This window comes from Ricinus communis, chromosome 7, assembly GCF_019578655.1.
Source record: "Ricinus communis isolate WT05 ecotype wild-type chromosome 7, ASM1957865v1, whole genome shotgun sequence".
NCBI lineage: Eukaryota > Viridiplantae > Streptophyta > Magnoliopsida > Malpighiales > Euphorbiaceae > Ricinus > Ricinus communis.
Window position 1 is genome coordinate 24231941 of NC_063262.1, and position 142415 is coordinate 24374355.

The 142415-nt window shown below is 31.6% G+C and overlaps 13 protein-coding genes, 1 long non-coding RNA gene and 1 other non-coding gene across 23 annotated transcripts; 10 read left to right on the top strand and 5 right to left on the bottom strand.

The window, feature by feature from the left end:
• Positions 1 to 1066: 1066 nt before the first annotated feature.
• Positions 1067 to 15727, top strand: LOC8262792 (myosin-6). Its single transcript, XM_048376585.1, has 39 exons — positions 1067 to 1538; positions 4031 to 4159; positions 4410 to 4553; positions 4776 to 4921; positions 5014 to 5170; positions 5291 to 5349; positions 5445 to 5604; positions 5925 to 6074; positions 6165 to 6301; positions 6424 to 6570; positions 6682 to 6783; positions 7350 to 7407; positions 7500 to 7601; positions 8009 to 8046; positions 8192 to 8318; positions 8427 to 8597; positions 8681 to 8812; positions 8918 to 9027; positions 9110 to 9170; positions 9490 to 9667; positions 9753 to 9958; positions 10093 to 10212; positions 10780 to 10878; positions 11402 to 11614; positions 11742 to 11881; positions 12024 to 12138; positions 12234 to 12278; positions 12384 to 12461; positions 12564 to 12734; positions 12845 to 13000; positions 13100 to 13285; positions 13410 to 13538; positions 13613 to 13683; positions 13763 to 13862; positions 14020 to 14076; positions 14176 to 14232; positions 14474 to 14554; positions 14654 to 14736; positions 15145 to 15727. Exons 1-39 carry the CDS (start codon positions 1536 to 1538, stop codon positions 15257 to 15259), a joined length of 4533 nt encoding a protein of 1510 aa, XP_048232542.1. The 5' UTR covers positions 1067 to 1535; the 3' UTR covers positions 15260 to 15727.
• Positions 15728 to 31328: 15601 nt separating this feature from the next.
• On the top strand, positions 31329 to 33471 carry LOC8262795 (probable indole-3-pyruvate monooxygenase YUCCA5). The gene is made up of 3 exons (XM_002521118.4): positions 31329 to 32152; positions 32264 to 32635; positions 32897 to 33471. The coding sequence occupies exons 1-3, from the start codon at positions 31481 to 31483 to the stop codon at positions 33122 to 33124; spliced, it is 1272 nt and encodes a 423-aa protein (XP_002521164.1). The 5' UTR covers positions 31329 to 31480; the 3' UTR covers positions 33125 to 33471.
• A 1008-nt stretch (positions 33472 to 34479) lies between these two features.
• On the bottom strand, positions 34480 to 34553 carry TRNAV-AAC. Its single transcript has one exon. It is a non-coding gene; the product is annotated as a tRNA-Val (tRNA).
• A 14886-nt stretch (positions 34554 to 49439) lies between these two features.
• LOC8262790 (monothiol glutaredoxin-S10) lies at positions 49440 to 52784 on the bottom strand. 2 transcript variants are annotated; one of them, XM_048377476.1, is made up of 6 exons: positions 52401 to 52784; positions 52217 to 52290; positions 51434 to 51508; positions 50139 to 50165; positions 49980 to 50048; positions 49576 to 49716 (listed from the first exon to the last, which is right to left on the bottom strand). In XM_048377476.1, the coding sequence occupies exons 1-5, from the start codon at positions 52700 to 52702 to the stop codon at positions 50029 to 50031; spliced, it is 498 nt and encodes a 165-aa protein (XP_048233433.1). In that variant the 5' UTR covers positions 52703 to 52784; the 3' UTR covers positions 49576 to 49716; positions 49980 to 50028. The 2 variants fall into 2 exon arrangements, with proteins under 2 accessions (XP_015575925.2, XP_048233433.1); XM_015720439.3 differs by lacking the exon at positions 49980 to 50048 and having other exon boundaries at positions 49440 to 49716; positions 52401 to 52779.
• Positions 52785 to 54954: 2170 nt separating this feature from the next.
• LOC8262789 (protein LOW PSII ACCUMULATION 1, chloroplastic) lies at positions 54955 to 57744 on the top strand. Its single transcript, XM_002521116.4, has 4 exons — positions 54955 to 55371; positions 56288 to 56860; positions 57115 to 57165; positions 57342 to 57744. The coding sequence occupies exons 1-4, from the start codon at positions 55142 to 55144 to the stop codon at positions 57481 to 57483; spliced, it is 996 nt and encodes a 331-aa protein (XP_002521162.1). The 5' UTR covers positions 54955 to 55141; the 3' UTR covers positions 57484 to 57744.
• Positions 57745 to 61479: 3735 nt separating this feature from the next.
• Positions 61480 to 62637, bottom strand: LOC8262788 (photosystem I reaction center subunit IV A, chloroplastic). The gene is made up of 3 exons (XM_002521115.3): positions 62280 to 62637; positions 61820 to 61885; positions 61480 to 61730 (listed from the first exon to the last, which is right to left on the bottom strand). Exons 1-3 carry the CDS (start codon positions 62532 to 62534, stop codon positions 61626 to 61628), a joined length of 426 nt encoding a protein of 141 aa, XP_002521161.1. The 5' UTR covers positions 62535 to 62637; the 3' UTR covers positions 61480 to 61625.
• A 3519-nt stretch (positions 62638 to 66156) lies between these two features.
• LOC8262787 lies at positions 66157 to 69987 on the top strand. Of its 2 annotated transcripts, none has more exons than XM_048377175.1 (7): positions 66157 to 66584; positions 66798 to 66935; positions 67020 to 67145; positions 67671 to 67742; positions 68145 to 68250; positions 68328 to 68385; positions 68435 to 69987. In XM_048377175.1, the coding sequence occupies exons 1-7, from the start codon at positions 66452 to 66454 to the stop codon at positions 69644 to 69646; spliced, it is 1845 nt and encodes a 614-aa protein (XP_048233132.1). In that variant the 5' UTR covers positions 66157 to 66451; the 3' UTR covers positions 69647 to 69987. The 2 variants fall into 2 exon arrangements, with proteins under 2 accessions (XP_048233132.1, XP_048233133.1); XM_048377176.1 differs by having other exon boundaries at positions 66158 to 66584; positions 68453 to 69987.
• Positions 69988 to 80738: 10751 nt separating this feature from the next.
• LOC8262785 lies at positions 80739 to 87215 on the top strand. Of its 2 annotated transcripts, none has more exons than XM_015720480.3 (6): positions 80739 to 80972; positions 82102 to 82248; positions 82785 to 82864; positions 83010 to 84893; positions 86041 to 86191; positions 86298 to 87215. In XM_015720480.3, the coding sequence occupies exons 2-6, from the start codon at positions 82110 to 82112 to the stop codon at positions 87014 to 87016; spliced, it is 2973 nt and encodes a 990-aa protein (XP_015575966.2). In that variant the 5' UTR covers positions 80739 to 80972; positions 82102 to 82109; the 3' UTR covers positions 87017 to 87215. The 2 variants fall into 2 exon arrangements, with proteins under 2 accessions (XP_015575966.2, XP_015575967.2); XM_015720481.3 differs by lacking the exon at positions 80739 to 80972 and adding an exon at positions 81307 to 81844.
• Positions 87216 to 90238: 3023 nt separating this feature from the next.
• Positions 90239 to 96094, bottom strand: LOC8262784 (tetraspanin-20). The gene is made up of 6 exons (XM_015720517.3): positions 95707 to 96094; positions 95082 to 95181; positions 94476 to 94556; positions 94290 to 94394; positions 92655 to 92840; positions 90239 to 90818 (listed from the first exon to the last, which is right to left on the bottom strand). The coding sequence occupies exons 1-6, from the start codon at positions 95985 to 95987 to the stop codon at positions 90759 to 90761; spliced, it is 813 nt and encodes a 270-aa protein (XP_015576003.1). The 5' UTR covers positions 95988 to 96094; the 3' UTR covers positions 90239 to 90758.
• Positions 96095 to 101577: 5483 nt separating this feature from the next.
• On the top strand, positions 101578 to 103494 carry LOC8262783 (GDSL esterase/lipase At4g28780). Its single transcript, XM_002521110.3, has 5 exons — positions 101578 to 101914; positions 102021 to 102148; positions 102218 to 102460; positions 102641 to 102896; positions 103125 to 103494. The coding sequence occupies exons 1-5, from the start codon at positions 101638 to 101640 to the stop codon at positions 103355 to 103357; spliced, it is 1137 nt and encodes a 378-aa protein (XP_002521156.3). The 5' UTR covers positions 101578 to 101637; the 3' UTR covers positions 103358 to 103494.
• A 1369-nt stretch (positions 103495 to 104863) lies between these two features.
• On the top strand, positions 104864 to 111932 carry LOC8262782 (NACHT, LRR and PYD domains-containing protein 14). Of its 2 annotated transcripts, none has more exons than XM_015720485.3 (17): positions 104864 to 105182; positions 105300 to 105408; positions 105508 to 105588; positions 105709 to 105831; positions 105933 to 106003; positions 106203 to 106299; positions 107248 to 107290; positions 107849 to 107911; positions 108030 to 108259; positions 108854 to 108974; positions 109071 to 109174; positions 109387 to 109500; positions 109580 to 109750; positions 109840 to 109983; positions 110065 to 110210; positions 110488 to 110915; positions 111044 to 111932. In XM_015720485.3, exons 1-16 carry the CDS (start codon positions 105119 to 105121, stop codon positions 110637 to 110639), a joined length of 1833 nt encoding a protein of 610 aa, XP_015575971.1. In that variant the 5' UTR covers positions 104864 to 105118; the 3' UTR covers positions 110640 to 110915; positions 111044 to 111932. The 2 variants fall into 2 exon arrangements, with proteins under 2 accessions (XP_015575971.1, XP_002521155.2); XM_002521109.4 differs by having other exon boundaries at positions 104866 to 105182; positions 105511 to 105588.
• Positions 111933 to 114491: 2559 nt separating this feature from the next.
• On the bottom strand, positions 114492 to 115334 carry LOC125370737. The gene is made up of 2 exons (XR_007216834.1): positions 114787 to 115334; positions 114492 to 114622 (listed from the first exon to the last, which is right to left on the bottom strand). It is a non-coding gene; the product is annotated as an uncharacterized LOC125370737 (long non-coding RNA).
• An 809-nt stretch (positions 115335 to 116143) lies between these two features.
• LOC8262781 (CLIP-associated protein) lies at positions 116144 to 131061 on the top strand. 3 transcript variants are annotated; one of them, XM_048376323.1, is made up of 24 exons: positions 116144 to 116840; positions 117811 to 117966; positions 118081 to 118143; positions 118266 to 118334; positions 118559 to 118724; positions 119058 to 119219; positions 119553 to 119650; positions 120537 to 120611; positions 120718 to 120786; positions 120869 to 120954; positions 121052 to 121169; positions 123107 to 123205; positions 123306 to 123660; positions 123826 to 125633; positions 125786 to 125887; positions 126696 to 126800; positions 126901 to 126975; positions 127065 to 127133; positions 127293 to 127361; positions 127528 to 127629; positions 127890 to 128022; positions 129671 to 129841; positions 130276 to 130611; positions 130726 to 131061. In XM_048376323.1, exons 1-22 carry the CDS (start codon positions 116508 to 116510, stop codon positions 129703 to 129705), a joined length of 4347 nt encoding a protein of 1448 aa, XP_048232280.1. In that variant the 5' UTR covers positions 116144 to 116507; the 3' UTR covers positions 129706 to 129841; positions 130276 to 130611; positions 130726 to 131061. The 3 variants fall into 3 exon arrangements, with proteins under 3 accessions (XP_048232280.1, XP_015575957.2, XP_048232281.1); XM_048376324.1 differs by lacking the exons at positions 116144 to 116840; positions 117811 to 117966 and having other exon boundaries at positions 118542 to 118724; XM_015720471.3 differs by lacking the exons at positions 129671 to 129841; positions 130276 to 130611; positions 130726 to 131061 and having other exon boundaries at positions 116145 to 116840; positions 127890 to 128394.
• LOC8262780 (two-component response regulator 24) lies at positions 130288 to 130902 on the top strand. Its single transcript, XM_048376943.1, has 2 exons — positions 130288 to 130611; positions 130726 to 130902. The coding sequence occupies exons 1-2, from the start codon at positions 130288 to 130290 to the stop codon at positions 130900 to 130902; spliced, it is 501 nt and encodes a 166-aa protein (XP_048232900.1).
• Positions 131062 to 134257: 3196 nt separating the features above from the next.
• On the top strand, positions 134258 to 135765 carry LOC8262779 (two-component response regulator 24). Of its 3 annotated transcripts, none has more exons than XM_048376451.1 (3): positions 134258 to 134678; positions 134990 to 135279; positions 135437 to 135765. In XM_048376451.1, the coding sequence occupies exons 2-3, from the start codon at positions 135019 to 135021 to the stop codon at positions 135620 to 135622; spliced, it is 447 nt and encodes a 148-aa protein (XP_048232408.1). In that variant the 5' UTR covers positions 134258 to 134678; positions 134990 to 135018; the 3' UTR covers positions 135623 to 135765. The 3 variants fall into 3 exon arrangements, with proteins under 3 accessions (XP_048232408.1, XP_048232409.1, XP_002521152.1); XM_048376452.1 differs by lacking the exon at positions 134258 to 134678 and adding an exon at positions 134693 to 134879; XM_002521106.3 differs by lacking the exon at positions 134258 to 134678 and having other exon boundaries at positions 134887 to 135279.
• Positions 135766 to 142415: the final 6650 nt, after the last annotated feature.

Genomic DNA, 142415 nt, shown 5'->3' on the forward strand with positions numbered 1-142415 from the left:
TCAAATATCTTATATCTATCATTCAGAGTACGAAAAAAATTAAAAACATATCACAGCTATAAAGTTTTGGCAAACATATCATAGTTTGCCATTCTTGTTATTATTAGATCCAAATATTACAATAGAATTAGCGTAAACTAAATATAACATAGTTGAATGTTTTCAAAGAAGTGTTATCAACTTATTATAATACCTTTTTCTTCATCAAATCACTCTTTAAAATTTATAAAATAAACATTGAAATATATAAAAAGTGAGAAAGTAACAGTGCTAGCTTTCCCTTTAATTATTATTTTTTGACATTTTACTACAAAATTATTTCTTCAAAGATATATTTTAAAAATAATAACCGATTGAACAAAGCGTTTTGAATATTTAATTTTGGTTAGATTAATTTTAAAAATTATTTTAATTAAAAAAGATTTTGTTCAAAATATATGATTTTTCGATTAAGCTCGAAACAAGAAAAATAGAACAAGAATTCTAAAAAGAGCGAAAATTGACCGCATCAAATTTGTCATATAAAAATAATTAAAAGAGCCATTGCTTGCATAAGAGTGGACATTATCTTGTATACCATATTGCCATGCTTAAATCATGTTCTTATTATACATTCACATTAACTTGTTCAAATTTGTGTGTATTTTTTATATGGTCTATAAAGGCAGGTTTTAATGTTTCGAAAGATCAAAGAAAAAGTTTTGAGGGCTGCAAGTGGGAGAAAGGCAAAAATATTAGGGGCTGTGAAATAGTAATTATTGTAAAACAGGAACCTAAATCAACCGCCAAAGGGAATTTGATTTGGTAGCATTTGCATGCAAGATTCGGACAAAAGCCCCGAGTGGACTCAACATCTGACCCATGTTTATAGCTGTCACTGCAAAGGGTTCGTAATTTTAGCCTATAAACAAGGGCATCCCCGTAATTAAAATTCTAACTCAAATTAAACGCTTTGCTCTTTCCTTAATTTATCAATCAATTACAGTAAATTAATAATAACAACAACAAGAAGCAAATTAATAATAACAACAACAAGAAGCAAATTAAAAATACTTTGTTAATAATCTTGACCCAAGAAAAAGAAAAAAAAACCCAAAATCAAAAGAAAAGAACATACACGTTAAGCAAACAATTCAAGAAAACAAAAACAAAAACAAAAACAAAAGGTTTTGCTTTAACAGCAAAGAGGTCCACAAATACAAAAATAGAAATAAAGAGAAGAAAAAAAAAAAAAAGAGAGAGAGGCTTATTCTCTTCTTCAATAAAAGTTTTGCATTTTGTTGAAGGGTTTAAGCTTCTCAATTTCTTATTTGTTTATTTTTTCTTCATAAGTTAGATTTGTTTCCATTTCTTCAAAGATTCTTTTGTATTCTTGTTGATTTATTAGTGTAAGTCGATTCTAAGTTGTACCCACGAAGGAAAAGACAATTTTTTTTTTTGGGTTCTTGAATTTGAATGGTTTTTGATAGTGAAGGTTGTAGAAGTAGATCCAAGAGCAAAAACCCAAGTTTCTGATCTGGTCAAACTTTGATAAAATGGTATGTTTTTATTTAAAGTTTTTAGCTTTTATCTCTATTTAATTTGATTTTCTGGTTTTTATTTTTGAAGTTCTTTCTTATGGAAATCATGTTGAATTTTTACTTGTACATTGACACTTTGATGGGTGGTTGTAGTTTTACTTTATTTGTTGACTGATCTGTGCTCGACTTGGAACGAAAGTGGATAGTTTATGCTATATGCTAATTTCACATTGCCAGTTTTTCTTTTTATTGTGCTTTGACGGTTTGATCTCCATTGGCATATGTATATTTTTGGGGTATGCTCATCTTAGTTTTAGAAGTAGAGCTACAACCATTAACTTCTATGTTTACTATGTTGAGCATAATTAGTTACTAGTAGAGCAATGTAGTTGAATTTAGCCCTAAGGTTTTGGTCCAGCCAGATTAGCATTTCTAGATGTGCAATTTGAAGGTTGGCGGTGAGTGTCTTTAGTCTCTAGCCATAGTTTTTGCTTTCATTTACTATTAGTTAGCTATTCATGATTTTAGCTTCACCCAACATCATATTTAGTTCTTCACTGCATGGTAAAAGAGTCTTGCATTGGAATTGGAGGAATTCTATCTTTATAATTTGGACTACTGACTAGAAAAATACAAAGTTTTGTTGAAATTATTAGGTCAATCTCTTATTTGTGTTAATTATATAACCTACATTGGTGTCAATTGCAGTCAGATTTAAGAGGGCTTGTGCTAAGGCATATATTTTGTTAACAAGTAAGCATCTGCATAAAATTTTAGTGATGTTTCAAAATTTAATCATCACTAAATATTTAGAGGTCAAATTTAGATGTTTTCATTAAGCCTTAGTCGCTTCTATCTCCCACCTATAAGACATACCTTGTGCTAATGTGAATTTCTTTTTATTAAAAAATGTGCAACAACAGAATTTGAGAGTCTTGCTCATGTGTGCCAGAGCTTGACCATAATGGACTTCAACATAAAAGGTTATGGTTTAATTTACTAACTAAAGCATTGCTATTATTAGACAATGGATTGTTGTTTAGGATTTTCTAGTCATTAGCTGTTACAGTTTCATATGTTCCATTTGTGGTAACTTATGTCAACTCAATTCGACTGAAGGCAATTTAAGTAAAGGTTTAATTCTGATGAAATCTGTTAAGTGACATGAATGTAATCATGTTCAGTGCTTTCAAGTTTGCAATTATTTCTGTCTTCCAGTTTCGATACCATAATTAAGAAAACTTAAGAACTGTAGCAACCCATCAGTAATAAACTAATTTAATAATTTCAGAAATATTCAATAATTAAGGCATGTAGCATTTTATCACGAATCATTAGTTTGTTGCTTCTGTCATACTTGTATTACTCTTAAAAAATCCCTGCTAATCTCAGCATCTCCTTCCACTAAGCATATTGTGGTTTAGGTATTTGAGACTCATTATAAGTTAACCTTGTAACTTAATCTGAACTAAATCTTAGAGTTGTTTGCCGAACCAAAGCATTATCTACATTAGACAACTATTACTGTAGGACATGCCACTGACTGGTATAAGCATGCTTATCATGTTATATGCCCTCTATAAATATGCACAATCCTGACGTCCATTCTTTTTGGAAAAGCTTCTTAATAGACCTCATTAAAGCTAATTTATCAGCTACTACCATGGCATTTTCCAGAGATAGGACAGAGCATTGAACTCTTTGTTTCTAGAATCACTTCCCTGAAGCCTCTGTCCCCTGCATACTGTCGTTCAACTCTCGTTATTGAACAGGAGCTAATATAGTGGCAAAGCCCATCTTACGAGCTCCAATAAAGCCTTGCATCAAGCCATATGCAGTTGCTAGGCCTGACATTGCCTTAAAAAGTTGCTTTTGAATTAACTGCCCCCATCCTTCTCTAAGTGCATCCTGCTCAACAGATTTGATCTTTTGATGACATGGGGCTTGGGACTGGATTTCATGGCCTGGATTTCATGATGAAACAAGTATAATATGATAAACTTTATCAGCTTGTCTGGCCAATGCATGCCCCTAGTGGGCATGGTTACGTGGTACCCTCTATCATTTGCTTTATCTTGCCATTAGCCTTCTTTATCCACTGGGGGATGCATGCTGGAGTATCAAGTATGAAGAATAAGTTTATAAATTGATCCATAGAACAACTTCAATAAATTAAATATTGGATATAACTAACAATGTAAGTTGGTACCTGGCTGTTTACAGGGAATGGTAATACCAGAAATATTATCTTATTCAGCATCCATTTGTTTGGTTTACTTGGCATACTTATAGATTTAGTTTGACAATCTTTTCCTTTCGATATCTCTGTATGTTCATTGACATTGAAAAGACAAACAAACCTCTTTCTTGCCATTTTAATTATTTATATAGATAATTGGAAGGGTTTGTTTGCAGCACAAATGCAATATATGAATTTTGAATCTTATGCATAGCAAACAAATGATACAATTAATTGATGAAGTAAACCCTCAACACTCTTGGCTTTGCAGGCTGCTGCTGTCACTCTGGTTGTTGGATCTCTTGTTTGGTTGGAAGATCCCGATGTAGCTTGGATCGATGGTGAAGTTGTGGAGATGAAGGGTGATAACATTAAGGTCCTCTGCACATCAGGAAAGACGGTGGGTGATATTGTTGACGTTTCTTAATATCTGTAAATGTTTCAATCACCTTGGTTTTAACTATCAGCTACTAAAGTTATAAGGTGGAGTGCTTCACTACTTCATCTTGTTGTCTTGTCCAGCTGCTTTGTTTCATGCATGTTTTGATCTGGACTAATGTTGTTTCCTGTTCTGAAGATTTATAACAGAAAGAAAGAGAGGTGCTGACTCTGTGTCCTTTTCTTTTCTACATAATTTTTGAAAACCACAGGTGGTTGTTAAAGCTTCCAATATATATCCTAAAGATGCTGAAGCTCCACCTTGCGGAGTTGATGACATGACAAAGCTGGCTTATTTGCATGAACCTGGAGTCTTGCAGAATTTAAGATCAAGATATGATATGAATGAAATTTATGTGAGTATTTGCGAGTAATAGATGAATTTTATACCTTATGGTTTTTGCTTGGAGGATGGATGTGGTGTGATTAAATTTATCAGGATGTACGTTTTTATGCTTTCTATACGATTGCCTTATGTTTAGACAAATACTGGGATATTTTTCTTGTTTTGCCTTCAATTTCACACACTTTATTATCAATAAAGGTTCAGTGGCTGATAGACTAAATTTTGTCTCCAGACTTACACAGGAAATATATTAATTGCTGTAAATCCGTTCAGAAAGTTGCCGCATCTCTATGATAGTCATATGATGGCACAATATAAAGGAGCGGCCTTTGGTGAGCTGAGTCCACATCCCTTTGCTGTTGCAGATGCTGCATACAGGTACGTCATTCAAGTGTATTTTAGCTGTTCAATTGTTTTTTTGTTCTCATTACTCTTCTGATAACTGAAAATGCCATTGTCTATGGATGCAGGTTAATGATCAATGAGGGAATAAGTCAATCAATTTTAGTTAGCGGTGAGAGTGGAGCTGGTAAAACGGAAAGCACAAAATTGCTTATGCGTTATCTTGCATACATGGGAGGGAGAGCTGTTGCCGAGGGGAGAACTGTTGAACAGCAAGTCCTGGAGGTAATAGAGTCTCGTGATTTTCATCTGTGACTAGCAGATAAAAGAAAATATTAATAAATATGATGTCTTTAGATGATTGATGCCACACTTGCATTTCTATTTTTTTCAATCATTTTGCAGTCCAATCCTGTTTTAGAAGCATTTGGAAATGCCAAGACTGTTAGAAACAATAACTCGAGGTGGGAAGATCTATGATAAATTGGTATAGGTTATGGATGTTCTTAAATGCATGTGATTTGGTTGTGTTCTTATATAAATCCCTTGAATGCTGCAGTCGTTTTGGTAAGTTCGTGGAGATTCAGTTTGATCAGATGGGAAGGATTTCAGGAGCTGCTATCAGAACTTATTTGCTAGAAAGATCACGTGTTTGTCAGGTTTCTGATCCTGAGAGAAATTATCACTGCTTCTACATGCTTTGTGCTGCACCGCAAGAGGTAATGGGTAGTGTTACGAATTGTTGGTTCACGGAAAAGGATTTTTTTCTTTTCACTTTTATAAGCTCAATATTTATTGGTTTTTTTTAACTAAATTACAACACATGTAATAGTTCTTCCTCTCCCCTTGCCCATGTGAAACGCAATATCCTTAAACCTTGGCTGGTGTTCCCTAGTACTAGTAACATGAGCAGGTGATGTTGGCAATGGAAATGGCACACTGCATTGCAGCATCATTCTGAAGATTAAAAAGAGTTTCAATTGCTAATTTTCCAACTCCTAGACATGTCTCATTATTTCTTTTCTTAATCATTCACCAGGATGTTCAAAGGTACAAATTGGGAAACCCAAGGACATTTCATTATCTAAATCAATCCAATTGCTATGAATTGGATGGTATTGATGATTCTAAGGAATATATTGCAACAAGGAGGGCAATGGATATTGTTGGAATAAGTTCTGATGAGCAGGTATTTTATAAGGAGATATCTGAAGCAAAAAAAATTGCACTCATTCAAGTGCAAAAGTCTCATAATTCAGTTTCTCTGTTACCTTCTCAGGATGCCATATTTCGAGTTGTGGCTGCAGTCCTCCATCTTGGGAATATTGAATTTGCAAAAGGAAAGGAGACAGACTCATCTATGCCTAAAGATGAAAAATCTCGGTTTCATCTAAGAACTGCTGCTGAGCTTTTAATGTAAATGAGCTGTTTGATTTGCACATCCATACCCTAGTAGACAGGCTATTGTCAAAAACATGTGCACCCCATGTGCTTTCATAACTACAGGAATTGCACTTTGAAATTTGAATTTTGTTCAGGTGTGATGTGAAGGCGTTAGAAGACTCTCTCTGCAAACGTGTGATTGTAACTCGTGACGAAACCATTACAAAGTGGCTGGATCCAGAATCTGCTGTTCTTAGTAGAGATGCATTGGCTAAAATTGTATACTCGAGGTTGTTTGATTGGTAAGCTCACTCTTGCTTACACATTAATTTGACATTGTTCAGTCATGAATCTTTTGATCAGAGCATACACTCGGTTAGCATTGCTCATATTTCCTCTCTTCTTTCCTCCAGGATTGTGGATAAGATTAATAATTCAATTGGTCAAGACCCTGATTCAAAGTCCTTAATTGGCGTGCTGGATATTTATGGATTTGAGAGTTTCAAAACAAACAGGTGCATAACTGGTATGCCTTTTGTTTTCATTATTGAGAGGGACTGGTTCTTCAAGAGAACTAATCATTCGATTTAAGTGTCTCACGCCTGACATCATGTCTTAAGGCAATGTAAGTTCTATTTATGTGTGGTTTGATGCTTAGGAACAAGGGAGAGGTATTTGACATTAATTATGGCAAGTCTATATTCATTGAGTTAGATATTAGATTTATGGTAGTTGAACATACTTACCTTAGAGCTTTAGTGTTCCTGCTCTCATGATCACGAAACTCCAGTGGGCATGTGAGGTTCCCTGATGCATCATTAGCGGAGCGGTCAATTTTCTTGGTCATCCAATGTTGATTTTCCTTACCACTTTGAGGGTGTCCTACAACATAACTAACTACCAATCATTTTGAGGATTTTGTGGTGTATACAGCAGGCATTAGTTTTTTTTTTTTTTTTTTTTTAATTTTCTCTATGCACAACGGAGGGTTCATATCCATCGGATCAGTCAGGGTGAGATGAACTTCGGGTTGCTTGTCTGATTCTTTTATCTGATTGCTTGTCTTATATTATTCTTGCAGTTTTGAGCAATTTTGCATCAACTTGACCAATGAAAAACTTCAGCAACATTTCAATCAGGTACATTCGGAAAGTCATTGCTACTTGCTTTAGATGTCATTGCACTTCTTCATCCTATTTCATGTTTTAAAATGAATAAATATCTTGGGCAGCATGTATTCAAAATGGAGCAAGAAGAATATACAAAAGAAGAGATTGATTGGAGCTACATTGATTTTGTTGATAATCAAGATGTTCTGGATCTCATTGAAAAGGTTTTTCTTTCTCCAACTTCTGTCTCAAGTATGACTGGTTATGTGCTATGATCTAGTGCTAAATGCCAAGTTAAATCCTTGACATCATGTTATTGATGTTTTATATGAACAAGTTTACTGCAAATAACATAACGCTTGTGTCATAAATAAACATGTAGCTTGACTTTCTGCATTCATGTCATTGTACTGATGATACTGTTGTTTTTTGAGGTTTGTTTTAAACTGTTTATTCATCTTATTATTGGCTACTAAAATTGCATGCTTGCTGTTGTTATGGGTTCCTTTGGAACCAAACGGACATATTTATGAGGTTATGGCATTCCCCTTTTCCCCTTACCACTGAATTCATTCATTCACAATTCATGTTTGACTTACTTTTAGATTTACTTTTTCCTGGTTATTTTCAGAAACCTGGTGGCATAATTGCTCTACTGGATGAAGCTTGGTAAGCATAATTGGCAACCATATTAATTTTTCTTCTATTTCACATTGGTATCAACAAGTTGAAGTTCTTCAAGTTAATACAACTGCCTTATCAATTCTTCTTGATCATTCTGCATGATAACATAGCTGTGATCTTTTTCTTGTAGTATGTTTCCAAGATCAACACATGAAACTTTTGCACAAAAGTTGTACCAGACATTTAAAAATCATAAACGGTTCAGCAAGCCAAAATTAGCTAGAAGTGACTTCACAATTTGCCATTATGCTGGTGATGTAAGTGCATTTTCTTTACATGTCCTGATTCAGTTATTTCTGTACTTCTGTCAAAATTATAATTTTTGGTTTTGGAGTTTATTGACAAAGCTTTGATATATTAACCAGGTCACTTATCAAACTGAACTGTTTCTGGACAAGAACAAGGACTATGTTGTTGCTGAACATCAGGCACTCTTAAGTGCTTCTACATGTTCCTTTGTTTCAGGATTGTTTCCGCTTTCAGCTGAAGAATCCTCCAAACAGTCAAAGTTCTCTTCAATAGGTTCTCGGTTTAAGGTGTCATATATTCTCTCTCCAATTTTGTGCAGTTATGTGCTTTGATCCTGTGGTTTTGAACGGTTGTTTTCTACTTCTTGCAGCAACAACTGCAATCATTGCTTGAAACTCTCAGTGCAACTGAGCCACATTACATTCGCTGTGTAAAGCCTAACAATCTTCTTAAGCCAGCCATCTTTGAGAATAAAAACATTCTTCAACAACTACGATGTGGGGTGAGATTTCAAATGTGCATTATTTTTGGTCCTTTACTATGTTAAAGTTGTAATTAGGACTGCCTCAGTATGTTATCTCCAAATCAATTGCATGTCTCATTTCAGGGAGTCATGGAAGCAATTAGGATTAGTTGTGCTGGATACCCTACTCGAAAACCTTTTGATGAATTTGTTGACCGATTTAGTATCCTTGCCCCAGAAGTATTGGATGGCAGGTATTCTATTTTAGCTCAGTAGTAAGATTTTCTGCTGCAGCATTGAAGGTTCTGACTGTATTCTGTTATAATTTTTTGTTAGTTCTGATGAAATTACTGCTTGCAAGAGGCTCCTGGAGAAAGTGGGACTTGAAGGCTATCAGGTAATTTTCTGAGAAGTGAATGAATTTTCTTCTAAAATGCATACTTCTCAATTGTATAATTTTGAAGATTCACGTGTCCTATTATTGTCTAGTATATATCTTTATATACTTTGTGCTAATGTCGTGTTTGTGTAACAATTTCGTTGTGGAAGTTTATATTATTGCTTGTCATTGTGAATCTGATAATAAGAGCTTGCTTGATGAGCAGCTACAACATATTTCTTATAACTCTGCCCTTGGTTGGAACTGCATCCACATTGTAGATGGAGTAATCTTTGAGGACGGTTCTGTGCACTAATATGAGGATTCGATCTTGCAGATTGGTAAAACAAAGGTATTCCTTAGGGCTGGTCAAATGGCAGACTTGGATACTCGTAGAAGTGAGGTGTTGGGGAGATCAGCAAGCATTATTCAAAGGAAAGTGCGATCTTACTTGTCTCGTAGAAGTTTCATCATGCTCCGTCGGGCTGCAATACATATTCAAGCATCGTGCAGAGGTGCTTTTTCCATTCTTGGTTCTTCTAAGTTAGCTGGTAATGCTACTTGTATTGAGAAACATCGATTTGTCTATGCTCAATACAGGACAACTTGCTCGTCAAGTTTACGAGAACATGCTTAGGGAGGCTGCTTCTCTAAGGATCCAGACGTATTTGAGGATGTATGTTGCTAGGAAAGCTTATATAGAATTGTATTGCTCTGCTATTTCTATTCAAACGTGTATGCGTGGGATGGCTGCTCGGGATGAGTTACGCTTCAGGAGGCGGACTAGAGCAGCAATTGTAATTCAGGTAAGATTATTCCTTATGAATTCACCATTAATATGTTGTTATTGATTTCTGTACATGTGAAGGATTTGTTTGACTACTTTTCTTGCCCTTTTGAGTTGGCCATCATGACTTGACATTTTTCTCCTGTACCCCAGAGCCATTGTCGCAAATACTTGGCCCGGTTGCATTTTATGGAGCTAAAGAAAGCAACAATTACAGCACAATGTGCGTGGAGAGGAAGAGTTGCTCGTAAAGAACTACGGACACTTAAGATGGTTAGTTTCTTTCTCTTCTTTCATTTCTCATTGGTCTTGTAAAATTGTTTGTGGAATGTTCGGGATGGAACCCTTGTCTTCTTTGCATGGTTTTTTCTTTTATTATGTTTGATTTTCTGCCATGTGCTAAGAGGCCTTGCTCAAGTGCAATGGTTTTTCAAGAGCAGGGTCCTTGAAAAGTCTTGTTCTGCTTATGTTGGGAATATCCCTTGTCAATTTGTTTTCTGAAATTGTAATGGTCCATTTTCCGAACTGATGGTGCAACAGAAAGATGTTTGCTATACTTGTTTGGGCTGCAACTCCAAGCACAATCAAGTGCATGTGACATTGCAAACATCGTTTTAGGCAAAACTTGTTTGGAATGAAAATTTTCTTTGGAAAAACTTGTTGCTTGGATGTGGTTCCTCTAATCAGCATTTTGCTTGCTACTAATTCCATGTCATTTTTAATCGTTGCCAATTTGTTTTGTTGACATTATGTAGACCTTTTGGAACAGGTGAACTTACTCCTTTTGTTGTTTCAACATTTGAAATTTGAGATTCTTTGCCTTGTTCTTTGTATTAATAGGCTGCAAGGGAAACTGGTGCTCTTCAAGCTGCTAAAAACAAATTGGAAAAGCAAGTTGAAGAATTGACATGGAGACTTCAGCTGGAGAAACGCATGAGGGTAATATATATTAGTTTATGATTAGCAGTTGTGTAATGTTTTTCTCATCCAACTCATTAATTTTCTGCGTACACCAGCTTTGGGGTTTTAATTTTTTTCAAAGCAGTTATTTTGTCTTTTCGTTGTTGACATATATTCCAAATCTGTTTGTTCGATCATACTTCAGTTTTGATAAAGTATGAACAATGATCATTAAGATTGATAGAGGTGTAATGTTTCTTATACAAGCTTCTGGTCTGTCCTCTACTTATATTGGGCATATAGAGGAACAAATCATATTATTCATTTTATCCTTCTTCTGTAAAAGAGATGGCATTTAGAAACAAACACAGGGGATGTTAATTGTTGAGCATATAGCTTTGAAAAACATAAATCTATAAGAAGCTGTAAGAAAAGACTAGCATAGTCAATCACTCTTGACACTGAATCCATCCATATTACTTTTCCTCTTATGATGATTCATCATCAATTTTTTGGGTTTCTTGATTTATTTTCTCAAGTTCTAATTATGTTCTATGTATAGGCTGATTTGGAAGAAGCTAAAACACAAGAAAATTCTAAACTGCAATCTGCTTTACAAGAAATGCAACTTCAGTTCAAAGAAACTAAAGAAATGCTAGTAAAGGAACGGGAGGCTGCCAAAACGGCTAAAGAGATTATCCCTGTTATACAGGAGGTTCCTGTAGTTGACAATGCAATGCTAGAGAAGCTTACCACAGAAAATGAGAAACTAAAGGTAGGAGGCTGATTGTTAGGGGTCTTTATATTATATATTGGCAGTAAGCAGTGTTCTCCAAGCTTTTAAGATCATGCATCTGAGTTTCATTTTTTCTTCACAGTTGCATTTTTGTGATAAATTTCAGGCCATGGTTAGTTCGCTGGAAAAGAAAATTGATGAAACAGAGAAGAAGTTTGAAGAGACGAGCAAAATAAGTGAAGAAAGATTGAAGCAAGCTTTGGAGGCAGAATCAAAAATAGTTGAACTGAAGACTGCTATGCATAGGTTGTTATCATGTTTAATTTTCATTATTGATAGGGGCAACGGTCTTATTATTTAACTGTATGCAATATGGGAAATTGATGGTTCTGCATACCAGCTAATACCCCATGCTTCTCTCATTGTTTCCCAACTCTTACTTATTCAGGCTTGAAGAAAAATTTACTGATATGGAAACTGAGAACCAAATTCTCCGGCAGCAATCTTTGCTCCAGACACCTGTTAAGAAGACATCAGATCGTCCTCCTATTCCAGCAGTGCCGGTATGCATATTTTGCAAAACTGTGTTGAGCCTCCATTTCCCCCTTCTTCCCCAACCTCTCTCTTTCTCTCATGTTAAGATTCCTTTTAATGGCAGAACTTGGAAAATGGTCACCATGTGAATGAGGAGCACAGAGCCAGTGTAAGCTATTCCACTGATCATCTATGTTAATGTTTTTTTTTTTTTTTTTTGTGTATTCATAGTTTACTTTTCTCTTAATGACTGTTGATGGGTTTCCTTTTGCAGGAACCACAGACACCTGTAAAAGTGTTTGGCACAGAGTCAGATAGCAAGTTCAGGAGATCCCATATTGAACGTCAACATGTATGTCCTTATGTATTGGCATTTGCTTCGTATATTAAGTTTCCCGTTTTTATGAAAAAGGTGGTCCGAAGTCCCAACATTTAATTCTTATTCTTGCAACAGGAGAACATTGATGCTCTCATCAATTGTGTAATGCACAACATCGGGTTTAGTCATGGGAAGCCTGTTGCAGCATTTACCATATACAAATGTCTTCTCCACTGGAAGTCCTTTGAAGCTGAAAAGACTAGTGTTTTTGATCGTCTCATTCAAATGATTGGTTCTGCAATCGAGGTAACTGGTTATATTATTTCGTGGCTGGGTGTTCCTAGAAAGAGCGCTAATCAGATGGAGTGTTTCCACTGAAAAATAAATGTCAACAATAAGCCTACTTTTTATTGCAGAATGAAGATAACAATGATCATATGGCTTACTGGTTGTCAAATACATCTACTTTGTTGTTTTTGCTGCAAAAAAGTCTAAAGGCAGCTGGTGCTGGTGGAGCAACACCAAATAAGAAGCCATCATCTGCAGCATCCTTGTTTGGGAGGATGGCCATGGTATATAATGGTTTCTTGATTCGTTATCTAGTGATATTTAAAGCTTTTCCTCCAAGGTTTTGAATTGTTTCTCTAATTTGCATTCTTGGTGAATTCTAGGGTTTTCGCTCTTCACCCTCCTCTTCCAACCTTGCTGCTGCACTAGCAGTAGTGCGCCAAGTAGAAGCCAAGTACCCAGCCTTGCTTTTCAAGCAGCAGCTTGCGGCATATGTTGAGAAAATTTATGGAATCATTAGAGATAACTTGAAGAAGGAATTGTCTTCTTTGCTTTCATTATGCATCCAGGTATATCGCACTCCTATATTGTTCATCTCTTTATTCCCAACTATATCATGCCATTTTCAGCAAGATTGATCTTTTACATCTCAGTACTGTAACTTAACATTTTGTTTAATTATGCTGATTTTAGGCGCCCAGGACATCTAAAGGAAGTGCACTAAGATCTGGGAGGTCCTTTGGTAAAGATTCTCCTTCTAGTCATTGGCAGAGCATAATTGATAGTCTCAACATTCTCCTGAGCACCTTGAAACAAAACTTTGTACGACCTCTTACTGTCTTTTCTTTTAGTTGTGTTTAAATGCGCAAATATTCTCATCATTATTGGTATTTCAGGTGCCTCCCGTTCTTATCCAGAAGATCTATACTCAAACTTTCTCATACATCAATGTACAATTATTCAATAGGTAGTTAGTCATCTTACTAATGCGATAGATTCATGTTTTACCAACAAATTTCCTTATATGGAGATTCTGTAATGTGCAGTCTTCTTTTGCGTCGTGAGTGTTGTACATTTAGCAATGGTGAATATGTGAAAGCCGGATTAGCTGAATTAGAGCTATGGTGCTGCCAAGCAAAAGAAGAGGTAGTTATGTTTACATTAACTTGTCTGGTTCATCTTGGCTCATTTCTTGGTTATTCTGCATAATGTGTCTTGAACATGTGATCGCACTTATCCTTGGTTGATTTCTCTTGTGCATAACTTTCCTTGATTCTCATGCATTCAATTCCTCTGATTGCAGTATGCAGGCGCATCTTGGGATGAACTAAAGCACATTAGACAGGCTGTTGGGTTTTTGGTATGGCAGTGATGTGTTTGTTATTCTTTTTTAAAAATATTCATATAATGGTAATCTTGTTCTTTATTGTTTACCTTATTTTCTTATCTTGGTCCTCAGGTTATACATCAGAAATATAGAATATCCTATGATGAAATCACCAATGATCTGTGCCCTGTAAGTCTCTCTCTTTCTCTCTCTCGACACACCACCCCCAACCCCAAACTTTATTTGTTAAATAAGGTTATTCTGCACCAGCAATTAAAATAGTTGAAAAATGTGGTAACCGCCCTTTTCTTCCAAATGTAGCTATTCGTGGGGGTTTGCCCAATGTTTTCCCGTCAATGTACTGAAAAGATGGGTTTTGTTAGTTTTGGTTTGGCTCTCTTTTCCTTACTAGAATGCTTTATTTGTTCAGATCCTGAGCGTGCAGCAGCTCTACAGAATTTGTACACTGTATTGGGATGACAACTATAATACTCGAAGTGTTTCTCCTAGTGTAAGTTTGTGAAGTATTTTCTTCATTGGTGATTTTGATATTTGTTTTCCTATCATTGATCTTGAATGCATCTTACTTTCAACTTTATTCTCTCTTCAGGTCATTTCTAGCATGAGGATACTTATGACAGAAGACTCCAGTGATGCTGTGAGCAGTTCCTTTTTGTTAGATGACAATTCTGGGTGAGAGTTTCTTCATATATTTATATGCTTGATTTGGTATTCTGGAAGCTTTCCTACTTGAGTTTTTGATGCGCGTAAAAATGAAATAAAGCTAACTGATCTGTCAATTTATTAAAACTTTAAGGTAACTAATCTTTCTTCCATCATGATCCATATCAGTAACCATATTAGATCACTATGATTCAATCCCTATCAGATCCATTATTCTTTTTTTACTCGTCTAATATCAAACATCGCATTCGTCACACTGCACATAAGTTCATATCTAAATGGAAATGGCATGTATCGATTCAATAAGACCTTCAACAGAAATAATAGTACTGCCATGCGTTTTTCTCTATGAAAAGAAATGTTGCCTTTTGAAATATACTCCTATTAATAATATCTAATGCATGATTCCTTATACAGCATCCCGTTCTCTGTTGAGGACCTTTCTAATTCATTGCAAGAGAGAGATTTCGTGGATGTTCAACCAGCAGAAGAACTTCTTGGGAACCCAGCCTTCGAATTTTTGCACGAGTGAGGCTAAGGAAGCCCAAGCTTCTCATCCTTTTTGTTTGAAGTAGGCATCTATCAGTCTGGTTAGTGATATGGTGGTTGTAAAGTTCTTTCTTTCTTTTTTTTTTTTTTTTCCCTCTTTACATATTCTTTTTCTTCATGTAAAATCTTTTATTAATTTATTAATTTTTTCTTTTTCTTGAGATTCAAATTTGTAAAATCCATCCTTGCGAGGCGCAAGGAGGTTTCTTGCTGTCGGGTTCAGTTGAGTGCATTCTTTAGTGAAATCTATATTTGGTAGTTGCTGTGGTTTTTGTTTGCCATAATTGGGCAGCAAATGTTATAGGGGAGTTTAGAAAAAGACTCTGCATAGCTTCATTGTTATATCTGTGGTTGAGGCATTGCTCTCTCCACCCAATTTTCATTGTATAAAGAAACAAATCATGAAACATTATTATTACAAATATATATGGGAATTCTTACTTTGTTTTTATATGCCCTTTTTCTTTTTCATTTTCCTTTCTTCATTGTAAAGAAGTTCTACTCAATCTTATATGCCTCTTTTCTTGGATGGATGACCAAGTGTGGTTGACGGCTAGAAAGAAACTTTTCTATGGACTCAATTTGCTAGTAGAATATGAGCAATCTAATTATACTTGGACATGATATTATTTAAGATTCTTATTGCATTTTCCTGGATACCTTGTGCAGTATTAATTAGTGTCGTGAGTTTATTTAAGAATTTCTTTATATTAGTGTAATGTTATCATTGTCTTAGGCGTAATTTTTATAATGGCAGAGCTGAGTTTATTTAAGAATCTTTTACTACGTCTAGAATAATGATAAGTCATTTCATAGTTTGATCCTAAGATTGAAGCAAATTGGGCCCTTACACACAATACTAACTGGTTGCTTGTTCAGAACCTGAAATCTTCACATCTATTGGACCCAAAAGATGGGAGATTTTTCTTTATTGAGGGTGATGTTATTGTCTTTTCATTTTATTTATGATTAGGAATTGCTTTTTTAACCATTTCTTTTCAATTCACAAGTTGAAAGTTTTATATTGTCTAGGCTGTTGCTTCCTCAGTTGATGAAATAAAATCAATAAATATCGGAAGGTTCAGTCATAAAAAAATTGACTCATAATAAATATTTAATAAATGAACAGTGACAAGTATCTGAAAAGAAAAAAGAGAATTCAAATAAATAAATATATATATATATTCTTTTGGTAGCCTAGGCCATGAGGAAATCACATGGATGGATGCCTGGGTCAAATATGAAAAAAAACCCTTCTCACCCACACACCATTTCTCTACCACATAACAGAGACAGCCTTCACTTGTAAATTAGGGACCATTAATTCATTATCAGAAGGACCCCTACTGGACCATTTCTATTCTAAACTTTTCTTCATTATAATCTCCATAGCTATACAACTGTAATTGGATATTTCCCTTTTCTTTTTTAGCAGTCGGCAAGCAAATTATTATTATTATTCATGGCGGGTTGGGTCGTGTTTGGATTAGCCTTAAGCGAAATTTAGTTAATTCATATATATGTTTATGGGTCTAAGAAGATATTTTATTTTAAAATATTTTTAAATAAGTACGCGCATTCGGAAATTAGTTTTTAATTTTTTTTTAAAAAATATTGGCTAAAAGAATTACACCTGAGTGGATTTCATTGGTCCATAGTCTTTTTGCTCCTTAGGTCCCCTATCTAGACCTAATATTTGATTCTCTATACAATAGGCTATATGTATATATTGGGTTACCACTGGGAGATTAGAGAAGAAAACTTGACCTGCCCACATGAACTTTCACACCTAAAATTGTTGGGTCCATTTTCTTTCAGGATTCCAACAAGTCGGCCCTTGACCTTAGCCTCCTCAGCCCGATGCCTTTGTCAATGTGGTCATTGTCATCATTGTCATTATTCTCATTTATTTATCAGTTATCTTATTCCAATTACCATCAACATTTGTTGTTTATCAATTACGTATCAAATTTTGTTCAAAATATTAAAAACTCACACCCTTTCACATTCTCAAATTAGTAATCTAGTTTGAAATGTCGACCTACCAAATCTCTATTAAATGAGACATCTATGTGTTGTATTTGCTCAACTCAAAAATATGGTGAAAAAAACAACAAGAGAAGGAAAGAACCTAGAGTTGCAAGTTTTGTATTTATCTTGCTTCTTGGATTGGAATTGGATACAACTCATATCCAATCATCAATCTTCCAATTCAATTTTAATTGTATTGGCCTTTCCCCTTCATATACTTTTATTTTGTTATTTAAATCTTCAATACTCTCTATATGTGACATGTACACAAATTTCATTTATAGTATTCAGCATGTGATGTTTTCTTGAAATCTTATTATCCTTGAAGAATAATGGGAGTACTTGGGGTATAATGTTTTTGACAGGAATATTATAAATTATGATTAAAATTTAGAAATAAGATTTAGCAACATTGACTATATTCATAACTATTTTGTTATATGCACATAAAAATTATTATATATGTCAAGTTTATGAAACACCAACCATTCAGTTTTCTTTCTCCATTATAAACAAGAGATAAAAATTTGCTGTTTAATTTGTTTTCCAAATGGGTACTTCAGCAATAAGGGTGTTTCATGCTAAGGAAAGTGACCCAGCAAAAATAACAATAATAATCTATTATTTATATGTTGCATAATGATAATATTAACAAGAAAATAACTAGCCGACGATTGTACGTAGGTTAAAAATCATAATCAAAATCAATTTTTGTTTTTTAAATTTTATCATGGTATTAAATACATTTTGAAGTTGGGTTTTATGGTGGCGAAGATAGAGGGGGGAGAGGACCAATTGAAGAAACCCTAGTTAGTCATTATCATACCCACATGACTTGCCACATTGAAATTGCACCCAAATTTATTTTCCCCATTCTCGATTCTGAATTGATATATGTCTTATCTTATTCGAGACCAAAATTTGTGGTGATGATTCAATGTGTACGTTTCTTAAATGAGTCTTGTGGAAGGGGAGTAGCTACCACCTCCTGTGGGTCTTCCATAAAATTAATACTATTATCATTATCACCATTCATTACCCTAATTCTTTTTTTTTTATATAAACAATTTCATGTTATCATCATAAAATTTTCATGTTTTTGGTCATGAATTCTTTTTATTCTGTTATGTTTGAAATGATTTCTGATTTTTTTAGCATGCATGTATCTTTGTTAAAAGTAATAGTTACTGACAACTAAATTGTTGAATTTATTTATGTTGAATTTCGATCCTATGACTTAAGATGATATAAGATTTTAATATTTAAATTTATTTATATCTAAGAATTTATTATATTAAATTAAATTGCTAATAATTGATAACAAAGTATTTGAACAATTATAAATAATGCAATTAAGAATTTTACCAAAGAGTTCGATTCAGATTCAAGATAAAGGCTATCGGCATTATGCTTTTAACACATACAAATCGGATAAGAAGTAGTGTTTTTCAGTGACGGACGCGTGAGTAACGTATAAGAACCTGCTTTTAGAAGAGGAACAATAACTTGAAAAGGGCTGCTAATATAATTATGATATAAAATAATATAAAAAATAAAATATTTACTGGCTAGTTTAATAGTGTTACAGTAGATACATATCTCAGGTGTAGCCGTGGTCTAAGTAATTAAAAGATTCGTTGAAAATGAAATGTGAATGTACTTTTGTGGTGGGTTAGAGAACATTTATAAGTGGGCCAAATGATATAAAGAGTGAATAGAAAACAAAGGCCCATGGAAAAGTGTAGCTATTGGTTCTAGTTTTAGTTTCAAAGAGCGCACCACTCTTTAACACAGACAATTTGATCAAAGTCCCATCAAAGTCAATTTTGCAAAAGCTCCACATGTACTTGCACAATTGGCAAATTTTGCATAGTCAAGTTTTTATTTTATTTTATTTGGTTAGCCAAACTGTCACTCTCTTCACTTGAATGAGAAATCATGCCCTTTTCCTAGCCATTCAGATTTTGACAACTGTCTTTCAAATGTCTGTCTACCATTTTGATCACCTTGTGATTTATATCTTTGGTCTATGCTAAAAGTGCTGATGAGTTGTTTCTTTCAATCTGATTTAGGCTGTTGACCTATACTTAATAGTGATGGCACACACCACATGTCTTGGATTAGGGTTTCTACAATTATGGAAATGCTGTTTATGATCTTTTAAAATCGAATAATAGTAAATATTTGTCAGTCTCGTATTATATTAAATGAAATGAAATTATATTTTTATTATAAACAATGGTCATATTCAGTATATTCTAAATTACTCTGAATTAAAAAAAATTATATATAAACAAGAAATTAGAAAAAGAAAGATATATACATTGTATTATATTATATTATATAATTGTATGAAACAACTACCCAATAGCACAAAGCTTCTACTGGGAAAAGCTTCATCATTTCAATTACATAAATGCCTTTTAAAGTAGATTAGTGATAGCTTAATTAAAATTATATAAAGTTGGTGATGGTCAAAATGGATCAAGTATATGTAGTCAATGAGAGAGATGGGTCCAAAACCAACAGAGCACCATAAAGAAAGAGATGTGAAACAGGTGAAATCATTTGAGGAGAAACCAGTTGCATGCAGCTGGTCTTCTAGCTAGTTGGTGAAGAAGAGAGAATATTGAGAGATGATATATAGGTATGAAAAATAGAATAGTTGCACATGTTAGTTTGCTAATATATATGCATCAAGAATCAATTAAATTATTTTCTTTCTTTTTTCTAAAATAAATCAAAATTTGAAACTACATATCCCCCAATTTGACTAATTTTTCATCAAAAGTCTAATTTATAAATCTAAGTTTATTAAAATTCCAAAAATCCTCACTTAAAACGGATGTTCCATGTGGTCTCATGTGTTTTCACATATTCTTCTCTTCCACAATAAAACTTTGTAAATTAAAATCAAAACCCATTAATTATTTAATGACGTGAAGTAAGCATATGTAATCTTGAGTCATGTTCTTGTTTCTTTTTGGTAAACCTTGAAGATCTTGATTCCTTCTTTTTATTATTATTATATATTTATTATGTTTCATTCAGTTATTATAGTTAGCGAGTTAGTTGGAAACGGATTATATTTCTTGTTTTAGAAGAATTTATTAACTACAAAGGAAGAAACCCTCGAAGAGCATAAATTAACATGATCACCATGCATGTGTAAATCAAGATGCCTATTTTTCAACTTTGACCATTTTATTCTCTTACTTTCTTTTGACTGTTTGTGAATTTAATGTTAGTTAGCATTCCTCAAAGGTTAGTCTAATTAATATATTGAAAACCTAAATTCACAACAAAAGAAAATAATGGGGGATTTTTTAAATGAAAAATAAGATGTTAGGGTTTGAAATTGAATATTTAAATTTATATGATGATGAATCAGGTAGTGTGAATGAAATTTGAAGTACATAAAATAAGATAAATTAAGGGAATTTAGTAGGCCTAGAAAACAAGTATTCACTTCAAATCTCACCAAACAGTTTAAAATATACTTGTATAATTCATATGAAAATAATACAATTTATATAAAAAAGTGTTTATGTGACCCAATTATAGAAATTTTAAACCCATTTTGATAAGAATAAATCCATTTTAATTGAGGTCAGAGATAATGGAATCTTGTAAAGCAAAATGGAAGAGAGTGGAGAAATAGTTTGTATATTACACATAAGCAACGTTGTTGACTTTACATTGTCAACAAAACATGGCACAGTTTGAGCTTCTAATAGGGGCAAAATGCCAACATTAAGTAACTTAGCTTCCCAATTTCGAAGAGAATGTAAAATGGGTTTAATTAAGCTCTCCTCACTTCACTACCCATTTAATTAAGATGGGTCATCACATGGTTTCACGACTCCAAAAAAAAAAAAAATACAAAATTTTTCAATTATAATATGGACGGTTATTAAGATAATTTTTAGCAATTAAAATTAACCCTCTTCAATTCTCAATTTAATGCCTTAATTAATTGAGATAATGCATGCCCAGTAATGTAGTAATAGAATGAGGCATGTGCATCAATAACATATATCTAAACGCGGTTCTTAAGTTTATTCATTGGAGACATTAATTTAATTTGGAAGTCTCCAAACATTTTCTTCTTGTATTTCTCTTGGCTACTTTTTCAAGGAAAATTTTGGGAAGTCCCCATTTTTTTTCTAAGTGCCTTTACCAGTTTTGAAGGGATCAAAACCATGAAAAATGCAGCTACTGATGGGTGTGGAGTGTGCAATGAATCCTCTTGTACCCAAAAAACGAAACCCACATTTTTGAATTTTCATCTTCTTGGCATTTCACAATCACCTTGAGATTCTGCATAGGATAATTAGCACAAATTCTCATTTTGTTAGATCAACATGTGTAACTCTATTCAATAGCTAAGAATTAATGTGTAATATATACATTGAAACGTCTCTATAGTCATACATTTTAGACTAAATAAAATTTATGACTATAAAGAGGTTATAACTTAATGGAGATTTGAATATTAAATATTTTTTTAAAAACTTAATACTTAATCTTATAGATGAAATGATATAAATCAGAAATACGATACATTAATATCTTATCATATTATATAAATAAAGTTAATAAGATAAAATAATACTACAGTAAGACAAAATATAGTATAATATATCTCTTAAAATTATACATACAAATATTACTATACAAAGAAATATTTTCTTAAGACAAGATTTAAAAAATTAATAATTTATTATAATAAAAAATTTATTTATATTTATAACTAGTCTAAATTATGAGCGTAATTTTTTTTATCACTATATAAATATTATTTCTATATAAAAATATCGTTTAAATATCAATTTTGTTGGATTTCTATATACCTAATAGCTCAGAAGTTTGTATCACTTTTCCTTATCAGATTCTATATGTTCTCTTTTATTTACTAAACTATCTGTTTTTTAAAAAGTTTATTTAACTGATTGAACTCAATTTTATCACATAAATTATAAGTTATTTAATTATATAATACGCATAATTATTTGTTAAGTAATATAATAATACTGGTCGTTATATAACTACTATATCCACCAACTTTATGATTGAAAACTACCAAATATAAATCCAACACATTATAAAAAATGTCATACAGTAGAATTAATTAACCATTTATAGTCTTACTAGTGTATTGATTTTTATTCATTTTCTATTTATTGAAGGTGGAAAACTAATCAAACAATGACCTAATAATACCCAGTGGCAAAGCCAGATTCATAATTATAGGGAGGAAGACAACTGTTATTTTGTAAAGAAGTATTTTTGAAAGCTTACAAAATAATTAGAGTTAAAATGATTTTTTTTTTTCTAAAACATAAGAGGGCAATTGCTCGCTCTCTATAAACTATCTTTACTATGGTGTATATAATTTTCTCGGAGTAATCACTATGTATTTCCTATTAGAAATTAATAAAAATAAATTTGAAAGATCTTTTATTTTTAATAGGAATTAATTTTGTGGCGTTATGGCATTATTTTCCAAATATAATTTATAATCTCAATCAAATACTAATGATATGTATAATATGTAAAATAAGAGAAATTCTTTCCCAGTGCGTCGCTAAAATCTGTATGTCTGTCACCTTTCTTCAAAGAGTCGCGCCGTTAATTAACGACAGATGACTGTCGTTGAGGCCATTGTTGGGATTGAAAAAGTCAATCGGCAATGGATTAGTGAGCAACATTGCACCAGCACAGTGTCCATCGCGGTTCGGTCATTAGTTAGCATTAGCGACAAATGTATCTCAATTAACGACTTTATGCGTTGCTGGATTATAGTGGTCATTTATAAACAAAATAATTATACTGGCTACAATGTTTATACTAGCTGAATTATCTATTAATATTTGCTTTCTCTATATTAAAAATCAACTTATATTTAATAAAAAACATTACATATTAATTTACAATTAATTTTGTCTATTGATAATATTGTAAATTAAATCTAAAATTTATTATAAAACTAAAAATGAATAGTTCACTAAATAAAAAGAAGAAGAAAAAAGAAAAGAACATCTAGAAAGCTGTAACCATAGGGAAACATTGTGTTGATGGCCTACTATCTACCAAGTGCACATGGTAGGCATAATTCAAAAGACTATGGAAATATATATATATATATATATACATAATTAAATTGCATTTTTAGCTTTCCATAAATCATACACTGTAATTGGTGGAGTCAAACAAGCTATGATCATATTATTGCACTTCCCTCTTAATTAAATTAATGTTTTTCCAATGGGGTTGATAAACTGACAAGTCAAATCATATTAATTAGGAAAAACTAATCACAATTAAACTAAGCTTACCAGAATGTGGGAGAGGAATTAGCATTAATCTTTTTGACATAATTGTGATTAACTATGAATAAAATTAAATTCATGTGACATGTCTATATGACTAGATATAAATATTGCAGATTTAGATTTAGATAAACAAGGAATTAAGAATTAATTTAATTAACCACATATATCTAATTTACAAGAGCCACATGTTCATCCCCTAATTCCATTTGTATAATCAAAACCCATCTCTCCTCTCTTTCTACTTGGAAGACTAAATCTATATGTGGAATGTGCAGAGCCATAACAATAGAAGGGGGCGGCACCTAGGGTTTAGGAGAAGGGAATTACTTGAAATTGGAAATCTTTAAAATTTAATAATTTGCACTTCTCTTTAGGCTTTATATAATTAAATTAAAACTAAACTAATTGCCACATGCAAGGCTTAGGTTTTGCCAGGTGCAATGATCCTAGCAAGGTATCTTGATGACTAGTTGTAATTAATTAACTAATTAATTAATTACACAATAATCAAGAGGGTTGTGTGTGTTTATGTGTGTGTGTGAGAGAGATGACTTGCAACTAAATCAAATCAAACCGTTTTACCGACCTCATCAACCGAATATAGCCGTTGGGAAATGTTCCTCTAATATTTTTTTTTCAAAAATTTATTGAGAAAGAAACGTTTCTCTAATTGAAGGAATGAAATCAAATTACAAGAGAATGAGGTCACCCACATTCTTAATACCTCAATAATTTACATCATAAAGTTTCAACCCTTGATCATTAACGCACTTCTATTATTGTCACTCTCTTGAATTTGCTCAAGCCTTTTTTTAATTTTTTTTTTAAATATAATCCATGTTCTATACCATGTGATCTATGATATAAATATTGTTTTTGGATGCTTAATATAAACTATTTTAGTTCAATTTAATATTATATATAAATTATCATTTCTCAATTAAATATGTGGCGTGCATGCAAAAATGGTGAAATTAATATCTAGTTCTTGCAAGTCTTAATGTGTGAAAGTAGGTGGTTGAGAGAAAAGGAATTGGAAAGATGTTATATATGTTAAAGAGTAATAATTAATGATTTTCATATTTAAAGGTCTAATTGGCAAGTATTCAATGTCCTCCACTTTGTTGAATATTAATTAAGATTTTCCTTATTCCTAACAATGATAAGTTAGTTCATATTTTCATTACAGATTTTTATTATTTCTACGTGAATGGTTTATTTTTAGAAAGACTCTTGTATTATGTGTGAAAGATGAAATTTTAAATATGATATAAGAAGATAAAATAATAATATATAAATTTTTAATTTGAAAAATAAATAAAAAGTAAATTTTATTGCATAATACAATAGTTGCTCTATCTTTCCAATATAATAGTAGAAGAAAATAGCTTCTATTTTGTTACGACTTTAATTTTTCTTATTAGTTTATAATTATTATTATATTTTTATTTATTAATCAATATTATACATATGTATCATAAGATAGTTAATAAATTATAATGAGTCAGATGCGAAACATATCTATAAAAGATTTGTGGTATATATATTTTATAAAATTTAAGTTGTTAATGATATTACTGATTTTCAAATTCAGAATAAAAAAAGGGTTTGTAAAAGTTCAATTAATAGAGAAAGAAAATTGACAGTTAATAAATTTTATTTGATTTCAAATATACGATGTAGAGAAATTTTACTATATATATATATATATAAATTTTAATTTATTGAGCCTTTTGATATATTCAAATAGAACGCCCCAAGAGTGTCATATTTTTGGAGCCCAAACTATGTGATTGAATAAATCCTCCTCTATCCGTTGCGGATAGAATGGAAATTGAGATTTCAGCATAAACATATTATATATAGTGAAATAATACTCCAAATAAAAATAACAGAATATATTATATAATTTGTCAGTATTTAAAATATATATATATATATATATATATATATATATATATAGTAGGCTACAATCTTTTAACATATATTTGCTTCTTTCTCATAAAAGTAAAAAACAAGCAATGTTGACTACTAATATGGAGAACATATCTTTATCAGAATTATATGGCTTTTCTTTATTTATAAAGATTAGCTTAGGACATTTCAGTTAATTCAATAAAAACATATTAAGTTAGTTATATATGCCCTAAAAGAATAGGTCAATTAAATCAATCTCAATTGAATCTTTTAAGATATATTTTCTGTTGCAGTTAAAATCGAATACAGATTTGGTGTTGTCTGAAGTTGTGCTGATGCAACCTGGATTTTTGAACTGTTCACTAAAGACGTCCAAGAGACACCAAATTGATGGCATAACTAAAAACCACAAGTTCCTTCACACACAAAATGGTATAGAAACATCCCAGCCTATATATATATATATATATATATATATATCACTATGAGATTTGGGGTCTGATGTGTGATCCAATTTGAGTTCATAATTCTTGGAAAAGAAAAACGTTTCTATAATGATTTTTCCAAGAAATAACATGTTGGAATATATATATACATATATAAATTATACCAATGTCATTATAAATCTTGGCTATATCTTATGTTCTATTATGCATACATATTATATATAAGAAAGTAAGTATTAAATTTGGTCCCAATCATATTGACTAAGATTTTGTGGTCTCAAATCAGAACAAAAATCCAAAAACACATGGCAAAGATATATTCCAACCATGATTTAATTACTATGTTTTGTTGATTTGCATTTAAATGAGACATTTAGTAGTGAGTCACATGAGATAACAAGAAGAAGTTTAATTTGTTTTTTTTTCTTTTCTTCTTTTTCTCCTTAATATATATACAAAGATATACTAAATCTTTCTAAGCTTCTAATGTGCCTCTTATTCCATCAAGAACCAAAAAATTAATGTTTCTCTAGTTGCATTTAGATTTGCCAAGATTTCCAATCCCCCTTTTCTTTTATTTTGTTTCTAAAAGATGTTTTATCTATTATTCCTCAAAAGTTCTCTTGCTGCCATGTGACCCCTTATTTTTACCTTAGAAAATAAGAAAGACAAAGTTCTGAGTCTCTGGCATTGACTATTACTAGGATAAGATCAAAACTTATCATGTAATTGCAATCCATAACTCAGTGACATTATTCCTTTTCTTATTATTATTTCTTTTCACTTCCATGAGCTTTTTCAGGTTATGCTCTTTATTTGATTTTATGATATCAGAATTTCTTCCATAAAATATCTACAACTTGAATTTCATGGGTTTTGAAAAATAATGTTAAAAACATTAATTAACTAATTTTATCTCTCATATACAATTATAAGCTCCTATTTAGTTTTATATATCTTGAACTGGATTACATTTTTTTTACAACTGTAGATAGGAATAAGGGCATTTTAGCTTATATATATATATGTTGGTTTAATGATTGGGTGGCTAGTCAGTGCATTATTTTATAGCTAGACAATAATGAGGGTATTAAATATGTAGTGTTGTGGCTGCAATGAGAGTAGGTATATATTATATATATATATATATGAATTGAGAGAGAGAGAGAGAGAGAGAGAGAGAGAGAGAGAGAGAGAGAAGGACTAAAAGGTTAATCAAGACTATATATAGAACCCTCTCTGCAATCTTATGGGGGCCCTTAATTAATCATCAAATGAACCTAACCCCCCCTCAATTTTTAATATACATTTCTCACCTAATTAAGGATGTACATTCCTATATACTACTTCTAATTGGTTGACCTCATAAGGATATGGTAATGGACAGGAAGAAACGAGGGACTACCAACTTTCTTAAGATCGGAAGATCCTAAGTGTATAGATTTAGAGACAGCAACATTTTATCTGACTATTGTCTTTTTCCTCATACCAAAATAATAATAATAATAATAATAAACAAACAAACAATTTATTGAACATCTCCTAATTTCCTCATGTTATATAAATTAGTTGTGCATGATATTCCATACAAAACATGATATATAGTAAAAGCATTTACAGCAATTTTGGAAAAAGAAAGAAAGAAAGAAAGAAAACACTTTCCTTTAATTAGCATCATGCACCCTAAAAAACCAGTTCATTTAATCATCACATTATAGAGGGTTAAATATAAAACACATACATAAATATATATTAGCAATGCCAAAAAGAAGACTGTATGTTAACGTATAATGCAGGAAATCTCTTGTTTAGTCTGGCCATGCATATTCTTACCTATACATTAAATTAATGAATAATATACATGTATTTATTAATTTTAAATAACTGAATATATATCAAATATATCATAGATATTAAAACATTTATACATACGTGATCACTTACATATTCTTTATCGTCCCGTATAAATGTAAAGCCGCACCCTAATTTGTATATTCCGATAAGAACCTCAATCTATATGATATATGATGTGTATATATGAGTTTTTATTAATTTTGTATGTGACTAAACACTCACTCTTATGAGACAGGCACTGATATGCTAATCATTTCGCCTTTCCTCAAGTAGACACTTTTTTTCTTTTACGCGTGACATAACATAACTCATTATTCAATCTTCTATGGAACTTTTGCATATTCCTTTATGCACATTTGTAAAGATATTATTTGTGCCATAATAATAACACACGCACACATGCCTCTTTCTTCCTAGCAAGTACCGCCGCCGACTATATATTGCACACAGAAAGCAATATAAAAGAAAGCTAAGTAATGGAGATTTTAAAGAAAGAAAAGGAAAGCCCTAGGATCTTACCACGGAAGAAGATAAATCATTTATATAAAAAAGAGCTCACTATAATATATAATACACAAAATTATTATTCCTTCTATCATCTCATCCTAAAAGTAGAAAACTTTGAAGCTGGATGTGGAGCATTGCAAGGCTGGTGGTGGAGTCTGAGTTTTATATATATATATACATCAATCTCTCTATCATATCATATCGATTGGGTATGACTATGTTATACATACTATATATATATATATATATATCTTTCTTTTGTTATTGTCTATTTGGAGGCTTTCTTTTAGTTCTTTTTCTTAACAAAAAGAAAAATATTTGGGGTAGGATGGGACGTGAACAAAAGTAGAAGAATGATATGATAAATATACTCATTTCCAAAGCAAAGTTTAATAATGTAAATGTAATTGAAGCAAGAACCTTAGAAACGCCAAACTCATACCTCTAAAATCTTTTCATGAAAAGGAGAGAATTCTTATGGGATTCAAGGTTTCATGCACATGCTTCCCTCTATCTTTCTCTCTTTCCTACTATTTTTTCTTTTCCTTTTTTACTTAATCTGAAGCAAGTGGGCTGGTGGGGTACTCATCATGGCCTGAAAATTTTTTCCAACTCAAAAACTATCATGCACTCAAAATATAAATGTTTTGTACTTGATGATGACTAACCCTAACCCACAAAAGTACGAACTCTAACCCTAACCCTAGCCCTAACTATGAATTGTACTTAATCAATATATAATTAATCAAGTTAATGAAAGCTTAAGACCCACTTATTACGTGGTAATCAAGAGGACGCGTGTCAAAAAGGGGATAAATAACACTCTTCTATATATATATATATAATATATATAATATGGGTTACCGAAAGCAACATTCTTTAGCCGTCCACGATATATATATAGCAAGAACGAAAACCAAGGTCTTTGTGAATTCCATTAAATGGCTCTAAAGCTAGCCAGATAGTTTCATGACTAATTTATTTACAGTACAAAATCTTCAGGTAGGATACTCTTGCACTCTCACACTTAACACTAGACAATAATAATAATAAAAAGAACAGTAAATTAGCCTGTTTGTCGAATTACCTGAGCTTTTATCATCAGATATTGATCTGGAATTTAAAAATGCTTTATCAGTTGTAGAGTTTGTGGACAAAATGGTGACTCATTTTACATATCTGTCTTCTTGAAGAGTTGCAATGCCCCATCACAAGAACACACGCAACTTCAGATATATTATTACGATTAAAACTATTTTTTGATTTCAAATTAGATTTTTCTTTTTCTTTTTCAAGAAAAAGAGATATAAGGAATGCCGAGAATGATACGGTTGATTTTTCACCGGTGAAATTTGAAAAGATTTCAAATTCAGGTGTTAATGCCACTGTCTACTAATATTATTAAGAGTTTATTATATTTTATAAATGATAATATATTCAAGGAATTATCCTGCCACGTACAACCAGAAACCCTAGACTCAATTCCTTTGTGGTTTAATTTCAGCCAAATTGATAAGCCCTAGTCATAATTATGCTGGCAAGTGAAAGATTTTGGGGATTTAGAGGGCAGTAGTTTGGAATTTAGATAGCAAAGTGGAACAGATATTTTCCTTTTTTGTTTGGTTGGAAGGTAGAAAGCAGTGTATGGAAGTTAGTAAATAAATTAATATATTTGTATATTTAAATAAATAGAATGAAGTGTAAAACTAAAAATATATAATATAATAATATATTATAGATTTTGACAAGTGTGTGGGGTAGACAGATGGCGCTAGTGTAGTGTGAAGGACTAGTTGGCAGAATGGGCTTTGTGGGCCGAAACAGCCTTTCAAGTCGCAATCCCAATGCTTGGAGGCATCTGCGGGCCCAGGATGTGGACATGACGCTCCAATTTTCATCAATTAGGCTGATCTCCTCCACGTGGGCGTATCATGCATATCCTAGTCAGCATTTCTTCATCTGCCATGTGGATTCCTATTTCCATAGATTTTTTTTTTATTTTCTGTGTTTTTTCGAAAAATATAGTAATAATTTATAAATAAAAGAAAAATCATTTCCAGTAGGCTTTTGATAAACTGTGGGGCCAATAGAATCGTCGGAAGATGAGATGAGAAATGAGGGTCACTTTCATTGTTCCCTAATTCTCCTTCTAATTCTATGCTTGACATTGTTTAGTTAAGCTTACTGATCTATCTATTATCTAAAACTATTGATGCCGGATACTTTACTTAGTTGTGGAATTTTCACACATATAATATAATATATTACATAAAATACTTTATATTATAGATTTTATAAAATTAAATTCACATGCAATACAAATGTCCAATTGAAAACAAATAAACAGGAACATCCTCCTTTATGCCTATGATTTTTTAAAGCATTTAAGCTCTAAATTACATTAAGGGTTTATTTTAATTATACAACTGTGATAATCTTTCTTTTAAGAGAATAACTATGACGAGTTACATTAGTGCTAATTATAGAATCTAAGTATAATTAACGTAGGGATAATTTGGAATCTTGAGCTTGCATATAAATCATTCAGCACATGTTAATTTTCTTGACCTCAAACATCATCAGAATTCTATGCCTTGGTCGGTAATGGTAGAGTGATCCTAACATTACTTATTCTACAAACAAAGAAGAAGAGAGAAACCATTAAAAGCCCTCTACATCTTCTGATAGTGAAAACTTACTCCAAGATAAGAATAAAATAATTGTATCAAAAGATGCTAATCCTTGTACATTGATTAAGGGAGTATAAATACACTAGCGATCCAATAATAAAATGGTCCCTTGTTTTTAATTTTGCAAATAATAATAAAAAAAGGGAACTATAGCCCTTATGATTTGAGAAGGACCCTCCTTTCAACTTCTATCACATGCATCATTCTCAGCCAACTCTCCTATTTAAGGACCCCTCCACCCCCTCCTTCCCTCTCATTCCATACCAAAGCTTAATTCACAACAACAACTACTACTGCTGCAACAACATCAAAACCTACTTATATTTCTATCTTCAACTCTCTTTTCATCCTCACCAAAAGAATCTGCTGTTTTATCTAAAATCTTTGTGAGAAGACACTTTCTTGAAACCAGAATCTTTGCACCATGGAGAACTTATTTCGCTTAGCTGACCACGAAGATTTCTTCTCTCGTCGTTGCATTTGGGTTAATGGTCCAGTGATCGTCGGTGCTGGGCCTTCAGGGCTAGCTACAGCAGCTTGCCTCAGAGAACAGGGAGTACCCTTTGTTGTCCTCGAAAGGGAAGAATGTATAGCTTCTTTATGGCAGAAACGTACCTATGACAGGCTGAAACTTCACCTTCCTAAACAATTCTGTCAGCTCCCAAAACTCCCATTTCCTGAAGATTTCCCCGAGTATCCTACAAAGAAACAGTTCATTGAATACTTGGAATCATATGCTAAGACCTTTGAGATCAACCCAAAATTCAATGAGTGTGTACAATCAGCTAGGTACGATGAGACTAGTGGCTTGTGGAGGGTCAAGACTGTTTCCACAAGTGGCACTGCTCGTACTGAGGTTGAGTACATTTGCAGGTGGCTAGTAGTGGCTACCGGTGAGAATGCAGAGTGCGTAATGCCTGAAATTGAAGGATTGAATGAGTTTGGCGGTGATGTTACTCATGCTTGTTCATATAAATCTGGTGAGAAATTCCATGGCAAGAAAGTGCTAGTCGTAGGCTGTGGCAATTCTGGCATGGAAGTTTCTCTTGATCTCTGCAACCACAATGCCTCTCCGTCAATGGTTGTCAGAAGCACAGTAAGTCATCGAATTGGTGCCTTTTCCTTTTCTGGTCCCAATACATTTTTTTTAGCAAATGGATTATATCTCAAAGATTCTAAAAGGATTTGTTCCATGTTTGGTTTTCAGGTACATGTACTGCCTAGAGAAATATTTGGCAAATCAACATTCGAATTGGCTGTCCTGTTGATGAGTTGGCTGCCTCTTTGGCTAGTTGATAAGCTCATGTTGTTTTTCGCATGGATAGTGCTAGGAAATGTTGAAAAATATGGCCTGAAAAGGCCATCCATGGGTCCTTTGGCACTTAAGAACTCCCAGGGAAAGACCCCTGTATTGGACATTGGTGCATTGGAGAAGATCAGATCTGGAGACATTAATGTTGTTCCTGGAATCAAGAGGTTTTCACGTGGACAAGTTGAGCTTGTTAATGGTGAAATTCTTGATATTGACTCAGTTATTTTGGCAACTGGATACCGCAGCAATGTCCCTTCTTGGCTTCAGGTGAGAATATGTTCTAATTCCTCTGTTCAGCAATTATTTCAAAATATTTTCTCCTTTAGAAATTTTGGATACCCATTATCAGAAAAATGTCAGACAGATGGATTTTGTCCTATTTCCTTGGCATTTTTTTAAGGAGGAAGAAAAGAAAAAAGAAAAAAAAAAAAAACTGTTTTAGAAGCTTCTAGTCTATGAATGTAATATTTTCTTTATTTAGTACTGGACAAAATGAGCTAATCTTGGTTTGGTTATATGATGTTACAGGAAGGTGAATTCTTCTCCAAGAATGGCTTCCCAAAAGCACCATTCCCAAATGGCTGGAAAGGAAATTCTGGGCTCTATGCAGTTGGGTTCACAAGGAGAGGGCTATCTGGTGCATCTTCAGATGCCATGAGAATAGCACAAGATATTGGCAATGTCTGGAAACAAGAAACTAAGCAACAAAAGAAGAGAACAACAGCTTGCCATAGACGTTGCATTTCACAGTTCTAAATGGTCATCATCCAAAAATATAAAGCACAAACAAAACAAAACCATAAAAAGAACCAAGTTTCTAACCAGACAGAACTTTTACTTAGTTGTAAAGAGAAAATAAAGAACACAAAAATATTTTACTTGTATGATACACAAGAAAAGGAAAAAAGAAAACAGATAGCATACAGACAGAGCCCTCTCCGAAGGCCCAAAGTTTTGACATATTTGGGCATTTTGTAAACTGAGGATGACGAGGCTTATGGCTTCTAAATTCTTTTTATTATTTTTTCTCTCAGTTTCATACACTTTCTGTATTATAGTTTAATGATCAATTGAAATGACAGCTTCTTTTGTTCTCTTTTAAACCATTTGCATTCCCTTTTCCATCAAGTCTAAGTTATAACACAGTTTTTCTACAAGTGGAAATAATAATCACTACTAAAGGCATAAAACCCTGCTGCAATTTGCCAACTATACTACAAAAGGCCAAGAGGGCTCCTTTTGTATTAATTTATTCTTTTTTGTTTTCACCTTAATTCCTGAGGAATATCAAATGAAGTCCTTGTACCAAGACATGAAGAGGAAAATGGGAACTCTCTTATTCTCCTAGTTGTCATTAAGTTTCATACATTGAACATTAATAATTCAAGAATCAAATCCCCCCCTGCTTATTTTGCCAACTTGGGAACTGGTAATATAAGCAAGAATATTCTCATTTCTCTCTCTAATTACAGGAAACTTACTTGATAACTGGTCAACGAATGAATTACTGCCTAAAGTATAACCTTTGGAAAGGTATATCACATTAATTACCTATTCTTCCAAATACCCATCACTGTTTTTCCAAGAAAAGGATCAGTAGTTCAGTTGTTCAAATTAGCAACTTGCCCATAAACATCCATCATCAGATGGGTAGGGTCCATGAAGGGCGATGAAACCTAGCTCCACCACACCCACCACCTTGTTTTTATCCCTTTTGATGATATTGAAAGCCAGTTCCAAGATGGGATACACATCACTATTCCCTTTAATATTATTATCTTCTTTTTTTTTTTTTTTATATATAGTTTGACCAAACTTAGTGAATAATAATATAGGTTTAGTTTATAAGGCTCTGATACCTTGCACATGGATATTGCCACAAAGCTCTCCGAGAAACAAAAAAATTACAGTTAAGGTCTTTCTGTAAAGCATAATACTGGAGCTAGAATACAGTTCAAAAGAGCTGAAGCACTAAAGGCCTTGTCATGCGCTAATCAGCTGTTTAAATGTGTTTCACTATGTGCAATGTCAATGCAAAAACTTGCAAAAAAAAAAAAACAAGAAAAGAAAACAGGAAACTTTTGCAATGTGTGTGAAAATGTCAAAAACAATGGCGTCGCCCGGACTCGAACCGGAGACCTTCAGTGTGTTAGACTGACGTGATAACCAACTACACCACGACACCTTCGTTGCATGTGTTCCTATCACAAACATGAACTATTAATGTCGTAATGTATAAGAACACAGAACGTCATTTGAGCAGCCAAAGCTAGCTTATAGTGGTCCCTCAAACACAAGTCAGAAGAAAAGGAAAGATCTCCATACCGCAGCAGCCTAAAAGGGAGAATAAAAAAGACATGGTGAATGGACATTTCAACATCCACATTTTTCGGCGAGCATATACCTGTCATAAGAGAAATCCTCTCATACGACAGTGGATACTTTAACTCGAGTGAGTCGCTCCTTGGGCTATAAAGAATAATATATAGTACATGAGAGGTCTCGCCATTAGGGGCCAAATAACTAGTGGTTCATCTGCATGTTATGTTGTGACAAACGGTTTGGGAACTTTAATGTCCTAAAATTTTTTGGCCATATGCCCTTGACAGAGGGTTTAGATTGTTCCTAGTAGTACCATCTGCAAGTAATAGATATGTACAGAGGAGCCAGTCATTCTCCATAGGTTTATGACAGAGCTTTGACACTCATAAATAGAATATTGGATATAGAAATCATGTTCTATTTCTAGGATATTACCAACGTATCCAATTCCTAAATTATATGTTTCATTCAAAGAGAAGTCCTCCACCTTTTCTTCCACCATTATCTAGCAAGTTGAAAATTCTATCACATCAGACTTAAAAAGACAATCATCATTTTTTAGACATGTCCACTCCCGTCGTATCATATCATATATCTAGTAAAATTGTATCACCCGCAATAAGAGAAGGAAACCTTAGGTTTCACTAGCAAATTTCACTTTGGAACACAAGGCATACAAATCCAAAATGACATGTCTTGCATGGGCGATGACTCTTTTTTGTGATCGAAGAGCTAGAAAGTTCAACCATCAAGTCCCACATAAACATGGCCTTAAAGCCTTTACGGGAACAAGGAATGAATCAGAAGATAGAGATCGTATTGAGATAGGGGGTGTATTATTGATGGGTGTTTCTGAACCGAAACTCAAGATTCAAGCAAATAGGGGGTAGGTCCTCATTTTAATGAGAAGCTAGCCTCCTTACCAAATTTCAGTGAATAAACTTAGCTAGTTTCCAGGTCTTATTTAGATTACAGTGCATATTATTTATGACAAGATATGATCAAGGATGTGATAAAATGTAGCAGAGCCTCCAAGAAACTCTGACTGGTCACCCACCAAGAAGTTCACCAATCATTATGGTGATAGTAGAAAAACAGGTCTAGGAAAGAAAGCCCACAAACTCCACTGAGAGTTCGAACTTGTCAGAGCCTAAAAACAGCGCACATGAGCCCCATACCAATGATTCAGAAATTACAAAAAGGTTTCTCCAACTCAATGGCCCATCTATCCTTTTCCATCACCACCACCACTTCAAAGTAGCAACTCAGTTTTTTCCAAAACCTGACCGCCTCCTACAGCTCCAGTTTTGTGTCCATTTCTCTTTGGTATCATGTGCATCATTTCAACTGCTTCATATTCGGACATCACTGGTATAAAGAGTAAATGTAACACATGGGATGGTCACCATTCTCCGTTACCACAATGTTATCACTAGGGACCCATCTAATTCAGCTCGTATTCTGATTTTACTTATCCTGGTGATAGTTCCTCCAGGTCCACTTGCCCAAGTCCTTAGTAGACACAAACATGTGATGAAACGGTCTCTCATTTCTGGACTTTTGTGAGTTGATCAACTTCTTAATAGTTTGAACATATTAAACGCTCAAGATAACACTAACAGGGAATCATATTTGACTTATCCCTATCTGAGCTACAACTTAAAACCAAAGTTCTACAATTTTCTATTACAAAAGTATTGTGCTTCCTGAAGTTCCATTGTACTCTTTCAGTACTTTTAAGTTTATTTGGAGAGTCTAGTTTAATAGTTTTGCCATTTAGACCCATTTCCATTTGAGTACATACAAACCCCATTTATACATATGTACTACTTGAAGTTCTGTTCTTGTCTGTTTTCTCACCACTAATTATTTATTTAGATTTTCATATTTTATTATGACATAATCCTTTCAATCATGTAATATGCAAGAGATGAAGATTGGTTGCTTATATGTGTCTTCTTGTTAACCAAATCTTTTAAGGATAACACGAAAGTAACTGATCTACATTCTTTAAATTCTCAAATCTTTACTCGCCCCTTTTCACTCGAGGAAAAGAAAACCTCAATCATCTTGTTTATAATACATTTTCTCTCTTATCATTCATAAATAATTGATTTCCCAAAATCTGACAGCTAAATCTAAACTTATTGTCGAACCATTCTCTATGGTTCTAGTGTCCAATCTTCTTTATATCTTTCTTCATGTGCGTTTAGTTCAAGCCTTGCTTGAACGTCTGTATCTGTTAAAAAACATTTCAGATGATGTTCTTTGTGACTTGTAACTTTGATGACAAATAATTCTATAACCTTCATCTTGTCACCAAGATCCTAGATATGATGCCCGGTCTACTGTACCTGAGATGTCAAAATCTAATATTCTAACATACTAAAGAATGGGATACAAAGAACAAGAAGTAGGCAGATCGACACACTTGAACCCCTTCAAGCCAGGCCGCCATAGCCTCGTGACAAAACCAAGTTGTCAAAGGCCACCTCTTGTACAGGTAGGACAAAGACTGGCATATTAAAGTTGAATCAATAGTTGTGATCAGGTGGACAATATATGTAATTGAAGCATGAGGCTGCATGCTAAACCCAAAACAAGCCAGCTATATCCAAGCAACAAGCCTGGCCTCGCAGATTTCTTGTCTTGCCAAATGGGCACATAAGTGCATCATTTCAGGTATCAAGTACCAGTTATTAGCAGGAGAAATTGTTGAACCATTCACACATGTCTCTCATAATAATACTAACTTCAGTGCGATAGAGAAGTGAAGTGCCCAAGTACAGTAAATCTCATACGTCCAATTCCCGGAGTAGGAATTAGAGTAAACAGTGTCGCATAGCAAAGGCGGATCAGGAACGTATAATACAAGATGAGATGTTAGCAATAAATCTAAGAGGGAAATTTGGGAATGTTACAAAATCCAAAATGACAAGAGCATGACACCATTGATGAGAAAAATAGAATTTCAAGAACAAAACTCAGCATGATTATTAACCCATATAAAAAACAATGATAGTGATATAGATGTTGGAGGCTTGGAGCATGAACTTAGTACTGATCCTGGAGTTTAGAGGAGGTGAACACAGTTCAAAGGTTCAAACCCCTACCTTCTACCCCATCGGATCAACTATCCAATTTTTTTGGAGTTCCACTTTCTGGGTAGCCCTATTGACATATTTTACAACCTTAACCATTCAATTCAATAAATAACTTGAGAAGTCAAAATTAACTTTAATTAAGTCATGGTTAATTTTGAATTAAACAATTAACATCACTACCAAAGTACCCATAATATTAAGCTAATCATATTTTATTATCGTAAACTGAGTCATGGTATTATCTTATAATCCAATCAGAACTGGGGATAGTGAGTAAAAAGGAATCCCATTTATTGATTCATTGCTTCCCATTACTCGATCACCATTATTTCAACTTCAATTCTCATACGAATTTGAAATCCAAATGAGAATGTAATGAAACTCTGTGACATGTCATGAACTATCTCATACCCTAGAGATTGAAATGTATGGAGTTAAAAGCGGAACTTAATAATCAATCAAAACAGAACTTGAAGCTAAATAATGAGGGAGAAGTAGATGGGTGGAGGTCGTGTGCGTCTGCAATTGATGGCGCCAAGAGCAAAACGACAACGTTTCGGGAGTTCTCGCGGGTAAATAGTGCTAGAGAAGAAGCTGGGCCGACTCCATACTTTACCTCTTTCTCTTTAAGCCCAAAAAAGATTTTAGGCCTGGAATTTCGGGTCTTTATATAAACGTTTCTAATAATGTAATCCATACGTAATGTGGACGGGCCATAAACAAATTTTGGTTCAATATGTTTTTAAGAATATTTACAGAAATGCCTAAATATAAGAATTATCTAACTTTTATACCTTCATTTCCAAAATTTTACAAAAATATGCTTCAAAGCCAACAAAATTATTTCTATATAATCCATGTAAAGCACGGGTGTTTTACTAAAAATCAACAGATCCAAAAGCAAAAAAATCTCAGCAATTAATTCAAATAAAATCGCCACACCAAAATCTCAAGAAATCTGTAGCAATCTATAATAAACAATTTGTAAATAGAGAGAAATAGCATTGAAGAGAAGACAAATAGTTATGTCAACAGAAGAAGAGAGTTTACAAAGCACTATCGCTATTGTCATTTCTTATTGTTTGCCTTTCTAAGTTTTTCTTTTGTTTGTTGTATTGTTTTGTTGTATTTGAATATTTGATTTTGATTTATGGTGATGGATGATGGATCTTGATGGCCAAAGAATTTTCTTTTAGAGAAAAGAAAAATAAAAAAAGAGGAGTAAAATAGCTAAAGTAACTTGAGTTTGGATTGATTTGAAAGAATCTAAATCAGAGTATTAATTTTATTATTGCTGAGGCATTAATATAGATTTTCTTGTAAACAATGAAACATTATTTATATATTCTTTTCTATTATTCTTCAGCTTTAGTTATTTTATTTTGGTTTCTTTTTTTAGATGAAAAATCATATTGAAATGCAATTAGTTTTTTTTAATCAGATATTGCAGTTTAAATGTTTGACAAAATGTCTGTATGAAATAGTTTTGTTATTATTGACCCAAATGAATACAGTAAATAATATATATTGAGTATATAATGAGTTTATTTCAAGTATATAATACTCTGATTCTTACTGAAGCTTCTTCATTCAAATTGTAAAATCATATTTTATATTCTTTTATTTAAACATAGACACAATACATATCTTTTTTCACCATAATGGATACTGAGAGAAAAAAATAAGATATGTAAACATTGATACAACATACATTCTCATATTGAAAGATAACAACTTTCAAAATCTCATGGTTAATAGTAGATAGTATACTCTAAATTTATTATGAGTATATATTTTATACTAATATTATTTCAAGTATATAAAGAAAACAATACAATCACAAGCCTCTACTGATGTTCATCAGCTTGTTTAAAAATCATAATTACACATGATTTTTCTCCATAAAAAAACTATACATTTATTAAACTAGTAAAATTGAAAAAGAATTAAGAAAATTTACAAGTTTCATTTTTGAAGATCTGAATAAAAGAAATCTAACAGGTTTTGCATTTTGCTTCTTTAAAATCTAAGGTTGTAGTTATCTTATGCATGAATTAACATGATCTAACAAAATCATTTCACATAAATAGAAAAACTAGACTTTTTGCCTAAATTTCCAATTAATAATTAGAATTGACTAAGTAATGTTTTTCAAGCAAACACAAAAATAAGATCAAAAACCACAAAAAATGTAATTAACAACATATAGTATACTCCGAGTATATTATGAGTATATAATGCGTATATACTACTATTAATAGTTATAATAACTAAAATCAAAATAACAACAATAAAGTAAAAGAAAAATATAGAGAGCATGACATGAAGTTCAGGTCTTAGTGCCTATAAGTAACAACCAAAATTCTCTCTAAACCTCTAATTTAGTTCCAACTAAAATACAAATTAAAAGCATAAAATGATATTAAAAATTAAATTAAAATAAAAAAGCTATAACTATTCCTTAAATATAATAAAGCGTAAATAAAAATTGCTTAAATAATAAAAAAATTAATTATTATAAGAATATGATTCATGCACAATTTAAAAACTATAAAAAAAGAACACACTAAAATATGTAAAAAAAGAAGATAAAGAAAATGTAACAGTATATAGTATATTCTGAGTCTAATATGAGTATATAACGAGTATCTATACTAATTTTATAATTAATTAAAATTTATAAAATTATTACATCAATGTTATCAGATTATAGTGAATGAATTTAAATCTTTGAAAAGTATTTTAAATTAATTTTAATAATAAAGTTCAAAATATTAAGAAAATGGATAAATATATTATAATTGTATAAAGTATATCATGAATATATTACATGTATATAATAAATATATATAGGTATTTATAAGTATATATTTTAAATTTAGTAAATTTATGTTTATGTTGTGTGTATTTGATATATATTTTGTAACTTTTTTGTATATTGACTATTATATGATATAGATATATAAAAGAAATACATTAATTATACATTATATAGAAAAATTATCTTCTAAAATATATAAAATAATTTTTAAGAGATATAGTGAAAAGTATATACTAAGTATATAAAAAGTTTATTTTAAATATATGATACTATGATTCTAATTGAGTTTTCTCCTTTCAAATTTTAAAATCATCTTTTATATTTTCTGATTTATGAATATGGTCAAATTATCTATTTGTCTTCACTCTAATAAATACAATGACAAAAAATTGAGTTAAAATTGTTTATAACAAATTCAAACAAATAAAATAATTAAACCTTAAAATATATCTAAGAGAAATGATATCTACTTAGTATTAAAGTTAACAATCCTATTATGATACCTATTAATATTATCATAAAACTATTCGTCCATCATATATAATACATTGATAGAAAAATATTATGACAATTAGATTAAGTTTTTTTTTTTCAAATTTTCTTTGGCTTATCGAGCTCCTTAACTTTCCCACATGATTTACACACTATCAAAATCTTCATCTTTCCTGAACTTTACATAAGAAAACAACATGATCGCAAACCTCTTCTGATATTTATAAATTTATTATTTAGAAACCATAAATACATTAAGTCTTTCCTCATAAAAGGATCATACATTTGCAAAATTAGTAAAATGGAGAAAAAACTTAAAAAAGCTACAATGTCACGACCCCACCCGTGGGCCCGTGACCGGCACTAGGGAATGGGTAGGCTTAAAGCCACCGAAACCCGTAGTAAGCCTGACACTCACTGATTTAAACAAATCTCATCTCAAATTAATATTATTAAAGCCACAAATTATCTTAAATGCTACATTTTACATAATTACTTCGGTCTGCCAGAAAAACTAGGCGAGACCTGAAACTCAGAAAATTTACAACTGATACATCTACTATTACTACTGCGGAGAATCTAAGATTTACCAATTTACATACCAAATCAAATACATCACCTGATGATGAAGGAGTTCTTGAATAAGAGTCGGGAGAACTAATACCAAATCAAAAATAAAAATGAGATCATGGGTCTAGAGTGAGTTAAAATCAAATAATCTAGGGACTATTGCTTCTTCTCAGAAAAACATAAATTATTCAAATCAGTATATCAAACCATGCACGTAAATACAAATCACATTATAATCAAATACCATAATAAATAAATAAATAAAAATATATATTTACTTTTACGGGACGAGTGGCTCGGTAGAACCCTAAATCCCAAATTCTAGTAGCCTTTCGGCTCTCTTAATCCAACAGGTCTGGCGCCCAGAGAGCAAGCTCGATCAGGGTCCTTACCTCCAGCCTGAACACTTGAATTCCAAATAAGCCAGAGAGCATTGCTCGATCGGGGACCTTAACTCCTAATCAATCGAACTCAGAGAGCAATGCTCGATCAGGGCAAACAAATCCATAATAACCTTATGTCCATAATCATTACCGGTGCGCACGCGGTCCTGATGCAACCCACCAGGTGGCATGTTCTACGAAAGCCACATTTCCCAAAACGCAATCATCACATTAAATAAATATCATTGTATAATGAAATCATTCAACCATATCCAAATAACAATTAACAATTAAGAGTATGACATCAGGCAACTTATGTGAAAAACTGATAATATTCGGTATTATCATAACATTACTATAATAATACTTATATTATCTTCAATAATTAATAATTCAGTAAAATTAATTACGTTGAGATATTAATAACCATGTTATGCATGAACTTTCAAATTAGCATATTAAATCAGACTTAGCAATAGTGCAATGATTAAATGACTTTAACTCACAGGTTTGGCGACCTCCTAGCTCTGCTCCAGTGCCTCGGTTGGAGCGAGCCAAACAGACAGATCGAGACGCTCGGTCGACTCGCCTCCGGCCGCCGGAGTCCGATCGACGATCCGAACACACCATCGGACTCACAACGACGCGCTGATGACGATCCCCACTTTCGATTTTCCGATCTGACACCCGATCATCCGGAGAGATTTACGGACGATCTCGACCGTCGATTCGCAAACGAAGCTCGATCGCCACGAAACTAGTGCCATCGCGAAGCTTGAGATGAGGAGAGTCGGGATACGTCCTCCGATCGTCCATCCTCCACCGGAGCTCGCCGGAAAAGCCTAAAAACGCGGCTGCCTCCACTTCGCCGGAACTCTCTCCTCCGGCCACCAACACGCCGCTTCTAAAAGGAAGCTCTCCAAGGGAGCCGATCGCCACCAAGATCGGTAGGAAGGCCGGAAGCGCCGGCCGCCACACGCCAATCCGCCGCCACTGCCATCGCTGCCGCGGCCCGCCTCACGCCCGCCCACGGCGCTGCCGCCCCCTCACTCTACCCCGACTCTCTCTCTCCTCCTTTCTTCTTCCCCGATTTCTTTCCTTTCAATATCGACATTTGACCCCTGAACTTTTCCTTATTACAATTTGGTCCCTCAACTTCCTTAATTACTTACAATTTCATCCATTAAAATTCCAATTTAACCCCCAAACTTCTTTTTAGCCTTTCAATTAAGCCCCTAACTATTTAATTTGGGCCAAAACCGAATTATTGAAAATACACAATTACAAAAATACTCCTGACCGACATATTTATTTACGAAATTACCAGACTCACAAATTTCCATTAAAACCCCATAAAAATAACATTATACTTTTAATCCTTATTCCAAAATAATCCTCCAATTAAATCCTACACACAATTAAATTAAATAATCAATTTCCAACTCAAAATTTAATACTACTAATCAATTATAATACCAATTTTCTCAAAATTCTTTTATAAAAACATCCCTTACAATTTCTATCATAATTTTCCAATATATAATTTTATTTATATAAATATGCATTTGGGAAAATTTGAATAACCAAAATATAATCATTTCTCAAATAGTTTACTTGAATAAAAATAAAGCTAAAATTAACTTAAATAAAAACTCACTATTAAATATATATTAAAAAAAAATTCCGGGTGTTACATACAAGTTTCATTTTTTAAAAATTTAATTCAAAAAAATAATAAGATTTACGTTTTGCTTCTTTAAAATCTAAAATTTTAGTTGTCCTATGCATGAATTAACATGATCTAACAAGATCATATCACATGAATAGAAAAAAAAAACTAAATGTTCTTTTTACCTAAATTTTTAACCAATATTTAGAATTAACTAAGCAATAGTTTTCAAATATAAAAAATACAGTTAACAGTAAGTATCTACTACCTTATCATTATAATAATTAAAATAAAAAACAACAATAAAGTAAAAAAAGAAAAAGGAAAATAAATAGCATGAATGCAATTTAGGTCTTTAGTCCCTACAAGTAACGAGTAAAATTTATATTTTGCTTCTTTAAAATTCAAAATTTTAGTTGTCATATGCATAGATTAACATAATCTAATAAAATCATATCACACGAATAGAAAAGAAAATTGTGCTTTTTACCCCAAATTTTGACCAATAATTAGAATTGACTAAACAATAGTTTTCAAGGAAATACTAGAGAAACTAAAATTACAATAAAAATATAGTTAACAGTATATAGTATACTCCAAGTATATTATGAGTAGATAATGAGTATCTACTACCATTATCATTATAATAACTAAAATCAAAACAACAATAATAAAAAAAAATAAAGAGCATATGATATGGAGATCAAGTCTCAATGTCTAGAAGAAATGACCAAGATTTTCTTTTATTCATCTTTTTCTATTTTATATTCTATTTATCTTCTCAGTTTCTAAACTGTCAAACTACACATATTCTTCTTTTTCTTTCATTGCAATTGTTTTGTATTTCATCAAACACTTTGAATGCATTCATTGATAACTCAAATGGCAGCTTTGCCACCAGCATCAATATTTCATTTTCATTTTCCTGAAGCTTTAACATCAATATTCTTCTTTGAAGGAGAATCATCAATAAAATTTTTTTATTAATAACAAAATCTCAATCATGCTTAGTAGGAGATTTTAAACTTTTTGTTTTTTCAAAACCTCAGCTCCCTTTGCTGTAGAATGAGAATTATTTTTCTTACCCATTACACCTAAATCTTTACTAGTAGAAGAAGAACTACTGACCAAATCTCTAATAATTTGTTAACCATTATATTTAAAAACCACTTACATGAAAACTCAAAAAACTAAGGAATAGTGGAAAGTTAGAAGAAGTTGATAGATAAAAACAAAGAAAATAGACAAAAAATCGTCAAAAAATCGTACAACAAGAGAGTTTCAAAGAAGAAAATTGTGAGAGAGAAGTGGATTTAGTGCAAAAAAAAAAAAAATGGTTAAAGACATGAAAGAAAATAAAAAAAAAAGCTTAAAATCGTATAAACAAAGAACAAAAAGCAAAGAGGAAATAACGTACATGGTGTGCAAAGAGGAAATATCGTATATAGTGTAATTTTTTTATTCTTTTATTATTATTATAGTTTTTAATTAGTTAAGAGTAATGCTAAAAATTAATTGGCAAATTTTAGTTAAAGACCATTTTGCAGTTAAAATTAATCTTTTAACTAGGCAAAAGCTAAATTTTATTTAATAACTCATTAGCTATTGGACATTTATATTATAGTATTTAAGATATTCATATTTTATGAGTATAGTTCTTCATTGTCAATAAAATCTAAACGATGGTCATATAAAATAATGAAAAATGGACGATAAAGATGAAAAGCCAAGTGAGTTTTAATTAATTTAAATTCGACTTATTTATTAAAAGGAATAATTGTTATTACATAATTTCAAATAAATTTTTATTTAATTGAATCGTATATATTTATATAAATCTTGAATATTCTTGGCCATGCCAAATTACATTTTGCAATGTTTAAAACTAGGTCTCGAGTCAATATCGAAACATTTTCCAGTTCTAGCGCATGCAGTAAATAGTCATTAAAGCCTCCAAAGAATCAAAACAAATAAAATTTCCAAGCCAAACTTGTCACTTGTGACCACTATAAATTAAGCTTGGAGAGGGGAGAGGAGAACATCAGCTTGGAGCAAGTAAAGCTACTAGGAGCTTAGCCTAGTCCCTTTAGTTACAGAATTATTTGGGCTCTGATACTCATTGGAATCATAGAAGAGAACGTCTTTAACAAAAGTTAGCAGCTTTTACAGTACAACCCAGTTCATAAAAGAATCACTCATGGTGGAAAACCTATAACCGAGCCTATTGTCATTCTTCGGGTTAAATGCTCCACTGGTACCAAACCTTGGTCACTTATATCCAATTGGTATCAAACCTTCAATTTGTTTCCTTTTGGTACCACTCCTATTATTTCTGTTTCTTCCGCTAGTACCAATGAGGAATCCGACAGTTATTTGCTGATGTGGATGCCGAATTTATGAAGGACAACACACCACTTGCCACATCTGTTGTTGACTCCTTTATTTTATCCTAGTCAGCATTCCAAGAAACCCTAAACTCAAGAATGAACAAAATTATTCCGATTGTATTTCAACCAATTGGCAGATACAAATTGATGTTTATGTATGTTGATTTTTTTTTTTTAGGTGGAAACTGAGAATCGAAGGTTAAAAGAAAGGCCGGCGGGGAACAAAGGAAAAAGTGGGATATCGACAGATGAGGTGGTATTGTTGTCCGCCTTTGCGGGCCGACAGAGGAGGAGCTGTCGGCGACCAGAGATAATGTAGCTCCGTCTGATTCTTGCCCAATCCGGATATTGCCAATGTCTGCAGCTGAAGTGAAATGAAACCACCACCTGGGGAATGTGGGGATGTGTCGAAGGTCGCCGGACTGGCAAAGCAGTGGTGAGAAATAGTGGTGGAGGGGAGAGAGAGGAGATGAGAGGGCTTTGAAGGGAAAAAGAGAGAGTTAGGATTAATGGGTAGCATTTGATATTGTGAGAGATTGATGATAATGACATGGCAAATCCCAGCTTCAAGATTGGAATGCTGACAAGGATAAAGTAAAGGAGTCAGCAATAGATGTGGCAAGTGGTGTGTTGTCCTTCATAAATCCGGTAGCCACATCAGCAAATAACTGCCGGATTCCTCATTGGTACTGGTGGAAGAAACAAAAATAATAGGAGTGGTACCAAAAAGAAACAAATTGAAGGTTTGGTACCAATTGGAAAAAAGTACGAAAGTTTGGTACCAGCGGGGCATTTAACCCGTCATTCTTCGGTACATAGAAGAGACCTAGACAGAAAAATATCCCTTGCTTCCTCAAGACCCTTACGATAGAGCTACGACTAGATTCCGGGCCACATTTTAAAGGGGACAACAATATAGCTTATATCCAACTTCTTTAAAAATTCTTCATGCAGTGCAGACGTTCTCAAATGGAAAATTCTGATGACCACTTATCATGTAAGATGTAACATTTTAGCTAACTTATGGAGAGCTCAACTTTGTTTGCTTTCTTTCAGAATGGTGGGAGAACAACAAGAAAACGACAGTAAAAGAAGGAACAACAAGAAGTTTTTTGGTGGCGACAAGATTGGGTTAGCTGATATTGCTTTTTTTGGATGGATGAAGTAATGCAAGAAGCAGTCTGGCGTTAAGTTAATGGAGGCTGACAACTCCCTCGTTTACAATCATGGATCAAGAATTTCAAGGAAGTTCCTGTCATGGAAGAAAACCTTAGTGAGTATGATGAATTGCTAGCTTCAAACATATAAACAGAAATGTTTATTGTATCAGCAACATCATAGACCACGATGATAATATAACGGATAATGATATTGAAAGAATATATACACACACACATATATATATCATTATCCGGTAACTTTAATTAAGAGCTAATTATTTTACCGTCCCTGAATTATGTCAAATTATATTAATAGGTCCTTATATTTTTAATAATTATTTTAATATTTTTAACTTTTAATTCTGTTAAACTATTACTTTCTTAAGTTAAAAAGACATTAAATGTGAATAAGAATATTCCTCACTTTTGTTATATTATACTAATAGATCCCTGCATCTTCATAACTAATTTTAACATTCTTCGCATATTATTACGTTAAACTATTATATCCATTAATTAAAAATAAATATTAAACCAAACTAAAATATTAATTTACCTTCAGTAATATTATTATATTAGTATCATCCATAATATTCAACTCCAAATTTTGTATGTATAATTCTTCTATAATTTATTTATATATTAAAAAAAATGATTAAATTATAAAAAAGTTTGACTTAATATTAATTAACTTGATTCATTATTAAAAATATTATCTTATAAAATTTTATATAAGGTATTTACTTTAGTTAAAGTATTTTAGTATAAATCTTGATTTTTTTTAAATGTCTAATAATTTAACTTTAAATATTGAAATATCTAAATTTTAAATATAAAAGCATTGGTGTAATAAAATTTAAATTTTTTATTTAGAATATTAGATTATAGACTTAGGCTAATTATTTTAATATTTCAGGAATATAAAAATATCTCTATATATAGGGATAAAGCTGGTATTTTAGATAAAAGTGACTATTGATTAATGAAAAAAATCTAATGGAAGAATGTAATAGTTAAATTCATTAAAAAAAAAAAGAATGTTAAAATTAACTATTAAAAACAGAAGGACTTAAAGTGTAAGGTGATAAAACCTGGGGGCGTTAAAATATTTAACTCTTTAATTAATGTTGCATATGGAGTTAAGTTTTGTTAGACCACAAACGTTCATTTTAAACTTGCCAACGAGAGTGTTAAAGACAGAAAGCTGGAATTCATATTAATTAAACCAGAGAAGAAAAGGGAAGAAATGTTATGGCCAGAAAGGAAATTGAATATATTATTTATTTGTTCATACAATGTGATATGGACATGGCCAAGCTTAAAGATAGACTTGATGGAGAGGACAACAAGAAAACTAAAGATAAAGCTAAGGATCCATTGAGCATGCTACAATGTCCAATTACAAGGTCAAGGTCCAAAAAGCCTTAATTGGCTATATGCAAGATTGAGCTAGTCAAGGAAGCTCAATTGGTCATGCTAGGATAGACCCAAGTAAAAATACAACTGAATGGGCTTTATTTAATGTTTTGCAAGTCCAAGTATATAAAGACTAATGTGGGCTAATATTTGGGCTGAAATCTTTTATTTAAGTTCAGAACAATGTTATTTCTTATTTTTCTTATGTGGCGGTATGTTTAATAGTTTACTAGGGTTTCTTATGTTAGGTGGTATAAAAGCGCTAGTTGTTTTCTTTGCATATTTGCTTGAATTCTTGAATTCTTGTTGAATACATAAACCACTTATCAAGAATTCAAGCAAATATGCAAAGGAAACAACTACTATAATTTTAATCAATGCCCTAAACACACCTTAAGGAGCGCTTTTATAGCCACCTAACATAAGAAACCCTAGTAAACTATTAAACCTAGCCACATAAGAAAAATAGGAAATAACATTGTTCAACTTAAATAAGAGATTTCGCCCAAATATTAGCCCACATTAGTCTTCGGACTTGCAAAACATTAAATAAAGCTCATTCAGGCCTTTACTTAGTCCTGGCGGACCTTGACCTTGTAATTGAACCTTGTAGCATGATCAATAGATCCTTAGCTTTATCTTTGATTTTCTTGTTGTCCTCTCCATCAAGTCCATCTTTAAGCTTGGCCATGTCCATATCACAATGAGTACATCTGTGGCACCTCTGAAGGGTTTCTATCTTTTAACTAATAGAGAAGGTTCCAATGTGATTATGCAACAACAAACTCCAACGAGTTCAATGCACAATTCAAGTTAAAGAGATCAACACAGGGGGGAGCCAAACAGATTGGCGCCAATGAAGTTGAAAAAATGGCGCTCCTGATAAGCAAAGGCGTGGCAAATTTTCTAGGAAATTGGATTTCTAAGTCGACAAAACAACAAGGGTACAAGACTTATGTACTTTTAGCATCAGCTTCTGACAACAAAGGTTCAAGTTCTCCTTTCTGGTATAGCTTCATAGTATCTGCATTTGAACATAAAAGCAATATCAATTGCCAGAACTTATTTTGGTCCATGACATTTAATACCGAGTAAAAGATAAAGAAAAAAAAGATATCATTGCACACTTGAAAGTGATATCAATTTCGAAGTTAATAATATGTCAACTAATTGGTGCTCCTAAGTAACAAGAGTAAACGCCAGAAAAAGTTCCAAGACATACAAAAAATGGGAAGCTGGTGAAAGTATAATTATGCAAATAAAAACAGGGTTAGCTAAAGGATATGCCTGCAAGAGTAATGCTACATAGTCCACCATTATTTGTCCCAAGGGCATATCACTGTGTTGCTTCTGGAGCTACCCCATGAATTACCAAAATAAAAAATATACAATCAGTTAAAAATAGTTGAGTAGGATAAGCATAAAGACAACAAACAGAGAATGTACCTGTGCAACCTCCAATGTGTTTGCCCGCTGAACATCAAAGTCAAAAAGAATTAGGCATTTATTAGCATTGAGCATTTAAGAACAAATAGATGAAGAGGTATAGTTGCATGTTTATAGGGAAAAAAAAAAAAGAAGAAAATGGGGGTGAAACCCATTTTGTTTCTTTTGGATATGTAAAGATGAAAAAGACGCAGAGTATCGTGTTCTATAAGGACAAAAGGAATCTACTTAAACAAGAATTCGTCCAATCTCTTTACGTCTATACCTCTTCTATTACATGGTTGGAAACCACAAAAATTTTGGAGAATGGCCTTTAAAACTAGATTATATCACACATTGTAGAATGAAGATATACCAATATGCATATGATTGATTCTATTGACAGCACATCATGAACCTCTTTTTGAGGTCAGACACTTTGGTACTGATAAAACAATGAAACATCCAATTTTCTTTTAAAAATTTATAGGTTCAAGTGCTTTCCTTTAAAACAATCATTTTAACGTACTAGATCAGATGCCAAACACACTTAACCAATATCCATTTTATTATTCTATATCTACCTTGGAAGACAACCACACAACTTAGAGCCTATGCATGTGACAAGAAACACATTAACCTAGATAACACCTAGTCATGTTCATAGGTAATTATGAAATTCACTTTCCTGGCAGATTAATTCTATCTAGACCACTGGTTAGATGGAAACCTGCCTGCTGAAATTTTCTGTTGGATGGTTAATTTTCATTAGCACCTTAAATTTGAAAAAGATGTGCAAAATCAAACAAAATCTCTAGGATAAAGAGCATGATATATGCTCAAATCTATAGTTGATACGTTAAAGGAATTGAACCTCTCAAGAGAATAAAAGGATAGGCAAAGGAAAATAAGCAGCAAGACATGAAGCCCTCATACTGCAACAGAAACAAGTTACGGTATTTGTCTATATATCTAGTGCAAGTCGGGCAGGAAAAAGTAAAAGTAAACATGGGTCCACATTTATGTATCATGGACTCACATAATTCAGTTATCATATATAATTAATGGTATTACTCCAGTTTTTACACATTTCACTCCATCAATCAGTAACAAATGAAAGACAATCAACCATGTTAGATTGCTTATAACACACAACTAAAGAAAAAGAAACCTGAAATCTATTCCTTCAGCATTTTCCTGCTGGAACCCCCTTCCCAGAAGCCCTTTGATACCCCCTTCCTTGTGTGCTAGTGGGATTAATTTTCAGTTTTTATTTTTTAAGATGATTAGATGAAGAATATTAAAGCAGTTCTTACCAATAAATACATTTGGAACAGTGTGTTGTCCAGTAAGCCTTTCCAGTACCTTCTGTATCTGGGGTCCTTGGACACCTGAAAGGGAAATTAGAAAAATTCCCCAACACATATAACTTATGTTCAATTTAAGGATAAAGAACTTGTTACAAAATTGACAAAAAGTAAAAATACTTTTCCCACTCGCTCTTATTAAATTGGAAAAGAATATATTTCTATCCTAACTGTTCCGATTTGCAAAGATACTGGAATATCAAAAACTGTATTTCATCATCTTTCTTCTATGTATATAGATCTAGTTTTATTGGAGGAAGCACCAATATAAACCGAATCACAAAATTCTATAACTAGTCATATCAAAATCAAATAAAAAGAATTGATATTTCTAGCCCACATTTCAAAATCTTATAATTAATTGTATCAAATGAAACACCAATGTAAAAAAAAAAAGAAAAAGAAAAATCATATTAAACATAAAAGACTATTTCTAGACTATATTTCAAAATTCTATAACTAATCAGATCAAAAGATGCACCAATGTCACAGAATTGACAAAAACGATAATCATAACAAATGTGAAAAGAATATATATTTTTAGCCTAACAGTTACACTAACAGCAAATAAACTGGAATTCTTCTACTCATAGAGGTCAAGTTTTATCATAGAAATCACCAATGTAAACTAGATCAGAAAATTTTCATCCAAGCTAAATATTGCGGTAGTTAACAATGCAAATACACAATTATAAACACGTGCATAAAAGTTAAAGAATAACATTCACATACCCAGTTCGTCCAATTCTATAACTAATGGGTTCACTCCAAGCTTCCTGAATAACGCTTTGACTTCAGATGAATATCTTCAAAACAAATACCCAGAAATAAATAAATAGATTATCACTCCTTTAACCTAAAAAGAAAATGACAAGAAACAAGAAAATGGGTGATAAAATCAAGAGCTTGAACTCACGAGCACCAAGTTTTAGAGTAAACGACAACTGGGCTCTCAGATACTGTCCTTTTAACGCCCTCTTCTAGTCTGGATCCAAAAGAAGCCATGGCTCGAACAGAAACGGGTCGGTGCTTTCTTGAACCATTGACGCCAAGAATGGTTGTTGTTGTTGTGGCGGCGGCGGCGGCGGCGGTGGTAATTTTAGGGTTGTTACTGTAGAATGGAAAAGAGGAAGTGGAGAGATTGGAATGTGGGGAGAGTCTGTGAGAAGATTTAAGTGGAAGAGATGCGAGATTGGTGAGAATGGATGCGATTGCCATTCTGGTTTTGTTTTTCTGTTTCTGGTTTGAAAGATTTCTTTGAGCTCTTGATAAAGTGGCAAATCGCCCCCTCAACTTTCACTGGAGGTGCAATTAACCCCAAATTAAAAATTGTGGCCCAATTACTCCACATTGCATAAAATGGCCACCACATCCACGTACATTTTAACGCCCTTATTTAGGAATAAAATAATTATTAGGACAATGTGTAAATTTGAAAGGGAGAAAATTAACAAGCCTTTTCTCTTTCTCTTTTCTATTGCATCAAAATTAAAATGATAAAAATTGATAAAAATTATCACCACAGAATTTCGTTCAAGTATTTTTTTTTTTATCAACAGTAAGAGAGAGCCATCATAACAATTAATTTAGTTGCTATAAAGCAGTTATCGTCATCGTGGTTGGTAACAGTCGTCGTCATCATCATTATAGTTGCCATTGTGTAGCAGCCACAGTCATCTTCAAATATTGTCATCACTGACCATAGCTATCCTGATGTGATGAATTTTTATTTTTATGATTTATGACGAATTTTACTTTTTATTCAATATTTTATTTATTCATTCTGTCAAGACTTTCTAATAAAGAATAAAAAAATGAAAAGAAATTTATATAATTTTTAATATAGTTCACTTGCCAACGAATGTATCTAAAACATACTTGCTTAAATTTGGAGTAAACTGGCTATTTTATGGAAAGTGTTGGGTAATTGGACCATGATTTCCAATTTGGAATTAATTGGACTGACTAACAAGTACATGGGGCAATTTGCAACTATAACCATCTTTGTGCTTTTGATCCTTTTCACGTGCGATGGGGTGCTAGTTGTGTTGGAGATTGCAGCTATCATGTCTGAAATCTAAGGATTTTTCCCTTTTCTTGTGTTCGCCACAGTGCTAAGAAGTGGCTGATTGGGTTGCTAGAAACTCAAGCTCCCACACTTGTTCTAGAGATTGGCTGTTATGTTATATTTACCAATTCCCAAGTTCTTTAGCTATCCTCGTACTGTATCTGCTGCATCTGTTTTTTCTGATATATTAAAGTTGTTCAAAATAAGAAAACTGAATTCAAGTGTCAATAACAACTAATCATGTCAGGGCACATGTCACAACCAAATTTAGATGATTAAGTTGGGGTGCTACAGCACAGGCATAAAAAAATAATAGGAAAAATTACGGTAAATTGTATTATGGTTTAATATATTTTTATTTTAGAGCTTACGATTTATTTTTTATTTTATTTTAATATCCTATAAATATGAATGTATAATAAATAATGGTTAAATTACACAGTACTTTTAAAAGATTTTGAAATAGCAGTAATAGCTATTGTTCTTTCAACTTTCACGTCAGCACTTGCTAACAGTGTTATGCAATTTGACCATTATTTTTAACGATTATATTTACAAAATATTAAAATGAAAAAAAATTATATATATCCTAAAATAAAAATACGTTAAGTCACGTAGTTCCTAAAATAATAAGAATTTGATTGGATAATAATAATAATAAATCTTTGTTTTAATTATTTGATTTATTTTTCATAAATCAATATATACAATTTATTTTATTATTAAACATTATTAAAAATCATTAATTTATTCATATTGTAGTTATAGGAATATAAGCACTATATCAATAAAAAAAAAAGTTTACTATGATACTAAATATATGTGCCACATTAATAGAAATTTACACTAATATAAAAATTTACTATATTTTATTTTATTAATATAATTATTCTAATAATGTAATATATTTAATTATACAAATAGAATTAATACAATAAATTATGTATATTAATCTGTTTTAAAAAAAATATTATGTAATACACTTGCATGTAGTTTTTTTTTATCTTAAAAAGATCCCCAATAACACAATAATATTAAGAAAGATTACAAAAATATTCATGTTTTTATGATTTTTAATAATTTTACAGTGTTTTTTTATTTTTACTTTGTTAAAATATTAAAATTATGGTCTTCTAATTTTATTTTTTTAAATACAGTTTTGGTTTTCTTTCTGACTATTTAAAATAAAAAATAACCAAAAGAATAATTGAAAAACAACCATATTATATTTTTACAAAACAAAAAGAAAACAGTATTTTAAAAAAAAAAGAGTTAGAGAGTAAAAAGATATTTTATTTTTATTTTAACGTTAGCTTTAAAGGGCCAACAGACCTTTTAAACTGGGCTTCAGGCTAACTGGTTGTTTGTATCAATTATAATAAGACCAACACCGCAGAGAGATGATCTTTTCTAATGATCGAATCCATGATCATGTCCTCGAAGAATAGTAGCTAAGCGTGGCGCTATAACCATCATCCAACAAGGCAACTAATAACTACTTATTTTACCTTTTTTTTCTTTTTCCTTCAGAAACTCTGGCGATTAATCGTTTTTCTGGTTCCCAGAGTTTGTAAACTTGAAGCCAATCGATGGCTTCTTTCATGGCAAATTTTAGAATTATACCTCTTGATTTTTATCAATACAGCAACAACTACAACTACTTTAGTTTTAGCAGTCATCAAATTATCAAACACAGACACAATTTGTTCATTTCCACTAGTAACAATAACAGAACAGTCCATTACTACAACCAGAAGCAAAAAAGCTCCTCAATCGCCTGTTCTGCTGCTAATAAGCCCTCCCCTCCTACTGATATCAGGTGGGTTCTTTCTTTTCTTCTCTCTTTGTTTTGGTTAATCGTCTTTTTTCTTTAAGTTTCATTTTATCTTATATTGGGAAAATCAGACTCCGAAATGAAATTGTTTTGTTAATTGTATAATCAGTTAATTGCATGTTTTCGTGAAGTAGAGTATTAAGTGGCTGATGAGCACTATTGCCTCAAAATCTTCATTTAGTGGAATTGAGGCTGTAAAATGTATTCTGTGGAATTATGGTTTATGAATAATGGAGGTGAGATCTCGCATTGAGTTTCAGCAGAGTTTTGGTGATTGGTGACTTCTGATAGGTCTGTACATGGAAAAAGTTGCCAACAAAACTAATTACAGGATTGGACACTTCCCTTTCTGTTGAAACTAAATGTGTAACCCCCAAACTTCGTACTGATTTGTTCTGCAATTCTGTTTCTCAACTGGAGTGTGTTTTCTTTTGGTACATCAAGTACATGAAGCAATCCCATTCTGGGTTCAAGCAATTTCAGCTGGCATTATTTATAACCATGCATTTCTGACTTGACTGTTCGAGGATGATCCCATTTTACACTCAAAATGATGTGAATGGCCTATTTTGTAAAATACTTCACAGTTAATGCTTCATCCCATAGAGAATGTGCAGGAATTTCTAGTTACTTTTTTTTCCCTCCAATTCTTATATAATGATAGTGCTATATGGTTTGGCATCACAAAAGGCAAGTATTTTTTTGCAAATTTGTGCAATGCTTCAATTTATTGTGTTTTTCTTTGTCCACTGTAGTCAATTCTGTTAACAGAAATTATACAAGTTGTATTTTTATGTCTTTCAGTTTCCTCTCTGACTTGGTTTTTTCATTGAATGCTTTTGCTATCAGGTTCTTTTACAAGTGAGGCCTCCTTGTAATCATTCTTTTATTTGTTCTCCAGTTCTACAGCCAAGATAAGAAGTGAAGTTCTCTCCCCATTTCGGTCTGTGCGGATGTTTTTTTATCTGGCTTTTATTGCAAGTGGTGGTCTGGGAGCACTCATAGCTACCACACAACTGATAGCTGCACTGGCTAATCCAGCAAGAGCAGCTGAAGTCCCAGAGATATTGAAAGGACTTGGCATAGACATTGGAGCAGTATCTATCTTTGCATTCCTGTATTACAGGGAGAACAATGCTAAGCAAGCTCAAGTAGCTAGGCTCTCAAGAGAGGAAAGCCTTTCAAATCTTAAGCTCCGTGTGGATGACAAAAAGATTATTTCCATCAGTTCTTTGAGAGGTATTGCTCGCCTTGTGATCTGTGCTGGCCCAGGATCTTATGTCTTGGAGTCATTTAGACTCAGTGAACCTTTCACTCAGAGTCTCTTGGATAGAGGAGTGCTTGTGGTGCCGTTTGCTACAGATGGAAATTTTCCTAATTTTGAGTTTGAAGAGAGTGAGGAGATGAAGGAGATTACAAGCAAAAGGAAGCGACTCTGGCAGCTGAATCCTACCTTTGTTTCTGAGTGGTCTAAGTAAGAAATATCCACAAAATGTCTTAGTTTGGTTCACCTTTTCAGGAAATTCTTACCTACATTGTGGTGTATACACCATAACAAAATAGAAGAATAACATGTTTATATTAGTGTTTTACACTTTGACATTAGATGACTGGTACATCTCTATTATTTAAAACCAATGAATATGTGTCAATCATATATTAGCAATTTTCCCACGCTTTACTCCCTTATTTCTCACACATATATAACGTATATGTTTGCAATGACAGGTGGCTGGATGAGCAAAAGAATATGGCTGGTGTCTCCCCTGAATCTCCTGTGTATGATTGCTTACTTTTACCTTTCAGTAAATACTCAAGAATCATTATCATAATAACCATTAAATGCACTATATGAGAACTTAGTTGCAATAATATGGAGCTTAAAACTCTTCCTTGATTATTGTGAAGTAAGGACAATGCCTCACTAGAAACTTGCTTATCTAAATGTTCTACAGGTATTTATCCCTGCGTCTGGATGGTCGTGTCCGCGGTAGTGGTGTTGGTTACCCTCCTTGGAATGCTTTTGTTGCACAGTTGCCACAGGTTAAGGGAATGTGGTCAGGTCTTCTTGATGGCATGGATGGAAGAGTTCTTTAGAGAGTTGCTTAATCTTGTTTCTTTTAGGTGCGCTTCTTCTTTTGAGTTGCAGGATTACTTTCTTATCAAAATGTCAGTCTTCTGCAGTTTCTGCATTAGTTGAAGCTCTTATAGCTCCTTTCTAGTGGGTTTGATCAGATATTGTTGTTGGCAATTACCATTTTTTAGCAGAACATGCAATTTCATGCTCTTTTTCATAATTTACTCCCTAATCTGTTGCTTGGAAACAAAGTAATTAATGCTTTTCCTTCTTAGATTGGACATTGGTGATTCACGATTGCAAATATTATTTGTTGTTGAAAAGGGTCATGTGAATCCTAAATATTAGAGATATATAGTTAAAAAAATAATCCAAAAATATTAGAAAAGGGTTGTTTTTGTTATTATTTCCTAAAACATAGTTAAAAATCCTAAAATGTTCTTCTATTAGATTACCTTTTTTTATTTTCTAAAATACAGCAATGAATCCTAAAGCATTAGAAACTCTAATAGGTTACTATTTAGGAAATTGTTATTGTATGTATTCATTTGTTTTATATGTATATATATAAATTTGGGAAAAGTATAAAATACCATCTTGTAAGATGATATTACTTCTTGATAAATTTATATATATATATATATATATATATATATATATTAGATAAATAAAAAATATGATTAAAATTGTTAGCAAAATTAAATATGCTAATTATTTATCCGTGCGTGCACTATTAATATAATTATTTTGATTATAAATAATACTATAAATCGAGTTTATAGATAAAATTTAATAAAAATTTTAATATTTTATAATTATTTATAATTTTTAGAAATAATAATAAATTTAAAATTCTTAAATGTCTTTCTAAATTATTTTAATATTTTAAGATTTTATTAATTTTAAAAAATATTTTATTCATATAATAATATAAAAATCATTTTAAAAATATTTAATAATTAATTTTAGTATGATACAAAATTGATACTGTAAATATAATTAATATTACTATTTTTAAGGATTAGAAATTATTAGAAATACTAACTTATTAGTTAATATAATATTAAGAATAAAATTAAAATATTATTTTTCTAATTAAATTAATATAATATTAAAAATATAATTAAAAATCTATTTTCTAGTATTATAGTTATTATTTAATTAGAAATATAATTTATTAATTAATAAATTAATAAAAAATGGTATAATTACACATAAGCTTGAATTCCATATATCAAAAATAAATACACATATCAAAGTAAAAAATTTATGTGTCAAAATTAAATACTCATGTTCAAATAAGAATTTTATGTATCAAGATTTAATAACACATGTCAATAAATTTTATATCTCAATGTATACAGATTCTTAAAACACTATTGAATACAAAAATTATACACACAACAAGTGTAATTATGCCTAAATAATTGAATAATTTAGGACTGCAACATGTTGCATTCACTAATAAATTAGAACATTTAGATCTTAAATGATAAACATTATTTACTAAACACAATAAATATCTAAGAATTAACGGAATATAAAAATGAACATCATTGCAATAAATAGTGAATATTGTGCTTATAAATGACGAACATTGATATCCATCATAAGAATATAATAATTTTTTATTATTAAATTATTAATTACATATGGATAAATTTTTAAAATTTTTCAAATGTGTAAGAATTTAGTTTCATTGATTAATAATATAAGTTTTTAGTATATGAGAATTTTCTAAAGATTATATTATATTAGATTTAATAAATAATTCATTTTATCATTTGCTAAAAGTATATTAATTTTTAATTTTTCTAGATTATGATTAATTGAAAAAATAAAAATAAGAACGTGTTAACAATAAAGTTAACTTTTAAAATATTAAAAAATATTCAAGATTATTCTTTTCTTTTGCTCCTCATCTTCGATTTATTTGCATGTCTAGAGTAGTTCAGTTTAGTTATATATATTTGATAATAGATACATTAATCTAAGAATTTTTTATTATTAGGAATTTTAACTACCTATTTTAGATAGAATAATGCGTTATTAGATAGATTTATCGATTTTTAAGGAAATTAAAATTGATTATTTAAGGAAATTAAAATCTTTTAGTCATCTGCTTTTGTATTGCATAATAATAATAATTATTATTATTATTATTAGTACTTTCTCAATTTATAGAATTAAATTAGATTCTTGTATTTGAAAAATATTTACATAAAAAATTCAGCTAACACTAAATTGATTCCACACAATAACAAGTTTAATAAAATTGATAATATATTGTATAAAATAAGAAAATTTTATTAATTTATTAGTTTATATATTAAGTACATGTCTCGTTGACCATCTATTCACATTTTACATGAATTTTTATCTTTATTTAAATGATAAGTATTAATTCCATTTAAAAATAGAACTACATTTTTTTAATTTTGAAATTCTTTTAGGTATAAAATTTGATTAATAAGATATTAAATATTTTCAATCAAAATGTGATAAATGGCATACTTGACAGTATTAAGACCAAACAAAATTCATTAGATTAATATTATTTTCTTAATGAATTTCTAATAGTTTACTATTCTTTCTTTTTCTAATATTATTAATTATTTTAATATATTGGTGCATTTATAAATTAATAACAAATATAATTAATATATTTTATTTTAGGATTAGAATCCTTGTTTAGTTAGAAAATTAATTCATTAATTAAATAATCATACTTATATATATATATATATATATAATTGATTGATAAACATTACATAAGGAAACAATAAACACATACTACATACCTATCTTTTCCATAATCTATTGATAATAATTGTGGGATTTTAATTCGAGAATCTAAAAATTTATTGAAGATATATTTTCTATTTTTCTTTATTAGAAAAGGAGAAATATATTTGAGAGATGTGATAAGAATCGTAATTATACAAGCATGAGAAGACCGAAACTCTTTCATTTTGTATGGTGATAATTATTTAAGCATTACTTATATCATATAAGATAATCACTGCTATTAGATAATATAAATATTTTATTTTACATCAAATGAAAATAAATTAAAATTGAAATATTTGATATGATTTATCTGTAGAATTCATTATTAGTTTTCAATATTGAATTTAGGAATATTTTTAGTAAAAAACCCTCAAATTTTAATTTTAATTTCTTCCAATAGTTTAAGAGTTACAATCATCTTGACATTTTCCATATCATAGCCAATTTTGTTTGTTCTTTCTCTTTTCTTATAGGAAGTAATAGAGATAATAGTTTATGCAAGGATATAAATATACAATATTGCCATCATTTTCATACTTGAATCATGAGTGATTTATTTAAGTTTCATGAATGCTATATGTCATGAGTGATTGCAAATCTTGCTTAAATAAATGATCTAAATTTCATGTTTCTTGGAAGACATTTGACAGGCAATTTTTGCTTCAAGACTAGCTGAATACTCATTCTCTCTTAACGACTTTGTTATATTTATAAGCTAGCGAATACGTACACACATATATTATGAAATTCTTCAACAAGTCATATGCGAAGAACATTCATAAAATAAGCTGGTATAGTTTTATAATGATCATGATGAGGAAAAATCATCCAATATCTAGTGAGATTTCTGTTTTATTTTCTCTAGAGAAGGTAATATTTGGAATCCATTCAAACTCGAAGAGCTTCAAGGGCAACACAGAACAACAACTCACACCAGACTATTATGATTCGGGTTTGCATGGAGTATCTTTTCCTAGAGTCTGTGTTATGTAAGCTTTGTTCATAGTCTGTTCAGGCTCCCCTTCATTTAAGAGGTATGAAAATCTTAGTTAGTGGATGGACACTGGGCAACAATGGCATCTCGAACACTGGAAAGGAATTCTTTTACTGTCTAATAAAAATTAGTTAAATAAAACCATGCATGTTCAAGTTGTTTTGCCACTTAGGTGGTTCTACTGTGAGGAAAGATCAAATTTAATCTTGGCAGGCAGGCAGGAAATGGAAGATAACAAGGAACAGAAAGAGAATGATCACTTGGGAGTATGATACACATTCATGACATAGATAAGCAAAAAAAGGAAGAAAAAGGGGCTTAAGCTAGAGAGTGGAGTAATATAGAAAAATCAGGATTACAACACAGACAGTATCACACTCATTTAACTTCTTCGATTTCATCCAATGCATAGTTGTTTGTAGATACATTTGCATAATTAACTTTGTCGAATCGAACCACAACTGGGTAGCGTGTCTTGGGGTCCTGTACATACGCAAAAATCAACACTAAATAACTGTAAACAATATTATTTTAGAAACAACTTTATGGAGCATGAAAAGAAAGACATAAACCTGATCAACAGCTACAACAGATCCGATGCCATTGTACCAATACGATTCCCTCCTCAGAATCTTCACCTGTGCATTCAAACACATGCAAACTGTCATTTCAGTGCTACCCTGTAGGCTATTTGCTTATTGTATGTATCATTTCTTGAAAAGGCCAATAACAGTTTTTTCTCTTTCTAAATCTCGATTTCACTACCCACTGAGCTAAGTCATGATGTTCAGAATCAATTGATACCTAGGGGTTACTCTCAGGGTTTTGAAGTCTAATGCATTAACACTACGTCTGAAACTCGATATATTTTCAAGGTCACAGGGTTGACAATTGAAGCCACCAATTATGACATGCCAAGACAGTTAGACATATACTTTCACCGGGCCAAGATAAACAACTTTCATATAGTACTTTATTCAGTGCAAGAAACTAACTGAAGGATACTGTACTAAGTAATGATGATCAACTCACCTTAGTTCCTCTCTTGGGTCCAATTGGTGGTGGCTTAGGTTTTGGAGCTTCACCTTCAGCTGGTGCTGTGGTGGTGGCAGGAGCAGGAGCCGCAGCCTCTTCAGCTGCCCTTACGACAAGCCTAGAATTGTTGATATTGTTGTTCTTTGAAGGGAAATACACCATGTTACTCCTAGAACTTGAATTGGTATTGGCAGGAACATTAGGAGTTAACAGGAATCCAGAAGCAGCAGATGCCATGCTGCAGCTAGCCATGTTTCTGCTTCAATCTAATTCTCTCTCTAATTGCCAAACCCACAAATTAAAACAAAGATAAAAGTAACAAAAGACAGGGGAGTGAGAGATTGAGATGCTTTTGAATTAATGAACACAAATTTTCTTTGTATTTGGATTTTGTGAGAATTATCTGATCTTGGAAAATAATGTCAATCGTTTCCTCCACTAGGGTGCTGCCACTTGTGCACCATATCCCATATACCCCAAATCTTTGGATAATGTGATTACAAGTCATCCTTTTCTCTATCTCGGATCATAGAATCACTGAGTTAGCCAGTGAGCTTGACTCGGCTCCATTTCCTAATTTTCTTTATTAGATTCTTGGTATCTTCCAGACGTTAGAGGTTAATCTTTAATCCTGAGTTGGCTTGGTCACTAGCTGGATTTACGCCTGCCCACTGTTCACGAACTGGCAATTCTAGTTCACGGTTTTGTGGCTTTTGGATTCGGCTAGGAATCGTTTTTTGGGTGATTGTGGACCGGTTTTAATTAAATTCTAACTAATTTAAAATATAAAAAAATAAATTAAATTTTTTTCAGACCAATGATTTCTATTTGAGTTAGGGAGCAACTAACCCTAAATTAATTTCTACAGTTCAAGTTTGATTCAAATCAATCTCTAAATTTAACCGTTTCAAGCTCAAATATTGACGGATATGATTTTGGAATAATCAAGTCTAGCTAGATTTATTTTTTACTGAAATGAAAATTGGATTCATGTAACAGGAGAAGGATTTCATATTTCTTAGTATAAAGGAAATATGTGGTCATGAAATAGGGATTAAATGGAACAAAATTGATTGGATGGTCATAAAAACACCTGTTTTTTTATATTTTGAAAATGAAACAATATATTACTGTTGAAATATGGAAGAATTGAAATCTTAAATTAAAACACTATATATGGATGGTATGAACTGCCTAAATAAGAATTCTTAAATTTGAAATAAGTTCGGCAGCGAATTAGTGGCCTTTTTTATCTAATAAATTGAAAGTCTATTTTGAAAGCGTCCGTCTTGCAACCACTCCCGAGTATATGCTTCAACAAGAATTACACAAAGATAATTGATACAATAAAAATCTCTGGAAAAACGCCTACCCATAACTCTATCTATTTTTGAGATGCTTGGATTTTTTAAAATTTCATAGACATACAAAAGAGAAATACTATCCCACTCACATCAAGACATAACTTTTACTTGTTCAAATAACAATTAAGGTAAAGCAGGATTAAAGTATTAATTATAGAATAAGATTTTCTTTGCAAATTTTCTAAACTAATGTACATGATTTCTTCTTCTTCTGGATTAAAAATTTGACCTTATTATAATATACGAAAATTGATTTATAAAAAACAAAAGTTTAAAGAAATTCCTTATTCACTTAAAGCTATATCTTTAGTATGTAGTATGGAATTTATAAAGTACAACTTATAAATAATCTCTTAAATCTTCCAATTCTATTATATTGAGTTTCTAAATTTTTTTATTTTTTTATTTTTCTATTATATTTTTATATTTTTATTTTTTTCTAAAATTATAAATTTTTGCATATATTTATCGGATATTTATTTATTATATTATGCTCTTAAATTCTTATTTTTATTTTTATTAAGAAACATTAAGTTCTTAAAAAAAAAATGAAAACTAAATAAGAAATGAAAAATTTAAGAGTCTAAAAACGAATTTTCCAATTTAAAAAGAGACTTTTACAAGATTATTGGGAAAGCGCACAACAAATTTTATTTTTATGATATTTTTTCTACAATTTCTTTTTTTAAAAATCCTTTTACATTTTTTTCAAAAATTTTATTTATATAACTTTTTTTGGAACTGTATTATAGTATTCTTTTAATATTTTATTGACAATTTTTTATTATATTTTTATTATCGTTGAATATATTTTTAAATTTTATTTTAATTAAATTTTATGTATTTAAATTTATATTTGTTATATTTTTAATATATTATAATATATTTTTTGAAACGCACAACTTCATGTTATCAAACTCATATTAATTGCTATAAACAACATATTATATTATTCAATTCATGAATACTAAATATAAAAATATAAAATATGATAAATTTACATCATTTGGTTGATTTCACAGTAATACAAGTTAATATAATATCATTTCGGTAACTTATACACTTTTAGTATATTTTTCAAATGAAATTCTAAAAGATAAATTCATAATAATACAAGTTAAAATAAATAAACTTTTGGCATTTTTTAAATATAATTTTAGTATTTTTTTCTAATAAAATATTAAAAAAAACTAAAAAATCTAAAATAATATCTATATTTATAATAATACAAATTAAAAATAATATCATTTTGATATCTTATAAATATACTTTTAGTATTTTTTTCTTTCGTTATCATTTAGGTAATATTTTTAATATTTTTTTCTAACGAAATTTTAAAAAGATAAAAAAAAATATAAAATAAAAATTAAAGTTACAATAATATAAAATTTTAAAATTATCATTTGAGTATCTTCTATGTATATTGTTGATATCTTTTTCCTAATAAAATCTAAAAAAAAAATTCAATAAATAAAAATTTAAAAGAAATACAATAAAAAGAAAATTACCATAAAATATTTTTCAGAAAAACCGTGCACCGTTAAATTATTCATTTAAAAAGCATTGCATAAAACACAAGTCCGGTGAAAAAGAATCAATAATGGGTTTAAAGCCCAAGGTGCATAACACTTGGTTCAAAAAACAAAAGCCCAAACTCCCACTCCGCACAAAGGCCTGTAAAAGACTGAAATTACAAATCTACCCCTGAACTATCTTTCTCAGTCTTGTAGAGGCTTCCATTAGTAGAGCCTTCATCTCCGCCGCTCTAAGCGGGTGGTCAGAAACGAGGCTAAAATAGGATGGTTGTACTGTGCGACAGGGTTGGACTTCCTCCGATTTTTCAAGAATATTTGCTGTATAGCTTAATAAATTTTCAAATAGACATCTCAATACGAAATTAATTATATAATTGATATATGATATTATTTTATTAATTATTATATTTTATATTATATTATAATTAATAAAATATAAATATAATTAATAAATAATTTTATATATTAATATTTAATTTAAATGTTAATGGATAGAATGAATAAAAAATTAAAAAAATAAAAATTTTAATATTGGCTAACTTAATCATCATTCAATGTAAAAGAAACGTCATAGTCAAATATTTAAAAAATTCATAAAAATTACAATAATTCTAATAACTATATCATTAATTGTTCATTTACTAATAAATATAATATTATTTGTATTAATATATTTATAAAGAGAAATGATATACATTGTCATCTAAAATTTATTTCTTTAATTATTTAATAGTTTTAACTTTAATTTAATTTAATAAAATATTTTAATTGTATTTGTTAGTTTTTTAAATATTTTTAGATGTTAATTTGTTTTTATTCTTTGATATTAGAATGTTTATACTTAATACACATACACCTGTTAAAGAAAAATTCATATTAAAATATGTATAAAAATCATAAATTATATTAAAAGTTGAAATAATAAAATAATTAAAAAAATAAATTTAAATGTATAAATATAAAGGTTACAAAAGAATTCATGAAAAAATCAGGGAAAACAGAAATCAGAGCAGAAACACACATGCTACTATGCTAGCTATTCATGGGCTATCTAGCAAACGACGTCGAACTAGTAGCCAGCTGGGGCGTGGTGAGAGCTTAACTGACCCATCCATCGGCAAAGCTTTTAACAAACTGACGTTAAATTTTGTCGGAGCTTTGGCGCCTGAAAATTGAATAAGTATGTAACTGCCATAATCTAACAAAAAGCAAGACTTTTTGATCCAAAATGCCAATAGCCCAATGCGGGTTTGCCTGAACTTTAACTTCAATGAAGAGAAAAAAATTCACTATTAACTCCGGCGACGATTCATCGCCAATCCGTTCTGCGTTTCCAAGAGGTTTCCACGGAGTTCGGAGTTCCAAAACCCGATTGAACACTGCTGCGTGTCGAGAAACTCAAGGTAATTCCTCCAAGTAGCAAATATTCATTCCAATTAGAGTTTCGTTTTATATTTTTCTTGTTCGGTAATTACACAACTTGAAAATGATAATTCACCAGAAACAGCTTCGTTTTTCTTCAGAAAGAAATCAGGCTCCAAGATGTGAGTTTGTAATCCTGTTTTAAATTTTTAATTAATGTTTTAAAATTACTAACAGTTTGATGTTAATTGCAGCTGATAACCCTAAAACATCAGAATACTCGTTCTTTAAGAAATTTAAAGAAGATGCAGGTCATAGATTTCACAAACCTTCACTTCATCAAGCTCAAAATTCATGCTCAATCTTCAAAGCGAGTGACTCTTCTTGTAGGGGTAAGTCTGAGACAATATATTGAATTTATTTTTTCTTTACTGCATTTTTACCTACATATTTGTGTGCATGTTTATATTATGCAGAGGGAGGCAACATTATTGAGAATAGCCATAAGGAATTAAAGTTCTCATTGCGCCCTAAAAATGTACCACCATCAGATAATTTTGTTTCTTTCCCTTCGCCACCAGTGAATGCATCAAAGAAGTCAGGTAAGAAACAACTCCATGGTTTGCATTGGTGTAATGTGTTTGGTGCTCAAATAAAATGTTACTTGATTACTGGGTTCCATTATTTTTTGTTTCACTATTTAATTCCTCATGACTGGATGCGCCGTATGGATCATAGTCCCGACTTTAACACACATAAAGATAACTAAGTTATGCATATGGTACCAGATTAGATTATACAGTTGGAGACTTACAAGGTTAGAGGTAATTCATATGACTCAGACAGCACAACCAGAAGTAAGAGAGGATTATTGGCCACCTGCAAAGGATAAAAAGGGATTGTTCTCTTTGGATATACACTATCAAACATGTTGAATTTACTAAGAAGCTATTTTACATGTATTTACATGATCTAAACTACTTTCCAATTTTTATTGTAATCTAGTGATGTTGAATCATAATTATGTCATAAGTTTCTTGTACTCAATTTCAATAGGACTGAAAATAAAACTCTTCCATTGTTCCATTATTCGAAAAAATTACCAGAGTTCTTCTGTTTATTGGCAGTGATAGACATGAGGAAAGTTGATTCATCCTTAGCAGATCTACACGGTTCACATGAAAACATGGAGGAATATGGTAAGCTACTAAGATGTTAAAACCTCAGGTTTATCCTTAATTGGGAAAAGAAAAATCCATTATGATTCTAACTTGTGAGATAATGGAGAAAATATGGAATCCTTCAACATCTGGGGATTCTTGTTTCTTTTTTTGTTCAGTTGACATATTTATAATATTCTTTTCAGCATAATGCTGTCATTCTTATACTGTTACGGAATCCTGATCTTCATATTATTTTTTATTCTAAAAGTCGAATCCATTAAAGCAGGCAGAATGCAAATTTCAACCTGCGGTTATCCATTTTACTTTTTCCCCCTATTTAGACTTTTCTCCCTAGGTTGGGCATCCAATTATCTTATTAAACTGAGAATGTTAAACCATTTGCTTGGCTAAACTCAAATCACTGTTTCAAATCTTCAGGGTCCCCATGCAAGAATGCAGACATATTTTCTAGAAAAAGGCAGAAACTGCGTCAGCTAGTTGCGGATATCTCATTTCCTGAAGTTGATGAACTCTGCGCTAAAGGGTTAGACAAATCACTATAAATAAGCCTTTTCATTTTAACTGTTCTGTAATCATGCATCGAATAAGAACTTTTCTCAGGTATGATTTTGTTTCTGCGCTGCTTAGTAAGCTGTTACCTGAAAGCAATGAGGAAAAGGTATGATCCTTTGATCATTTTGGGTGGAGAAATTCTTCTAGGTAACCAGTTGTATGCTCTCTTGCAGAGTTTTGAGCTTTTAAAGATGGGGAAATTAGAGACTGATATCAAGTCCAGGTCTCTCCCTCCTCTGAAGTCAGAAATGCGTTATAAGAAATCTCATTGGACGCCTACAAGCAACTATGTAGAACTTGAACATGGGCAAACATTGGATGTGGACTTCTCATCTTGTTTTTTGGAATTACCAGAAGAGAAAGAGCTTCCAAATCCCAACTCTCAAAGCCATCATTCTCACAGGACCTACCTTGACACCACAAATATGGAGCTTAATTATGATTCAGCATTTCACTTCCATAATAAAAAACATGGTTCTCTTACATCAAGACATCTTAAGGAGTTGGCTGAATTCCACTATCCCATTGAGCCGCTGCTTGGAGGAAAGCCCTGCACTCTTCTGCTGGGTTGGGATTTTGATGACATGACAGATAAAAGCAACCTATCTATTCATTGTCAAAATGCAGAGCTGAGCCTTCTTCCCATTCTATCTAGCTCGCATGGTGAAGTTCAGAAGCAAAATTTGGATAGCGGGTTTATTGCAAGTGGATTAGGTACACCATCCTTGTTCCCCTATCATCCTTCAAATTTGCCTTTGCTTCAGTGCTCTCCTTCAGTCAGCAACAGGAGCCATACTCTTGGAGAACGTTCTCTTGAAGTTAAGGATGACGTACTTTCAGTTCTTAACGACTTTTCTTTATCCCTGCCACTCACTGAAAACCATCTGAATCTAAGTGGGTATTCTTATTGTAACACCGCATGCCAAGGTGGCAGCATCTTGTTTTCTCCTCAAAGTAACCTTTGGGTTATGAGAAGGCTTCTGAATGATGAGCATCACTGTCCTGGAACAGAAAACTGCTTTTCAACTGGAAAAGATTTTTATTTAGAACCAGAGTGCATTCCAGTAAGTGATTTTTGGAGAAATCATTATTCGCATACTTGCCATGCTCTTGAATTTCCCCAAAATGAAGGCATGTCTTCATACTTTCTTACTTGGGATAATAATGAGAAATACCTAGATGGTTTAAGTCGAAGAGAAAACATCAATCATTTCTCTGAAGATAAAGTTAATGTCCATGACTTGTCATCCATTTATTTCCAGATGTCAGTTGATAAAGAGAAGGCATGTCCCTTGCTGCTAGGTAAATCACAATGGTATGATTCTAAGGCAGAAATGTATTTTGATGACAATGAAGTGAAATTCTGATGCTTCGTGTTTTTGGTGGTCCTTGCTTTACTAAAGAGTTGCTGTGCTCTCACATGTAGCAAATTAATTCGCCATTCAAAGTTCTTGAGGTTGTAGGATTAAAGCTTAAATATATGCTTTTGTGTCGTACCTTCCAGGCCATGCCTTGTGAAACATGTTGTGTAACGTTCAGCTACCAATGTGATCACATTGATTTTTTGGATGACAAGCAAAGGATAAAGATGTCGAAGGCAAGTTCACAAGTCACAATTGTAGAAAGCTAGCTTGAAGATGGTGCATTTATAGTAAGTCCTAATTCTTTGCTGTCGAACAAGAAGCAATTAAGATCAATTTACTCCTGAGTTTTGTGTCCTGAAAGTTAGTTGATGCAATAATGCCTAACCCTTCGACCGAATGCATAGTGACAACCGGATGGAGAATCCTGTCTAGCAAAATTAAGGTAACCTCAACAGCACACAGCTTAGTACTTTTTATTACTTGTGCTTGCATAATGAGCACTGGAAACTTGGATCTGACCAGCAAGTTTTTACCTTCAGTCATACTCTAAGTCCAGTCAAGGAATTTTTTTCCATCCACCATAAATTCATACGCATTTTCCAGACTTCATTCGCATACTAGCTCTTCTCTTAACAAGATCCCTAGACTTTCAGTTGGTGAAGTATATGTTTGTTTTTGTTAACATTTACAACCTGACACTGAAGTCAATGATTCCATTAGGGCAGATCATAAAATCACTTATTATCACTTTGATGCTCACCTAACAATCGGTCATCATGCAATTGTGTGCAATGCAAAATAAAAGCTGATATGCAGTCTTCCTTTAGATATAATATTAATGTTCACTTGAGTTGCTAATTTATGTTACCATTTGCCAAAGAATGAAATCCCATTCAAGCCACTACCTAATGTAATAATGGGTATTGCCCCGAGGCATCAGATTCGCTTGTCCAATAGTCTCCTACTAACATCTGAATTAAAGAGCACTTTAGAATTATACTATAATCAATGTCCCAAACATGAACTAGTTCCATTGAACTTATTAGTTGAACCAGAGAAGGACAAATACACCTGGCATTAGCCCCACACCTTCCGCATAGGAAAGGCAATTCAAGATGGGTCCTAATGTTCTTTTTTTGCGCTGTTAGGAAAGGTGGCCAAGCTTGACCAGGGCAAGGTGGCAATAGACTATTTTATTTTTGTTATATTTTATAGCTTTATAATTTATATTTATTTTGCTTCTATCACAGTGGGGTTTCTCTTAATTATCCTGTGTCAGCTTATGATCAAAGTAAAGTTTATTAGCATTGCTTTGAATTACAAGGGTTTTTACTCCTGACAAGTTTCTTTTTAGAACAAAAAGAACTCAGAAGTAAGCCCAGTTTTACTAAAACAAAATTGACTATAATCTTAAAACAAATTTGGTGAGAGACATTGAATCTTTTAAATGAATCTCTTTCTTTTTTTCTTCTTTTTCTTTTTTAGTTCGAATTTGTTGGGTGAAAGAACCAATTCATACTCTTAATCCTACCAATAAATATTTCCCTCTTTATTAATAAAAATGGTAATACACATAAAATTATTTGAACTTTAATTTGTTGGAAAAAGATTATTCTGGATAAAATATTAGTGCCTTTAGTTTTGAACTATAAAAGGCTAAGCTTCCTTTTGAGTTAGTATTGCTCATCTTTTAGATGTTACTTATTAATAAATTATTGGTACACTATTTAAAAGTTATATGATATTTATTGTGAGGAGAAAATAACATAAGATTTTATTTATATATGTACTTAAAACCTTTATATAAGTGAATGTCACTCTGTAATGATAGTTTAAACCATCACTACTAATACCGCATGCAACTGTCATGGTACTAATTGAGAATAAAACAATTTACCTCCAATTATTTCTTTCTAAATTTGCTTCTTTTTTTCTTTTCGTATATGTATAGTAAGAGCCATGAAGACCATTGAAATTTACATGTAATCACAATCCTATATGATAGCAATTAGTGGAGCAAGTTAAGTAATTATTGCCAATTCTTGGCTGCACATATGTATCTGCACTTTTCATCTGATTCGGTAGATAGAAATGTAATCATAAGAATTTGGCTTTACTTCTAATTAAATGCTAACAAAAGCTCATTTGTCCATTTCTATGACTATAAGAATATATTATATTTCCCCATCTTCCCAATTAAACGCCGTTAATAAATCAAACTATTTCAACAAAGCAGATTTTGTAAATATAAATTTCCACTATTAATTCACAAGTCAAGCTATGGAAAGAAACGTTTTCTGTCCTTTTCATTTGCATGTGCTCTCAATCTCTATTTCTTTCAATTCTTCCACCAAAATCATAATAGAGTTTTTGAATGGCCCATTCAAGATTTTTTGCCCTATCAATCACAAACATTAAGTTCGGTTCTCCTTTATCAGTTTTTTTTTTTTTAATTAAAAAAATAAAAGTCCATTCTTTCCATATAGATGAGTACAAGAATAAAAGTCATTATATGTATAAGAAAATCTAAATATTCAGCAAGCGATGCTTTACTTCAATAGTACAAGAACTAAAATGTCACCCACGAAAAGTTTTCTTTTCGTGATATTTTGTATATGGTCCTTTGGTTTGCAATTTGTTTTGAAAAAATTGAACTAGTAATAAATTAATGGTCAGGGTTGTGACCAACCAAGCTGAGTCAAATTGTAATGAGCTCGCTCATTTTAAATTTATTAAGCTTACTGGTAGTTTGAGTTTAATTCGTAAATAATTCGTTTATTATGCTAAACAAATTAAATTTGAATTCAGCTTATTAAATAATTATATAATAAAACAAGTTTGAGCTCGAGCTTGTTAACTATTTTTTAAATATCTATTATTATTATTATTATTATAAATAAGTATTATATATATATAAATCTTAAATTTAAAAATGAAATTAACTCAAATACGAAATCAAGTCATCAAGCGAGTCTATAGAAAAGTTCATAAATGAGCATGCTCATGAGCCAGATTGCTAGCATGTTTACGAATTTTCTAAATGAACCAAGTTCGAGCTTGAGCAGGCTCGCAAACCAATAAACAAACAAGCTCGTGAGCTAACAAATCAAACTATGTAAAACTTATTGAACTCGAAACTGAGCTTTAACTCGACTCAATTAATTTAACGAAAAATCTTGAAAGAACTTTTTATTAAGTCGAGTTTCGAATAGTTCACGAGACATTTTGTTCGTTTACAATCCCAATAATGAATCCTAATAATGATCTAAATTCGAATACCCATTTTGTAATACATGAGATATTCTAAATTCTTCTAATAACTTTAAAATATTAAAAAGACCTAATTATAAATTAAATTCTGAATTTTACACTTTTTCTAAAATAAATATTCATTCTTTTAATTTGTTTTTAAAAATACTTTCCAATGAAATTTTTTAAAGTTTTACAGTAAAAAAATGATATAGAAAGTCGATTGTACTTATTAAAAGAATAATAATTATGACTCAGCAAAAATAATTTATCCTAAACTTAAAAATATAACCATTAAAAATCTCATGTACGTGTATTATTTCATATATTTTACATCTAAATGCAATAATTTTTTATTAATCACTAATTTTTATGTTAATAAGCAAAATTGACTTGCCACGTCAATTTTCTCATTGTAATATTTTTAAAAATTGTTACCGAGAAGTGTTTTTGACAATAAATTAAAAGCATAAATATTTCTTTTAAAATTTTGAAACAATTAGATAAAATTATTAGAAAGTGTAAAGTTCAGGATTTAATTAGTAATTAGGCATATTAAAAATATATATACAGTAAAACTTTTTTATAGTCATACACTTGAAACTAAATAAAATGCATAACTATGAGGAGGTTATAACTTAATGGATGCTTGAGTATTAATTTTTTTTTTGACTTAATACTTAATTTTGTTGGTGAGATAATAGAAACCAGAGATAAAATACATAAATATCTTGTCATATTATACAAATAAGATAAATGAAACAAAATAATACTATATTAAGACAAAACATAACATAATAATATATATTTTAAAATTATATATATAAATATTACTATATAAAGGAATATTTTTATAACTTATTACAATAGAGAATTTATTTCTATTTATATAATTGGTTCAGATTAAGACTGAAATTTTTTTATTACTATATAAAAATTATTTTTATATAGAATATCAGTGTGGACAGATTTTATATATAATTGAATTATGCATCTCATACTTTTAATTTTAGTAGACAGAAGATTTTCTGTCCTAAGGTCAATAGTGGGTTGGCAGTATGTCTCTTTTACCTCTAAAATTGTTCAACATATATGTTTGGTTATTTTGTATGCAAAACTTGAAGATTGTCAGTAGCCACTACTACTAGGCTTCAATGTGCACTATGCATATTTTTATAGAAGAAAAAGAAGGCAGAATATATAATTGGCCAACAACATAAAGAGTCACCTCCTCCACCAAACTCTCCACCTCCTCCGTCAAAACTCTCCACCTCCATCACCTCTTTGTTTCCAATACGCCGCCTATATCATCAAACTCTATTCCAGCATCTGCACCAAAACAACCAGCCTCTAGTGTCTCGTTTACTAGTGGTTCAGCTGCTATTACGGGACATACAAACTCGACTACCAACATGGCTGAAAATGGAAATGGTTCGTCTGGTACTTCATCCTCCAAGATTGTTGCAGGTGCGGTGGTTGTGGACGTTGTATTCATTGCAGTAATTGCAATCTTTTTTCTTTTTTTGTTTTGAGGAAGAGAAAGAATAGAAAGAAGTATTTTGCTCCCCCTTATCTTTATCAAAATTTAACAATCATATATTTAAACTCTTAAAAGTAATAATTTGATGTATAAAAATTAAAATTTATTAATATTTGAATGCGTAAAACTAGTTATTATATAATAAAAATTTTAATATAGAAAAATCAAACCCTATTATATTAGCGTTTTATAATTTGTAATGTTCTACGGTTAAATAATAAGAAAGTGATATATATTTTTATAACTATAATATTTAAATTATTCATTTAATAAAATGGTGTAATATATTGAAAATTAGTTGAAAAAAAATTAATTTTCTTCTTCGTGTCTAATGCATGTATCGTGCATTTCACTCTAATTTGAGTTTGAAAGAATTTAGAATCGACTCATCTTTCTAACTCAACAGAAAACAAAAATGGGCATTTAGTTTAATAATTTGATCATATTTAGGAATGATATTAGGAAAAAAGAAATATAATTCAAAGGTTTATTTCACTTTTGTAGTGATTTTGTTATATAATACTTGAATTTTAGGTTGTAATTATGATCTTTAGTCGGATAAGAGATGTGAATCTAATATAATAAAGGAAGATTCATCATTAATAACACCTTTAATTGAGTAAATTATTAAATTTATAATGCAAAAGTTATTTTCTTTTTCTTTTATTAAAAAAATTTGCATGGACATTTTTTATTGTTCTTTATTAAAATATTGGTATTTGAATATCTTTTGACGTAAATTTAAGTTTGCATTTCTTTATACTACTCTTGAATATTTAAAAATAAATTTTTAAAATATTTTCTTTTATATTATGAATTAATAGAGAATAATTAAAGAAAAGGAAAAAAAATTGGCTATTAAGACTTCATAGGACAAAAAGAAAATAGAGGGAAAACGTTTTCTCTTAATCTTTCTTATAAAAATTGAAATTGGTTATACCATGAACTTCAACTCATAAAAAATAATTAAGAACTAATTAATTATCTTTTTATCCTTATTAATATAATAAATAAATAAATTTGAAATTTAATTAATTGGCTTCTCTTTTTCTTATTGAATATCTTTATATAACAAAATACGAGATAGTAAATATTTTATCCCGTTTCTCAATTCACAAAACTATGTTATTTTTTCTTTCATTTTTTCGTAATATATGCCACTACAAACAATGACTAAAGCAACTCTTGGGTTCAAAGCTGGTGTTAACAGATTATAAATTGACTTATGATACTCCTAAATATGAAACCAAAGATATTGATATTTTGACAGCATTCTAAGTAACTCCTCAACCTAGAGTTTCGCTTGAGGAAGTAGGAGATATGATAACTATTAAATTTTCAAGAAATTGATAAATTTTTTATAAATCTTACAAGATTCTCTTTTTTTTTTTTTCTGACAAATTGTCAAAATTTCTTTTGAGTTCGAATCCTACCGAGAGATTTACTAGAGATCATAAATTATTGAAGAAAGAACAAAATATTTTTTTTAATCCATTCCAGGTGATTGGAAAATAAAGAATTATGTCCAAGATAATTAGCATATGCTCTTGCTCTATTATAATAAGTAAATATAAAAATTAAGCTTCCAAGAGATTTTTAATTTATTTTCCTTTTCTAAAAATGCCTCAAGCTCCTTAATTTTGAACAGCAAAAAAATGACTTCTATTAATATTTTATTATTTTTGTTTCTTACTTTATTTCTCCTTTTTCTTTAAATTTATGGGCAATGAATAGAGGAGAGAATGAGAAGAAGATATTTTAAAGGAAAATGAGGGAGTTGAAGAGAAGGAAAGAGAAAATATTTACATTATTTTATTTGATTAGATAAAAATAGTCATTAAAGGAAGGAATTAAAATTAATTAATTTTAAATATATTAATATTAATAAAAATAAAAAGATAATTAATTAGATTTTAATTTCTTTTCATGAGATAAAAATTTTTACACTTTAGATTAGGGTGTAATCAATCTTATCATTCTCTTTTTCCTTCATTTCTTTTTTATGTTAAAATTTTTTTTATTATTTAAATACGATTAAAACTAATTATTATTTTTATTTTCTTTTCATCTCTTTATATTTTTTCTATTTATTTCGTTACTCATTTTTTTATCAATAAAAGAATAATAATAATAATATAAAATAGAAAGTAGTATTGTTGATTATAGTAATTTAATAGAAAAATATATATGGAGAGCATTGTTGAAAAGCTGTTAGAGGATTAAATTGCAATTGAAAAAAGGAAAAAGAAAAAACTATTTTTTGCCAACTAGACTAATGTTTTTTTTTAAGTAAGGTGTAATATTTTTCGTTAAATATTTGTATAGAAAAGGGATAACATTCTTTAATTATTCCAACTTTTAATTTTCTTTTAAAACATTGGTCATAATTTCAACTTTGAAGTCGTGCACAAAAGTGGTATTTGTTTTGGTTATCTCTCATGTCAACTCTTGTTAAATGCCAACTTTGAAGATTTGGGCTCCTCTTCATTATTATTATTTTCTTTTCTTTTCCTTCTGGGCAATATCAAGACAGAATGATGATATACAATGATTTTCAGCAATAGTTCTCAAAGGGAATCAATCAAAATTTGAAGGCAAAAAAAGAAAAAAAACTTTAATGATTACAATTCAATTATGAAGTCACATTAATTTCCTCTTTAATTAAAGGTATCAAATGTAACTCCTCTTATCCCCTGCATGCATGTTTTTAAATTTGCTTACCTTTTATTGTTTCTTTTCCTTTTCTAGAATTTGTCATTTTCTTTTATTGTTTTGAGATTCTGTGATATTACATTAATATAATATTCTTAATAATAAAATCATTTAAGTGTATTAGCTACTGTGAAATTATAATAAATAAATCAATATATAGATTTTAGTTTTATTAGAAATAAGAAGAAATCATTTTTAAAACTAAATTCATAAATATTATTAGACATATTTAGATAACTCATAACTAAATCACTTAAAAATATAAATTTATTATTGAAATTTAAACTACATTATTGCCATATTATAAGAACCAAGTAGAAGGTACTGGTTTGTACTTTACCTAAATAGTATATTATATCAAGTTTACCTTTTCAGTTTAATTAAAGATTATTATTTTGGCAGTTTTAATTTTTTTTTTTTAATATCTTGGCGTTTTGGCTGTTTTTTCTGGTTGCCTACAAAGTTTTGCTTATCAATAAAATCTCTTATGGTTTGACTGTAAAAAAATATTATTACTAAGATTAAAAGATTAAACTAAAAATATAATATTATAGTAATTTAATATAAAATAAAATCAATATATATATATATATATATATACACGGTAGAAACATTCGGTTAAATTTTAATGTTTGTCTAATTTATTTTACTAACGTGTGTAATGATTTTGTTGATGTATTACAAAATTAGTCTTGTTTGTAAACAAATTTATTATTTAAAAAATAGGATATTTTATTATGTTTTTAATATTGATTTAATAAACACAGACACTTAGATGTGTATTTGTGTATTTCTCTTTAACATATATGCATAATGCTTAATGTGATAGTTTGACTTAAAAAAACAGTCTGATGAGAACATGGAGCAGATGTCGAGATAGGAGCAAAATACCTGGATAAAAAAACAGTTGTTCATAGGCTTCTAGGATGACAACATTCTATGATACGAGGGTATTGAAAAAACTGTAAATTTTAATGCGTTGAATTAAGTAAATTTTAGAATGATTGACCTCTTAAAAAATTTTTAAATTCATTAAGAAAGCAAAACCGTTAAATGGTAATAAAATAGTATCTTTATAGATGGAGAAAAAATGAATAATATCTCATGTGTTGGATCTTTATAAATGGTATTAAAATAAAACCTCTCTAATCGATATGTGATTCGAGAACAAACCATGTGAAAGTTAGTGGATATGTGATAACCTAGTTCTACGAAACGGTTTGATGAAGGAGGAAAGCGAACTACGGGGTAATAATAAGATGCATGAACAAAGAGCAATTTCTAGCATGTTTTCAAGATAACAACAATCTAAAATAAGAGAGTGTACAAATGAATCGAATTACATTTGCACATCGGAATAAGACATGGAATGCTCTAAAAAGTGGTATGACGAGAAAAGCGAGTGAACCGCGGGGCAAAAGCAAGATGTTTGAATAAGAAATGATTTATAGCAGGCTCATAGGATAACAACACTCTAAAATATGAGAGTGCATGAATGAATTGAATTATACTTGTACATCAAAATATGCTAGAGAATGACCAATAATATATATGTAAGAAGTTAAAACCAATCATGTGAAGTATTTTTATAATTTGGATTAAGAGTTAGGAAAACTATAAAGTTAAACGTATTAGACTTAAAGAATTAAGATGAGTAATTTCCTAAAAAGTTGTTCAACTTACTACTGTAAGGTTGGTGAGGACTGAATTGAAAAATATTTCTTATGATATAAACCTAAGAAAACTAACCCAATAATCATATTTCAACATAAAATTGTTAATATAATAATATAATTATAAAATAATTAATAAATGATTTTTCTGAATTGAAAATGAATCCTAATATATTAATTATATCCTTAAAAGTATTTTTATAAATATAAATATACATATGCACATTAATCAATGACATTAAAGTCTATTTTAATTAATTATTTATAGTTAAAATAATAGAAACAACATCTACAACACACATCATTTGCCTATTGTCTATTAATTGTACATTAAAAAAATAATTGAATGTGAAAAGAGATAGTGAAGAAACAACCAAAAGAAAAAAAATAAAAGGAAAATAAAGAGCTCCCAATTGAAAATTACCCTTACTTGCATCTAAAACCATTGCAACATTAACCTTCTAAGTAACCCATCGTGCGGCTTCCAAAATTGAATTGAAATTTGCAAACTTTACAAACATTAAATAATTATTGGGGTCCATTCTAACCACAAAGACCCTTTACCCACTGCTTTCCAAACAACATTTATTCTGAACCAAAATCTAATTGTTTTCACAACAATTATTACAGTGCTAAAAGGTCGTATCTTCCTGCTGCTAAAGTAATTAATCATAACTTGCATGCAAACCAAACATAATTATTCAAATATCAAAGGCCGTCGAGCCGAATCGATAATTTAAATTTGATTTATTTACTTCAGTCTTTTAAAATTCAAAATTAATTGGATAGTTTTCCTTATTGGAGGTTTAATTTTAATTCAATTTTGAAAATAAGGAATTTCGGATTTATTTATGTTAGGTTAGGTAATTCTGATATATTACTATTGAGGGCTTGCTGCGGTGGTAACATACTTAAGACTAATCTCACCAAACCTTTTTCTTAATTTCTTTTAAATTAAAAGTAATACAAAAATTTATGGAAATTTTATTTTATTCTTTTTTAATTAAGAAGATTGTTATTGGTTTAAAATTTTCAAATATTAAAGTCTGCAAAATCTTATTTGTCATTATAGCCATATATAAATATGGTAATATATAATGACCGTCCTTTTTTCTTTTTCTTTTTTGGGTAATAAAATTATACTATATAATGAGTATATAATATTTTTTTTATGAAAAATACTATAATAAATTTTTTAAAAAAGTAGTATCAAAAGAAAATAGAGTAAATAAAAAGAAATAGATTTTGATTATAAATGGAAAGTGATAATTAGTTAATAAATAAGAGAGGATATAACAATACAAAAAAGATTTATAGTCCTCGTATACAGAGGAAATCAATGGTAAAGATTTATATAAATTTAATAAATTTTTGAATAAAATTATAAAGTCTAATCCATTTTATTAATATGTTATTAATTTTATCATAAATTTAGCTTTATTTGTAATTTTATTTATTCTATTATAATCACAAAATCTTTACAAGTATCAAAAATTTTATAAAGTTAAAATATTGTTTCATCAAGAAATATTTAATAGATTTAATCATAAAAAATTAGTTAAATTAAAACAAATTACTTTCTTATAGATATTATAAGTTTTATTTATTTATTTTAATAAAAAATAATATTATATTGGATACATATAGAAATTAATATAAGAATGGATGAGTTTTTTAATAAAATTTCTATTCATAAATACTTAAAAAGAATTCGTAATCTGACATCATAAAAAGAGAAATCAATCAGAAGTGAAGACAAGAGACATTAGTCCTGAATCATGTTACCTTGGACCAGATCTTTTTTATTTTTATTTATCTTTTGTCACTATTTTAATTTTACTAAAAATGAATTTCTTTTGGTTATTGTTATTTTACTGATGTCGTTTACCATCTGAGTAGGCTGCCTCTTTCTCCATCACTAATCAGAGAGAGAGAGCGCGTAATCACAAGACAAAAATAAATAATCAAATCACAAATTAAACAAAAATCCCATTTCAAGTCCGACACTCTGTCGGTGAACATAATTGTTAATCTCTCTCTCCCTCTCTCTTTCTCTCTCACTAACACTGAGCAGATCTCCACCACTCCAACGGTCATTTCACGGTCAATCCTCTCCCCGGGCTTCTTCACCGGAATGTCACATTCCGGCCACCAGGTTTCCATTTTCTCAATAACTCTTAAAAATCTTTTCAGGATTGCTTTTTTTCTTTTAACTCACTTTCCTTTTCTTTCTTTTTTTTTCTTTTCTTTTCGGTCTCAACTTCTTTTCTCCTTTCTTTTTCCGATCTCTCTCATTTCAACTCCTTTTTAAACTTTCTTAAAATTTGCTGGATTTTGCTCTCTCTATAAAGTCGTGCTTTTGGAAGCTGTTTTATGTAAGTTTTTTTAATATATATATTTCTCTTTTGAAGTCTTCTAATTAGCATAGTCTTGGGCTAAATTTACGGTTCCGTTATGATCATGTCAATTTATGCTTTTCTTTTTTCCCTTTCTCTGGGTTAGTTGTTGGAAATTTGGGTCTTAGTACAACGCGATTTTATACTTTTGATTACTATTTTTTTTCTCCAAGACTTTTTCCTTTTTTTTTTTTTGAGAAATAAATTTGTTTTCATTTTAGTTGAGCTAATATTCGAAGTATTGAAGTTTTAATACTACCAGTGGAGCTTGATGTGATTTATCATAAGAGAATAATATGACACTGGAATTTATTTATTCTCTTCAATCAAGGGCCTTTGTTTTCATTTGATTGGCTTCTTCTACTTTCTTAACAAACCTTTTTATCCTCCTCGCTCTTGATTCCCGTGCCAGTTTTACTCATTTGCTCACTCAAAAATTAACTCTTCTTTACCTCTCAAATTTCTGCTTCTTATTTAGGAAAGGAAAAAGAAAAGGTGAACTGGGTATGATTTGTTTTTTTAGTTTAAATTTGGTTTTAATTTGAGTTTGTTTGAGCCTTAAACTCTTTTTACATACTGGGATTTTTGTGCTCTTGTGGATTTGCTCTGGGTTCTGGGTGATCTATAATAGGTACTCTTTTTTGCATTTCTCTTTAAGTGTTGACAAGATTCATCCTTTTTGTGAAATGCATTGCTGCTGACTAATTTCTGGCTTCAATTTTTCTGGGTTTCTTTTTGGTGTTTCTCTGCATTTCTGTTTATGAACATTTTTTTTGCTTTTTTTGTTGTCTCTGCACTCTCTCTCTCTCTCTCTCTATATATATATATATATATATATATATAAGATGATACACTGACATTAGGATACTGTGAACTGTGTGACATCAGGTGCTGAGATGAATGGGATTCAGAGCACAAGGGCTCAGAAAATAGAGAAACAGTTTCCAGGATGCTTGGGCAGAATGGTTAACCTTTTTGATTTGAGCAATGGTGCAACTGAAAACAAGCTGCTCACAGATAAACCACATCGTGATGGTCATTCTCTGTTTAAATCTTTTCTTCTCTTTTTTTTTTTCTTAAAAAGAAAACCCACTGTTCGAGCTAACCAAAGGCATGGTGCTTAGCTTTTCTAGTTCCAATTTGGAATACGAGTTATTATTTACTTTATGATTTTCTTTAACTGCTATATTTTACTAATCTGTGCGGACTGGTAACTTGATCATTATGCTTGGCATCTAGTTATACCAATCATCAAAGGATTTTACAATGTTTAAATTGAAAGCTTCAAATTGACTCACATATGTAAGGTGTTAACTGCCTCCTTGGGCAAGCTCCCTTGGCCTATTAAATTAGATGTATTACATGAGAAGTTGCTCTTCCTAGCTCAAATGGGATATAAATTATTAGATTCTCTTTTGTGGGATCTCTCTTCTAATTTTATCAAGGAATTCAGAAGAAGATTCATCTCTCTAATTCTTCCTGTTTGGGAATCAAGATAATGATTTGTCTTACGTACAATTTTGCAATGTTACATTGGAAGCTGTTGTTGACATGGAGGTGGTGTTTGGCAGCTTCTTCACTCTCAAGGAGTCGCTCAGACGTGGCAAGGATGATGAATGCACCCTTTGGAGATCAGATTGAGGATAAAATGGTAAAAATTTGCAGATTATTTATTGGTAATACTAACTATAGATCACTGAGGAATAGATTTTATGAAGAACTTGTGTGCATTTGCCAGTGTTGCACTATGATTTGCAATAGCTTTCTGATCCGCACTGGGTCGTGCTGCTTTGCAGATTGTGTCCGAGTTAAGAAGAAGCTCCTCATCCAAGAAGTCAAATGGAACACCCATGAAAACACTCATAGCACGAGAAATGTCCAAAGAAGTTGATTCTAGATGTAATCCACCTAACGTGGTTGCCAAGTTGATGGGACTTGATACCCTCCCATATCAGCAGCCTAATTCAGCTGCAGAAAGAAGCCATTCAAAAGGTTATTCAAGACGTTCTTTAAGTCACTCGGGTATAGTTATGGAGTGCTGGGAGCAAGACAATAGTTTCTTAGATGAGCGAATGCAGTGTGAAGGTCATAGATGTGAAGAGCAAAATGAATACAGAGATGTATATGAGATATGGCAACAATCCCAAAATACTAATGCAAGAGGTAGTTCACCGCAGAAGGGAAGGCATCCTGAAAGTCCAAATGAGAGAAAGATGACTCTTGTTCGCCAGAAGTTCATGGAAGCAAAGCGATTGGCTACAGATGAAAAAGGCCGCCAATCTAAAGAGTTCCAGGACGCATTAGAAGTTTTAAGTTCCAATAGAGATTTATTCCTTAAGTTTTTGCAAGAACCTAATTCCATGTTTTCTCCACATCTGTATGATATGCAGTCTACTTCACCTCCTGAGACAAAGCGCATCACTGTTCTTAGACCTTCTAAGGTGATTGATAATGACAAGTTTCCAGGATCGATGAAAAAGGGTGATAAACAGTCAACAAAAGCAGCCCCAACTGGCCAAAATAATGTTTGGAACAAAAATAACTCTGGATATTCTCCTATTTATGCCAATCAGAGGTTTGAAGAATATCCTCCTCAACCTACACGAATTGTAGTATTGAAGCCTAGCCCTGGGAAGACTCATGATGTTAAAGCTGTAGTGTCACCACCTTCCTCATCACCAAGAACATTGCAGGGCGAAGAGTTTTATGGCGAAGCTGAAGATGACGAGGCACAAAAACCAAGAGAGATGGCAAAAGATATCACAGAACAGATGCATGAAAATCGGATGGGTCATCGAAGAGATGAAACTCTCCTTTCTTCTGTTTTTTCCAATGGCTATATTGGTGATGATAGTTCTTTTAACAAATCAGAAAATGAGTTTGCAGTGGGAAATCTCAGTGATTCAGAAATCATGTCCCCTAATTCTAGACATTCATGGGATTATGTCAATAGGTTTGGTAGCCCATATTCTTCTTCTTCCTTTAGCCGTGCATCATGTTCTCCTGAGTCATCTGTTTGTAGAGAGGCAAAAAAGCGACTTTCTGAAAGGTGGGCCATGATGGCATCAAATGGGAGTTCTCAGGAGCAAAAAAATGCTCGGAGAAGCTCTAGCACATTGGGTGAGATGCTTGCTCTTTCAGATATAAAGAAGTCGGCCAGATCTGAGGTAGAGACTATTAATAAGGAACAAGAACCAAGGGGATCAACTTCTTGCTTAACTAATAATTTAAACAAGGAAGGACTGGCTGATTCTCCTAAAAGTCTCCTCAGGTCTAGATCTGTGCCTGTGTCTTCTACTGTATATGGTGCTGGGCTCAGAGTTGAGGTTTCAGATTCAGAGGCTGGCAAAACGGAAGTTTCCCAGGAGCTGAGGAAGGCAAAGAGCACAAAATCATCTTTGAGAGGGAAAGTTTCTAGTTTATTTTTCTCGAGGAATAAGAAACCAAATAAAGAAAAATATGGTGTCTCTCAATCTAATGATGAATGTCAATCTGCTATCCCTGAAACACCAGGGTCACCAATTCCTCCTCCTGGAAAGATTGGTGATGATGCATCTATATGTGCTAATGATGGTGGTCTTGATTATTGTTTGTCTCCTGGTTTACATGAATCATCAAGTAAAACTACTTATCCAGATTTGATAGGCGTGGCAACAAAGCAAGGGCTTCTTTCCCAAGAGGTATTGATTGCTCATTCTTAGTCCTTTCTGTTTCACTTGCATTTGCCGTTATTATTGTCGATTTTGTTAATTTACTAATTTACGTTGTGTTTAGTCCAAATCCTAAGCAGAATTCATTTCATTTATAAATGAATTTCTAATGGAATTCATTTGCAAATGAATTTGGTGCTTGGTATGCTATATGATAAAGGTAAGAGTTCATTTCAAATAAACTGAATTTTGTGTTTGGTTTAAGTGTAAAATTCATTTTGGTTTTTCAGAAATATTTTTCATATTTATTATCTTGTAATTTAAGCTTTTCTTAGAAAGAAAAAAAAGAAACTAATTAAAATGGGAGAGAGAGAGAGAGTTACGAAGAGAAAGAAATAAAATATTTGACTGAAGGATTGTTTTATCATAACAAAAGAAACTCATAAATTTAGAATCTATTTAGAATTTTTATCAAATTTGATAATTGTTTGTTTTAGTTGAAACCAATTTTATGAATTTAATGAGATAGAATTCCAAATGAATTTTCATTTAAACCAAAAAACTAAATTTGGATTTAGAAATCAATTCTTGAAAAACTTAAACACAATATTAGTATGCACCAATGTGTGCCTTGTCTGTCTTTTTACTTGTCTTCAAATTTGGACTTGACTGTTACTTCTTCTACACAACAAGGTATACAAACACATTGATTGACGCCTGAGAGATATGACTGCCACTTACTGCCCTTCAATCCTCACCATATCCCCTTCTACTTTTGACTTTCTTTTGGCTTGGTAAAAATAGTTGCAGTTCCACCTGGAATGCAGGGAACATGCGAATGAGCTTGTAGGTGCCAATGCACAATCTTTAAGCAAATTCATTCATGGTGTGCTTATTGGACATGGTGTCTGCCCATGCTCTTTGGAAATATGTAAATGGAAAAATGAAATCTCAGACTGAAATGGGCTCTTCTGAACCATGTATTCTATGCATATTCAATTATTAATATTAACATGATCCATGCATGGACTTGTCCAATGTCCCATTTTACCTACTTCAAAAGGCAATGATAGCATTTTGGGTTAGTAATGCATTATTGGCTTTCATGGTTGAATATTTCTTGTCATATTATAATCATTTTGAACTTTGAATTATTGATAAAATTGACTTTTTGCAGGGAGTTCTATCGGTACCAAAGCCTGCAATGCCTGGGAATATGGGTGGGAACCAGGATCAACCAAGTCCAATTTCAGTTTTAGAACCCCCATTTGACGAAGATGACAATGCAGTTCCAGAGCCTTCAGGGAATTTCAGGCTAAACTGTGGGGGTAAATTTTCTTGTAGAACTCCTGATCCATTATTTCACTTTCTGCATGATCAGCCATCGTAAACTCATTATTTGCATTTTAATTATTAACTATTTTTGTGTAACAGGAGCTGAGGTGCCTCTTAAGTCTAATTTGATAGACAAGTCACCACCAATAGAATCAATTGCTAGGACTTTGTCATGGGACGATTCATGTGTGGAGACAGCTACTCCTTATTCATTAAAACCCTCTTCTATCTCTACATGTCCTCAGGAGGAAGAACAAGACTGGCCATTCTTCATCCAAACACTGTTATCAGCAGCTGGACTTGACGTTAACATGCATTTAGATTCATTTTCTTCCAGATGGCATTCACCTGAAAGTCCGTTGGATCCTGCATTGAGGAACAAATATGTTAACCTAAATGACAAGGAGCTCTTACATGAGGCAAAGCGAAGACAAAGACGATCAACGAGGAAACTTGTTTTTGACTCTGTAAATGCAGCACTCGTGGAAATCACTGGTTGTGGGCACGACAGGAGCACAACGGTTGTGCCATGTAAAGGGGCTCATAATTGGTTCATACAAGGGACATCACCCATGCTAGTTGACCATGTGTGGGCCCAAATGAAAGAATGGTTTTGTAGTGAAGTGAAGTGTACTTTTGAGGACAGCGAGGACAGATCCAGCCTGGTGGTGGAGAGGGTGGTGAGGAAGGAGGTTGTGGGGAAAGGGTGGGCTGACAATATGAGAGTGGAATTAGATAATTTGGGGAAGGAAATAGAAGATAAATTGCTGTCAGAGATTGTGGAGGATGTTGTGGTAGATTTGGCAACTTGGGCTTGACGAGGCTATCCTTTTCTTTTCCTCTCCATTTATTGCAACTTTCTTATTTGTCCATTTGTGTATTTGATTCTCAACAGTGGTGGTCCCTGCCTCCTCTCATTTGTTTAATGCTGCAAGTGATTAAATTATTTGTCTATTTGTCAACTTGTTAGTTTTGGTGTTCGTATTGATCTTAATAATATATAGATATATATATGCACCTGCGAACCTGTTATGTAATCTCGGACTGTCAATAACTTTAAATTTATATGTTCTGTTAAAACTGCTAATACCGGGCGAAAATGCAGAGATAAGAATGACTGTTGTCTGTGTTTCTCATTTATTTGGTACTTTGCCATTGAAGAAATGTCAGTGCCCTTTTTTCCCATAGGGACCGACCCACTTGAAGTTGAGAAACTGAGTTCAACCCAAAAGGTGAAGCTTGTGTTAGCGATGAGGTCAGGGCCAATGTTCAGGATCGCATTCTACAACTGGAGGAAGTTCCAGGGTTCCAAACTGGATCCCCGTTGCTTCAAAAAAAAATTTAGTATTTGGACCTCTTGGTTTGGCACCATTGCATAAATTTTATTTCCTCTTATAGATTACGGCTTGCATTTAATATTTTTTTTCTGAAAAAAAAAACTTGGGTCATAATAAGAATGACAGCTCTTCTGAAAATAGGATCAGTTAAGAGGAAAGCAACAGTATCCTTCTGAACCAAACGCATTTATAACCTGAAGTGGATATGACGATGACATTTAACAAACCCACCACCAGACTTGGCCAAGGAAGGTCTTCAATCGACCCGGAGCCACTGGTTCAAGATTTTCATTAAGAGGTTGAACCTCCAATCAGCATGCTCATAAAAGGTTTAGTTCATGGTTAAGAATTAAACGGTTCAAGATCGTTCTAATTTATTACGGTTTCAGTTTTGGTCCAGTTTTAATTCAATGTTGATATCAAATAGTAAAATGAATTAAAATTTTAAATTAAATTCGAAAAAAAAAAAGAATCCATCACACCTTTTAATTAAATTTATTTATTTTATATTTTCCACTGCATGCATGAATCAAGGCTTATCAACTCCAAAATGCCTCTAAAGACAAACCAGTGGTCATTTCCTAATTGAAAAAGTATAATGATGCCACTTCCAAGAGCACCAAATCTTACGAGTTCTATTACATGCGTTATAAATTACAAGCTTGTAAGCTTTTATTTTATTATTTTTGTTTTTGGGGGTTAAAAACAAAAGTAGGTGAAAATCTTAATCTGATAAAAATGAGAGAATTTATGGCATAAGCAATCAACTTTCGGACTCATGATTGCTTTCATGAAAAGTAAACAAGATTATATAAAAAAGATGGCAGAGGTGAAACAAGGCAAAAAGGTTAATGATAAGAAGATATTGGGGACTTCTCAAAAACAAGAAAAACAGAATATTCTAATAATGGCAGCCACTGATATACACTTGCGTAATTGTACTTTGGAATCTAACACTCTCAGCCAAAAACTGCTGCATGCACCAGCTTTCTTTCTTTATTGTTAAAAGCACAGTCACAAGCCTAAAGAGAGAGAGATCTCGTGACAGTCACAATGACCACAAAAAAAAACAAATAAATAAATATGGGAATTGAGATCCCTAAATTGTTGAGGAAAGCTACAGTTGGAAATGTGAAAAGGGACACTGATATTTTCTTTTGGCGCTTGAGAAGTAATGATTTGAATAATTAGGATTTATAATACTAAACTGATGAGTAAGTTCACTTTTGTTTTGGAAATTGTCATTATCTTGACCAATCTCATATTTCTTTCAATAATATTTTAAAAGGGTATTTCTTTTAAGTAATATTTTAAAAGTCTAATCTAAAGGTTAATTCATATAAATTCTTGGTTCAGCATTAGATTTATATTTCACAGTGTACAATATTTAAGATTTTTCTTTTATATAATTTCATAAGTTTCCCAATAGTAAAAACAAAATAGAAGGAAAACTTACAGTCTATTTAGAGCCACTGGTATTTTATTTACATGTATTCATGATTGTTTCACTGTATGAAAAATGAAAATATAAAGTTCATATTTTTATATTACAGTTAATCATTAATAATAATGTAAACATGTCAATATATTATTTTTAAAATTAATTAAACCAATGCTACAGCACAATTACTTCACACATGTTAGCTCTTAAAGAATTTCACTGATTCTAATTACCTTTGAATTAAGCACACTCAATCCAATTTATATTTGGATTAATTTTGTCATGTATGCTCGAGTCCAATATATAGTAGGAAATATTTACCCTTTTTTTTATTTACTTACAACTAACAACAATTTTTTTTTTTTTTTACTTTTTAACAATTACTAAAAGAAAAGCTAAACTCCAATTAAATTGTGGACATGATTTAAAATCTAAGTAGGTTAGTTTTTTTTTTAAATTTAATTCTTTTACTTATTAGAAAAAATAATAAAAATATCCATATTTTTTTTTTATCAAAATTCCGATATAATTTTTCTTTTTTTACTTTTACTGTGTTAAAATATCAAAATTATTTTTTTTTTTACTTTTTTAAAGAAATACAGTTTTAGTGGTTTTTTGATTAAAAACAACTAAAAAACAGCTAAAAACAACCACAATGTATTTTAACAAAAATAAAAAACAGTATTTCTGAAAATAAAAAGGCTTACATGATATCTTTTTTGAATTTAATTATTTAGCAAATAACCAAATTAACCCAAATTTGCCATTCACCCCTCTTCGTACTTAGTGTAAATATACAGCAACTAATGAGTAGAGCAACATTTTTGTAATGGCACAATAATTCCTTGCTAATCTGTGGCTATATAAATCTAACATTATAATTTGTCATTCAAATCAAACCCTCATATTTTTTAATACAAAAAGAAAAATATAAAATTAATTGAACACTTAAGAGTAGTTAATTGGAGCACTGACACAAAATTTACTTCTCCAAGATTATCACCTGAATTTAAAAAGGAAAAAGAAAACGTAATGTACCCAAGGACTGAAATGTTCATATTTCACAACAAAAGACATGAATATAGTTTAAGAAAAAGAAAATGAGAAGTTAGATAAGAATTTAGAAATGAAAACTTTGAAAATTGTCAATGTGAGTTTTAATTTCAGAATAGAAAAATGAAACCTTGCTATGCTATAATAGTATAACTGTACAGTGTGCAGCCTATAGGATCCAGAACCTGCAGGAGAGAGACAGAGAAGACTGGAAATAAATCCCAATAAGAGGAAATTGAAGAGAGAGAGATTACAAGAATCCCTTAGATCCATCTACAAGCCATTAATCTGTTTAAAACACTCAGATAAAACTCATGTTTTCAGGACAAGCACTAGAATCAGGTCTCAGGTGATTAACAAGTCCTTCTGATCATCACATTACCATGCAACAATTTCCAGCCAAGAGTCTCAACAAGTAGCTCTTTCCACCCAAGAAGTTTTTTCTTGCAAGAAATGAGGAAAATTAATGTCTTTAATGTATCAACATCGACCACTGTTAATGACGACAACAATACACAATATCAGACGTACAACGCTTCTGCCTTCACAGAGAATGCTCCCAACCAGTACACATCAATTTCAAACTTTCAAAGACCTATATACACCACAACTTCCTTGAGAAATGGAACAGTTAATGGGACAAAGCAACATTATGTACGTTGGTAACAGTGTAAGACTCCTTTCTTCTCCTTGGAGGACAGAACTTCTCAGATCTTCATTTCTTATATTTCATGCTCTTGATGCATTTTGATTCAGTGTATTAGTTTTATCACTGCTGTTCAGTCCATACTGCAATGCAGAATGTATGAATGCCATAAGATATGCAATTCCCAGAAAATACTGGATATAATTCAACTAATTGAACAAGATGAGAACAATATTTCATCACCAAATTATCACCATTGGCAAGCTAACTTAGCAAGAGCACAAAAACCAGGTAGTTGTTTGAAATTTTCAGCAAGCATTCAAAACAAAAAGATTAGATAACAGCATTTTGAAAGCCATCTCTTTTTCAACTAAATATATAAAGCTCAACAAGATAAAAACAAGTTATGAAAAGCTAAACAATCTCAAAATAATTGGGAAGAGGTGATGCAGGGAAGGGGGAGAGTGGCAGAAGAATTGACCACCATTAGTTAAGCTGAGGTCAACAATAAGTTGTCATTAGAAGTTGAAATAATTCGGTCACTTAATTATGCAATCAAATAATGAATGGCATTTATCAGAACTTTGACATGTTAAACAAGGATATGGCAGTGGAAGACTAACTGATCAGACAATGTGCTGTGCTGATGGCAAGTCTCTTTTCTGCCAAACAAATTTAAAAGATCTCAGGCCCAAGTTCGACTAGCCCTTCCCTTTTTGGCTATCCACCAGCCAAATATTCAATCATTTTCAACATGAAATCCCATCCATGTTAAAGTTCGTCCTTTATCAGCTTCTGTAGCTTATGGAGGTGGTGACATAGATGTTACTACTGGTAAAGTTCAAGGACATTCAAAGGAAAATAGAAAGTGAGAGAGAGAGAGAGAGAGAGAGAGTGAAAAAAAAAGAAGACAGGTTAAGAGCAAAAGAGGGATAGTGAGAACTACTCAACCTAAAAGGCTCGAGCTTGTACTTTAAAGCTAACTTAACCGGAACTGTGCATCTTTAACTTGTGTTATAAATATTTTGGGGTCCACATAATTCAGATTCTAGGCCACTTAAATACCACCTTAAAAAAACGCACAGACTAAAAGCTCAAACTTTTAGGTGAAACCAATAACTCTGTAACAGAGATATTGGTAAAAAAGAAACAGGACATGAGTGCATACAAGTATAATGATAATTGATATATGGTAAATGTACATTGTATCTATATTTGGGCTGAAAATGTTTACCTAAACCAACAGAAAGGGCTTCAATTTTTTAACTAAATTCAGCTAGCTCAATGTCACATAAGCTCAGCCCAAATTTTGGGCAGAAGAGACTGACATACAGGACTAACAGGATTATTCCCATTAACTGTTCTCAAAGTTAACTGTGGCCAGGTAGGATGTACTGATGATCATTACCTTCCAAGTTAGATAATGATAGACTTCTCAGACAGGGACAAGTTAAGGTCAACATTTAACTTATTGCATGAGAGTCAATGCATGACACATCCCATGGACCCCCTTGTATTAAGTCAAAACCAGCAATTTTCAATTTCCAATAAATAACATCTTCAATCAAGATATTCAATGAGCAAGCAAAAGCCTTTCAAAAACGAACTTCTAGGGACAGAATGCTTTGTACTTCAAAAAGATCACTGCCAGCAGTCCTGCTTCAAGGATTGCACAATCATTCCATGGCAAACAACATACTTTAAACTGTCAGAAAAAGGTGTCAGCTTAAAAGTATGATCGTACTAATTTTCTTTTTCAACAGGCTCTACTGCCTCTTCTTTATTCTCAATACTAGATTCACCAAATCATTTGAAATCAGTAGATTAAAAGCCATTTTCAGTGAAGATCAACTAAAATAAAATAAAAAAAGAAAAACACAATTATGGGCTGTTCCATAGTTAAGCAATTTACTATTGTAAATGCTCTTAATTGGAGATATTTCAGTTTATGTATAATTATTAGAGAAAAATAAAGGTACCTTCTCCCTCATCCGTGAGCTCCAAATGTCTGAGTGAACTCCTGACCCTGAAGTTTGACCTGATTGATTTAGGAGTGGCTCCCAAGTTCTGCGTCTACCACTCTCGTAATCATCCTCAAATTCTGAGTCTGATCTACCAGTAGAAATAAGAGCTCGCAAAATTATTGCAAGCAATAGAGATAGCGCCTGAACACAGAAAACAGTTGAAAAACAATCATGAATTGATGTATCTGTGGCCATATATTTTAAAACACAGTTATTAAAGGTCCAAGGCACAAAGCGCAGGTGCGGGCCTGACAAACACAAGGTGCAAAAATTAAAAAATTTTAAAAATGATAAAAGTTGTTACTATCAAGCTTATATAATAATAAAACTATTAATGCTCAATGCATAAAACTTATCAATAATCTTTCTAAATAAAGAAAAGAAATTGAGGAAAAGATTAAAAAACTTCAAACTTAGAATTATATTCCTAATCCTACTTAAACTAGATAGCACCAATTCTTAGAACACTTACCAAACCACAACTAGTCTAAACTAATATTCCAGAAGCTTCTTTCCTGAGCAACTTTTCTTTTGTCAGTTAAAGAAAATAGAATAAATAAAATATGCTTCCAATAGTCAATTTGTAACGAAGGCGCGCATTTAGTGCTCCTGGCCTGCAGATTAGGCACACTAAGGCGTGCACCTTTGTAACATCGCCCGCCTTTTGGGGGCTAAGGCGCACCTTTAATAACTATGATCAGAAGTCCTTTAAACTCGAAATAATACCTGATAAGTACCCTTTATAATGTTGTCATAAAAAAGGCTATATCTTCTAAACCAATCATAGCAAATTTTCATTTCCTTAAAGAGAATCCAATAAAGAACAACACCAGGTATACCAAATCTCCAACTAAACTATAATAAAAATTCTTCCCATGGACAATAACTAATTACATTAAGTAATTTGAAACCATATGCTATTTTTGGCTTCTGATTTAAGTTGAAGACTGATCCTTCACTAGATCAAGAAGACATTAAATGTGTTAATACTTGCTAAAATTGGGTGGACAACCATCAGTGGTGGCCTTGAACTTCCATAAGTATGGAAAACTAAAAGCCAATACTCCAGAAATATTTTGAAGCATAAAAAAGTTTAAAGGATATCATTCAGTAGCAAAAACAGCATTTTGTCCTTTAAGACAAAAGATGCATTCACGTCCACAAATCAAAAAGCATCAATATCATATAACTATCTTCTGGTCACAACCTTATATCCTAGGACAAAGAGTTGAATGGTCAATTAAAATAAATTTAATTTGCTGTCCATTAACTTCATGGGCACACAATTTTTCAAAAATACAACATCGTATAAAACCATGAAAAGCTTTGTGATTGCATCAACAACATTTACTTTATTTTAGAGCAGTGCATGAGAAACAAGAGAAAAAGGGCTATCAGGTCACTGTTTCAAAGCATTTCTGGTGGTCATAATGTAAACTTCAGAAGCTACTAAATCGCTGTCTCCTAGAGATTTGCAGGTCAAAATTTGTTCAGTGTGCTTTAACACTTAACTTCTAGAAGCAAAAAATTATCAAATGGTTGGTTAAACATGAGAATGGGGATCACCTTTTACATCATATCATGACATACCTGAATTACAATCACTGTAATGCCAATCCATTCGCATATATCAACATTTTCTTCAACAAAAGACCGAAGGCTTTGGAGTTCTCCAGTTGGGTCAAACGGAAGATCCTGTTTAAAGCAATATAATTTTATGATACAACATGTATAAAGGACGAACGGAGAGCAAACTAGTCAAGTTCAAAAATTCACCTTCTCCCATCGACGATCAATTGCAATAAATGCCACCAAAGATGCTTCTAGCAGAATGAGAACAGTTTTGAGTATGGAGTACTAATTTTTACAGGGTCAAGGAAAACAGCACAAATAGAAGTCACCAACCACAAATTCTGAATCAGGCATTAACTAGTTCCACTAAACAAGCTAAGCAATCAAGCGTGTAAAATTTTCATTTCTATTTTTGTATTCCTAGAAAAAAGATTGAAAAAGGAATAGATTATAATTAGTATTTAAAATGAATTACCAAGTTCAACTGTTGAAGTTTTCACTAAGCCCAAATCAACTCATAAGAGATCTCAATACATGATATAAACAGCCCAATTTTCTTTAGTTACCAGTAACTAACAAGAAAAATAAAGGAAAACACTTTGAAATTTTCCAAATTTATCATATTTCAAGTTCTGCCAAATGCAGTTACTGTGCTCGACTGATTGCAAAAATGTTACATTAACTTGGATATCTGGGGTACCAAGAAATGACGTGAACTTCATTAAGCTAATCACAAGCAACTGCAGATTAATTAATTAATTAGTCAAAATGAGCTTAAAGAAAAAAGAAAGGTCATATATTGCAGGATACAAAGCACAGGCAACAGCCATTAATAGCTTCAGCTGCAATGCAACCGATGAGAGTAATGCAACACAATATGATGCCCACTCCCATAAAAGAATAGATGAACCTGCATCCAAGGAGAAAGCAGCCTATAAAACATTTATATCATATGGATCTCTCTAACTCCACACTTTTAGCCACAAAAACCCCAAAGCATAACATCCCAAACATTCAACAGAAAACTGAAATCCTAATTCCCAAAAGAAAAGAAACAATTGAATTGCAAAATGATACCCTAATTTGCATAAAAAAACAATTGAATTGCAATAATTAATGCATAACTCATGTGGACCCTTCAATCTTCATAACTAATAAATGATCACCTGTTATCCAATCACGTGCTAAAGGCACGATAGACTTACAACAAAAATAATCAAATCATTATTAAAGTAAGAATCTTGAAGCATTAATTGCAAAGCTCATAAATTTATTACCAATTATGAAGTATCTAGCCAAAAATGTAAATAAAAGACCATTATCAAATGCAATTAAATAAATTAAAAAATTAAAACTTCAAGAACTTTTTCTTATATTTTTACGTAATTAAATTCAATATGTTTTATTTAAAAAAAAAAAAAAAAAAGAGGCTGACCATGGAGCTGGAAGCTTGAAAGAATTTAAATCAAGACCGAGACCGTCATCGAACCGGAAAGCGACGTCAGCAACAACATTAAGAACCGTAAGGGAGTGCGATTGTGAATAAGAATCAGGAGAAGGAGCTAGAATTGGAGATGGAGGCAAAGGAACACGATGGTTCCATTGATTAAGCATCCATGTTGAGTATAGTATTATAGAAAATCCTATAAATGCTTGAAGGAAATTGAAGAATTTAAGCAAGAATGCTAAAGATACATGGCAACAATTGCGTTGCATTTGGGTAATTGGCAGAAACCCTAAATTCCCAAATTCAAAAAGACAGAGATATAGAGATAAGAGGATTGTTTTTCTTTTTTCTGTCAATTTGATTGAATGTGGCTGTTTTCTGTTTTGGCTTTACTTTTATTATTTTATTATTTATTATTTTTAAGTTTTTAAATGCTTTTATTGTATATATATGTCATTGTTATAATTAGTTTTGGTGCAAATGTAAGAGAATGCCTTTTCAGACATATGTTCGTTCCAAAAAAGAAAATCAATGCAAAAGAGAGAAAAATAAAAAGGTGTAATATGATGATTACATATATTCTTTAATGTTCACATGGGACCTGAGCTTTCTGTTACTAAATTATTTCTTTTCCTTTAAAGAAGTTTTATTTAACTGATTTTTTAAAATTTTAAAAGTTTAAAATTAATCTGAATTAAATTTTTAAATTTTAACCTCGTCAAATTTAAATTTTATTATTATTTTATATTTTGAGTGCGAATTCAATTTATAATTAGCTCAAATTAAACTCAAATTTATATTCTAATTTATTTTGATATCCAACTTAAATTTATTAAATATATAATTTTAAAATTTTAAAAACATTTTTATATACAAAAATAAAATATATATTTAAACATACTAAAGTTAACAATTAGAGAAATTAACTAATTAACAATATAAAATAAATACTAGAAAACAATAACAACATTTGCATATTATAATATAACAAATTATAATTTTTTATCATTTTGTTCTTGACTTTTAAGTAGTAGATTAAAATTTTAAATTTATAATAAAAAATATAAAAAATATATATTAATTTATATATCTCTTTTGTCAAAATTATTATGCATCACTTATATTAAACTAAACTATTTGTATTAATAATCATTGTATATGTAGTTATTCTAGTAAATACTTTTATTTTATTATGTTTTACTTATTAAATTAATATATATTTATAATAAATATATTTTTCTTAAGTAAGATTAAAATCTTAAAAATATATTAAAAATAAATAAAAGATATTATTAAACTATAAACGAATCTTGACGAGTTAATTTATAAATTAATCTTTAAACTTACGATGGAATCAGTTTTTAAACTTTAAATAAACTAATAAGTTCACAGACGAGCGAACTTGTGAGTTCAAATAAATAATAATTTATAAATTTAAATTTTATTTATTTATTAATTGAGTTAAATTTTCCTAATAAATAAGCTCAAAATAAATCTTTATCAAGCCAAATAGTCCTAAATTCAATACCTAAAAGAAAAGCAAGTATATATATATATTAGCAGCAAAAAGCATAGTTTCATCTACTACTTTCTGGGTTGAGTTTTTCGTTTTCTTTTCTTATGAAACGATGGCTAAGCCGGAAGTAAAGGCAAACTTGCCTCCTGAACCTACGATCATCGATATCTTGAAACAAAATATCACTAGAAAAATTCTTATTTAGACTTGGTTTTAATACATATATACCAAATCGATAAAAGATTGATATATATTTATTAATTTTAAATGATAAATTATGTGTTAATAATATAATATTAAAGTGTAAAACACTCATATATATATATATATATATATATATATATATATATATATATATATATATATATATATATCACTCTATTATTAATTTTGATGTGTATACTAGACCTATATAAGAATCTCCTATAGTTTGAATACTTTGAGAAGCTTCCTCATATATGATACCCATATTTTTAATTTTTATTTATTTTATTCCTAATCATCGATTTAGTTTTACATATTATGTATTTTTTATTTTTTTTGTTCATTTTCAATGAATCATAAAGAATTACTAGTTTTATAACGTTGATTTGGCCTATCATATTACAAGAGTAAGAAATTCTTAGGTAAATTTAGCTTATAGCGTCATTCGTAGACTAAATTAATTGTATGGTGACATGTAATTTTATTTATTAATTGTTACATTTTTATTTGTTGGATTATTTATTACCATTATCAACTCATAATTAAAATTCAAGCAACAAAAATGCAACGATTAATAAATAAAATCACATATCACTGTGCAATTGATTTAGTTTATAAATGATGCAGTAGATGGATAAGAGGAAAGTAATATAGTTTTTAACTAATAAAACCGTGTATTATGTTTGAAATAAAACACACCATTGTTTTGTTTCACACACCATCGGCCTATCAATTTCGTTTCACTTCAATTCCTCTCTCTTTTATTTTTACTTTGAAAGTTTCAATCTTTATTTTTTTTCTTACCTTTTTATCTTCATGAGGTTTTTCTTTTTTGACCTCTTTACCTACATGGGGTCGGGTCTAACCTTTTTATTTTTTTTTTTGGGAAGAGGGTTGGGTCTAACTTATAAAGCTCCAAACAGAACGAAAAAATTGCAGCTTAACAACTTAAGTCCAACAATCTTTCACCTTTAATGGCTTACTTGATTGTTTCAAGAACCCGAGAACTTAGGTGCATATTATGGAACAATCTGAAAATAAATGAGTCTTTCTTTTGCATCCTTGATTGATGATGCTTTATTATGTCACTGCTCCAGCGTGGTGCTGCTTCGTTCTACATCAATTGTTGCTTTTGGCTTTGCATTTTCCAGTGTTACGTACCAGTTCTTCCTTGGCATTGCTGTCTATGTTGTTATTTTTCTTTTATGATCTTTTGTGGCAGAATTTTAGCTGTCATCGCTGTAAGGTGGAAAAAAAATGAAAGGGTCTTTGTATAAAATCAGTTAATTAATTTGAATTAATAATCTGTAAAGAACATTCTGCTTATACAGTTTTAAGTTTGTTATACATCAGCTGTTGATTTCAGAACTGAAGAAATTAAGTAGACTTTTCTGTAGATGTTCTTAAAGCCGATTGGTCGGTTCAGCTATGAAACCGGGCTATTTGAGGCTGTATTTTTCTGGATTGCATACAAAAAAAGACTTGGGAAACTTGTAAGGAGACTTGAATTTCCAACATTGTGATGTCTTAGGCCAGGAATATCATTATTCCTATGTTTAAAGAATTCTGGCAGGATAGTATGGTTGCTGATTTGGTTAGTCATAGAAGAATTTAGCCAGTATTCATGCTAAAAGATGCAGACTATAGTTCAATCTGAAAGCTTTTGACAGAGAAATCTTCCTTTGAATTTATGTATCCTTCTGAATGTAAGAAGCTAGGAAAACGGTTGAGCTTTTAGGAGAATCAGGAAGTGTAGGTTTCAGCCTGATTTTCATTCACCGCGTCCAACTTTGTTATCTCAGTTCCTCATTTGAGGTTCCCTAGGATGACAGTTCCAAGTTATCTTCTGCGGAGATGGTGGATGGGTTTTGAAAGCTGCAACTGAAGCAATTCAAAGGCTGCTGGAGTTAGAAAAACGAAAGAACTGAATCACTTTCAAATGACGAGGTTACTGTTGGACTTTGTAGAACCATTTGGAAACCATTCTGAACATCCAAGTGAGACTTGCTAGGATTCTTAGAATAGGAATGCAATGGGAAGAGTCGGACATTTTACAATTTTTAATATAAAAACAATTTCAGTCACGTGACTCCATCACCTCTCACTAGAGTTGACCTCCATTAGTCTTTGTATAATCATATTTCTTTTATTATTAAGAAAAATTAAAATCACTTAAATATTAAAATATAAAAATATAAAAATATAAAAATTATCCCGTGGTTCATTCATTTGTAAAACGGGATCTGGAATTTATTTTATTATTAAAAACTATTATATAGTTTACTTCATCAATAAATTAGTATAAAAATATTTTTCTATCATTTATTATTTCGAATGTAGTTTCATTTCATATCTTAGTAAATTCTTTATAATATTTCTATATTTTATTTTTTATTTCATTTGCCTCTTATATATTTTAATCAATCTATAAAATTAATATTTATAATTTAATACTAATATAAATCATTAATAATAAATATTTTTATTATAAAATTATATAATTATATGTTTCAAAATTTCATAAATATTATTTAAAATTTATTCAAAAAATCATATATTTAATTTAATTATAAATTATAAAAATATACTCCCATTATTTATTTCAAGTTCAAAACAATTAGTTCATCATCAAATTACTTGAAAGTAATTATTATATTATAGACGATTAATTTAAGAGATATCTTATAAAATAATTTATTATCTTAATTTAATTTAATTAAAAAATAATACATAAAATATAAAAACATTTTAAATAAAAAATAGAAAGTATAAAATTATAAAAATATTAAAATCACGCTAGAGTAATTGATTAACTGAGTAAACTATAGAATAATAATTTGTCACAAAATAAATCAGAGCCCCGTCTATACAAACGAGTGAAACCACAAGACAAATTTTAACCCTAATGATAAATATTTCCCTGCTTGCTTTTATAATGATTATGAAGAGGATCTTGGACTGCAATTGTTGATGAAGATTAGATGGCAATTGTTTCATTGCCCGAGTTACAAGAGTGATGATGCCTTGGGACCCATTTCATGAAATTTTCTTAAGGTGTTGGAGTAGGTGTAGAATCTATACCAAAATGTGTGGTTCCGCTATGATCCTGAGATGGGTCAATCCTGTTTGTACGAGTCTCATTTTAAAACGTGCAATTCACACAGTCTTGCTCCATTTCCCTCTAACGTGTGTTAACCATCTTCAGAAAAATTACTTCATGATACTGTATAATTAATAAAATGGTAAGAAAAAAAAAAGGGAAAGGCAAGAGCATGAATGAGTTAATTAATTTACAAAACCAACTTCTCCTACTTATAATCTAGCCATTTAATCAAAGCTATCCTAACTAAAAAGAGCAATTTCCACGTAATATAGAAAAGTGTTTAATTTAGCTTTCCACAATTAGAATATAGAGGGGCAGCAACAATTCATTGTTAATGGAATCAGAGTAAAAATAGTCTACTAATGCTTCTCATTAATTTCTTCTTGAAGTAATAGCATTCTTCAGTTCTTAACTTCTGTGAAGGTAGCTTCAGTTCTAGAACGAGTCAAGAAGCTATATCTACTTCTTGGACTAGGACTTTAAGAACTTGTTTAATTGTAGCTTCAAAATTCAACATCCATATATATATAGTATCATGCATTATCTTTGATGAAAGAGAAAAAATGCATGTAAAATAAGTTTGAGATATCAATTTACCAAAACTGGCTCAACTCATAGTTGTATAGCAATGCTCCGTTTGAAGAAAATTCATACTTAAAAGACATAGTGAAGTTGAAGCATATTCACCGATTGTGTATAATAGATAGGGACTGCTCATGCATTAGCCTTACCTAGAAAAAAAGATGGCAAAGCAGCAAGATGAAATAAGCTCTTATTTATTGGTTCATTTATGAAAAAATAATGGTTTGAAGTTGATCTTTAGCTCATGTGGTCCTCCTATAGTAAATTAATCTATGAACTTTGCTTGAATTATATAGTCTCATCAAACAGGATCCGAGTAAAGATGTTTAAGCTGCATTTGATCTTGACTGGACCTCCCTCTCAGGCAGGAAGAAGATGTGGTTGCACCCATTTATTAGAAATTAAAGACACCTATTGAACCCTCTCTGTATATATATATGTATATAAGCATATAAAACCATATCTTCCTATTCATAAAGTTAGGCCCTTTGCCTCTGAGAAAGAGAAAAGAAATATGCTAAAAAACATCACAAATTGCTCCATGTCTGGCCTTAAGGTTACTTGCACTGTGATGACTGGTGCCTTACTGGTGGCAACGCTCATAGTTTCACCTTATACGACAGAGGCAGCTCGTGCCTTCTTTGTATTTGGTGACTCTCTTGTTGACAACGGCAACAACAACTACTTAGCTACTCCTGCTCGGGCTGATTGTCCCCCTTACGGTATTGATTACCCGTCTCACCAGCCGACTGGCCGCTTCTCTAATGGCTTAAGCTTTCCAGATATCATCAGTAAGCTTACAGAATTCCTTTTGGGTACTACTATACCATTACTACAGGAGTCTAAGTCGTACCATTATCGTCTGAGGCCAATAACGAGTATGTACATATAATTCAGGTGAATCAATGGGCTTGGAGCCAACATTGCCATATCTGAGTCCTGAACTCAATGGCCAGAAACTACTTAATGGTGCCAACTTTGCTTCTGCTGGCATTGGAATCCTCAATGACACCGGATATCAATTTGTAAGTCCGTCCAACTTAAGCGAAAACATATATATTAATCTGTGAACTAATAAATGTTTAGTTTTGCAGGTGAATATATTAAGAATGTGCAGTCAGTTTGAACTATTCCAAGAGTACCAGGAAAGAGTTAGTGCAATGATCGGACAAGCTCAGGCTCAGCAGCTTGTAAACAAGGCAGTAGTTCTCATAACATTGGGTGGAAATGATTTTGTTAACAACTACTTCTTGCCCACGTTCTCACTGAGAAGGCAACAGTTTTTAATCCCTGCTTATTGCCAGTATCTTGTCTCAGAGTATAAGAAAATTCTCGTGGTATTACTATTTTTTTTTCTTCTACCTCTCTTTTAATTTTTTTTTTCTATTGACAATTGCATGTTCTTATTCATAAAATCAGCATAATTTCAGCGAAATATGTCGAATATGCACGATCCTACGTCCTCTATGTAGATTTTCTGATAAATATATTATATATATGCATGTGACATGATGCAGGAGCTGTACGAGTTGGGAGCTAGAAGGGTCTTAGTGACTGGAACAGGACCACTGGGTTGCGTTCCGGCTGAGCTAGCCTACTTTGGGAGCAGGAACGGAGAATGTTCACCAGAGCCTCAAAGAGCTGCAGCAATATATAATTCTCAGCTCTTCCAAATGCTTCAAAGACTCAACAGCCAAATTGGCTATGATGTATTTATTTCTACCAATGCATTTGACATGAACCTGGACCTGATCAACAAGCCCCAAGAATTTGGTTTGTTATACTCGCACGTCTCTTGGTTTGTTATACTCACCTGTCGGATACCATCCATGTCGGAATTCAGAACTAGAATCCTGAACTAGAATTTTCTTGTAATTAAAAATAAAGCACCTAATGAATTCACCCCGCAGTTGCATTAAAAAATAGGAAAACACAAGTCCGCTCGGATGTGTGATTTATTGAAAAATAACCAGCTAAGTTATGGGAAATATATGGGTGCAGGTTTTGTCACATCAAAGATAGCATGCTGTGGGCAAGGACCATACAATGGGCTAGGAACATGCACTGTACTTTCAAACCTGTGCAAGAACCGAGATCTGTATGTGTTTTGGGATCCCTTCCATCCAACAGAAAGAGCAAGCAGGGTAATCGTGCAGCAGCTAATGACAGGATCCACCAAGTACATGAACCCTATGAACCTAAGCACAATCATGGCACTAGATGCCAATATCTGAGATAGTATTATGATCTGTCATTTCTATATCTACATACTTAGGAGTTGCCTATATATTATGTATTTCCTACTTTTATGCCCAAAATGGAGGTATTGTGTTTGTTTGTTCTACTATAATGATTTGTGTGTTTGTGTTTTGTGTTTTGGATTTTGGATTTTCTTTTTCCTTTTAGTGTGCTTCCAAGTGGTATGTGTATGTGGGATACTAATCTCAAAATTATTACAATTTTGTTAAGCAAAGGGGAGTTTCCCTCTTGTTTAGAGTTATGCAGTAAAAATACTTTAAGGTCCCTGACCTTCTGGCAATAATTAAAAAAAAAAACCTAATTACATTAAAAATTCAAAGGTTAAATTGCAAATTTGGTCCATTTTTTTAACTTTTATTTAGATAGTCTGATTTGGTTTATTGATTGTAATTATAGCCAAATTAAAATTTTAGTCAAAATAGGTTGACATAATAAATAATGTGTCATTATTTATTATCAACAACTTATATGTCATTACTATATATATTTATATATTACACACGAGTTACCAATATCATATTACAAATAAATAAGAAAGTGAGACAAGTTAAAATTATGAATCATAAAAAAATGAAAGGTAAAATTATTTTTTTCTTTATTTTTATCGTAATTTTATATAATTTTTTAAAAAGCAAATGATATTAATAGAGTAAAAAGATGTTAGTATCTAGAGTTAACCGGGTAGTATCTAATTTTGACCGAAATTTTAATTTGGCTAGTTGTAATCAATTAACCAAATCGGACCATTTAAATAAAAATTTAAAAGATGAGCCAAATTTACAAATAGAGACAAATATTTAAATTCTTAATATTATTGGACCGAAAAAAGATTGTTTCCTTATTTTTTTATCTTTTAATATTAAAACCTTTCAGTGTGTTCATATTTTATTAAACCTAATTATTAAATATATTTTATATTTTATATTTTTTAATAGTTTTATCCAATTAATTATACTTCAAACTATTATTTTGTTTAATATTAAAGACTTTTTTTTATATAAAGTGGAACACTTGATATATGCGAATTTTAAAATTTTGCTTACCAAATTAATTTAATGATATATTTGAATTAAAATTTATTAAAAAATTTATTTTATTTAAAAAATATAAAAAAATAAAATAAAAAATAAAATCTAAGGTGATATTTTAATATTATTAAATATATTGACAAACTAATGTAAAAATATATTTAAAAATTTTTGATAGAATTTAATTAATTATAGATAATTTTATATAAATTTAAAAATATAAAATTTTAAAGTAATTTTTACTTTATTTAAATACATAAACTATAAACCTCATAAATTTTATAAATTTTAATTAAATAAAATATTAAAATATTAAAATTCGGGACTGAAAGTTGTTCTTTAATTTCTTTTTTTTAAAACGAGGATAATGAAATCTTAACAAGGGAAAAGGACTTCTGGAAGCCAAATAAAACATTCAAAATAAAAATCATGAAGTTTTTTTTGAAAAAGTTAATCGTCAAAAGCGAGAAAGGCTCAAATTACCAATTGCTACTGCAGAATTAAGTCACAATTTGAAAAACGGCGTCGTCAGATCTTAAATAGAAAGTCCGAGCCTAGCTATATCACCAGGCTGCGAAAAAACAGAACCAGAAAAAGAAGCAGCAGCCTTCAAAATTAAGAGGTAGCTTAGCTGAATCCTTGCAATTACTAAATTCAGTCACTTTCTTAATCCTTAAAATCGACCAAACGCACATAAAAAGAAATAAGATGCGAGAAGTTCCATCCTTGATATCACTAACGATGGAGGCAATTAAACGGCAACTCATTAGCGGTAATTTTTCTTTTTCTAAAGATGCTTCACTACTCTCATATTAACACATTTTTTATTTTGCAAAATTACTGATTTCTGTGCTCTTTGTTTTTATTTTTGTTTGATTAATTGTTGTAGGAGACGATGTTTTAATGTTAGCTGAGATATATGAGATTCCTTCACATTTATTTAGTATTTTAGTGACTAAATTGCCTCCCTTGGCTTTGCACAACTTACAAATGGAAATGTAAGCTAATTGTGATTTTTCAGTTACTAGTTGCTGCTATGCTTATTGCCTTGTGATTTTACATTTTCTTTTTATTCTCTTCGAACTATTGTCTTTAAGTAGGCCATATGAGAATTCGAACGGTTATGAATGTTCCGATGGCGGCGATGGATGCTCAAAAATTGGAAGAAAACGTGGAAGGTGTGAAAGAGTCAAGTCCCTGTTTAGTTGATCCTTCTTTTCTTTTTTTTTTTTCTTTTATGTACTTTTCAATATTAGTGCACTCCTAGATTGGTACTGATTTATATATACTCTTAACAGAAGCTGCAAATTCAATACAGAATGGAAGACGCTATTTAAGTTGCGGTGGCCTCAGATTGTTGACACTGACAGTGTTGAATCTGATAACTGGCATCAGGCATATTGGGAAAAACATTTGCAAAAGTACATTATTGGATGAAGTTTCTTGTTACTACCTCTTGTTTATGACTTGTATGACAATTTCTGTTTGTTTGTTTGTTTCATTGTATTAACCTGAAACACAGTTGTCTTGATGAAGCAGCAGGATCATCTATGGTCTCTTTTGATGGTTGCATTGGTGAGATAAAAGTTCCAGGTAGTAATATATGATATATAACTTCTTGATGTTAATTATTGTTTTGATTATTAACAATATGTTTCTTAGAAACATATACGCAGCAAAATTTATTCTCATCCATGAAGAAATGAAGTTAATATCTATCTCCCTGGACATTGTTTCTCGTGTCTCCAATGTTTTCATATTGATGAAATTACTTAACTTTTTGTTCATGCAGACTACATACTGAAATGGATTGGGTGTGAAGGACATCTGAATCATTCAATATATTCAAAATTATCTTATCACTTTCAACAACTTGGGCACTATGCTAGGTAACATGTTATTTCAAACACTTATGTCATGAAAGCCAAATGATCAAATGAAATCTTAATCTCTATGTGTTTTCTTATCAATTTCGGCCAATCCTTTTACTCTTATCAACTTTACCATTTACCTTGGATATTGGTAATAACTTTTGGTTAGCTTATTGAAGTGATGAGAGAAAGGAAAATTGAAACAAAAAATTTCTTGAGAAAATGTAGAAGCTTGTTCCTGGCCTTTTTGGCAGTAACTAGGATGAATTAGCAACCTCTATCCTCTATCAGCCATTCAATAGTCATATTTCCTTATAATCTTTGAATGCCTTTTCTATTTTAGCCAATTCTTTTTTATTCTATAAAATTTACTTGTAACATTTTATACAAGGAAGAATTTTGCTAGCTTGCTGAAAGCACAGAAATATAACTTCATAAACCACCGAAATTTACTCCAATCGATGCATTCCTTATGTATCTTGTTCAAACCAATGAAACAACAAAATAAAACAGATATATAGAGGGAGATAAAGAAGAAGACAAGGAAGTATTGAATTTTTCTGAAGAACATAAAAATCAATTTCAAGAAAGCAAAAAAATTCAAAATAAGTTGCCTAGGCAGCAATTTCAGTAGCTATACACCCATAAACACTTTCAAAGTTCAGAAATGTAATATTTTTCTTTGAATTTGCCTTGCAGCATCACTCAGGTTAAGGATAGCCTTTTTTGCCTCCATGATTTATTGGTTTATTATAGATTGACCAAAGATGTTTAAGACTTTGTTAACTTTTCAATGGGCATGATTGATGGTGGTGGAGATGAGTGAAGGGAGAGGGACAAAAGAGAGGGGAGAGTGTTTCTAGTTTTACTTCTGTTGTTTTGATATATAAAATTGATTGGTTTAGTATGTCTGTTCATTTATGATACCAGGCTTATGTACTCACGCATATTGTTTTCCTTGTGCAGATGTCTTAGACTTCAAAATGTGCTGTGTGTCGCAGAAACTTGTGTATGTTTTATGCCTGGAGTAGAATGAAACCATCAATGACTTCAACACATGCCTTTTATCATCTATAACTACTTATTTTTGGTTGAATGGATTTTCTAGTATTCATGCAAGCTGGAAGTTGCTTAGTTTTCATCCTTTTCAAGAGAGATGTAATATGTCTGTAGCTTAGCTCGTGGTCTAGAATTGCTTTCCATTTAGTGATTTACTCATCTTGCCAAAGCTTTGCAACGAATGCCATTATTGCTATTTATTAGATCCGCTCATCTATGAATTCTCATCTTTTTGTAGGTTTAAATGTAATATATCACCTTTTGTGCTCTTTAGAGCATGATTCTTTAAGGGTGGCAAGGTTCAAAATTTTAATTTGACTCTTATTTCGCTTTTTTTATTTATTTCATCAATATGCTATCTTGGAGATCTTTAGAAACATTTTTGTCTTGTTGTGTTGTTGCTTTTTGTAAATTCACTTGTACTCATCATATACTAAAAGGCTCAGTACATTTGAATATTACAAGACTAATAAGTAGCCCAATATTAACTGCTTCTATTCTGTTGCAGCAATTACTGAGAAACAGCCAATTGCAGAATTTGGCATTGCGGTGGATCAGATCGCAGGAACATGTATGCTTAATTTCTTTCATATCTGCTTTAGGATATTGTGGTTATTCCAAAGATATGAATTTTTAGTTTGTAGAAAGGCTAAATGCTGTTTGATTGATTACAATTCACAAATTAACAGGTCGATGGCTTATGCCAACTGCTGATCCAAAACAGAGAAACATTGACATCACTTGAATTTGTTCACTGCAAGCTTTCATCAACTTTTGTTGATGCAATATGCAGGTCTTTAGAAATAAAAGATAAACAGACACATGGGATAAAGAACTTCTCGATCAGGACATCAATCTTCCTTGAAACTGACCTAGTTTCCTTACCTCCTTCTCTTGTATCATTTCTTTCATCAGGAAGGTACATCCATTCATTCAACTTACTGATTTTTTTTTATCAGCTTCTTATTATATTTGCATTTTGGTCGAACTTTCTCGGCTAAATCTTTCAACTTGTTAGGAAAATCATCAGCTGAGAACACCCATAAGTAATAGATGTTGTAGTTGATACTCAGCAATTCATGGATGTCAGCTTGTTAGTCGTCAAAAATAAAAATGTAATGGACTAGTACCCAGAAGATCTGGAGTTTGAAGCTTTCGCATTGCTGCAAAATCATCAATCATCTTTGTAATTTTTATTCTCATGTTGGTTTTTGAGTGCTTTTATGTCCAGTTAATACATGGTATCTCTCTTAAAGTCATTTTTCTGGAATTTATTCTTCAAAATATTGTCATATAGCTCTTTTTTCCCTTTTTAACAATTTGAAATCAAATTTGGTATTGCAGAAAAGAATTCGAGGTCTTATTAGTTGCTTATTTAACCCATTAATGGATCTAAAATCTCTGTTGCATGCATGAAATATCTGCTATAAAATATCTTCCTTTGATCCTCTAGCACCTTAATTAGACTAGGGACTCTCCAATATCACCTTACTTTAAAATTGTTTGTTCCCAGGTCCTTGTGTTCATTGAGATTCTCCGGTAACCACCTAGATCGAAAGTTTGCACGGATTCTATTTACTTTGCTTTTTGATGATTCTTCTAACATATCCGTCCTTGACCTTTCAGACAACATTGTGAGTAATCCATTTTTGTTGGATATTTTCTTTTTATTTTAGTGCTTATATCCATGTAAAATACGGAACAGTCAATCTTCTAACAAATTCCAACAGATAGCAGGATGGCTTTCTAATTTCAATAGGGGATCCTCAAGCATGGTCCCATCAACTTTTGGAATTACCAAGTCTTTGCAGTCATTACGTATCCTCAATGTAAGGTATGATATTATCTAAAAGTAGTTTTAATGTTTAGATCAGCTCATTCGGGTGTAGCATGTGAAGCATTCATGGTTATTTGCCACCATCCTAGAAATTAGGGCATAAGAGATACAGACTACTTTCAAAAGCCATGATTGATTACTTTGAAGGGATTGTCCTTTCACTTTCACAGAGTTTTAATGCAGTGATGTATATCCTTTTCTGGTTTCAGGAATAATAATCTTCGAAAGTGTGACATGAAGAGCCTCAGATACACACTTCTTTGTATGCCTAATTTGGATATCCTGGATTTAGGCGAAAATCCCATTGAGGATGAAGGAATCAGGTTAGTTGAATATCCATTTTTCCAATATTATTTTTGATGCAATGAGCAGAAGTATTGAAGCATTCGCTGAACATTGCAGATGTTTAATCCCTTACTTCACTGAGGCCGTGGAAAGATGCTCTCCATTGGTGGAGCTGAATTTAGAGAGTTGTGAGCTTTCCTGTGAAGGAGTGACTCTTCTTTTAGACACTCTCTCAACCCTACAGAAACCACTAAACTCTCTCACGCTTGCAGATAATGGCCTTGGCAGGTTTGTTTGCCTAAAACTGGCTTAGAAGTTGCACTATATAGTGCGTTTCTTTCTTGAGTTGGACCAGTTTTAAAATTACTGTCCTCCAGCCCAATAGCTGGAGCTTTAGGGAAATTCTTGTGTACACCTATTAGAGAACTTAATATTGGAGGCATTGGACTGGGCTCAGCTGGCTTTCTGGAACTACAAAAAGGGATGATGGAAGAATTGAAGCTTGTCGAGATCAACATAAGGTTGAACCAATTTGTGATTCTTTTTTATTTTGCTTGTACATATTAGTGACTAGACAATTGACAAATTAATTGCTCATGCAGCAAAAATCGTGGCGGGCTTGAAACTGCAAAGTTTTTGTTGAAGCTCATGTCATTAGCTCCAGATCTTGTTGCTGTTAAGGCATCTTATAATCTTATGCCTGCAGAATCCTTAACCCTCATATGCTCTGGTCTGAAAGCTTCAAAAGGTATGTACCTCTAACAAGATGCGATTTGGATTACGTATTACCTATTATGTTGTTGATGTGCTGGTGTTCCTCTGAAGAAAATAAAGGATTACAAATTATGTTATTGGGCAGTACTTATTTTATCAAGTTTGATTTCTATTCTAGCATGCTTCCCTATAGATTGCCTTATGTTACCAAATGAAGCTGTTACTTCTTTCGGCATGAAACAGAGATCCCTTGATGTTTATGTAAAATGAACCCAGCTGTCTGAGCCTATGTTACTCTTGTTATTACTCAGGTAACCTTCAGCATTTGGACTTGACTGGAAATACTTGGGACTATCAGCAAACTCATGCTTCTGTACTTGCTGACTTCCAACATAATGGAAGGCCTATCTTGATTCTTTCATCAATTCATGCCCCGCATATTCCTTATGATGATGATCCATAGATGTTAAAACTTCTGCATCTTTACTGAAAACAGCATTACATGTTAGGAGTTGTCAGGATAGGTTAACCTGCAGCAAGTAGACTTTAGATCCTTTACCCATAACCAGGTAAACGGAGCCAAACTCAAGATAAGAACCTATTGGATACAGGCTATTGGCAAGGTGGTTCTTAGTGTTACCAGTGCACGTTTAATCTGAACCAAGTTGTCAGTTGTTGGTCATTCAGTTGTGACTTTTGGAGTTGTGCGTTCTGCAGGCCTGTGCAGTCTATTTGAAAGGTATAAATGGTTAGGATCTTACCTTTTTATAGGTGATCATGCATCAATATATCAATTTTGAAAATTGAAATATTTCTCCAATGTTGTAATTTTAAATCTAAATCGACATTAAATATTTTGTTGGGCAGAGAAGTAATTGAATCTTCATTTGTTTGAGCCTTGCATTACATGTTGATCCAGTTTTGAGTTTAGGACGTGGATCTTTGTCTATACCCAATCCCTTGTCTTGGCCGACGGTGCTACAGCTGAAAGTGAGAGCCTATTACATCCCTGTAAGTTTTTCTTTTGAGTCTATTTTATCCAAGTAAGATCATTCACCTTCTCCTAGATCGCAATACATGGTGCACAAACTTGGAACAGTTGAAGTGCCTTGAAGAGATTTTACTATTTCTTGAGCAATCCCATATAAGTGGACGGCACCATTTAGCATTTTGTAAAAGAGTATATTTCATTGCCACCAATAGAAGCATATTCTTGCTAGTTATATGGTAAAGGTTCACTTTCAAAGTTCACTATAAATTGCAGACTCATTGTCCCAAACTTTGTTCCATGTGGCCGTTGCCAAAGGAAATGATTGTTCTTGCTCAAGACACTGAATATCCCAAGACATAATAGGTTTCTTGTTCCATCTTACCTTATCACTTATGAAAAAGACTATTTTGTCCTTGGCATCTTTCTTTTTTTCTCCTTTTCTTTTTTCATTTATTTCTCACTGCAGGATAAATAACTGGAAACTCGTTAGCAAGTTAGACCCTTTGCACCCGAAGGATGGTATCTCAAAACTCATGATGGAAATAAAAAAAGGTGATAAAGACATCTCATCCTAGGATATGGAAGGGGAAATAATAGAAATATGCAAAAATTGCAAAGAGTGGCTTGCTCGTGAAGAATGTTACTAAAATTAAGGCAAACCTATCTCATGATTGTGGTTCTTTTCTAGTTTTTATTTATTCATGTTTGAATTTGAAGTAATCTAAGAGCAAAAGGTCACTTGCATGAGGTCTTATTTGACAAAAAGAGGGAGAGTCGTCAATAATTGAGCCTTCAAATTCTCCAATCCCAGACAGGCACTCGATCATTAAGATAGTAAAGTACTACCTCTGCTTTAACTCTACCTGCAATTTTTACCAAAGTTAAAAAGCATAGAGAACCTTTGGTCTTCTGAGCTTGGTGTTTCCCATGCCTTTTCAATAATGACCCACCCCCATTGAGCCAACCTGTAAAGGCGATGCTGGTTATATAAATATATTAGAAACCCACTTAGTTAAAGATTTAATATAATTAGCCAATTAGTGTAAACAAATCTATCATGATGGAATAATAGATAACGTGGCTCTGCTTTCCCCCTTTTCTTTTCTTATTCTTTTTTTTTTTTCTCTAATGTTGTTCCAGTATTTTACTCATTTTCCCTTGAGCTATGTCCAAAAGTGGTTGAGTTGGCTTTATCATGAAGTAAGCCAGCCTTCCTTTCTTTCTTTTTGTTTTTGCTGTTAGTGCTTGTATCAATCATCCCACTTTTGAAGCTTATCTTCTCCTTAAACTCTTTTTGTTTAACTAACTATCAATTATATGATGACTGACCCGTGAACAAACAATGTTCTTATTAATATTTTTTGGTATAACTTCCTGTCAAGTGTTGAGATTTGAGGTAACCTTTTAATCAGTTTATTTTTATTATTGTTATTTTTTCTCCTTCCATGCAGTCTGAATTAGGATAAACATAAAAGTAATAATGTATAAAAAGAGTGACACAATTCGGTGGTCCTTACAAATCTTTGCCCCCATTTGGGTGGAGGTGAAAAGGAAAAAAGTTGCTGCATCTCTTTTTGTTAACTGTGAATGCTTATGGGTTAATTTCACATAATTGGCTAGTGGAATAGGGACCAACTTTTGTTATTTGTTCTTTTTTTATTTTTCTCAAATGTTTTGTCAAGCCCTTGGCCAATGAAGAGAAAGCATACTTTTCTAGCATTGTATCAGTTTGGTGAATGTGGAGAATCAGGTTGATAATTAGACGTGCAAATATGCATGCAATGATGAGGGCTTGTTGCCATCAGTAGCTTAATTGTTAAATGCATCCACGTGTACTATATATGAAATGTTGACATCAAAAATTTAACTCTTTAGTTATATGTTTTGTATATATGATTGAATTCTATCATTTTAATATCAATTATTTGATTAATTCATAAAAATATAATCATTTAACTTGGTGATGGTATAATATAATTGTATTTCAGGACCTTTTAGTAGCCCAGTGGCCTTCGAGAATAAGCCGACTCCCGTTTTGGGAAGTTTGTGCTACGTAGGCACAAATTAGTCCTCCAAATTGAGACTTATTTAATTAATAACTAAAGTAATATTAACTACTCTTTTTAGATGATGAAACCAAATAGTCCTAAAGCTATATACTTTTTACGCTCAAGTCCTTGAAATTAATTATGTTATGCTAGAAGAGTCCTAAAGGCTTTTTATAAACACTTTTGTTATTCTTAGGGGTGAGCAAATGATGGGTGCACCCAATTCATAAAAACCAAAACTGAAATTTCTAACATATGAAATCAGACCAAACCAAAGTTAAAAGTGTCAACTGAATTACATTGAACAAGTTCGGCTAAGTTTCTTTTTAATATTAAATTGTAATTATTCATATAAATCTTAAATTCATAATGTTAATATAAAATAATTAAATGACATAAAATATCAATTTTAAAATATTAAAATTTCATACTACATTTAAATATTTTAATAATAAATATTACAAATTTCAATCTGATTAAAATTCTTTTATAAAAAACCCAACCCAATAACAATTTTTCAGTTTTCGAAATTGAACTAGAAAAATAACTAAACTAAATTGACCATGTTTTAGATAAATGAGTAATAAGAGTTCAATAAGAGACTATTAAGTAAATTTTCCTGCTTCCCTCTATTGTACTTTATATGTATTATAAATAATGATGAATTGAGAAAATTCTAATTATTGCTTTTGATTCAAGGTTTCTTAATTACAATACTATTTTTCTAATTGAAAGGAAAAATATATGTTTTTAAGGTAAATTAAAATGTTCTTTTTTTCAATTGACTTTTCATTGTTATAGATCCATATTTTGATGTGCCTTTCAATAAATTATTATATCTAACAAAAATAAAAAAAAATTAGCAGAAAATAAAATATAAGTTTTAATAAAAAATTACATCTTAAATGTTAAAACTTAATTAATGTAATCAGATTTGACTAACAGATAGGACAATCACAGATATTCTCTATTAATAAAAGAATCAACTTTCTTTTGGATTTAATTTGTTGTCTTAGCCTAATACTAATAAGATAAAACAACTGGATGTCAGGACTAAGCTTCATTAGATCCAAAAGCACTTCTGTGGTTTTAAATGGTAGACAAAAAAAGATTTAACTTTTAAAACCATTGGCATCATTATACAAGTAATCAACCTATGTGTTTTCCCAATAACATTAAGTACAAAATTCATGCAACCCCATTTGTAGTTCTTATTTGAAGGCAAACTCATGAATTTGAAGTAGTAGGTACTTAAGCTCCATTGGCTTGAAATAGCTATTAGCACAGGCATATGCTAAACAATTCACTAGCTCATTAAATAAAACATAAGTAAAATAACATAAGAATTACATAAATTGAGAACAACCCAAAAGTTGGTGGGTTTGATTAAATCAGAATCAACCAAATCTTACCTTTTCATGAAGGTACAAGGCATGAATTGCAAGTCATCCAGCAACATGCATATTAAATCTTTTGTCAAATATCAGTCGTTAAATTTTCAATATATTTCTACTAATAACAAACAATAAGTAGAGAAGGAAACAGGAAATTCTGGGTAAATATGCACAAACCTGGCTAACATCATTGGGACATTCCCTGCCTGTCTCTAAGGACTAAGCCATTTCTCTGATCCCATCAAAATATCCAACTAGTGCTACTTCATTATCAAAATGATGGCATCTTCTTCTTTAATTGTTAATCACATTAAATGCACTGATTTTGACACAAATTTCTTTTTTTAAATTGAATTTGGGTCTTTGTTTTTAGGAACACACAAATAAGTTGTTCGCAAATAAAATAAAGCTGCTTCTTTTGTTCTTTACCCTTTTGACGTGACTTCAATACTGAAGAGTATTGGATATGTGTGGTAACTGGTGTAAACAAAGTCTCAACCAATTTGATTTAACATATTATTATATTCTTTTTTTTTTTTTTTGTGTACAAGGTTATCAGCCAATTGATTTATAACAAAATGAAAAAAAAAAAATACAAATAAAGCTTTAGAAAAGTAAGATGTGAAAATAATTATATTGGTTGAGTGGTATTGAGCTCATCTGAATTTTTGTTAGTTTTGAATTGATTCATTTATTATTGAATTTAATTCAAGCTAAATTTATTAAAATTTCTATGTCCCACGAGAGTAAAAGAGTTAAATATAATCTAATTGTATTTAATAAATATCCCAAAAGTTAATTTTTTCATTAAATTATTAAAATAAAAATATATTTATATAAATTTTTAATATATTCTTATAAATATAAATAGGTGCTTTTTATATAATATAAAAATATAAATTTTAAATTTTAAGTGATTAATAATTTTATTAAGTCTGAAATGATCTCGTTTGTTAAATAATTTAAATAGAATAGCTTATGAATGGTTCCATTTATCCAATATTTGTTTAATTTTTCCTTTTAGCATTATAACTATATGATATATATTATGTTAATCTATGTATTGGTTTTGTAATGGTAGTTTTATTTATGAAAGCAATATTCAATTTGAATATAGAATTAATATTTTTAACCAAATTGTATTTATTAAAATAAAGGATTAGAATTTAATTCTCTAGCTTTTTACAGTACTAAATACGTACGCCAGCATTGAATATTATTCTCTGATCATAACAATATTTCTTTTTCCGGAAAATTTAAAATCCTTGCAAAATATTTACAAGACAATAAAAGAAATAAAGAACTAAACCGACAAAAATTTTCTTACTAAATATTTGCAGGATTTTTATTTTTTATTTTCCTAACAAGATAGGTCCCACACTATACCCACAAGGTCCGAATCCGTAAATCGTGGTCCACTAAAAATGCACATCAACCCACCCGGAAAAGCCCGGGGCAACCCGCCAAAAACGGCACCCGCAGTACAATCTAATCTAATCTACTCTACTCTGTAACTACGGAACAGTGATACAGTGCGCCAGTGGCACACCTCCGTAAATTACCTCAGAATTCAATGGCGAATTTCTCAACCACACCAACCACAAGAGAGTCTAGTAAAGAGTACTCTCTCATTCGCACACAAACATCATCTCCTCCGTCAATCTAATAATCACAATTTCTCTCTCTGAAAAACCACCGTTTTCTCTTCTTAATTTCGATTTGGCGACGCTTCTCCGCTAAACATCGTCGCCAAATCTCTCTTTCTCTCTCTCTCGCTTACTTTACTTCACTTGTATATTAATCAACTATCTCTTAATCCAAGAAATTAAGCATTCGTCGCTTGGTACTAAATAGGAGTCAGATCTGAGCAGCGGGGCACCAGATCCAGTGGCAAAAAAATGGAGGAAGCGTTAGAACTGGCGCGTGCAAAAGACACAAAGGAGAGAATGGCAGGAGTAGAGAGACTGTATCAACTACTAGAAGCATCTAGAAAGAGTTTGAGTTCAACAGAAACGACATCGCTTGTTGATTGCTGTTTGGATCTTTTAAAAGATAATAATTTTAAAGTATCTCAGGGTGCTTTAATGGCTTTAGCATCTGCTGCTGTTTTGTCTGGTGAACATTTCAAGTTGCATTTCAACGGTCTTGTTCCTGCTGTTGTTGAACGCTTAGGTGATGCTAAACAACCAGTGAGAGATGCTGCTAGACGCCTCTTGTTAACTTTGATGGAGGTATTTATACTTATTTAAATGTTTCTTTTTAGGTTTCTTTTTGGTAATTAATTTACGGTTATCTTTTAATATAAGTTGTTATTATTGCAATATATAGTTATGATTAAGGAACTGAGGTTTAATTACTGACTGATTCAGTAATTGCAGTTCTCTAGAGTTGAATTGACTGCACTGATACCAGCCTAATAACCACTTGGAATTCCAACATTCACAAAATAAATTTAGATTTCTCATTTTTTAAATCAGTAGTTCTTCTACTTGGGACTTGGGCGTTTTGGCTACCTTTTCATTCTAGACAAGCTGTTTCATTTTAAATGTAACATTTTCTTTTAGAGCACAGTAATATCATTGCTGATGGTATCGTTTTATTTGTTTTTACCATTTTTGTTTTCCTATTAAGCATGCATGCAAAGCACATCTTCAATCACCAATTATTTTAGAACAGATTTAGTTTGTGAATAACTGTTGTTGGCTAATGTTTCATTAGTATAGGTTTAGGGATTCTCTGTTTTTCAGAATGCTGTGACTATATATATATATATATGCAGTTGATGCTGATTGATTTATTCATCAATTTGGGTGCAAGTGATTTTAGTGTACTGTGTATATTTATTCTTGTTCAGGTTCAAGGTCACTGCAAACTTTCTGTTTGGATTTTAGAGTTTCATTAGAGACGTGAATGACATCATTCTTATATGTATGTGCTAGATTGCGTGTTGCGCGCTTTCACATGTCTGTGATTTGAATAACTGGAAACCTGTTTTTCATGTGTTGTTATATATAAGTCTTAGTACTTGTAGGAAGTGTCTCATGGTGTTGCTTGTTAGGGTTGACAATTTATTTAAATGTATGTCTGGTTTTGCTTAAGTTAACCATGATTCTCATTTCTTGACACATTGACTGTACTGCTTAGAGTATGGAATAGAAAAACCAGGAAAAGGAGTTAAATTAGTAGATGGTGATGTTTCAGGTATCTTCACCAACAATCATTGTTGAGAGAGCTGGCTCCTATGCCTGGATGCACAAGAGCTGGCGTGTTCGAGAAGAATTTGCTAGGACTGTCACATCAGCCATTGGTCTTTTTTCTTCTACTGAGCTTCCTCTTCAGCGAGCTATACTCCCTCCTGTATGATCAAATGATGCGTGAATGCCTTCTTTTCTTTGTGAGATTTGTTTATTTATTTACTTATTAACTTTTTTGCAAGACATATTAACCATTTGAAGTTTCTTGTGTTTTCAGATTTTGCAGATGTTAAATGACCCAAATCCTGGTGTCAGGGAAGCTGCTATCTTGTGCATTGAGGTTAGTGCTACCGTGATCTGGTCGTTACTCATTAGGCTATTAGCTTAACAGCATGAAGTGTTTCCCTTGTTTATTTGGGAGATGAGCCTCTGTTAAGATTAATCCAATATTATATCTTTCAGGAGATGTATTCGCAGGCAGGGCCTCAGTTTCGCGATGAGCTTCAGCGTCATCACCTTCCTATGTCTATGGTGACTATCTTAATAGCACTAAAGTTGCTTTCTTCAGTTATCTTTTCTTTCCATTTTTATTTAATGTGCTAATGTAGATTGGTCCTGCCATGGTTGTAGCTGAATGTAGTATTGTGTGATAATTTTTTCTAAATCAGTTTACATGTAACCATTGCTTCTCATATAAAAGGTTTCAATATTTTCTCTGTAAATTTTAAATTTCTTTAGTACAAATGTGATTGCAGATGAAAGATATTAATGCTAGGCTAGAGAAGATTGAACCTCAAATGCGCCCTTCGGATGGACCTACTGGAAATTTTGCTACTGGAGAGATGAAGCCTATGAACCTTAACCCCAAAAGGAGTAGTCCAAAGGCCAAGAGTACCACAAGAGAGGTGTCTCTTTTTGGAGGTTAGCTTCCTTCTCTCAAATGTTTTTTTGACTGTCAGCATGCGAGTGTGCTAATCCTTCAGCATCACTTTATCATTTTCTTCTCTAAGCTTCTGTTTTCTGTGGAGTTAATGATCATCCTTATTTGTTTTTATTAATTTATTTTAATTGATGAAAGTATATTTGAGATTTTTGTAAGAACCTTTTTTTTTCATTGTGCTAGTTGCAAAAGCTTTTTTTCATGCAGCAGCATGAAGTTATGTTTGAAAGATCTTTCCCTGCAATGAAGAAATGAGAGAGACTGCACTAGTTGTGTTATTTGTGTTGATTCAGTTGCTATTTACTTATATGCAGGAGAAAGTGATGTCACAGAGAAACCCATAGAGCCAGTTAAGGTTTACTCAGAAAAAGAGCTAATTAGGGAGTTTGAGAAAGTCGCTTCTACCCTTGTTCCAGAAAAGGATTGGTCTATCCGCATTGCTGCCATGCAGAGAATTGAAGGGCTTGTTTTAGGAGGCATGTGTTTTCTTGTTCTCTGTCATTATGTACACTCTGCATGTGTGTATTTATTTTATTTCCTTGAATATAATATTAATATTATCAGTGTAACAAATATATCAGTACTTGTTGAAATATCAAGCAGCACTTTCTTTCCTGTACTTGCCTTTTTGTTTTGATTTGTAGCCCATTCATTATTGCTTTCTTTGACTTGTCCCCTTCTGTTTTCTTTTGTTCTTTAACCTGCTTTGCATGTTGGAAGGAATCTGGCATGGGCCTTCCCAATGCACTGTGCTCTTATTTAATATATTTTTTTGCTAGAAAAGGATATTAATAGTCTCTTCATATCAGGTGCTGCTGATTACCCATGTTTTCGGGGACTTCTGAAGCAACTTGTTAGCCCCTTAAGCACACAATTATCTGATCGGAGGTCAAGCATAGTGAAGCAGGTAATTAAGGTTCTATTTTTTTGGTGGTGCATAGATTGTCTCTTTTTTTTTTTTTTTGAGGAGATCAATGCATAACCATAGTCTGTCCATGAGTTGCGTATTAAAATGCATTCATACTGATCTCCTCTAAATTGCTGGCGTCCTTTAGTTTAGAGATGATCCTGCTAAACACGGCTTTTGGGGTTGTTGGAGCAAAATGATTTATGGTAGTTTCAATCTTCAATTTTCATTAAGGATGCTAAGTTAAAATATCTGAGTGCTAAATAAAAAAACACAAGTATGGACAACAATTATTGATGTTATGTTATTGTACTTCTTCTGGAATTATTTGGAGAGGCGGTAAAGTTTTTGGCTTCTGAAGAAACGGTGCAATTTGACGTAGTGGGTAACTGAAAGCAGATTTAGCACTTGACTCTTTCTAGAAAGAAAACACAGCAAAGCTTTAACAGAAACTTTAATCGAGTGAAAATAGAATATTATTTGATGAAAAAACTGTTTAAATAAGCATATGTACAGGCACAGCTGCTGCCCCAAAATCTAGTCCTAAACTCCAAAATTATCAGGATTACTAAAATTCTTAGGGAAGTAAATGAAGCAGCCTCACTGAATTAAATTCCTATAATTAAATTAGGAATAGAACTAAATCTAAATTCTAAAGAAATGAGGAGAAAAGCTAATACAAATAGGAAATAGAAATTCTATGTATCTAGCCATACAGGAAATAAGAAAAGTCAAATCTAAGATTCCACGGCTATTTTGGACTGCTGTTCCATGTCATATTTGATGTTTCTGAATGTAAAGGAACTTGCTTATTTTCTTAATGCTCCTTAGGAACCTGAGGCCATTTCTAAGTTTTGCTTATTAAATTTTTCTCTTGTTCTCCTAGGCTTGCCATCTATTGTGCTTTTTGTCGAAGGAACTCTTGGGCGATTTTGAGGGATGTGCTGAGATGTTTATTCCTGTAAGTTTCTTCTTTTACTTCTACTTGTGCACATAGAGAAATAATTTCCTGACTATCATGTTTAATGTACTCAAAAAGTTCTGTTAATATATTCTATGATAATCAGGTCCTTTTCAAGCTGGTTGTGATTACTGTACTTGTAATTGCAGAGTCTGCAGATAACTGCATAAAAACGGTAATGCCTTTTCTTTGCCACTCAGTTCCCACAATTGAGCTTCTAGATGTGGTTCCCTGATAGCATCCTTTTCTGGTTTCAGATGTTGCGCAACTGCAAAGTTGGCCGTGTGCTTCTTCGCATAGCTGATTGTGCAAAGAATGATCGAAGTGCGATACTTCGGGCAAGGTATGACTCTTTGACTTCTTTTCTATCTAGAAGTATTGCTTGTGGTGTTACTATCTATTTTCGTAAATTTTTTTATTTATCTCCTTTTGTATTGCAGATGCTGTGAATATGCTCTATTGATTCTAGAACACTGGCCTGATGCTCCAGAAATACAAAGGTCGGCTGATCTTTATGAAGATATGATAAGGTGTTGCGTTGCAGATGCTATGAGTGAGGTATATTTGCTCAGAATCTTACAACCCTTTGGTGTCTGTGAATAGAGGTAGCTTTGCATTTCTCTTGGCTTTCTCATTCAAGTGCAATGGTGATTACATTGGCACTTTCATGTTTTATGATTCAAAATTTAAAATTTGTATGTTTTGCTATATGCAAGTTTTTATTATTGCTTTGTTAGTAATGAAGCATTGCTAAGAGCACTTTAGGGGCTATCTACTTGTGGAAAATATTTTTTCTGTTTTCTAATTTCAGTATTCTTAAAAAGTTTGGTTTTTCATTTTCTTAGAAAAATAGAACATTGTGTTTATTTGTTTAGCAAATGGAAAACCATTTCCTAACTAAGAAACCAAAAACACTTTTTGCAATAATGAAAATATTTTCTTACTGTCATTTATAAATGTTAGTGATAAGATTTATTATAGGTATATGAATTAATAAAAGGTGAGCTTTTGAATATTTAAAAATCTATTTGTGGAACCCTTATAAAGTGATAATTTTGAATACTTAAATATGTAAAGAAAGAAATACAGATTAAAATAAATAAATATGCGGATTGTTTCAATGTCCACTGAGTTTAGAAGACAAAGGTTATCTGTTGGATTACACTAAATCACCGAAACCAAGGGTTTGAACTAGGCATTTAGGTATGAGAATAAATAGCAAAAGATAAAGATTGAATAAGATTAAAAATATTTTCTATAGAAAATTTTCCAGAAAACACCTCTAGATTTCTATAAGTAAAAAGCCTCTTGATTTTTGGAGCTTCAGGGATGTGCTTGATAATGGTGCTCTGCTTCTAAAATGAAGGGCAGCATGAATTGATAGTGTTCTAAAGGTTGTTTTGTAAATTTAGAAGATTAAATATCTAGTTTGGAGGGTGTATCTCAACTTACCTGCAACTGCTTAATCTAGTATTTAGTTGTAGCAGTCATGAGAAGTGTAGAGTATTGTGAGGCTGTAAAAAAAGTTTTAGAAGCATTTCTAAGCTTTTCATGAAACATGTAAGGTTCAGCTTGGAGATACTGCTTAAATTCTAGTATTCTATTGCAGGAATCATGAGGACTATAGAGTCTCCTGAGGCTATAGAAAATAATTAAAAATATTTTCTAGTTTTTCGTAGAACATGTGAGGTTCAGCTTGGACAGACTAATGTGAGGGATTTTGGAGTTGGTAGGAGATGTAGGGTTGTGCAAATACTGAGCTCAGCTGTTTGTAAGCTTGCTACTGTGTAATGTCTGGATACTGCAGAAATTTGTGTGGCCTCTTATGTGGTTGCAGCATGTCACATGTGGAGCCTTCTGTATTTAGGACTAGCAAATATGAGAACTTTTCTTCTAGGTTAAGAGTCCTTCTGAACTTCTGAGTGTTGCTGTTATCTTTGGCAGCTAATTAAACTGTGGAAGAGTGCAGAAACTTTCTTGAAACTGTCAAAACTAAATCTGGAGTGATATTTAATCATATCAAATGCTGTGGTCGTTTTCCATGTGATATCATTTGAAGGAACCCAAGATACTGAAGTTATAGTCTTGGTGCACAAAATCAGTTTGTAGTTCTTTAGCTGTTGCTTGCATTCCATTTTTCCTTGAACTTTTTGCTTTTTAATGCGAATTTACTTTTTCAGTCATAAAGGGGCTTTCATCGTGTCTTTTTGTTTGACTGGTATTGCTTTCTCTGATGTTTTTCTCTGAATAATAGTTTTTCTAAGTTATCAGCTTTTGTGGATTTGATGGAGTCGCATTGTGAATTTTCTGATTTGCAGTTCCTCAAGCCTTCTGCAATTCTTTTAAATGCTTACAAAGTTGAAAATAGTGATGTATCAGTAGGGAGTCTTGGGAGATGTATTGTCTTTTTTTGTTCTATTTCTAATCACTGCATATGTTATTAAGTGATGTTTATTCAGGTATAATAAATGTGCTTAATAGATGTAACTTGGCAGGTAAGATCAACTGCAAGAATGTGCTACAGAATGTTTGCAAAAACCTGGCCAGAGCGTTCCCGCCGCTTATTTTCATCTTTTGATCCTGTTATTCAACGGGTATATTTCTTTTTCTTTTAAAAAAATCCAGGGAATGTATCTAATCCACTTTATCTTCTGGGATTTTTTCTGTTTAATCGTAAAGAATTTCTTTTTGCAGATTATTAATGAAGAGGATGGGGGCTTGCATAGGCGACATGCTTCTCCTTCTCTCCGAGATAGAAGTGCACAATTGTCATTTACTTCGCAAGCATCTGCTCCTTCAATCTTGCCTGGATATGGAACCTCTGCAATTGTTGCCATGGATAGAACATCAAGCTTGTCCTCTGGGACATCTCTGTCTTCTGGCCTGCTGTCTCAAACAAAGGGACTTGGTAAAGGTACTGAGCGTAGTTTGGAGAGTGTACTGCATGCAAGCAAACAGAAGGTCACTGCGATTGAGAGCATGCTTAGAGGTCTGGAATTATCTGACAAACAGAATCATTCAACTCTGCGGTCGTCTAGTTTGGATCTAGGTATTGCATGACTTTGCCTTTGAAATTTTCTCATTTCATAAGAGAAATCAATTTTTGACTGTGAAGGTTATAATGCAGTAATATATCTGTGGAAATGAGTAGTGAGTTAAAGTTTGAATCATTTGTTGAGCGGCTGAATTTTTCTTTTTATTGCCCCTAGCACAGGAGTTGACCCTCCATCATCTCGTGATCCACCATTCCCGGCTACTGTTCCAGCCTCTAATCATCTCACAAGCTCCTTAAGTTTGGAATCAACTACAACTAGCATCAGCAAAGGTAGTAACCGCAATGGTGGCTTGGTGTTATCTGATATTATTACACAAATTCAGGCTTCTAAAGATTCTGCTAAATTATCATATCAAAGTACTGCGGCAGCTGAATCTCTGCCAGCATTTTCATCATACACGGCTAAGAGGGCTTCTGAAAGACTCCACGAAAGAAGTTCCTTTGAAGAGAACAATGACATTAGGGAGGCTAGGCGTTTTGCACATTCACACACTGACAGGCAGTATATTGATTTGCCTTACAAAGATGTAAACTACCGGGATTCTCATAACAGTCACATTCCCAATTTCCAGAGGCCACTTTTACGAAAGCATGCAGCTGGACGAATGTCTGCTGGGAGGAGGAGGAGTTTCGATGACAGCCAACTATCTCTTGGTGAGATGTCAAATTATGTGGAAGGTCCTGCATCTCTCGCTGATGCACTGAGTGAAGGACTTAGTCCAAGTTCTGACTGGAATGCTAGGGTTGCTGCTTTTAATTACCTCCGGTCATTGCTGCAGCAAGGCCCTAAAGGTATTCAGGAAGTAGTCCAGAATTTTGAGAAGGTAATGAAGTTGTTTTTCCAGCACTTAGATGACCCCCACCACAAAGTTGCACAAGCGGCCCTTTCAACACTTGCAGATATTATTCCCTCTTGCCGAAAGCCCTTCGAAAGTTACATGGAAAGGATCTTGCCCCATGTTTTTTCACGTTTAATTGACCCCAAAGAACTAGTCAGGCAACCTTGCTCAACTACTCTGGAAATTGTTAGCAAAACTTATAGTGTTGATACTCTCTTACCCGCATTGCTTCGCTCACTAGATGAACAGCGATCTCCAAAGGCTAAATTGGCTGTTATTGAGTTTGCTATTACTTCCTTTAACAAGCATGCTATGAACTCTGAAGGTTCTAGTAATACAGGCATTCTAAAATTGTGGTTGGCTAAGTTGACTCCACTAGCCCATGACAAAAATACTAAGCTCAAGGAGGCGGCTATTTCATGCATTATTTCAGTTTACTCCCACTTCGATCCAACAGCTGTTCTTAATTTTATTCTTAGCCTGTCAGTTGAAGAACAGAATTCCTTGAGACGTGCTCTTAAACAGTATACTCCTCGTATTGAAGTGGATCTGATGAACTTTTTGCAAAGTAAGAAAGAGCGACAGCGGTCTAAGTCTTCTTATGACCCTTCTGATGTTGTTGGAACATCTTCAGAGGAAGGATATGTTGGGTTGCCAAAAAAGAGTCATTTCTTTGGAAGGTACTCTGCTGGTTCCATTGACAGTGAAAGTGGCAGGAAGTGGAGTTCTACCCAAGAATCAACCTTGATAACTGGAAGTATTGGTAATGCAGCTTCTGATGAAACTCAGGAGAACTTGTATCAGAATCTTGAGAACATTACTAATGTTGAAGTTCATAGTTCAAAGACTAGGGATTTGACCTATTTGGTCAATTCCACCACACCGAACATAGTATCCCGTGTTGGCCGTCTTGAAAATGTGGACCATAGCTTAAATTTGGAGGGGTTATCTACTCCTTGTCTAGATAACAATGGGCTGATGACTTCTGAACTCATGGTGGATGCTGAAAGCTTTGGGCAAGATAATGATGCTTCAATTAACATGGAACTTAACCAACATAAACCTGCAGCTGTAAGAATCAACTCATTGCCAGATTCAGGTCCTAGCATTCCCCAAATTCTTCACCTGGTGAGATCCGCAACTTCATTCTCCATTAGTAATTAGCTATGACTGAATAAGTGTAAAAAAAAAAAGTTGTTTATTAGGATATGATTATTACATTCTGTGGGAAGAAACTGATGTTTTTCAAGTTGTAAAGATCTACCACCTTCTTTTTGTAGGTTTGCAATGGTAACGATGAGAGTCCTACAGCAAGTAAGCGTGGTGCACTTCAGCAGTTAATTGAAGCATCTATGGCTAATGAACATTCTGTATGGTCTAAAGTATGTTTTATCTTTGTTTCTCTCCCCCTCTGTTGTTACAGTATGTCTTATTCCTGTTTCTCTCCCCATCTTTTGTTACACACTTCTACTATTGACTCTACATAAAAAAGTTGTTACTGTTCAAATTTAAGCATCTATATCTTGGAATTTTGCTTCCATTTTGAATTCTGCAAGATTTTTTTTTATTTTGAATAGTTTTATATTTTTTATATAAAATACTAAATTTATGTCATTTAGAGTCAGAAGCAATGTAGGAGAACTAGTATGCTATCAGTCTTAATTAAGTCAGTCCTGTGGAGGAGAATTTTTTATAGACACTACATCTACTTTGCACAATGTAAACTATTTCTGTTATGCAACTCTTTTATAATATTGATCGTTTATGCTACTTTGGGAAATGTATTGCTTCATATAACTAGAATAAAGGGCTATGATTAATAGTTACTTGGATTTCGAGTTTTATCTCTTGACTGCATTCTTACCGATCAATCTTTTTGTCTATTGCTACTAGATTATTTTCACTTCTTTAAGACAAGTTTTGTTTGAGATCTAGAATTCTAGATAATTATAAACAACTTGAGCTTCCAAGCACATCAAATACCGTTTTTGGTAACTATCAGTCTTTTTTTCATCTTTAATTTCCGTTACTCTTTGATATATAAGATTTATGCCTTTTCTTTTCCAATTTGGTGAATTTGTTCTCCTATTTGAACTGAATAATTCACTTTCTCCTTTTGAATTGATAGCTACTATATGATATTTTCCTGCGTATCTGATTTTATGCTGATGGTTATTCTGCCATTTGCAGTATTTCAATCAAATTTTGACAGCTGTACTTGAGGTGTTGGATGATGCTGAGTCCTCAATCCGGGAACTTGCTCTTTCATTGATTATTGAAATGCTCAAAAACCAAGTATGTTCTATTAATTTTATGTCCTTTTTTTTCACTTCTAGTAGAAGTTCTTGTTTCATTAATAATTGGTGGTATTCCTTTCTTGTTGCCATGTTTACAGAAAGATGCGGTGGAAGATTCCATAGAGGTTGTAATTGAGAAGTTGCTTCACGTTACGAAGGATGTTGTTCCAAAAGTAACCTTTTAAAAGAATTCTTTTATTATTAATTTACTTGTTATGCTGCTTTGCTTTATTGTCTCAAATATTTTTTGTGCCATGTTCAGGTTTCTAATGAAGCTGAGCACTGCTTGAGCATTGTTTTGTCTCAGTATGATCCATTCAGATGTTTGAGTGTAAGTAGTTCTGAAAATCAATGCAAATGCATGTGCCTCTGACGGCTCAGATCACTTAAACATCTTAAAGATTTAAAAGAATATTTCTTTTTTTTTTTTTTTTTGTTAATTTTTTTTTTAAGTATAGTTAACTGATGAAGTTGATTACTGATATTGCAGGTAGTTGTTCCTTTATTGGTTACTGAAGATGAGAAAACTCTTGTGACATGCATAAACTGTTTAACAAAGGTATTGCCTTGAATCATTAAATGAAGTTGGAATTACTAATTTGCAACATTGTTTTCTATTATATGGCTTATACTTCGCATTTTAATCATCCAATGTTCTACAACTCACAATTGTGTTGATATTGAATCACGGATATGCATAATGAGCCCTTTATTTCTCCTTTCAGCTTGTGGGCCGGCTCTCGCAGGAGGAACTAATGACTCAGCTACCATCATTCTTGCCTGCCCTTTTTGAAGCTTTTGGAAACCAGAGTGCAGATGTTCGTAAGGTAATAGAGATGCTTTCTGTTTGTGTATTAATTAGTATCTTTCTTACTCTTCAAGTGGTAATTACTGATGTTCATAGAAAAATGCCTGATCTGTCATTGCTGTCCATCGTTTTATACAAGTAGTCTTTATCATCAAATTTCATCTCAAATGCACTCACTCCCTATATCCAAATATGCTTTTTCTGGCTTTTCTTTCATTAATCTGTTTCTCACTCTAATTTGTTTTTTTCTTTTAACTTCTTGTTTGTTGGGTTATACAGACTGTTGTTTTCTGCCTGGTGGATATTTATATTATGCTTGGGAAAGCATTTTTGCCGTACTTGGAGGGGCTTAACAGTACACAGTTGCGGTTGGTAACCATTTATGCCAATCGGATATCGCAGGCCAGAACAGGTACTGCAATAGAAGCTAGCCATGATTAGTTTGGTTTGCATTGAGGATGTAATTGTGAGTTTGGGGTGTCAGTTTATCCGTTATTGTGTATTATGTATATTTGTGTGAATGCATTTGCGAGAGAGGTTCTTTTTCTGTCACGTGTCTTTTTCTGCTTAGATGATATTTATTCATATTCTTTTTGCCCCCTCCCCCTCGTTTTTTTATTTTTTTTTTATTTTTTGGTTATAGCTCGTGTTTGCCGTTGTTTGGTTTTGGAGGGAAGAATGCTGCTTTTTAGGGGGAAACAGATATTATTTTTGCAAATATTATTGTAATTGATATTTCTAAAAGTCTTTTAGCAATATGGAAGAAAGAAATGTTTTTCCCCTACCTTGAGGAACAAGTTATACTTTATATTATAGTAATGGAATTGGCATTTATACTTTTTTATTTTCATTGGAAATAATTCACGAAAAAAATTTTACAATAAAATGTTAACTAACCTGCATATAATTCTCAAGGTTTAAAGTTTATTGCTGTTGTTAACCGCAAAGGATGATGAAAATAATATTACTGCTGTATCTATAATACGAACACATTTGAGCCTGGCATTCATGATACTATTCTTGTAATCAGAAGAATGCCAGAAAAAAGCTTTACTCCTTAAAGGGACACTGTTATTTTCTGCTCGGGTATGGAAGGGCAGTTCTTAACGGTCTGGATGTGGGACCACTCTTATTTGTTCCAGCTCTAAACCAATTATTTACTGCAGGTTAAATCAGTTAAAACCAAAAAAAAGATCATTAAACTCTTAACAGACTATGTCTTAACAAATTACAACTGAGTCCATTCTCTGACTTGAACCCTGAAAATGTTAAAAGCATATGCTCTTAATGTTTACATTTATCAAGCTGAAAATGGCATTCCTAAACCTCACCATAACAAGAATCAGATGATCTTAAAGTTGAACTATCCTTGAGAAAAATTCCTTAAAATGCCCCCTTACGGCTAGAAAGGTACTTAATGGTCATGCTGTTTTGGTGACAGAAGTTGATATACTTGGTGAAGGTATAGAGGTGAGGAACAAACAAATGCATAGTGATCACGTAAATATACAATAACCTGAAGTGGCAATAGACTGCTGTCTTTGTTGGCAGCAGACTAATCTAATCAGTTGTAGCAGCAGCAGCAATATGCTCTGCACTGGTTCAAATTTAACACCTAAGCAAATATGGAAACTATGTTTCAATTATCCTTCCATGTTATTATGTGAATTCCATTTTTTCCTAATTCTATAAGATGAATGAAAAGATTTGACTTCTGGCAAATATACAAACAATGAATTACTTAAACTTCAGAAGGTAAATGCAAACTCAACAAATAATATTTGCTTAGTATTATGATGCTGATTTTTAATGTATGCACTTGGTATGCATAAAAACAAGGTCAGAAAAAATAAAGTTCGCGCGTGCAAAACACGCATTCTCAAGCGATGATCATTAGAGATTCAGTTTTGTGTAATTTAATGACAAGGATTCAGCAAATCTGAGACATTACTGAGAGAAAAAAGAAGAAAATTTATCTATCAGATTATGTGCATCCTTCAGCACAGCAACTCGCGACGCGAGTCTCACTTTCTGATTTCTGTGATCTTCTTTTTTTGCAGTGTCATCACATCCGCCCCCTGAAATTCTCAAGTGACTGGAAACAATGGTCTTTTCTGTTTCTATATAAGATTATGAGTAGGCGCTTGATTGTCATCAATACTCATCTTAAATTTGGAAGACTTTGGCAAGTCCTGAGTGCTGTCTATTATTGCATAAGCTTGAGTTATTAGGTATGTTTTCCATTTTCCATAGTTTTCTTCAATTAATCATTATCGTATTTAGTCGAAATGCTTATACCTCAGTTCTAAGAACTTAATGTTGTGTTAATTATGGGAAGGAGAAACTGATTGATTTTACATTGGCCTTGGCCATAAAGTAGTCTATTTCCTGCATCATGTTCATTTTTGTTGCTCAAGTCATCCTTTCTAAGCAAGAGCCCAAGGCAGACTTGCAAACAAAAGATTGTGTTCAGATTCAGAGAACACTGCAAATCCGCAGCAAAATTCTTGATGTTCCTTCAAAATTAGTTAGAAATTTTCATTCCTAAGTTATATATGTATTACGAGATCCTTAATCAAGTGTATGAACTAATATGAACTGCATTAAATGCCACAAATCAATTGCTTGGAATTCTTAGTTGCTGTCTTGTGCACTCGATTTTCAGCTTGGAGAAACAATGGTTCCTTCAATTGCCTCTGGTAGCTCACATGCAGATAGAAGGAACACAGGAAATGGTAGATTGCCGATGCGAGCAGGAGGCGCATCTGAAGATCCAAATGTGATCAGATTCCCTGCTATGACTTTAAGGAACAGAATGTCTGCACTTTTGGTTGATAACCATAGGTGTTGCAGGCTCGTCCAAATGGGAATGCTTCAATACTATGGTATTGAGACTCAGGCTGTGGAGACTGCACAGGCTGCAATAGACCTGCTTACTTCTGGTCATTTATTTGACCTTATAGTCATTGACAGTAGGCTTCCAGTCCTGAATGGAATTGAGGTAATAAATGATCCCAAGCAATCTGATGCAATCAAGTATCTACTAACTTATGTACATGTATCTGTATTTTTTTTCTTTCTGTATCATGAATGTCTTTGATATTTGATATGACAGACCACTAGGCATATTCGTACAATGGGGGTATGTTCAAAGATTGCAGGTTTGATTGGTTCCTCGAGGGAAAGAGATAGGCAAGCATTTCTGGATGCTGGCGCTGACGCTGTTTTTGAAAAGCCGTTAGTTCCTGAGAGGCTGGTGCCAATGCTGATGCAGATGGATGGCCAGATTTAAAGAACCATGGATCTTATGCATACAGGAGTCTGCATATGCCCAAAATCAATAAAAACCTTTACCATTTTCAGTCTTTTTTTTCCTTTCTTATGCTATGTTTCAAGCCCATGATGGCTGTAGCATTACCAGCAATAGTATGAATAAAATCAGGTTCTCTTATTCTGGGTGTCTATCACTTTCAGTTCTTCTTTCTTTTTCTTCTTTCTTCTTCTCTACTTAGACTGTTTAGGATAATATATAAAAATACATCATAGTCTCATGATCTCCTCGAAGCTTTTATTGTTCAAGATTTATCAAACTGTGGTTAATCCCATCTTATGCACGTCTTTGCATCAAATTCAAATGTAAAATAAATGTTAGCACTCGCACCATACCTTTCAAGTTTTGGAAAGAAGGTTTATTTTTGATGGAATAAATCAAGATTTAGAACATATTAGGTATTAGTGTAATGTAATTGGACAGTTTCGCAGTGGATCAGTAGTCGAATATTGTCCCTAAATAGGTTGGATTCCGACAAATACAATCGTTGCAAACTCTAATACTAATTTATCTAAATAAATTCATGACCAACTCATAAACTATTTTACCTAAAGTATGAATTCGTAATCTAAATATTAAATAGCAATAAATATTTTAGATTTTATAAAATGTTAAAAGAAATAAGAATCATATATTTAAATTTTTGAAAATATAAAATATGCAACAACTCTAGTAAGATAGAAAAAATAAAAATAAAATTGAAATATAAATTATTTAGTTAAAAAAAAAAAGGAAAAATTAAATGGCTTTAATATGATGTGATATCAATAGTAATAGAATAAAAGGCAAGACGTGAGAAACATTATCCATTGCAATTCAATTTCAGGGGGCAATTTTACCATTTTTGACTTAGGAACCCGCCCTTTTTACTAGTGTGCCCCTGCCTAGCATCTAACACTATATCGAAAACGACGTGACTTCACGAGGATTAGACTGTCATTTGGATTCTATTTAAACAATTACGAACTTACCCTTAATAATATACGGTTCTTTGGTTCATTTTATCTAATTTATTAATTTAATAATTGGTTATTTATTTAATAAATTAAATTAAATTTATAATTTTTTCATAAAAAATAAAATAAAATTATTTACTGATAAAAATAAATATTTTTCACATACACAACATATTATAATTTAAGATTTTATTATTTGAATTTAATTTAAGAATAATAAAAATATAACTTGTTAAATAGATAATAAATTATTAGATTAGAAAGTAAAATAAATTAAACTAATAAAAGAAAAGGGTTGGTAGTATTCCTCTTTTACTCCTAACACAAATCTTCTTATTCTTATTCTTTAACTTAACTATGAATTGCTTTTCTCTTTCTTTTCTTTGTTTTTGTCAAAGAGCAGTTTCCTTTTCTCTCATTGACCGTAGAATTGTGACTCAGAACTCTTATATTTGGTCCCTTCCATTCCTATTCTTTCACAATTTTCTCTACCTAGCATTTGTTTTCTTTTTTTAATTTGCTTTGCATTTATGAATTCTTTTTTTTTTTTAATGATTCACCTGATGAATTTGCGGTTTAGAAACCATTTTCTACCCCCATTTTTCTTTTTTTTTTTTTTTTTAAAGGCAAAATCCTGTTTCGATTTATTTGCAATTTATGAGATTAGGTTTTTCTTTTTTACCATTTTCTCTTAGGTTAAAGAATTGTGTATGCATAAACTGCAAATAAACTCATGGTTGCATGCTTAGTTTCCTTTTCGTATGGTACCCTTTTATTTTGTCAATCCATATGTTTAATTCTTCTGTTGGCTTATTCTTGCGGTTCTGCATTATTTTGTAAAACAAATATGTGTTTTTACGGGTTTCCATTGCTTATATCAAACACATATCATTTTTATTTTTTTACAAACCTTCTATAATGAATAAAATAAATATTGGGTGAATTTCGACATGGAAAATGAATGTAATCCTGAGTTGCTGTGATGATTGAGCTATCAAAGACATGTTAATGGCCTAAAACTCAATTCGGATAAACACAGCCATGTAAAGGTGAAGGGGCCCTTCAGGTCCCATATAAGCCTGACTCCTTACAGAAGACGACATTGCATATGTACAAGACAAAAGCCAGTCTACTCAAGAAAAAAGAATAACAAAAAAAGTGTACCCGTAATCATAAGATATCTTGATATTGTGTTTCTCTCATGGCTTACGTTGCTGACCAACCAACCAACCAACCAATATTTGTATTCATCTTTTGAGAATTATTTGCTCAATTCAGACAATGTTTTATCCTAACCTTCAAGATGATGCATATGTAAAAGGATTAGTATTTAATTCTTTGACATAGAAAAGTTCTTGTGTTTTCAAAATATCATTTAGCATTTCAGTCAAATAGTTGTTTATGTTAAAACATCTATGATTCAAAGGTCTAGATTGTTAGTTATCTTTTTATTATTTATATAAAATATGAATTTTTATTTGTTAATACTTCAAATTTAATAAGCATTGACCTGGAGGAAGGTGTTAGAATTAATAATCTATTTTTAAGAAGTTTCATTTAACAGCTTGAACGAAATGATTGTTTTGACATGTTGGAGGGTTAGAGAAATTCTAGTTCGCAAATGCAATCTTTTATCTGATTTGGTTTTTCTAGGTATCCAAGTTATGAGTCAAAACATATCTAGCAGTTGCTTGCTGCATAAGAATGATATAACCCCCAAAAACAGCAACAATTTTTCTTTTTTTATTTATTTATTCATTTTTCAACCAGAAAATGTTTAGGTTAAATTGAGAGATCAAACCATATAGTGATCATTGTTATATCTAATAACCCCACAAATCAACATGCATGCACATATATAATCTTGACCACAACTAATTAAAATATTGAACTCCTTAATCTTAAGAATACGGAAATCAAATTTATGAGAGTGTTTTGCCACCTGTAAAGATTTTATTCAGTACAGTCTAGATTAACTCTAAATATGTATTGGACTCCAGCCCATGTCTTAGCTAATTAGTAATAAGATTGAGATATGAGAATGTAAAGAAAGATATCCACTCTTTTTGCTCAAAAAAGAAAAAAGATCTATTGGACTTCACCTTGGATCTCAAAGGCAATGTGTGTCAGACTTTATTGATGAGTTAGTGATATTAATTAAATTCAAGTTATGGAAAATGCTGTGGTTATTGGCATGCCACTTCTAGCCAAAATGGTGAGCAGATAGCATTGCTAGATTATGTAATTTGCATTGGGATTATTACAAAATAAGCATAAGATCTGCTCAAATTATGAATTAAATTAATGGAAATACAACATAGATCTTTTCCATTGAACTTGAAAGTTTTAGGGTATTTTTACAAGTAATAATGACCAGAAAATGAGAAAGTGGTATATATACATGTAATAACAGTGAACAAAAGAAACACATGCAAAAGTGAAAAGAAAGAAAACAAAAGAAACACACGCAGCCGTTAAAGTGCACTACTATTATCCTTTTTCCTGCAAAAAATTCAAAGATTCCATGGAAACTTCTTCATTATGGCAATCAACAAATGAGGAAAAAAATCACATCTTATAGATCTTGTGATTCTTTAACACAATCCAACTGATACTTCTTTTCCATATCTTAACAATTATTGGGTAAGAGTAAGTTTTTTCTTTTCTTTTCTTTTCTATAAACTCGTCAAATTCTTGTCATGGAAATTACAGCAATCATTCCATCGATTTATCCACTGAAAACCATCCTCATTGCTCGATATTGGTCCTGCAGAATTCCTGGTCAGTAATCAGTTTTTAATTTTTGTTTTCTTTTTCTCTTTCCAAAACCCACAAAACTTTATTATATATCTTATTCAAGAACTTCATAAATAGAGAGATGAATGCACTTGGGTACTCTGTCATATTCATTTTCTTTCACAAACACTCTTTGACTGGAAAAAGATGTTCAAAACTAGCTACTCCTGCTACCTGCTAGATGAAGTTAATAATGATTACCATGCCAATTCTTTCTTGTTTGATGCTTATGATTCCCTCGTTTGAGTATTCAATATATGCTTTCTTTGATTGCTGTGTCTGTTGTCGCTGTGCAGCTAAGAAGGGTATTTTTAGTTATTAGTTTATGGAGCTTGAAGCTAGGAAGAGAAACAAAATGGTAACGACAACAGCAAGCAAAAACCAGAAATCTCGAACAAAAATGACTGCGCTCGTTGTGGATGATGATACCACAAATCGAATAATTCACCGGAGGCTTTTGCAAAATCTTGGTATAGAAAATCAGGAGGTCAGGAATGGGAAAGAAGCAATTGATATCCATTGCTCAGGCACAAATTTTGACCTCATTCTCATGGACATGGATATGCCTATCATGAATGGTATTGAGGTAGTATCAATTAATATGCATTTTATCTTTTGGGTTATTTTTAAACCTAATTTAATCAATTTTTTTTTTATTCACACAAACTCGAACTAAACAATACAGGCTTATCGTCAGACTATTATGTTACTAACAATATTTTAGTCTGTTAATTGTGTGACAGGCAACAAAGCAACTCCGGGCCATGGGCATACGTAGCACGATTGCAGGCGTATCAACAAGAACGATGGAAGAAGAAGTACAAGAATTTATGGAAGCAGGACTGGATGATTATCAAGAAAAGCCTTTGACAAGTGCTAAGCTCATTTCCATTCTCCATAAGATCAACCACAATGCTTCACATTCATAGTCATATGGAAAAAGAAAGACTTAATTAACTTTTGTCTTCATTGTATTTAGTTTTCTTCTTGAATTAATTTCTTTAGCTAGCTTGTGCAAGATACATGGTAAAGTTTTCCAAATTTCAATAACATGGTCTTTTTCTTTTGTCAACTTATGTTATTATGCTACAATTTCAACATGTCTATCAAAATCATTGCTAAAAGTTTCTAACTTTCAGTTCGAAAATCCGAACTCGAGTTAAAATTTAATTTAAAAAAAAAAAAATATACTTAAATTTCATAATTTATTTTTTTCTTTTAAGAATTTGAGAGCAAGAAGTTGAAAAGTGTATTTATAGGTTGGGATGAAATAGAATTTGATCTAAATTAAAGATAGATTTGCAAGTTGCAACTATATATCTAAAAAATAATATATGAATAAAAATTTAGGTGCAGCTGAGTTAGGTTTGAGTCTTGTCATAGCCCTCAAAGCCTAAATTAAGTTGCTATTTGAAGCCTCATTGTGGACCAAAAGTAGCAGTAGCATGCTTTTCTGCTCTCAGGCTCAGCTTCACATGAATGCACAGAAGATTATGTTCAACTAACATTTATCCTCAAAGGATTTTTAGCACTCTTTTGAGATTCTTTTCTCCCTGCAGCATTCTTTAAGCTTTTGATAAAATACAAATAACATGCACATTTTTATTTATAGATATTAATAATTGTGTAGTGTCATATTAGAGTCATTTTTCATGTATTAGTTGAGTTTTTGTATTTATCACAAGTGTAAGTAGCTGACTATTTCTTGTTGTTTAGTGTATTGCTTATTAACTCCTTTTTTTTTAGAATATTCCCATCCTTGATATAAAAATAAATAAATAAATGTGTTTTGATATAAAAATAAAAATTAACTACACTTACAAAGTGTATACCATTTTGTGTTGAAATACCGTTTTATATGGTTTAATGAGCCCATTTACTCCAAACTTTACTACAATTATTAGATTAATCCTATACTAAAAAAGTGTAACAATTTAGTCTATCAACTTCACTTTGTCTTACAATTTATCTTCAATTTAAATGGAACGTGCAATTTCAATAAAAGGATGGCTTACTATAAGGTCATATTATAGATATATAAAAAAAAAATAAAAAAAAAACCTCATTAAACTATTTTATGGTTTAACATATTTTTATTTTTTTAGGTATGTGGTTTACTTTTTGTCACTTTAGTCCTATGTTAATATGATTGTTAGCAAATAATGACCAAATTGCATAACACTATGAGAAAATTCTGATTTAACACGCAATAGTCACTGTTCTTTTAACTGCCACGTCAGCACTTGCTAACAATGCAGTGAAATTTGATTATTATTTGCTCACGGTTATATTCACAGGATATTAAAGTAACAAAAGATACACCACAGACCTAAAATAAAAATATGTTAAACCACGGAATAATTTATTGAATTTTTTTTTAATTTAGAATTCTAAAAACTCAGCAGATTGCCAAAAGCAAAACGTGGTCGTTGTCTAAGATATTGGAAGACAATAAAAACTCCAAGCTCCACTGCCCTCTTAACTGTGCTTTTTTATCTTAATCATTTTCTATCTTGAAAATTGAATCTCAGGAAAGGCAAGAGTAAATAATGTTAGAAGTGAGTTCCATTGTGGTCCCAATCCCTATTGTTTTTGGTAAAAGGTAGAAGCGATACAATAGGTAATAATTAATCTGTAGAAAGGTGTTTGTTAGAATGACTGAATCTCCAAAATTGAATTGTTGTTTAAATTAGTGCGGGAGTTCAATATGTGACCATTGCAGTTGCCTGGGTTTTGAGAATCAACTTGCATTTCTTGTGATTCCGTCGAGGCATGCACAAGAGGAACACAATGTCACCGAGGATTTCAATTTCTTACTCTCATTCTCGCTTGAGCCGAGTTGGGTTTAAGTTTTATCGAAATATTTTTTGTAGTATGTTCTAAAAAGATGTCATAATGTGACTTTGTAGTATGCCTTTCTTTTACTCAAACGATGCGTTTCATCTTTTAGACAACTCAGCTAAATGACTACCAAGGCATACATCATTTCAAGTGAGGGTTAAATTGTAACATAAAGCAAAGTCGACATCCCAAATTGTTATATTCTTTTAGTATAAGAAAATTTTAAAATTGAGGCAAACTTTGAGATAGATATGTTAATTAGACTCTTAATTTTATTGCAACTTGGTGTAAAATATGCTTTCTTTTTTTTTTATTAGAAAGATATAATATGCTTTTCTTTAATTTACAAATTCACTCTGTTAATTTTTCGAGAAAAGTAATAAAATAGAGGTTGTGATTTTACTATTTTATAACTTTTAAAATATGATTTTCTTTTTTAGACAAAGAAATGTATGTTGTTATAAATCGTGACAGAAATATCTTGCAGCTAAAAAGTTCCGATTTGTAAGAATTAATACCATATTCACTCTGATTAATAACTATTATTATATTATCTTTATTTGATAATTTTAGTTTAGAATTTAATAATTTCTAATTTTATTATTTAATTGTCAAATTACGATTTAAAAAGTCATTGATTTGATATTAGATAATAAAATTAGGGTTGTTAAATTTTAAACTCACGTTATCAACACATAAGTAATATGATAATAATGATTAATCGGAATAAAAATAATTAAATTCTTGTGAATCAAAACTTTTAATATTAGAATATATTTTTTATCATGATCTGTAACTACAGTACTATATACCCTTTTTTGTCTGTAAAATTTACAAATTAAAAATTATAAAATAATATAATCACATTTTACTTTTTTATACTTATTTTTTTTATTAGTGGATTGCCTAAATATCAAATTAAATTTATCTCTATATTACTTCTTGAAACAAGCTTTACTTAATTAATATTAATAATGAGAAGACATATATTCGAATCTAATGTTGAAATCAGAGGCTTAAACTCTTGTAACATAATCATTGCTCTTATAAATCCCTTGATAGAAATCCACGTTTTGAAATTGAATTTGAAACGTAAAAAAAAAAAAAAAAAAATCAAATAATTTATATTTCCCCTTAAAAAAAAATCTATATTTCAACTTCAAACCAATTTTTGCATCATGGAAGTCAGAATTCTGTTGTTCTTTTTTTTTTTCAATATCATATCAAAGTATTCAAAGTTTTTAATTAATGTTTAAATTATCAAATAAAGGTATAAGAATTAATTACTATTCACCCCTAAATTTATACCTAACTCAGTAGTCAGCACATGCATTTCATTCACTATATTAAAAATTCCTTTTATTGATATTTAACTAACTAAAAATACCTCCCTTAGCTAGGAATAGCAAAAACATCTCTGTTAAATATTTTTAAAAGAATCAAAATATCCCTAAATATTACTGAATATTATACATGATATTCATAAAAAAACAAAGGATTTGTATAACCATTGTTTATCACTATCTCTCGTCACATTTCATTTTTCTTTTAATTTTTTTGATGTACATATCTAGATTTGATTTAGAGTATGCCGGACAAAATTCTTACAGATGACAAAATATTTCCTTAAAAATTTTAATGCAGTTGCATATCTAAGATTCGAACTCGAGATCTTAGTTAAGCTATAAAAGACTCTTAGTATTTCATTTATATGCTCTTGAATTTTTAATTTTTTTTTCTAACAGATAACAAACTAAAAGTGGAAAAATCTACTAAAATAGAAACGTATCAAAAGATTATTTTGTCACCTCTTCAATCTCTATTCTCCACTGCAATTAAACCCACTTTAAATAATATCATCAATCTTCTAATAATCATGCACTTCTTGATTTTTTAGGCACCTTCTTCAACATCGCAGTACTATTGCATACTATAAAAGAATCCAGACTTATTTCGCTGTCATTTCTAGCTATTCCTCTACTTTATTGGCTGCTTTTATTATATTTATTTATGCTCTTTCGGATATGTTTGTAATGCACAAAAAGTATTTGAGACAACCCCTTTTGAGTGTAGATCTAATTATATTTTATGAAATTCATTCTTGCGAGCTAATCGTTCTCAAGAATACTATAAAAACGCCATTAAATTATATGTTAGAATGAGAAGGATTGAAACATTAAGAAATGGGTTTACTTTCCCTTTGGTTATTATGTTTGTGTCTGTCTATACAGATAATTTTAATTTGGGTAAACCAATTCATGAGCATGTTTTAAAAAATGAGTCTTCAGAGTCATCTTCATGTTGCGAATGAGTTAATTGGTAAGACTACAAAATTGGGTCGAATGAGAATTGCATGCAACTTGCTTGATAGAATGAGTGTGAGGAGTAATATTCATAGAATACGATGGTTTCAACCTATGCGTGTGCACTTGATTTTTTTCAGAGGATGGAATTTGAAGGAGGGAGCCAAATCTTGTTGCTTGGACATCATTGATTTAAAGTTACGAGCGTTCTGGTTAAGGTACTTATTTTTAGTTACATAAGCTGTTGGAAAGAAGAATAACAACTTTAGCTTTTGTTATAATAGCAAATTAATAAAAGGATATATTAGCAAGTCAGTATAGTTGTGGGACCCATTAAAATAATTTTATCATATGAATAGATAGAATATAACAAATGTTTTTTACGTAAGAAATATTTAGTTAGTTAAATAAATAAAATAAATTTTTAATATATTAAATAAAATATCGGTCTGACTTATAATTTATGTATAAATTCAAAAAATAAATAGTAATTAATCCAAAATATAACCATTAGATATGAATTATATGATTGCAATTTCACATTATAGTTGGAAAAGCTGAACGAAAAAAAATACATTTTTATCCCAAATATTTTTAGGGAGGAGCACATTTGCCCTATTGCATAGGAATCCATAAAAGAATTTATTTTATTTGAGAAAAAAATATACAATATAAGATAAAACGAAAATGATAAAGTTGAAAGAGATATTTTAATGTTATGAAATATATTAACTTACTCATGTGGAGTTCATTTGAAAATTCTACATATTTTATTAGATTTTAATTTATAATCAATTCCATACAAATTTGATTATATAGATACTAAATTAACTTTCACTAAAGTATATAAATTTTAAATTTATAAATAAATTTTATAAATTTCAACTAAATGTTATAATTATATTATTTTTTCTAAAAATAGAATCCACTGTAGTTAAACAAATAAATGTAAATATAAGTTAAAAAATTTAAAGAACTGATGTGACAAAACTTTAGTGCCATACATCTATTTTTTTCAACAAATCGTAATGTCCAATTTTTTTTAAATTTTCCTACAATATCTTGTTGGTAAATCCAATTAGAAACCTTTATTATTTTTTTTAACAATCCAGCTACAAACTTCAATTTCCAAACTACCCAAAAACAAATAACAAGAACATTTTTATTTCTCTCTTTCTCAGTTCACAATCTTTCTTTTTCTTCGTCTTTTTCTGTTCCATAAATCCATCTTCTACTTTATATCTCAATTTCAAAACTCTAATTATCAAATCTCTAATTATTTATTCCACTCTCTTTCTCAACCACTACCACCACCATCACTACAACAACTGCTCCAATTCTTGATCTTTCATTACACTTTCTTCTCTCTCTTTCTCAACAAATCTGAAACTCCTTATATTTTCTAATAAAATCTAATGAGAGTATCAATTTCCTGCCTATGTGCAACCCCAACCTAGTAATAACAACCCTCCACCATCACCATCAGAATCACCACTTGAAGAACGAACCAAACCACAATTTGATCAAAGGAGGTTGAAAAAAAAGTTTGCAGTGTTAAATGCTAGAATTTATGAATATAGGTCTTATGGGTAAAAATAATTCATGTACAACGTGTTTATTAGACAAGAAAGAAGGGAAAAAAATAAAAATAAAATAATCAATAATCAATCATGCCTTATAGAATTTGCAATTGAAAGGAAAAGGAAATAAAGAAGATAAAGAATGAAGGAAAAGAGAGAGAGAGAGAGAGAGAGAGAGAGAGTTTGAAGGGTTAAGCCACGACAATATTGTCGGATAAAAATGATTGCATGATGTAAATAAAGTCATTTGAACATGTTAAGGAAGTTGTCAATGGCGAAGAACAAGTAAAAGAAAATGTGTTTCTTTTGATTGATTCTTGATATGAAGATGTGGTATCAGCTTAGCAAGAAAGCAAAGAAGGAAGATTTAGCAATTGTTAAGGAAGCATTACCAATTGTTTTGTATTTGATTATATTGGGTCCAATTATGTTAAATGAAGGATATGTATTGTAGATATTGAAAATTTTAATGGTTTATTTGCGAGTAAATTTTTTAACTGGTACCAATTCTTTGGACCGTGTTTCGAATTTATACTGGTATTTTAATTTGAATCTAATTGGTACTCAATTTAGGATAGCTCTCCAATTTTTGGCCAATTGATGCTGATTTGGCGATTTGAGGAAGTATATTCCGTTTGATTCTCCACCTCAGCATGTGCCATGTTATAAAAGTCAGCCCAATCAGCCAGCGGGTCTCACCCCCCTAAATTAAAACCATATTCTCCCCAAATTGGACCCTAAATTTGACATTATAAGAAATCCTATCCCTAAATTAACCTTTGTATCACTTTCTTTATCTTACTCATCTGGTAGAATATCAAACAACTCGAAGAAGACTTTTATTATCCCTCTATAAGCAACAGAAAAGGGAGATGATGAACCAGGTGAGCTGCTTCATACTGAAGATGCAATACTAGAAATGCAAATTTCTCAATGTGCATGTGGGAATCGATCTCACTGTAGAGTATCAAGGACCGAAAAGAATCCTGGCCGTAAAT

Excerpts from the sequence above, each read along its gene's own strand:
- LOC8262788 (XM_002521115.3), bottom strand. The coding sequence starts at position 62,534 with ATGGCTAGCTGCAGCATGGCATCTGCTGCTTCTGGATTCCTGTTAACT. Across the intron at positions 61,886-62,279 it reads GACCCAAGAGAGGAACTAAG|GTGAAGATTCTGAGGAGGGA; the intron begins GTGAGTTGATCA and ends TTGAATGCACAG. Across the intron at positions 61,731-61,819 it reads CTGTTGTAGCTGTTGATCAG|GACCCCAAGACACGCTACCC; the intron begins GTTTATGTCTTT and ends GCGTATGTACAG.
- LOC8262795 (XM_002521118.4), top strand. The coding sequence starts at position 31,481 with ATGGAGAACTTATTTCGCTTAGCTGACCACGAAGATTTCTTCTCTCGT. Across the intron at positions 32,153-32,263 it reads CAATGGTTGTCAGAAGCACA|GTACATGTACTGCCTAGAGA; the intron begins GTAAGTCATCGA and ends TTTGGTTTTCAG. Across the intron at positions 32,636-32,896 it reads ATGTCCCTTCTTGGCTTCAG|GAAGGTGAATTCTTCTCCAA; the intron begins GTGAGAATATGT and ends ATGATGTTACAG.
- LOC8262782 (XM_015720485.3), top strand. The coding sequence starts at position 105,119 with ATGCGAGAAGTTCCATCCTTGATATCACTAACGATGGAGGCAATTAAA. Across the intron at positions 106,004-106,202 it reads TGGTGAGATAAAAGTTCCAG|ACTACATACTGAAATGGATT; the intron begins GTAGTAATATAT and ends TTGTTCATGCAG. Across the intron at positions 107,912-108,029 it reads GGATCAGATCGCAGGAACAT|GTCGATGGCTTATGCCAACT; the intron begins GTATGCTTAATT and ends ACAAATTAACAG.
- LOC8262789 (XM_002521116.4), top strand. The coding sequence starts at position 55,142 with ATGGCTTCTTTCATGGCAAATTTTAGAATTATACCTCTTGATTTTTAT. Across the intron at positions 55,372-56,287 it reads TCCCCTCCTACTGATATCAG|TTCTACAGCCAAGATAAGAA; the intron begins GTGGGTTCTTTC and ends TTTGTTCTCCAG. Across the intron at positions 57,166-57,341 it reads GTCTCCCCTGAATCTCCTGT|GTATTTATCCCTGCGTCTGG; the intron begins GTATGATTGCTT and ends AATGTTCTACAG.
- LOC8262787 (XM_048377175.1), top strand. The coding sequence starts at position 66,452 with ATGAAGAGAAAAAAATTCACTATTAACTCCGGCGACGATTCATCGCCA. Across the intron at positions 68,251-68,327 it reads GATGAACTCTGCGCTAAAGG|GTATGATTTTGTTTCTGCGC; the intron begins GTTAGACAAATC and ends AACTTTTCTCAG. Across the intron at positions 68,386-68,434 it reads CTGAAAGCAATGAGGAAAAG|TTGTATGCTCTCTTGCAGAG; the intron begins GTATGATCCTTT and ends CTAGGTAACCAG.
- LOC8262784 (XM_015720517.3), bottom strand. The coding sequence starts at position 95,987 with ATGCAACGCAATTGTTGCCATGTATCTTTAGCATTCTTGCTTAAATTC. Across the intron at positions 92,841-94,289 it reads TTACAGTGATTGTAATTCAG|GCGCTATCTCTATTGCTTGC; the intron begins GTATGTCATGAT and ends TTCTGTGTTCAG. Across the intron at positions 90,819-92,654 it reads GCTCACGGATGAGGGAGAAG|TATGGACTGAACAGCAGTGA; the intron begins GTACCTTTATTT and ends TCTGCATTGCAG.
- LOC8262779 (XM_048376451.1), top strand. The coding sequence starts at position 135,019 with ATGGAGCTTGAAGCTAGGAAGAGAAACAAAATGGTAACGACAACAGCA. Across the intron at positions 135,280-135,436 it reads CTATCATGAATGGTATTGAG|GCAACAAAGCAACTCCGGGC; the intron begins GTAGTATCAATT and ends ATTGTGTGACAG.
- LOC8262781 (XM_048376323.1), top strand. The coding sequence starts at position 116,508 with ATGGAGGAAGCGTTAGAACTGGCGCGTGCAAAAGACACAAAGGAGAGA. Across the intron at positions 119,651-120,536 it reads GGTCAAGCATAGTGAAGCAG|GCTTGCCATCTATTGTGCTT; the intron begins GTAATTAAGGTT and ends TTGTTCTCCTAG. Across the intron at positions 128,023-129,670 it reads GATATCGCAGGCCAGAACAG|TGTCATCACATCCGCCCCCT; the intron begins GTACTGCAATAG and ends CTTTTTTTGCAG.
- LOC8262785 (XM_015720480.3), top strand. The coding sequence starts at position 82,110 with ATGAATGGGATTCAGAGCACAAGGGCTCAGAAAATAGAGAAACAGTTT. Across the intron at positions 82,865-83,009 it reads ATCAGATTGAGGATAAAATG|ATTGTGTCCGAGTTAAGAAG; the intron begins GTAAAAATTTGC and ends GCTGCTTTGCAG. Across the intron at positions 86,192-86,297 it reads TTTCAGGCTAAACTGTGGGG|GAGCTGAGGTGCCTCTTAAG; the intron begins GTAAATTTTCTT and ends TTTGTGTAACAG.
- LOC8262780 (XM_048376943.1), top strand. The coding sequence starts at position 130,288 with ATGGTTCCTTCAATTGCCTCTGGTAGCTCACATGCAGATAGAAGGAAC. Across the intron at positions 130,612-130,725 it reads CAGTCCTGAATGGAATTGAG|ACCACTAGGCATATTCGTAC; the intron begins GTAATAAATGAT and ends TTGATATGACAG.
- LOC8262792 (XM_048376585.1), top strand. Across the intron at positions 8,047-8,191 it reads GCTCTACTGGATGAAGCTTG|TATGTTTCCAAGATCAACAC; the intron begins GTAAGCATAATT and ends TTTTTCTTGTAG. Across the intron at positions 14,077-14,175 it reads GACAGGCTGTTGGGTTTTTG|GTTATACATCAGAAATATAG; the intron begins GTATGGCAGTGA and ends CTTGGTCCTCAG.
- LOC8262783 (XM_002521110.3), top strand. The coding sequence starts at position 101,638 with ATGCTAAAAAACATCACAAATTGCTCCATGTCTGGCCTTAAGGTTACT. Across the intron at positions 101,915-102,020 it reads AAGCTTTCCAGATATCATCA|GTGAATCAATGGGCTTGGAG; the intron begins GTAAGCTTACAG and ends CATATAATTCAG. Across the intron at positions 102,149-102,217 it reads ATGACACCGGATATCAATTT|GTGAATATATTAAGAATGTG; the intron begins GTAAGTCCGTCC and ends TTAGTTTTGCAG.
- LOC8262790 (XM_015720439.3), bottom strand. The coding sequence starts at position 52,702 with ATGGCAATCGCATCCATTCTCACCAATCTCGCATCTCTTCCACTTAAA. Across the intron at positions 50,166-51,433 it reads TGTTCCAAATGTATTTATTG|CGGGCAAACACATTGGAGGT; the intron begins GTAAGAACTGCT and ends TTTGATGTTCAG. Across the intron at positions 49,717-50,138 it reads ACACATTGGAGGTTGCACAG|ATACTATGAAGCTATACCAG; the intron begins GTACATTCTCTG and ends GTTCAAATGCAG.